We start from the raw sequence: 126,566 nt of genomic DNA on the forward strand, positions 1-126,566 counted from the left end.
AAATTAGCATTGATCGGTGTCAAAAACAATGGAAAGATTTCTTTAAAAGAGAGGGGTTGGCAGCATTTCCTACTACAGAGCATCCTCTTCTCCAGGTATCTCTTCTATCTCTGTATCTCTTTGACATAGAAAGTTTTGTCTCCAGACCTCTCTTACTTCAACTGGAGCTGTGAATTGTCCAGCACTTTACTCCATGAAAGTTTCCTTCTAAGTACTTGGGTGTCTTTCATACAGAAAGCAAATGTTTGCCCCAACCTTACTTCCTTCCCTGTTGTGGTGGGATTTCTGCTAGACTTGTCCTAGTTAGGTGGAATTTTGGGAAGAACAAGAACTGACTAGTACCCATTACGTATTTTGCATGTTCCTTGTATGATGGCCTGCCAGTTGTTTTTTTCAAAGAACAGACTTATTTGGCAATACAGGTGAAAAGTGGTAGAAGCAGTGTCAAATTTCATTTAACAAAAAACACAAGTAGAAAAGGGCTAGAAGATTGTTTGGTTTCTTCAAAGTAGAAGAAAGGCTCTTCACTTCCCTTGCCAAGTCTTGGGGTGGAGGTATTGGAGGGCTGAGACAACAGCAGCATTGTTTGGTGGAGTCCCTGGAGGGAAGGGACAATTAGCTTTACGCCAAATTTGGAGGATGTCAGGAGCACTGTGAGGTGGGGGAGGAAAGAGGAATGAGAAAGCAGCTTCATTTCAAAGAGCCTGATTTGCATCCAGTCTACTTTCTTCTGCATCAACAGGAGCACTCATGCAGGAGAGCGCAGGTGACAGGACTGCCGGCGCTGAGAGGGCAGTACTCTCAGATCTCCAGTGCCGACCCACACGCTGCTCCCCACTGAACCCAATTTGTGGTGATGAATTCGTTTGTTGGGAGGATGTCAGCTCCTGTCTCAGGTCAGGCTATACATTGGCCATTTGTTAAAATTAATAATAATAATAATAAAACTATTTGTAATTCTTCCATGCTGCTCCTCACACTCGGTAGGAGCAACTACTGCAAAGTCATTACATTACTCTTTTTCAGATAGGTCTCTTACGCTGCTTCCAAAATGTCTGCAAAAAATATGACAACAATTAGATTACCAGTGTGCTGTGATCACTCCCATCTCATCTCTTGATACCTTCCTAGCAATCTTCATTCTTTACACTAGGATTGTAAACTCTTTCCTCAATATAATGTGTTTTTGTTTGTTTGTTTGTTTTTTCTGTATTTGCATGAACCCTTACATAAATAGTTGTGATATTTAGATGTCTGGGTGAAAGCAAGCAAGCAAGCAAAAAAAATTCAGCATGGTCTCACATAATCTAATACACCTATTCTCTGCCTGCTCCACTCACTCTTTAAGCTCTAGATCGCCTTGAGTAAACAAAAGTTGCAGAAGACTTGTGAGTCTGCAGTCCAGCTTTCATGAAAAGAGCCTGAAGGATGAATACGTGCAATAGGATGCAGGCTGGGTTGAAAATCTCTGCTGTTTTTTAACACTTTTTTGACCCTAGAGATAATGAAGGGATAAAGTCTTTATCTCCTCCTTTCCTTATTTTTGCTATTTTCGCCTTCATAATTACTGACTGATTAGTTAAATAAAGAAAAAAAAAAAAAAAGTCCTTTTTTCTTCAGACTTCCAGCTGTGTTGGCGTTATCTGTTATTTAGATGTTCCCAGGTCTGGTGTAGCACAATAGGATGGCTCTGCAGAGCTGTAGGAGACATGTCTCCCCTTATTAAGTTTCAGTTTATGGTTGAATGGCAGAGGAATTTATAAGCAGAGTTAGATATACAGACCTAGGAAGGGCTATAATGAAGGGTAGAAGTGTTCTGTATCGGTATCTATTAAGGAGTTACAAAAAATACTCCTTGTTGTGGTTGTTTTCCATTTAATTTCACTCTGAGGATTTCACTATTAGCTGTTAAGTGGAATACACAGCGGGTCCTCAAATGTGAGTATGTGAATCCCAGCATTTGTCGTCTATATTAAGAAAACTGCATGCTGAGGGAGACAGCTCTCTAGGCTGCCTTGACTCTTCCTCAGATTGGCAGCTATTTTTTTAGAAAGGCAATGGGAATTGAAGCTAACAAACTGAAAAAAAAAAAAAATCTTTTCTCTAAAGTCTTTCATTAATGGATGTTTTTATTCTTGTGCTGTAAAAATGGAACAGAGAGGGAATCAGATTCCCATGGGAGAGAGAAATTTTAATAGGCAGAATAGGTTCCCCAAATTCCATGCTCTACATTTAATATTGTCACTGATCCACTTAGTAATGGTGAACAATTTATTCTTTTATGTCTTAATTTCTTATCTCTAGGGTGAGGCTAATATTTTTGTAAGTACCAGAAGTAATGCACTGGAAGGATGCCGACTGACAAGTAGCACTGCTACATGGTGGAGCGAGCACAATTAGGAGAACACTGATCTTATCTGATTGTCATCTTACAGCAGTAATCAATAAATAAAAAAGAACTTCTGAAACCATCAAAAGATTATGCAGTCATTCAAGGACTCTTGAACTACTCTCATGAGGCACTTCAGATGAACATTTACTTAGGGTAGTGAATTTATTTACTTAAATTACTATTTCTATTATACTACACTAATCTACAACTTTTGAATTCTTTCCTGTTATAAATTTGACATTTTCATTCAAAACTGCTTATCTTTTCTCCCCCCCTTTCTTTTTTTTTGTTGATGTAGGATATATATGCCATGTAATTACACAGTGTTTACTCCTGTTCTCTTAAGATATCTTGTGTTTGATAAGTTTGTTTAGCACATTGTAAGTTTTACAGTCTTTTAAAATATGTACTGTAAAATACTTTGGGGGTTTTACCTCAAATCAGATTATATTCTGTCTTTATGATATCCCTATAGAGAACCCAAAGAGCTAGCATATGATGACTTAGTAAATCGGTGGTGTAGAAGTTATAACAAATTGTGTAAACGTATGTATGCACCTTTCTTTATCTAAAAGGTGATGAAAACTTGTGATGAAACAGCTTGTGATGAAGCAGCATCTTGTGCTTATTGTATTAGGCTAGATCTGCAATTCCCCTTGGCTTAAATCAAAACTGAATGTTTTCTTAAATGTAAAAATCTGCACATGAAGTGCACAGATGTTATCTTAGAGCAGCATTTTCAGCTGATGTCTTATTCATATTTATTGACATCTCCATGATCTTGATCTGTTCAGTTGTTTCAGCTTTACTAAAACCCTAAATAACCTGTAAAATTGTATAATCAAATTGAATTTGCTTAACTTTCTAAGGTTTTGCTTTATAAAAAAACAATAGTCTAATGAATAGTCCAGTAGGCTAAACATGAGGTGATTGATAGTCATTCACTTCCCAGCTCATCCATATAAGCATCAGTGACAACAAGAAAATGTTTTTTTTTTTCTTTATGTCGCACATACTTACATCTCCTGTCTGTAAAATTAGAAAAATAGTTTGTTTTCTTTCATGACTGCCATAAGGAATAAAATCCATTATTTAATGCAGAGGCATTAATTTAATCCGGAGGCATTCAGATAGTGTGATGAGGAAATATGGTTACATGTGTAGTGGCAAACTAAACAGTGCCAGAAAATGGGTCCGAACACAGGAATTTACTCCAACACTGAACCAATTAGCTCTTTCTCAGCAATTTTAGGGCACAGTTCAGGAGTTAGTGTATGGAGGGACCATCTTCAGTAGTGCCTTTGAAAGACAGCATTTAATAATACAGACCTGGCTACCCTAGGCCAATTGGCCAAGGCACAGAGGAAGGTTCTCATCCCTGAGAAGACAAGGAGCTTGTTAGTCCTGAGATATACAGTTTTCTCAGTGCCAATAGGACTTGCAAGATGAACGTGTTCCCTTGTGATACAATTAAATCTACATACTGCAGTATATGATATGTTACTGTTTTAAGTGAGCGGATTTGAGGAAGGGAAGAATTTCCACTTTTAAGACTTTTTTTTTTTTTTTTTTTTTTTGAAAGCTGTCTGCTCTGCAATGTGCAGAAAACAAAGGACTTTCCAATAATTTTACTTTTTTAATTGAAAGATGGAGAACAAGATAGCCATGCTGGTTGCCTCCACTCCCCAAAAACATGTCTGAGATTACTGTTTAAAACCATGGTCTGAATTCAGCAGACACTTGCTTATTTATTTGACCAGCTCTAATTTGCACAATGCACTTTAATTGCACTAACTCTGTATCATATTCCACTATTACAAATTCCACCCAGACAACATGGAGTTAGTTCTTAACTTAACTTAAGAACTGAAGTTCCTCTCACTTTTCTTAATTTTGAAACAGCCTTACCTGAGCACTGCTCTTGCAAACCGTCCCACCCAGATGGTCCCATGCAGCTGCATACAGCTCCAGCTAAGCTGCAGGTATCTGCTCCCAGTGAAGAGTCTTGGTCCTGTGTTAAAATTAATTTATACTAGTTATACGGCCTCTGATTATATTTATGTTTAGCTTCATTTTCTAGTTTGCAATTCACTCTTTGCTTATATATTACCCCTAGCACCAAAACTAGTTTGTAATTAAGCTTCCTTTAGAAAAAATGCTCCATTTCTGCATCAAGCCTCTTCTCTCCCAGCTGTGTGTTTATGCTTGTTTTTTGTTTCTGTGAAAGTGCCTGGAGACCTATGGAAGACAGGCACCATATGAGTTAAGTACTTGCATTATTATTTCATTATTATCAAGCTATTACCTTGTGCTGACAATTATATATTTCTGCTTTTGTAACATATATCCTTCTGCTGCCTGTCCTCTGCAGGACCCCTTTATTTACTATTTACTACTTGCTACACTCCATGTTTATTATAGAACAGCCTTGTTTCTACCACATTGCCTTGCTAGGTTTTTCCAACTTGCTACATCTTCTTCTTTCCCTCCATTTGTTAATGTCCTCCTTTCCTTTCTAGCTAATGTTAAATTAAACCATGGATCTTTTCAGAGTCAAACAAATATCTTTCAATGTCTTCTCTTTCATTTAGGATAACATTTAACTACTGTGAAACCTTGTACATGGCTTTCTTTATTTCATAGATCACAGAATTACAGAATCACCGAGGTGGGAAGGGACCTGTGGAGATGATCTTGTCCAACTCCTCTGTTCAAAACAAGGTCACTGAGAGCAGGGTGTCCAGATGAATTTTGATGGTCTCCAAGGATAGAGACTCCACAACCTCTCTGAGCAACCTGTTCCAGCCTTTGATCATCTTCAAGGTATGTTCAAATGGAATTTTCTGTATTTCATTTCATACCCATTGCCTCTTGTCCTTTCACTGGGCACCACTGAGAGGAGCTGGCCCTGTCTTCTCTACTTGATGAGATCCCCCTGAGCCTTCTTTCTCCAGGCTGAGCAGCCCCGGCTCTCTCAGCCTCTCCTCACATGGCAGATGCTCCAATCCCTTAATCATCTTTGTGGCACTTTGCTGGACTCAGTCCAGCACATCTCTCTTGTACTGGGAAGCCCAAAACAGGATGCAGTACTCCAGACTTCCCTCACCAGTACTAAGTGGAGGGAAAGGATCACCTCCCTTGACCTGCTAGCAATGCTCCTTGCATCCTGCTACCTGGGGTGCTGTTGGCTTTCTCTGCTGCAAGAGCCTGTTGCTGACTTATGTTTAAGCTGGTGTCCTCCAGGACTGCAGGTCCTTCTCTGCAAAGGTGCTTTCTAGGCAGCAAGCCCCCAGCACATGCTGACCCATTGCATTATTCCTCACCAGCTGTAGGACTTGGCACTTGTCTTAGTGGAACTTACAGGATCTGTCTCAGCCCATTTTCTGCCGGTCTTTTCTCTTAATAATTCTCCTTTCAAAAGTAAAACCAAATCGTTGATAAAATCCTACAGGCTCAAAGGAACTTAGTAGAGACCAGGAAGAAAAAATATTGGCATTGATTTAGGGGGGTTCCTAGAAGCAATGAGTGTTTAAAGAGAAGCTGGAAAAGGCAATTCCCTGGTTACTCCTATATACAGCACATTATGAAGCAGTGAAAGTCATCAAAATGTTTCTAAGCATAAGAAGGGCACTGCAAGCTGCTAAGCAACGTCAAATATTTGAAGTATGCACTTATACCAGGTGATTGTCACCCGGTAAAGGCATATGTTTGATGTCCTGTATATCTCTATAAGAAGTTGAGCAGCTCCAGCAGAGGGTCACTAAGATGATTAGAGGATTGCAGCACCTGTCATGCAGGAGAGGCTGAGCTAGTTGTTTAGCTTGGAGAAGGCACTTCTCATTGATATCCAGTGTCAGGACGTGAGGAAATGGCCTCACATTGCACCAGAGGAGGTTTAGACTGGATATCAAGAACTTCTTCATGCAAAAGGCATTGAAACAGGCTGCCCAGGGAGTTGGTGGAGTCACCACCCATGGAGGTTCTTAAGCAACACGTGGCTGTAGTGCTTAGGGACATGTTTTAGTGGTGGACTTGGTAGTGTTGATGTCCACAGCAACCTTTGATAGCTCTGTTCCCACCTTATGAATGCAGCTAAATCAGACATACCAAATGGGGGGGCTTCCCCCTCTTCCCACCCAAATCATTCTCATTCCCTTGCACAGTGAACCACAACCAGGGGACTTTCCTAGATGAAAAATCACCTGTATGTAAAAATCATCTAGCTGGAAAAAAAAAAAAAAAAAAAGTACTTCTGCCAAGTCCATTCCCTAGGACGATTTCCCCTGAGGGAAGGCACACATTTGTGCCAGAATCAGCTTTAGGCAGAATGCTTTTTTCCAGTGGTCCTTCCAGCTTGAAGAATGTCTCAAACTGTGACTTGAGCAACTGCTTGTCCTGATGAAAAGAGTTCAGACCTGGGAAAAGAACCACGACCTACCTCTGAGGGTAGTATCATGTCATCCAGGCAACATCCTCTTCCAAACTTTACTCTTATTTATGAAAATAAGAGAAACAAATCCTCCAAGCCAGGACCAAAAGATGGTGTCTTGCAAGAATCCAGCAACTTCCCATGTTCCAATACTGTAAACCTGTCTTTCAGAGGGCTGTCGATCTGTCGTCTTTCACTGATGTTACACTCGATTATGCAAAATCAAACGAAACCAAAACTACACCACCTTAAAGTGCTGTGTATAACAGCAAACATCTTTGTCTTTGTCCAAGAATTAGTAGTTCTACTCCTACTTGCATTGTATCTCTGCACTGTTTCAGGCTGTACTGAGTCCAGTTTTAAATCTCTCTTGTGAATGCTCCATCTCCTCACTTCTTTCTGGGCTCGTTTGTTTGCTTTTATGGGTTCTCCATATTTTCTCCTTTCTTTAAAAGAAAGAAAGTAAGCCTGATTTTTAATAATGATCACATTATCTCTTCTATAGAAACTATAATGCATGTATAATTAACAATGGAAGCAAAAGGTTGAGCAAACCAAAGGTCATGGTAATTGAGGCAGATTCCATGAGGCAGCACTGGTATGTTATTGTTCCCCAGCGCAGAAATCTAGGTTTAAAGGAAGATAATGCAAGAATAATGCATGAAACTGGGACACAGGAAATGATCGTTCTTCTGTTAATATTGGGTCACCTGCAACTATTTCTTTAATTAGGGTCACAAATGGGCACCGATAAATAACATGAAAATGACATATGAGTCGAGCCATGAATGTTTTTTACCAAAATAATTCACAGACAATTAGAGTCTTCCACACTTATTTATTGGGTGGTATTTTCCAGCATGAATAATCAATCCTACAAGGATGGAAAAGTCTCCTCTCCTCCAATTTGTATCACTACCATTTTCATCTCTTGATAATAAAAGAGGAATTGGAGACTCAGGTCTATATGTTTTGATAAATTAAAATAGAGCTAGGATTAGGAGGGGATACTTTATCACATGAAAACTGAAGCATGGCACTTGAAGAAACACATAGAGGAGCAGGTTTCAGCTCCTTAGATGAATGATGTATCGCTGAAGTACAAAAACTGCTTGGGGAAAGGACTGGGCTTAAAGCTAGAAGTTGCACACTTGGCTACTTAAACATGCATCAGTCTCTATAAATTGCGGTATTGGGGGTCCACAATAATTGATTTGATACTTCCATTGCCTGCAGTGGAGTTTTTCTAGCAATGGATTTAGCTTTGCACTTCAGTAGCCTACATTATTAAGCCTAATAAATTAAGAGTACCTGTCACGTGGTGCCACTGCTCTGTCTCTGAGAGAGAAAACGCCAGACTCTTGGACATTTTTTAACATGTTCACAGTTCATCACCCAGCCTTCCAGCTGCTGACTGCCAGCCCTGTGTCCCTTCTTTCCCCATTTCCACCTGGCTCTGGCGAGGAGTCTTCTCTTCAGCACTTTCATCAACTCACGCTACTCGGTCCTTCAGTGCTTGTCAGATTTTTGATGCTCCAATTTCCCTGCCCTCCTTTTCATCAGCAGTGTTTCCTCCCTGATTGCACAGAGAACCTTTGCCTCCATCACTATTCTGTGGCTAACTGATTTGTTTGCTTTATTTGGAGACTCGGCCGTGCCTTTGTTATTTATACTCCAGGATCTGCTGGAAAAAGTCCCGAGATCTTCCTGTTCCCGCAGCAAGCTGATCCTCTGCTTCCTAGCTCAGCTTTGGACAAGGAGAACATCTTTGTCTCTTTTCGCTCCATGGTTTTTTTCTCTGGCTGTTATCTGTCAACTTTCTTGCATACCTAAAAGATTAAACAAGTAGGATTTGCTAAAATATCCATACTGTGCTTCCTTCCCCACGCACATTGTTATTTAGACTCTGCCTAGTTATTTTCAGTTTAGCTCTGACAGCAAGCACACTGGGACTTAGACTACACCGACTTTTGAAGAAAGACAGAAAAAAAAAATCAAAATGTATTTAATCACTGTGCTTCTATCTTCTCCTTTTTTTTTTTTCTAATTAAAAGGGTATGGGAAATGTGAAGGAAGACTCCTGCATGAAAGCATTCTACTTTTTAATCAGTTTAGATTTCAAACAGTTCACCTTTTAGCAGCATGATGCACTTCTGCAATTAATTTGTGAGTAAATTCTGATTGATTCTCACTGAAGTGGCAGACATAACACAAGAGTGAAACACTCTCATTGTTGAGACAATATTTTTGAGCACTCTAAGCCCTGCTTATCAATTAAGGTTTCACTCTTAAAATTCATGATTAACAATAAAAGTGACACTGACAATGAGCGCTTGGAAATTACTGGTCTAGTTGTGTGTTATCCTAGTCCAGTGGAGTTGCACTCCTTCTCAATCTTGTTAATTTCTCTACCTGTTTGTTTCAGTATTCACTAGAAGAGAGCAATGCTGACCCGAATGACTGTAATTAGCTCTTGTGACTGGAATAAAGGTAGAGGAAAAAAAAAAAAAAACAAAGTAAATGTAGAAACCAACTGTGGCTTACCACCCACAGAATCATGAAGCCGGTACTTTCACACTCTACGCCCCCAACTCCAAGCAATCATTTCCTTTCTCCACCACTGTATACTTTGAAAAATGTTCTGTAATTTTTTCTTACCAGCTAACAATTCAATTTTTTGAGCCTGCGGTTCCCCAAGGAAAGTAGTTCAAACTCCTTAAATCAAGCTGCTGTAAGGATCCAGACAGTTTGAGCTGATGAAAACTGCATACAATGTAATGCAATAAAACTCACAGACCAGTCCTGGTCATAACAAAATAAAATTAATTCCTAACACTGAGCTAACATTTTCTTAGGACTGTTATTCTTAAAGGCTATACATATTGATTTTAAAAGCATTAAAATGTTAATGTTTTGCCAAGTATATATCGGTGAATTCCTAAAAACAGTATTTAAATGTGACTGTGGCCCTTTTAAAATAATTGTTTAAGTCTGAAAATCCTAGGCACCAACTCAGCTTTCCCGTAAATCCCTCATCCTACACCAGGAGGGGCTCTTTGCTATTGCTCTTGCTTTTAATGAGCTTGCTTTTTAATGAAAAGCTGAATACTGATCCTCCTGATCAACCCATCATCAGTTGATGCCTTGGCAAGTTTCTGACATCCCCAACTCAGTTGCTGCACCAACTTCCATAATGAGCATAACCTCAGCTTCCATTCCAATTAGCAGAGCTGAGCCAGAGGGCCAGGAAAAGAAATGATCACTCATTGAAAGAAGGCAAAATTGCTACTGGTTTGGAATTAAATGCAGTCTTGTAAGGGTAGTAAATATTAGAGGCTTAGAAAAAGGTCTGAAGTCAACCGTTGAGACTTGGCAGAGTGCTCTTAGTGTGCCAGTAATAAAGGTTTGACTGAAATGCAATTGACTTGGCTGCAACTAAGTAAATGTACAAAAAGGCATTTGTGATAAAATGTATTTCTCTGATTACCATATTGAATGCTCATGGGCTTAGATATCTCCCTAGATTTGGGAACTGAATGTTCGTGGGGATCTTGTATTAAAATTTAAAGCTTCATAAAATGCTGCTTGATTTTCACAAAGCCACAAAATAAAGCAGAACAGTGTATTTTGGCACAGCTTTTCTAAACTAATAAAAACAAAACAAAACAAAACAACAACAACAAGAACACTTTCTTTAGCCCCACTGGCAAAAGCAAATAAAACAAGAGGAAGACAGAAGAAAAATAGGAAATTTTCTGTTACTAACATTTTCATTGGGTCATTAAAAAATTAGAAGAATCCCAAAGGGCAAAGAAGGAGACTAATGGCTAAAAGGAGAAAAAAGAGAGTTCTGTAACTGCATATAGTCATTGCTAGCCATGACACACAGCCCAGTTTGGACCTTCAGTGAGGCCTGAGCAAGTTCTGGGGGAAGAAAAAAGGGAACAGAAAACAAGACCCTCATTGGAGTCCTTCTATAGCATATTTTATATCAGTTTTGCAGTAAAAATGCAGGGAACACTTAACTATAGTAATTTGCCTTTGTTTGAGCTTTACATTACACTTGATGTGTTTATAAAAAAATCAGTGAAAATGGGGTTATATGGAGGATATGGTAACCATGATTTCTCACCAAGCTTGAGACCTTTAGGGTGAATACCTGCTAAATGCCTTTCCAAGCTGAGGGAGCAACCCTGTAAGTTTGTGCTGGTGGGATGTGAAGCCACAAGAAAAGGTCCACACAAGCCCATGGGATGAGGACTGAGGTCAAATGCGTCACCAACCAGGCTCCAGAGCAGCAGGGCCAGGCAATGTTCCTTGTTCTGGTGTTCCTGCTGTGAACAAAGGCTGCAGCCTCCACTTAAAAACAGCTCCTGGAGCAGCAGGCCCTCACTGGGGTTTCTCCTGGCTTGCTCTTTCAAGGTTACCAGCAACACTATTGCTAAGGTGGCCCTAACCTGGGCAGCCAAACCCCTGGGAGGGGATGCTCCCAGGACCCTCCCAGGACACCAGACATGTACTGGTTCCAGTCAAGTTTTTTCCACGTTTCTGTCCTGCCTCTGTTTACTGCTGCTCCTTAATTAATCTATTTCACTACATTTTTCAGTTCCCATTTTCCAGACAAGCACCTAAACCTTCTTTTCTTTCTCCACTGTGTTCCCAGCCCCTTTTTCTCTTCCTTCTCTCAGCATATCCCAATCTCCCACAAACTTCCCATGCTTCCCTCGTGGTTTTGCAGTCAGTCTCACCCACACACACTCCCCCTGTCCCTGCCCTTACAACCTAGCAGAGGAGATGCTGCTGCTTCCCACAGATGCTGGTAACATCTCTTCCAGCCAACAATAACCCAGTCTTCTGTAACTCATACTTCGCATATTGTAGATTACACAATGCTAGCAAATAAACATGCTAATACGAGGTGAAATGCTCTTGGCCAGTAAGTCTCCAATCTCTAGACTTGGCTTTTTACCTCTTGTGCTATCCCGATCTCAGGAGACCCCTTCTCTTTATATATTTTTTCCTCATCCTGGCCTGGCATTTGTCTTTTTTTCCGTTTGACTCAGATAGCTTCATGCTTCCAGGATGCTAGCAGTAAGGGTCACTAAAAGGACAAAGCAAAGAGATCCCTGTTTTCAGTTCCAGCACAAGAACCTATTCAGGAGAAGTATCAGCTAAAAGCATCCATGGAAAGCTTTTTCTGAGATCCTGTAGACCTGGCTATGGTGCAAGGAAGGGGGAGCATGAGAACTGTACCCATTCACTTCAAAAGACCATTGAGTGTTGAAAGTGACGTGGGTATTCTGAGTCACAGCCAGATCTCTGCAGATTGTAGCTGTTCAGAAAGCCTCTCCGCATGTGCAAACTGCAGTTAGGCAAAGGGCTGCAGCTCAGCCAGATCTGGACAGAGCACCCACACAAACAACAGAAGGCATTTTCCTGCCTTAACACCCTTAGGGGTGGGACCACTAGATTGTTTTGAAGAAAATAACATCTCAGCATGGACAAAAAAAAAAAATTTAAATCTTCCTCCTGCAAATTACTAGGAAAAATGTAAACAGCCTGCAACAGAAGGCATGGAAAAAAATCATACCGAAGAGCTAGCTTGTCGAAGATGTAAGTAACTGGAAAACTGCCATACAATGGGAAAATTTTAGGCAATTTTAGTAATGGCTGACAAAAACACACCCATCTATAAGAAATAACAGTTCATAAAAATATTGTAGATAAAACTATAGGCAGTCTCCAGAAGTGCCTACTCAGACCCCGATTAAGCTGGCATAAAGCACGACTAACGAAGGGGCTGGCAGCTTAGAGATGATACTGTCAGGAAAGAAAATATGGTTTGAGCAAAATATGGTTTGAGCAAAAGACTCTGCAGGATAACATGAGTGCATGCGCTCTGCTCTGGGAGGCAACGGGAATGGAACAGGAGCAGCACTCCACAGTCTACAAGCACTGGCTTTGGACCAGTCTCCAGAAACCCAGGAAGGTCCCAAAAAAAACATTACCTGGAACCTTGGAAATTTCCTCCCCACGATCAGCATCTCAGTTCCTCCTTTTCTAATGTTCAGTGGGAGGCACTGTTAAAAAATAGAAAATAGCACCATTTACTCAACGTTTTTTTGTTTGTTTGTTTGTTTGTTTGTTTTTTCCCTAAAGTGGGCTTTAGTAATCCTCACTAGAAAAACATATATATATTTAATGATTTTATGACACATTTTCATGTATTATTCCAGTGAATATTTTTGATAGCAGCACAGCACAAATAGGCTAAATATTTTGTTTTGCTTTGAGTGGGATATATAGCATGAAAATTAGAAGTGCTTTTTCAAGCATTTTTGTTTTGCAAAGTATCTTCAGTGCTTTTTCACCAGTGGTGGCGGGTCATTAACAGATCACCTTAAGAAAAGATCTCGTACTTCATGAAAATGCATAGATCTGTGTAATCTGCATCAGAAGAAACAGTTTTTCCACCAAGTTCTCAGGGGAAACCCAATGAACAAGCACAATGACTAAAAGCTGAGAAATGGAACGTGGCATAAAAGCATGTGTTTGTGCAGTCCTTCAAGCTATTTGCAGTTCAGTTATTTATTGAAAGAGTTCAATTCTGTTTATTTTTCATACATAATTTGTTTTATACAAGCTTGCTATAAAAGCAGACTATGCCATACAACGAGGGCACAAAAGCAAGGCAGGCAGGTAGGTTTCTTTAACCGAGAAAATGGAAAAGAAAAAAAAAAGATGAAACACCAGGCAAGAACTTTTCCTCATCTATTGGAGATACAGGGAAAAAATGAGAAATTAAGTTGTGACTGCGGTGGTTTCTTTGTTTGGTTGGTTTTGCTTTGTTTGTTTTGTTGTTGTTTTGGTTTGGTTGGTTGGTTGGTTTTCCAGAAGAGATCACACATCTTCAACCTATTGGCAAACTGTGTCTGGATCTGTGTCAGGGTGATATAGCTATGCATTAAGCTAGATTTCTTTATTTATTTTTACACATACACACACCTACCCATACAGAGAGCGCACAGTGCATTTTAGGTAGCGTAGCCAAGCACTAGGAGCACCAGCAAAACATGGCTACTGAAATTTCACCTGGGAGACACGCACAGAGCAGTTTCCTAGACCTACACCTCAATAAACCTAAGCGGAGCTGTGCTCCCCAGCCTCCCCTTGAGGCGTCTCCTCCTCTGGAGACACCCAAACCCCACCTGGACGCCCTCCTGCGTGGCCAGCCCCAGCCGCCCGGATGCCAGCACCCCTCAGGCACCCCCCGACCCCAAGCACCGAGGGGCCGGGCTCAGCCCCTCAGCCCCCACCGGGAGGGCCCTGCCCGGCCCGGCCCCGCCCCGCCCCGCCCCGCCCGCGGGCTCCCGCTGCCCTCGAGCGCCCCCGCGCGCAGCCGCCGGGCGCCCGTGAGGGCGGCGGGCGGGCGGGCAGGTGCGCGGCGGCGGCTGCGGCGTGAGGCAGCGCTGGGGCCGCGGCTGCCCGACGCCCCTCCCGGCCGGCTGGCTGGCTCGCTGCGGCTGGCTCCTTCTCCTCCATCCTCCTCCTCCTCCTCCTTCTCCTCCTCCTCCTCCTCGTCCTCCCCCAGCGGCTCGGGAAGGCGCCCGTCGGTGGGTGCCCTCCCCCGGCCCCTCCGCCCGCCGCCCCGCCGAGCCCGGCCACCACCATGGCGCGCGGGAGGTAAGCGAGACACCCCCCCCCCCCCCCCCAGCCTTCCTCATCCTCCTCCTCCTCAGCGCCCCGGCACCTGCCGGGCTGGGCTCGGGCTCGGCCCGGCGGGACGCTGCGGCAGCCCGACGCCAGGGGGCGGCCCGCCGCTGACACGGGATGGCGGGGGCCGCCCCGGGGAACCGGGAGAAGAGAGGGGGGGGACAGACACACACACACACACGGGTGTGAAGCGTGGGGGCCGCCGGGCGGCGCCTTCAGCCCTCGGGGGGCAGCGGGGAGGGGAGGGGCGGAGGTGGAGGGTGAGGGTGAGGAGGGGAGGGGGGGGGGGCAGCGGTAACCGGCGGCGGGGCCGCGGGGCCGGGGCGGGGCCGTGCGCGGGGTTTAAACGCGAGCGGGGCCGCCATTTTGAATGGCTGGCTCCCTGCCGCTCCGCCACCGGCACCGGCACCGAGGGGCGGCCGGGGAGGGAGAGCGGGGCCGCGGGGGGCCGGGCCGGGCTCGGGGGGAGCGGGGCCGGTAACGGGATCCGCCGGTGCCGAGCGGGAGGTGGGGACGGCAGCGCAGGGGGGGACGCGTGGTGCTGAGGGGGAGAGCGCCCCGGCAGCGCCGGCCCTGCCCCGTGGCCGCCGGCACCGCGGGAGCCGGGCGGAGCCGCCCCCGGGCTGCGGGCGTGGGCGAGGCCGGCGGCTGCCTCCTCCTGCTGCTGCTGCTGGTGCCGGGGAAGCACAATGGTGTTTTCGCCTGCTGCTTGCCTAACGGGGTCTGGCCGCGCTTCCGTGGCGAGCACCGGCGGCCCCGGTGAGATGCAGCGAGCGGGGTGTAGGGGTAAGGCACGCAGCGAGTGGCAGCGGCGGTAGGTGACCTGAAGGGAGGGTTACCTGCAGGGTTAGCTCCGGAGCAGCGCATGGAGGTGAGCGGAGGTGAGCTGCCCGAGCTGCTGCGGGGTGAGGTGTGGCCGTCCCCGGAACAGATCTGACAGCTCCAGGTTCATTTCAAATCTCTCTCTGTCTTAACACTGGGGAATTATCCACTCTGAGCTGATAAACGTATTACCTAAAGAGATTTGATTCGTTTGCTTGTTTTTCTCTTCCCGGTTGTTAATTTGCTCGCACCTGCTAATAGGCTGTGTGGCATTCTCCCAGTGGTGGGGAAAGAAGACACAGTGATACTCTACCAATTCGGCTAAAGATTTTACAATTTTCCCTTATGTAAACATCCCGCTTTTCTTTTTAAATAGGCCATACGCAGGGTTGATTTTTTCCCCACCTCGCAGACTGTTTTGGAATTTCACATCTTGCTTGCAAGCGCTGTTAATAGTTACAGGTATAGAGAAACACCCTGTCACAAGCAAGGCATCAGTTATTAATAAAACAATTACACTTAAATTTGGTTGTAATTAATTTAAATATCTGGATGCAATATTGCATTAAAGAGCAGTAGTGCTTATTAGATTGATACCTGCCGGCATTGCTTTACAAAACTACAACAGTGATTTATGTTTTAAAACATACAAAAAAACATGGGAAGGAAACTCGAGGGGGGACAATGCTGTCAGGCTTGTTTGGAGAACAGCTGATAAGAGGCAACTAAGCCACAGTTCTTTAAGGAATTGCACTGTTTTTTCCCCTCGGTATAGAGTAGTAAGAATCAATACTGAATTAAATTATTACCTTAATTATTAATACACCGGGAAGCCAAGTTTCCTTTGCTGTAGTGAAACAAACCCTGGTAGGCAGCGGCAGAAGTAGTGACCAGGGCTGCTGTTACCCTGTGCAGTAGGAACAGGAGGGGTAAAAATTGTGCCTGTGTTGCTGTGCTGGAAACAAACGGCTGCCTTTTGTGTTGGAAACTCCTTCCGTGAAAGGCACGTGCCTTCAGTTTCAGCAGCGCCTCATTTTTTTAATTTTGACGTGGGAATGCATTACCCGGTGTGCGTCAGCGTTTCAGAAGAGGAAGAGCGCTAAACGCACGAAGGAGAAAAGACCCAGAGCGGTTCCCTCCTAGGCCTGAGCGGCTGCTGCCTGTAGCACCGCCAGGCTGCAGCGCTCAGCCTCGGGCTGCCACAGCGCCGAGGAGCGGCAGGACCCGTGCTCCCCCCCCCCCGCCTGCAGACCCCTCCCGGGGGGAGGCTGCACCCAGCGGGCCCGGGGGGGCTGCACCCAGCGGCCGGCCCCGTGCCCGCCCCGTCGGGCTGGGCTGGGCTGGGCTGGGCTCGGCCGGCGGCTGTCGCTGGCCGCAGTGCTGAACGGCGCCGTGCCGCCGGGGGCTGGGCTCGGCTCGGCTTTGCCCGGCTCGACTCGGCTCGCAGGGGCTGGAAGCCGTGCGCCGCTTTGAGCCGCCGGCTGGGCTCGTGGAGAGGCGCCGGGAAAGGGAACAGGAGAGCAGCGGGTGATCGGCGAGCAGCGGGTAACCGCCGGGACAGCGGTGCGAGAGAACACAGGCAGCCTTAGCAGCGATGCGAGCACAGATGCAGGCTTTCTTTCTCGGAAAAGAGGCGTTGCGTTTCGCAAGGCGTGCAATCTGGAGTCATTTTATTTTCCCGAATTCGCTGTAAGGTGCCTCGGCATCTCCGCTCCACGAAAAAAAAAAAATATATATATATATAATAATAAGGTTGGTTTGTTTTTTCCACCGCACAGACAAGTGTTCATTTGCTGTCATTGCACGCTGCGTGTAATGCGGTTGCATAATAAAAACCGAATGCACCCCCCGGTTTGGCGTGTAGACGTCAGAAAAAAGAAAAACAACCCGAGATGTTTCGTACGTGAGGATACAAAATTTAAAAACGCGTGGACTTTTTAACATGCTGCTTCTAAAAATAGAATGAATTGATATCCAGGGTCTTCAAATTAAAGGTCAAAGGTGACAAACCGGGACAAAGGTCACGCAGCTCATTTTCAAGCAATCAGTTTCTAGTTTTTTCACGGTTGAACAAAAGCTTAATTATACAGAAAAGCAAGGACTGTAATATTTAACTAGTCGGTTTTAACAGAGAAATAGAGGTAGTTTTACACAATTCCTTCCTTTCTCGAATGTGGCTTAAGCCTGAATATGTGCCACTGTTACTGACAGATGCAGGTTTGTCTAAATTTAAATATTTACATCTATTTCTTAATCTAACATTTAATAATCTACTGTCTGTATTTAGTGAGAAGAAAAGAGTAACCATTCTGTGTGTTTTCAGTGATCTTAGCAAAGGAGGTATATTCGAGGGATAGATACTATAATTTCAATGAAGTTAAGTTGCAGGTATTTGCATTTTGGCATTGCTGTGCATACCTATTGTTCACAGCAAAGCACTTCTCTTCCCAAAAATCCAGCTTTGAGTCTGCAGCATTCTCCATGTCAGTGTCCAGTAATTGCACAGACTGTTCACTTAACTAGTATGTACATATGTGATTATTGTTTCATTATAAGCAGTGTTGTATTTTTTCGCTACTTAAGATTTGGGATTGTTAACTATTTGAAGGCGTTATTTCGGTATTTCCACTAATAGTATCACATATACCTTAAACCCAGTCTCCCTAATATTCTAAGCGTATTTAATAAATATTGTGTAGGTAACATTTGATACATACTTGCACCAGGTGCAATATTGCAACACCTGTGATAATGTCCACAAATTATACTGTTAAAATTTGTATCCTCTCTGGTATTTTTGTGTTGCATAGTAAGTTTTTACTTTTCTTTCAGATACTATCTCTTGCACAAGTTCACTGATGCATGCACTAATTTTTAAAGATTTTAAACTTTGATTTTAGAGATCATGACTTTTTAGTTATATATCACTGATATTCCTGTGTTCTTTTTTCTAATTTGAATTAATAAACTATCTACACTAAAATGTATAAAAAATGACCATTGCATTACTTTATTTGCTTGGTTGTTTTAAACAGTGACTTATAAGGTTTGATATATAGGACTACTCTAAGCTCCAGTTAAAATTAGAAAAATACCGTATACCCTGCACAATCCATGATTAATCCAAAAATTAATGTTGGTGTTTCAAATATAGACACCAATCTATTGTTTCACTTGTATATCCTTTGGTTTGATCATTTTATTATTTGTTAAGTGTCAATATTAATATTAGCTCATTATGAAAAAAATATGCCAAAAGAATCCATATGTAAATCTATTGACATTCTCAAATAATAACTAAGTGATCAAAAATAAAATTCTATGTTTTGTAGGTTAATGGCATGTAAAAATAAAACAAAGATTATGTGCAAGGGAAAGGATACGTCAAAGATTAAGGGGAAATTCCATGAAAACAAATACTTGGTAAATGTAAAAAATCTCTGAGAGGAGACCATACTAAAGTTATTATAAAAACAAATAAAAGCCTGTAGAATATTTTTTCAAATAAAACTTGTTGTAGTGTAATCACTTTCGATGGGATGATAAACTCTTAGTTGCCAAGTGTATTTTTATAACCTAAACAAAAGTTGTAAATTATACATTTTTTTTATAGAACACCTTTAATCCTGGTTAAATAAAGGTTTTGCATTGAGAAAAAGCACATAGAATTCTGGATAAAAAATGTGATATTTCTACACTGAATATGAGCAATACACATTCAATATGGTGTAACTAGGAACAATGGGAAAGGTTTTTCCTTTAACTAAAAAAATAAAAATTTAATTCATCTTGTTACCATAGTGGGTGTACACGTCTTTCTTTATTTGGCCATTAAAGTATATATCTGCAGGGCTTATATAGTATTGTTTTGTTTGCAAACAGATTTTATTACTTATTTATAAACTTAGAAATTATGTTGTTTTTCACATGCATAAATAACTACAAAATAAGTTAATGATCAAACTATGAAAAATATATTGGTCTATCTATGACTTATAACTTGTGGCATCCAAAGGATTTTTCCATAACAAGTAATTGATTTAAATATTAAAAAAAAAAAAAAAAAAAACACTCTGAAAACAAAATAATAAAATCAGAAGGTAGTTTCTCATAATTTCATTTGCTTAGGAACATACAGAACACATGGTAAATCAATTAGAGACAATTTCAAAATACCCACAGTAACTGTAAATAGGGAACAAAATACTGCAAATACAAACAAAGCAGGAAAAAGAGGTGTTAATTCTTTTAAATAGTCATGCTTTTTTTTTTTTTTTAAGTCATCTTTGACTCTTACAAAACATTGGTTTAAAGTTACTTATTCCACTTTTTAAAAAATCATTCAGTTGCTTAACCTACATACATCTAAATGCAGAGTGTATTAAATTAGATTATACTAAGTCAAATATGCTTAAGATGAGAACCATGTATCTAATTTCAATTCTGAAGTCAAAATAATCTTGTTCACCGTGTTGCTTTAATATGGTATTAAAGTTTTAATCTAAATGAATCCTAAATATTTTTAATGCCAAAATACTGCCCATATATAACAATAGTATTATGTTTTAAAGAAAAACTTTGATCCTATTTATATAGTTGGCAGGGTTTCACTGGCTTTGAATCGGATACAGTGTGATTTATTGTTCCTTTTGTATTGGTCAAAAGAATCAGATTCATAACAGTGCTGGCAGCACATTTTACCTTTCTCTGTTCCTGTCCCCACTGTAGTCAAATGACAATCTTACAGGCAGCTAAAAGTTGCATAACTGTATGTTTCATCTTAAAAAGTGTGTGCTGCCTTTTTTAAAAACTAGGCTATGCTTAGCCTCTTCTTATATCTGGGTAAAGCATACCTCAGCTATTACCAAGTGATTTTATTTACTTCAAACCATATTTACCACTTCAGAGCAGTTACAGAACAGGGTCCAGTTAGAACAGAAAGACCAGATTTTCATTTGCTATTGTTTAATGCATTTTCTTGAATCAGCACTTTTGAAATGTTTCAGCATTGATGCTTGAAATTCTCACATGCACTTGCTTTTATATTCACTTGTTAATACTGTAATGGACAAAGAAGTGTGGAAGAAAACAAATTTTGACTAGACTAAATGAAATTGTGAGTGTTTTTTTTTTTTTCTTTCTGTGATTATGTAAGGATACTGATGCACAAGTGTCCAACTTCAGAACCTTTTTTCATTCTATTCTAATTATTTTACTTAATGAAACAAAAATAGGAGAGTTAAAACTATGAAAACATCTCAGGTGCAAATCCATTATTTAGAACTGTACATTAAAAAAAAAAAAACGCACATGTAAATATTCTTAAAACAAGTTTAAAAGTTAAATGAAGTTTGAAGTTTTTTGTCTGTTTGTTTTTGACTGTTTCAAAAGATAGACAACAAAGTTTATTAATTATAAAATGTTAATAGAATATAAAAATATAAAGATTATTTTATGCTCTTTCTATGCTAGGGTTCTATATTAAAAGGTTTTCAATTTTTGATATATTTTCCAGCATTCATCATTTTAAGTCTTCACTACTGATGAATTCTACTAAGGAGCTGCCTTACCATTGGCATGTTTCCCCCTGTTCCTTTCCGCTTTATAATGTTGTTGCAACATGAAGCACTGATGTTCTTTTTTTCTCAAATTCTGCACTGTGACAGTTCTTAGAGTATCCATTCTTAAAAAAAATACTGGTGGCTTTACTCCATGGAAGAAATTAGTCTCCCAGCTACCACTGCCTGCAGAAGAAGCAGGTTTAACATCTGAAAAATTATTTTGACTTACTTTTTGAGAAAATCGTGTCACTTATTTAAATGTGAATAAGTGTTTGTTTTACTTTCATCCAAGCAATTATGTTTCTAAATCTTTTAGGTAGCAAGCTTGCTTAATCTAGTAAGTTTACGATCTGAAAATCAAAACACTGCTTATCGATTTTTTAAAGCAAAATAGGTATAAACTTACTATTATTTTCCAGTGACCAATAAGATGTTGTCAAAAACTTCTTATTGTCAAAAACGATGTAAGTTGTTAGATAAGTAAGTCGAATTGTACAATGTGCTAACTGTAATGTGGTGGAGGTGCACTACTGTTTTTGTCTGTCAGTTTGTCTTTAACTCCTTTCATTGTGTTTCCTATCCTGCAATAATTCCATATGGTGTTCAGCTGCATTATTTGTTGTGCCTGTTGTCACAGAATCCTTCTGCACACTGTGAATGCAGTTTGGATTGCTTTCAAAGTTACCTTTTCTCTAAAAATGTCTTGCTGTCCAGTACATAATTCCTAAATAGTTGTTTGTTATTTGCAGTTGTAAAGTTAATGTAAATGCCAAGATAGTTTCGGAACTAACATACCAAAATACTTTTTTCCATTTTGTGTAGTACAGGGAGGCATAGGAGAGTTGACCATCAGTCGTTTCATAATCCAAACTTGCTTCCATTTATGTGTGACAGACTTCTTATGACTTTCAGTAGGAAAGTACTGAAAATAAAATACATGCCAATCAGTTTCCCATTTAAACTATCTGGTTCCAACATGAGTTCAGGCTTTTCTATGCTAACATCCCTTGTGGCAAGTTTTGTGTGTCGTATTGGGAAGCAAGTTATTACAACTACTTTATAGTAGTTGTAATTTGTAATGTACATGTAATATGTACATGTAACATGTACATAATGTAATGTAAATTGTAATGTACATTAAAAAATGCCCCCTTCTACTTAATAATAATAATAATAATAAAGAATTACACCCCCTTCTACTCACATGTTTATGAGTGTTTTCAAATATGCAATGCTTAACGTATATTTTGGAAGAGTGATACTGGAAACAAGAATAACTTATTTGTGCTGTTTTCTGCTACAGTTTTTAAGAACTGTGCTTTACCCCTCCGAGTCCCAACACTACTCCCCTAAATATTTATTTTTAATCCCTTCATAAACTGAAGCAGACTACATGTCAAAGCCAAGAACGGATCCTTTACTCTATGCTTGCATATTTCATTATGTTGCATAAATAATGCAAGTAAATCTGAAAGACACAAAAGCCACATAGCCACAGGTTGGCAGAACAAAGAAGCAGGCACAGAGATTGGGCTTCAGTGCTTGAAGGTGTAAAAGCAGGGTTAGGTTCAATACAAAGCAAAAGTCCACAAAATTCTTGTGGAAAACTTAGTTATTAGGGAAGAAGAGGAACAGAATTCACTTGCTACAGTTGTTGCACTGAAAGGAAAGATAGTGCCATCCCATTTTCCAACTTCTGGTGTTTGTAAAGGACTCAGGATAGCTGGCTGTAGGGGAAAAGGAAGTTAGAGAAACTTGATTCTCATTTGTCCTTACCATTCATCTTCAGGCTTTGCCAAGTCCTACTGGGATATCCTATTTTTTTAGGAAAAAGGAAAAAAAAAAAGGCAGAATAACAGTCGGGGCATGCTCTTAAAATGGGAAAAAGATAAATCTCAGATTTCTTAAAGAGATTCAGGCTTACATCAAACAGGAGGATAATGTGTGCTTTGGATGGGTTTTAGTTAAAGTGGATTAATCAAAAGGTAGCAGAGGTAGGGTGACGAGGACAGGCTTGTAGCAGGTGAGTTTGTGCATGCTCCTATCTATTCATCTTTCATTTATTAAACAAACTGGATAGCCGAAGTAACAAGCTGACTTCAAAAATAAGGTCTTTTCCTCCATGCTTCTTACCATCTGTGGCACTCGCTTTCTGCATGATATTTTTACAATTTGATATTTGTACATAATTAGACTGTTCTTAGCTAGAACAAAAGTACACTTTCCATGGAGCTTCAGCAAAGCCAAACATCTGTATTTTATGACTAATTGCTTTTGTTCTCCTGGAGACTTGGCGTGTAGCATTATCACAAATTATGCTCTGCGATTCTATAGCTGATGTAATTGAAAGCATTTTTGTATTGATACTCACAGATTCACAATGAGTTACAGTTTTGACCATGGAAGAATGCCAAAGAATAATTCTTACTACTTTTTAAATCATATACAGCGTATGACTGAGTGCTTAATTTGTACAATTTAAGCGTAGTAAAGACAAGAGTCGCTAGTTCTTAAGTTACCTATTGCGATTAAATATTGATAAAGGAAAAGAACACCTTCCAATATCCTGCAAATCTGTGTCTCTTCCCTCTGCTGTCATCAGCTGCAGAGCTTTTATAGTAGGACAATGCTTTTAAGGATGCTTTAAAAGAAGAGGGGGAGAGGGAGTCGGCTGGGTTTTATGCCATGTCTCGGTTATCTCTTTGTGGTTCTGATGAGCTAGGTAAGTCTGGCACAGTTAATAAGTTTACAGGTCACTTCACAGAGTCAATGCGCTGGCATTTTATGGCCTTTTAATGAGCCGTTAAACTGGAGCAGGGGTAATTAAATATGGTACTCGGGTACAGCGTACACAGCACTGACTCCGGCTCTCTGATTTTAGGTTCCTCGGCAGACGATGAGGTCATTCAGGAAGGTCTCCTCAGGCTCAGGTCAGTCTCTGCTACAGCTCCTTGCGCGGCTGACTTTGTGAAACCGAGGCACTGCAGCGCTGGCGCCCCGCTGCCTCACGGCGCGCCCCGCGCGATGCGTTTTCCTGGAAGGAAAAGCGAAAAATCAGTAATTTCCATTAATTTCCCCCACGGGCTCGGCAGCTCGGGCTGCACCCCGAGCGTCGTGCGGAACACACGAGCCCCGTGAGGGGTGCGCGGGCGGCGCCCCCCGCCCCGTACCTGCCCCGCGCCCTGACCGAGGGCTCACCGCGGCCCCGGCGCATGCGCGGGGCGGGGGCGCGGAGCTGCCCGCGGCGAGGCGCTGCGTCGCCCCGGGAGGCGGCGGGGCCGTGCCCCGCGGGGGCGGCTCGGGGCGGGCGCTTCGCCTCAGGCTACGCCGCGGCCGGTGGGCGGGCGCTGCCCAGGTGAGGGGCAGCAGCGGGAGGCGCCCCCCGGGGCTGCCCGCAGCCGCGCCGTCGGGCGGCCCGGCGGCTGAGGGGTGGCCGTGGGGCGGCTGTCCCGGCGGTGTGCTGGGGAGGCGCGGCTGCAGCCGCAGCTCCGCTTTGCAGTGTAAAGCTCGGCGCACGGACACGCGGGCGGGTGCCCGGGGGGTGCCCGGGGCTGGGGGAGGGATCCGGCTTGGGTTGTGTTGTGAGGGACGGAAGACGTCGGGCTCTGGGCTTTAAAAGCGCTGGGAGGGTGACGGATTGGAAAACCGGCACCGCTCGGTTACAGAGTTTGGAGTGAGCTCTTCCTGTGCGTTTGGAAGGACAATGATCCAGCCCCGTGCCATTGTCTTTACCGAATTAGCGTCCACTTAGCGAAACTTAAGAATAGAAATAGCTCTCGATAGGTGAACTATTACCATTCAGCCCGTTTTGGCTTGACCTGGCTTGTTCTGTAGGATTTTCCCCCTTTATCCTCTTGCTCCCCCCCAACCTACCACCCCGGAAAAATGTATGGCTGATTCTTAGTGATTGAATTTTGGGATTTTTGGTAAGATGTTTGTGCTCTTTGGTTTTCTTTATTTTTTTTTTTATTTTTTTTTCTTTCTCTCTCTCTCTCTCTTTTTTTTTTTTTTTTTTTTTTTTCGCGGAGAGTTCCCAGCTGGCAACAGCTCTCTACCTTCCACAAAACTTGAAAGGCTGATGTCCCTTGCAGGAAATGAATGAGTCGATAACATCTGACACCAGTGACCAGTCCAGTGACCCCAACCTTAATTCCACTAATACTGGAGGCCTGGAAATCTCAGTAAAGACCCTTCGTAAATCCCCCCCTCCATTTTACAAAATCTCCATTTATTTTACAGTGCGAGTACATGGCAACAAATATTTTTGCAATCAAATAATTTTGCGATCAGTTTTCTTAGTTTTTCATTTATTCATTGAAGAAAATATCGTGATAAATTTTAATTGAAATGAAACTTGGTAACAAAAGACTTTCTTTCTTTTAAATGTAATGAACTCAAACGGCTTGTTTGTGGCTGTTTAACTAAAATTGGAGCCTCCGAGGTGTTTTTCCACCAAAAGTTGGTGGAAGAAATCCGTCTGAAAACAACCTGAAGACTCTGAAAACGGGGTTGAGCAGGATGTGCTGCCTCTTTTTGAGGGGGTGCCGGCGAGGGCTCGCCCCGTGGCAGCGTGCCGTCCCGCACGCCCCCAGCAAGCGGTGGGCGCAGTTTTATCGCCAGGTAGCCTCGGTTTTGCGTTCACGGCTGGGGTTTCACGCGTGTTAGCGTCTCGTGCGTTTATTATCTATTAGAAATGGTCACGGCCGTAAGACCCGAGCCTATACAATTACTGCTGATTGAATATCGTAAAATAATCGCCGAGGCGAAGGGGGGGGAGGGAGGGAGGGAGGGAGGCTCCGTGCCCGGAGGAATGGTGTATTGCCGGGCGGGTCAGCATAGGAAGTCGACCTCCTCTGTTGAAATAACCCGTAGGAAATTTACGGTTGAGGACTGCAGAGGAATGCCAGGATTTAGCGCTGCTGCTCCCCTCGCCCGCCCGCTCCTGCGCCCACGCCGCTGCCCACCCGGGCGTGCCTTGCGCCCGGCGCTGCCGGCCGGGGACAAAGGGCGCAAACGGGACCCGGGGGAGCTGAGGAGGAGGATTTCGGGGGATCCGAGGAGGAGGATTTCGGGGGATCCCGGTGCCCTCCCCGGCCGCGCCGCCCCCCGAACACAGCAAGTGCGCTGCGGGTGGGTGGGGAGCGCAGGGGCGGCTCAGCCGCAGCGCCTCGCGGCTCCCTTCACACCTTGACGGCAGCGAGCGGAAAATAAAGCGGGGCGCGCTGAATTGGTGCTGGAGGTGGTTGGTGGTTTTTGTTTTCCACGCTCCCACAAGACGGCAGGGGCTGGCGGGCTGCGGGTGCCGCGGGGGCGCGCCCCGGGCAGCACCAGGCGGCCGCGCCGGGCTGGGCCCCCCCGCTGGTGGCCCGGCCCCGAGGCAGCACCGCCCGGGCAGCCCTGCGCGTCTTCTCTTTGTCTGCTGCCTCCGGCTTGCTTTTTTTTTTTTTTTTTTTTTTTTCCGCCTTCCTCCTCTCTAGCAAATCCTTTTCTCTGGTAGCGCCCCCTCCTTCCTCCTCCTCCTCCTCCTCCTCCTCCTCCTCCTCCTCCCCCTCTCCTCCGCGCTCCCGGGGAACAATCGCCGCCGCCTGAGGTTCGCCCCAGCCCTAGGCTCGAAGACCGGGGCTCTTATTTAGGAAGTCATTAATCACATCCCCTCCCCCGGAAAGAGATGGCGGAGAAACCTGTGAAGTGCAATTCCTCGCCCCGCTCCCCCTCCCCCCTCCCGAAATGTCCCGAAGCGCGCCCCTGGCCCGGGCCCGGGCCCGGCGGAGGTGATAGCGCGCACCCGCGGCGCGCTCCCGCCCGCACGGGTGGGCACGGCACGGCCGGGGCGCGGGCACGTGGGGGCGGCTCGTCCGCGCGCACCTGGCCCCGCGCGTGCCCGCGCGGCGGGGTCCCGCGGCCCTCGCTAGGGGGGTTGGGGGGCTGGGAGGGGGCGGTGGGGAGCGTGAAGAAGCGAGCGGGTAAAAAGGGAAAGGCAAAAAAAAAAAGGAAAAGGAAGAATAAAAAGGGGAAGGAAAAAAAAGGGGGAAAGGAAAAGAAAAAGGGAAAGGAAAAATAAAAAGGGAAAGGAAAAAAATGGGAAAGGAAAAATAAAAAGGGAAAGGAAAAATAAAAGAGGGGGGAAAGGAAGAGAAAGGGGAAAGAGAAAAAAATAAAAGGGAAAGAAAAAGAGGAAAGAAAAAAAAAAACACATAAAAAAGGGGAAAGAGGACAAAAAAAAAAAAGGAAAAAAAAAAAAGGGGGTAAGGGAAAAAAAAGGAAAGGAGGCGCTGGAAATTCGGCGTTCATTCATAAATTACCGCGGCGTGTCAGCCCGCTTGCAATGGCGATTGGCTGCGCCTGCCTCTCGCCAACCCCTCCAGGATCCGATGCGAAATTAGTAGCAAGAAAGCATGTAATTGACAAAGTCACGTGTGCGCAGGGGGCCAGAAACCGAGCGCGAGAGAAAGGGGAAAATCCAAAGAGGGAACGCACATTAGACCATGCGAGCGAAATTTGGGATCGTTCAAAATCAGGATGTTAGGTTAATGCAGAAGACCGCTTCGAGCCAAAGGGAAAGTTTTCATCTCACGAGTTTGGAGCAGAGGGCCCGTGGGGCAACATGGCCGAAGGTTAATTCTCTCTTTTTTTTTTTTTTTTTCTATTGTTTTACTCTGATTTTCGCTCGCTGCCTCGCTCGCTCTCCCCCCCTCTCCCTCCCTTCTCCCCCCTCCCCGGCTCCCCCCTCTCGCCGTTCCCCCCCCCCCTTTTTTTTTTTTTTTTTTTTTTTTTTAATCGGCCCGCGCAAGGGGGCTTGCTGCAAACCCATTGTTACGGCTCTCCAAAACTGTTCCGTACCGCCCACTCCGATTCAGGGCTGGAGAAGCTTTCAGGGGGCTATTGTTTGAATTGTTCCTGTTTGATTAAGCGCAGCCGCGGTGGTGGGATGAGAAAACGCTGGTACACCTGTCCCAACTTTAATCGAAAGTTTATTCCGAGGAGGGATGGATGCGCGTTGCAAAATAGTGGTTTCCGCGCGGCGTGTGCAATAAGCCAGTTGTGCAATCGCCCCAATTTGGCTTCTCCTCTCCCTTCCACCCCTCCTGAGCCGGCCTCCCCCCCTCGCCCCCCGCTCCTGCGCCCTGCAACGAGAGACTAATTTGGCTGCGAGTTGCTCTTGAGCTATGGGATCGGTCTTAAAGCAGCAATACTCAAGTAAAGTATCGCCTTCTGCGCTGTAATGTGGCTGAAAGATGGAGTTAAATGGAAAAATACACGTATGTAGCGAAACGTGGGCTGCTGCCCTGTGCAGGGCGAGAGGGAGAGCCTCCGCGCACGGGGTTTCCTCTCCGTAACCTCTGGTGATTTTATTATTATTATTTTAATTATTTTTAACGCGTTTTGGGGAGAAAGTTGTTTATTTTTGAATTTAGGAGAAAAAAAAAAAAAAAGCTCTTTTCGCAGTTTGTTTTTGATTGCGTTGTGTTCGCTTTTTTTTTTTTTTTCTTCTGTTTCCTCGGAAGTAACTCCTTTACACAGTGGCCAAAGGATGTTACCAGAATTTAACTCTGCTTTGCATCTTGTCCCCCCCTCTCTCTCTTTTCTCCCCCCCCCCCACCCCATCCCCCCCCGCCTTTCCCTCTTCCTCAGCAGGGGCGAGTAAAGGTGGAGAGGAGCCCGGGAAGTTGCCGGAGCAGGAAGAAGAGGAGGAATCCCAGGTTTTGCACGGAACCGGCCATTGCAAATGGTTCAATGTGAGAATGGGATTCGGGTTCATCTCCATGAGTAACCGAGAGGGAAGCCCCTTGGAGTCTCCAGTTGATGTCTTTGTACACCAAGTAAGACCCATTTTTGTCTTCCATCTCTGCCTGCTGCTTCTGGTTGAGCTCAGTGGGGCTCCGGTTTCACGTGGAGAGAAGTAACCTGTTTTTTCCTAGGCATTTAGGTACATCTGTAATTAAAAAGTCGCCTTAGGTAATTGTTTTGTTGGCAGCACACAATTGGAGTAAATAAGATCGTTAGATTGAGCACAGCCTCTGCGGCCGAAGATTTGTGCAAAAGGATGATGTTGTTTCCTCGTCTCTTACTCCTCAATTTAAAAAATTTCCTGTGTGTTTTATTTATTTTTAAATGCTACATTTTTCTTTTTAACCACGTTTATAATTTGTCACCCCACCGGTCGGGAGCAGATACGCTTTTCCTTGGAATCTGCTTGAAACTAAAGTCAGAAAGGGATAAATAAAGATCTTTTCCTTTAGGTAACGTTTGAATGCATTTTAAACACTTTTCTTGTAAACCTCGAATTGTTTTTTAAAAGCTCGTTTGAGATTAGTTAGTGCAATTGAGGCATAATTATAGTGTTATTTTGCAGTAATTCAGGCCTGAGAGTGTCCCTGTGGTGATAAACTGAAACACGCGTGTGGTTTGTTTGGTTGATTTTTAAATATTCCTGCCTAGAAAAAAAAAATGCAACGATTAAGGAGTCAGACCAAAAGCATGGTCTCTGTAGGGCTGTTGGAGAAGAAGCCCGTGGCCATTGTTTTTATTTTTAAGCATACCAGCATGAACTGTGTTGCTGTTGTGAATGTGGAAGCCTGTATCTGAATGCCTTCAGGTGAAGGAGTTTCAGATGCAGGCGGCTTGTAAAATCGTAAGCTGAAGGGAGCTTTTCCCAAGTTCTGCAGCGTGGTTTGTGGGGAAGGCGCGTGTGTAGACCTCCCCTGGTCCTTGTGTTAGTCTCCAGTTGCAACAGCGCTGTTTTGAATTTCACCGCTCTCCTCTGCGATCAGGGAACAGAGGAACAGCATCTGATAGGTGAAGAGACCATTTTGGGCTTGGCTAGGGCCATGTTAGGGAGGCAAAAAGGCATCTTAACTTTTTACGTAGTTGTCCATTTTCTATGACGTTTGCAACGCAGGAGGGAGGGTTGTTGCATGACTGCACAGGGAGCCCGTTTTTCTGTTCCATTTGGTGGCCTGGCTTCATTTTGTGCTAGCTTTCACCAGGTTTTTTCGAGCAATGTGCTTTTCATGAATTAATATAAAGGTGACTAAAACTTACAGCGCTTCTGTGGCGTGTGGTCTTGCTCCTTGTGGTGGTGGAATGGATTTCTGACCTCGGCGTGTTAAACATCCCCCATGCCTAAGGGCCTGGCCATCAGTATTTGCTGTTTGCATTTGGAATTACAGACAAAGTGTGGAATTAAGTAGTGAATTTATTGAATTCTTACGCTTCTTGCCTTATACTGGCATAGAGGTGCCACCCGCCTTTGCTACTACTTTTTTTTCCTTTACGAATTGAATTAAGTAAATACTTACTGAAATAGGATTGTTTGTCCTCCCGTTTCCCCTCACCGTCTTCCCCTCTTTGTACATTTTTAAGTCACGACATTGCTCTTTATAGTTCTGTAAATTTACTTTATGGTTTATTAAAAAAACAAAACAAAACTATTTTTTCATCTAATTTTACATTAATGCATGTTATTCTTGTTGCTTCTCAAATAATAGAGAACAAGCATTTAAAGTACAGCAGCGTTATTAATAAAAAGATACGTTTGGAAACAATGATATTAGAACTGTGGAAATAGAAAGGTGTTGAACTGCATGATGAGGTGATACATTTAAGTAATATTAGACAAGGTATGGGTGTACCTTGGTGGGCCACAATTGAAAGTAGTCATAGAAAAAAAATTTGGAAAGTCTGTGGTAAATCTGGATTTCTGCTGTGTTGTGCCCCCTCCGCTAAAGGATGGAACCTTCTACATGACGGGAATTTTAGAAGTGTTTGTTAACAATTCAGTAATCTGCAATTTGCCAGTATTTTTAGGTGTCTAAGATATGTCGTGGTGTAAAATGCACTGAAAACCAGCACGTTTTGTTGCACAGGAACTGTGCACCTCAGTCATTCTGAGTGTTTCTTAGAGCTATGTTTTACTGAGCGCATTGATTAATATCCCGTAATGGATTACTCCTAGAACAAAGCAAGTATGTTTCTTGCTTTCTTCTTCCTGATGAAACCTGCAATGTACATAAACTTCACGTTGACATTATCTTCTTTCCATCAGTCCAAAGCAGAATTTTTCTGTTTAAAGAAATGGAGAGAAGCAGCATATATTTTGGTTCAGAGTATGTTTTGGATAATTCATACTGGTATACAGAATGCTTTGTGTTAGCTGGCTACCTGACCGATGGTACCAGTAGCAGCCAGAGCATAAAAATGCCTTTAAATCAGTAATGATATTTAACAGTCGGCTCCTACAACGGAGTAGGCTGCTTGATTGGACCCTATTCTTATTAGTCTCATTTGTTTGAAAAATTTAGTCATGTGAAAGGTTCCTTTCAAGGCAAAGACATTAGTTTATTAATCTGTCGAAACAAAATATTGCTGTTTAAAGCTGCTTTGAAAAGAGTTCATCGTTTAAGTGTGCATGCTTTTCTGCGTGCGATCACCCATTCTGCAATGTTTGTAGCTACGAAAATCATTTTATGGAATCAGGCGGTCTAAGTAGAAGAAAGAAGCTTCCACCTTACTCGGTCCAAGTCTGGTAAAAGCTGGTTTGAACCTAGCGACAATATTTTTATTGCCTTATCTTACCTTTCCTTGGTGAGGTTATGCTCAGTTTATGAGATCTTGCTGTGAGCAAAAACATCTTGAATGTGGAGTCAAAATTCTTGTAATAGTTTAAGCTCATTATATCTAGTTTTTAAAGCTTGCAGTGAATGATTTTTCTTTCTTCCATCTTGGAGTTCCCCTTGGTTGTGTGCAGATTGTGGTCATATTTTTCTAAAGTCAGTGCTTCACTAATTAAACAATTATATTGATATCTATTTTTAGCAGACAATGCTTGTGTTTAAGCCCCCTCCTTCACTCAGTGAAAATTCTGTTCATGTAACAGCTGCAGTATTGAGTTTTTAACTCTCCCTTTTAAGTCCTTCCTACAGCACTAATCATTTTGATTGATCTACTCTGAACTACCTTTAGGTTGTTGTTACCCTTCTGGTAATGAGGTACCTAGAGTTACAAGCATCATTTCAGGCAGAAACATGTCAGTGATTACATATGTGCATCTGCTGTTTGTGTAACGTAAATAAGGTACACCCATACATTTACACTCCTGTCTTTTATTATTTTTTATTTGCTTTACTCTGATGGGTTGTGTCATTGCCATGTACTGGAGTCATTCAGTATCGTATAACAATTACAAGTTTTTGAGACAACCCATGGCAAATCCAGCAGCGTGCCTAGTCCAGTGTTTCTTCCACAAAAAAAAAAAAAAAAAAAAAAAAAAGAAGTAGCAATGTCAGTCCCTTGTAACTCTTAAATACAAGGACTGTGCACCTTACTTAATTTGGCTCAGTATTGTATTTTGGATTTTTAATAGGTTAGCATGGAATAGGTAATATAGATTAATTCTCTTTTATGATGTGAATGTTGCACATAGTTATGTGTAAACAGCTCTTGATTTTTTTCTTAAATCTAACAAGGGGTGAAACAGACTGGAGAGGTGAAGTGAGCAAAATTTCTTGTGATGCACATGGAAAAAAAAAGGTTTTCATTGCTAAGAACTAATAAGAGTTTGAGCTTTAATAAAATCAGGATGTTTGCCTTACTGCATGCTCAAAATTGTACACGCAACTTCTCTACGTTTTTTGAATGCTGGTGGTAAAGTGTAAATGCTCTGGATTCTTTCTTTTGCATATATTTTGCATGGATCATGTCAGAAACCTATACTTTTCTTTGTTAAGCATAAAGCACATACGTTAAAGGTGATACTGAAGGGAAGGGTACCGTGTAAATAGATGCGATTAAATACGTTTGTGAATTTCAAGGGTTATAATTTCATGTTCTGTGTTATATGTTTTTTCAGTGTGAGATGGGTTGATCAGATTAGAAGATGTTTGCTTGGACCTGACTGCAGTCCAAAATTCTTACCGCATTCAGGGATTGATCTAGGATTTCTGAACTGGGACCTTAAAACGTGATCCTTCTTTGGGATGCTCTTTTATGAGATGGGGAGAGGAAGGAAGGGAGGAGCAGCGTGCAGGAGTTGGTGTATTTTGTTTTCTCATTAAAACGAACATGGCTGGTTTGAAATTTCTCACTTTCATCTGAACTTTTACTGTTGCTGCAAGTTACTGTTGTTGCAAGATCTGATAACAATAGAAGAGAGCCTTTTCTTTTTGCTTCTTCTTGCAGTGAGTCTTTCCTGCACTGTTCTGAACTGCACTTTAGTTTGTATATTGTAAATTTTGCTCTTACAGGTACTTGCAGCAATAACATAGAACAAAAGAGAGAGGGAAAATTACTGAGACTGTTGGGGTATGATTATAAGCACAAGAATAAAGGGAAAATTAGACTCCTGAAAAGTCTTTTTTTTTCTTTTTTTTCGTTTTAATTTGGCCAAACATCCTTTTTGATGATGAATCAGGTGCCTAGTCTTTTAGATCCTAATGTTGTAGCTATACTACTTTTTCTAGGATAAGGTTGAGCATGGCATAACACATCGAATGCTGTTTCTAATGCTGTGACGTGATTCTGTGCTTTCACAAGGATGAATTCATTCATTCAGCACATCTTTTCCATTTTTGCATTGCTATGGTAGAAGCCTGTAAAAGCTACTTAGTTGTTCAGGAGAACTGGAAGTTCTGGGTGAGCAAGTGAGATCAATATTGCTTTGCTCTTTGTTGTTAAATGGCACATACCAATGCCTGTTTGAAGTACACAAGCCTCCATGCAGCGTGTGTTGTTCCAAACTTGCCTCCCTTGACTTCTGCTGGGGACCAGGCAAACCCAGTCCTAATCAAAACAAAAGTGGCTATCAGGATTTAGACAGGGAAGCTGAGGAAGGAAGTGAATGTGGAATAACCGTGTCTGCAGTGAGCATGTATATAAGAGATCTGGCAGAGATCACACCTGTGCTGAAGACGTGGGTGTTGAAGTGCTCGGCAGCCCCACCGCACATAGTCTATGGTGCTGGAGGTCGGGGACAGGCTTTGGCACTCAGCAGCTGTGTTGAGGCATACAGAGAAAGCTGATGTTAAATTATGGGGACTGTGGATTTGTGGTGTACTGCAGAACAGCCTTGTTTGGGATTTTAAAAATTTATTTTAACTACTAAGTAGTCTAAGCCCTACATTTCAAGTCCTACCTGTGGACGCATAGACAGATGGCAAAATGCTTCGCTAAGAGTTTGAATATTTAAGACAGTTGACTGAAGAAACTTCTGGTATCTAAGTTATGGAATTGCCATCTGTGAAAATGCCTTCCAGATTTCATCTATTTACATCTAAAACCAACATTACAGTGCATTTTTATCTGTAGATATATGTAGTATTTAAGTGAGAAGTCCCATTAAAGCTAAATGGTATTGATCGGATTTTGCTGAACAAGTTTAAATGTTTACCAGCAAAAATCACGAATGCTCTAATGACAGAAGCCTGCAATGGGACTATTTTGTTTTAAGGGAGGTCTCCTTCTTTGACAGAGCAAACCCTTCCAGACCATGCTGTCCTTTTCTCCAAGACTGAGGAAGTTGTGCACGGGGGTTGGGATACTGGAAGGAAGAGGATATTTTGTCTGGGGCACAAACAGAAGATACCAAAGCAGATATACGAACCTAAGCTAAAAGGAAATGAATTGTCAAATTGGGAAAAATGTTATCATTGCTTGTCCTGGTTTGCAGCTAGATTATTAGGGTTGTAAGTACATCTAAGCCCGTTCTGAATTTTGTTTCAGATGCTGTACAAATATGCTCTCATCTAAATACTGTTTGATCTGTTAGCCTTATGTAACCCATTTCAGTAAAGGCCTGTTGTTTTTTCCCTACTGATGCCAGTAGAAGCAAGATCAGGCCTGTGAAGTTTCATGGAAGTATATAAAAGAGAATTTAAAGGTTTAATTTAAGATCTTAGAAACCATTTATGGTGTTTCTTAAATGAACTCAAATAAGGATATACAGTCTTTCATTCATTTATGTCTTTCATTCCCTGTACGTAAGGGTGTTTTTTCCTTTCTTTAAATCAGCTGAAAGTTATCACTGTGGATACAAAGTTTTTATGACGGATAATTAGCTCTTGTTAAGGGATGGTTGGCCCCCTGGACTAGAAGCTTTTGCTTCCTGGTTATCCTTGGTAAAAGCAGTGAATCCTTAAATTGCTTTTACATTAGCAGAGTATCAGTCATCACCTCTGTGTGGGGGCTGGGAAGTGCTTCTGCTTGCGCATATTTAGTTGGAGTAATTGGTGTCCAGAGTTTTTCTCAGGTTATGCTGGCTGGTCCTGACTTAAAACGAGGGTTAACTCCTTGGGAAGTGGCTAGAGTGAATTCCAGATCCCCACCCCAGCGATGGCTCAGCTGCTTGCAGAGCAGCTGTGGAAACTGCTGCAAGTTTTACAGTCTGCTGTATTAAGGAAAACTGGCACTGATTTTGATTTCTCTTAACATGCAAAGCTGTAATGTGCAGCAGGTCAGCAGCTGCTTTGCAGGCAGCTGAGTTGTCTTTGCAGTAGCAGTGTGGTGAACAGGTGGAGGTTGAACCTCCTACAGCCACCCTTCGTAGTGGGGGTCCTGCAGCCACGGTTTTACATTTGGCAGCAGTGCCGCTGCTTAAATAAGCTTCAAGAGCTTTTATAGCACTCTCGCTGTTGGACTAGCATAAGTGTTTGTGAAGCTGCGCGGTGAACCCAGTTGGGGAAATTTTGTTTTTCCACATCTGAGTTCCATCAGTTGTCCCATCTGAGAAACCACACGGTCCCCACAAGTAAATGTGGGCAGTGCTGGCACTGCAGAAGGGTGGCCAGGATGCAGTCATGCAGCTGTGAGGCTAAGGTGAAGATATAGGAGGAAAGAGAGTTTGAAGCTACCATGGTAGAAACGTGAATGAAACAGATGTAGTGACAGTGCAAGTCTTACTGACTTTCAAGAAAAGGGACACTTGGGTAATGGAAGGAGTGCAAGCTTCTGAGCTCGCCTTGCAAGCGGAATATTTCAGGAATCGTTTTTGAGCCATACTTCAGCTCTTTTTTTTTTCTTCTTACTGTTTACAATCAAGCTATGGCTTTGAAATGTATTTAATTGTGGTTTTAAACAGCATTATAAAACAAAGTGGGGATTCTTCAAATTATGCCAAAAAATATGTGTTTCTTCTGAAGAACAAAAATTAGAATATAGGGCACGTAAATAGAAATCTGGGTGTATCTTTTTAGCAGATAAGTAAGAGCTGTAGTGAAATCAGTTATGAATTCATTGATACTCTGAAAGGATTAGTGTCCTAATTATCCCATGTGTATAACTTTGAAAATTAACTTTATCAATACTTTGAAAAGTTAATTCTCTGAGAGTATGTAGTATATCCTTGCTCTATTATCAATTTGGTATTCAAAAAAATCAGTTTTTTTTTTATTCCAGAAGTCTAATCTAGTGCTAGAATTACATTTTGGGAAGAAGGGAGGGAGGTGGGAGAAGGATTTTTGAAAGGTTTGTTTTGGTTTTGTTAGCATCGTAGGCTAGTATTTATCAGATACAACTGTATTTGAGTGCATGTGTAATCAATTTTTGGAGTGTATGAATTTGTCTACAAAATCTGAGTGATGTTCCATGGCTACTACAGAATTTATGATGCTGTATTAAGAAACACTAATGTTGTTATAATTACACTCGTAAGTGTGTACTTCTCATGAATATAGCCAACTAGTGGCTTTCCTACCAGACAAAGATAATCTGTTCTCGGAGAGAGGTCTCATCTAGTTACTCATAGTAATTTACAGGTATGCAGTGTTGAGGATTTTTTTTTTTGTTGTAGATTGCTTTTATTTTAGTGCCTCATGAGGCTACTTTTAATATTTGTTTTATAACTTTCTTTGTTTATGGTTCTATAAACTCATGTACCAAAATAATCCTTGGGCTGAAGCTCAGGGTAAAAAGGATAGTCCTTGTGTTCTTTAAGTAGACTAGAATAAGGAACTTAGTTGTTTGCAAAATGCAGGTGTCTTCAAAATATCTTAGTAGTGTGTCTGTGCTATAATTATTAAAAACGTTTCATTTCATTTTACAACTGCATTTTTCAAGCTAGTAATCGAAGTCTTGTTTGGTTTTATGAGCTATTAGTAATAATACAATTGTGGTGGAAATACAGGGTTTTTAAAAGCCTCTGCTGACCATGTGTGGTGATTTCTGAATATTCTTAAACTTGTTATTTTGGAAGTGTAAGAAATAGGTACATTTTAAAATCTAGAATGCATCTAAAAGACCCAACCTGGCTTCTTTAGACTTCGGACACTCCACTAACTACTTCCAGTATTTGAGGGATATTGCTACTTTGCATGGATTAACTACCTGATTTAAGACAGACAGATTGCACATTTTGAGAATTAGCCATTTGCTGACGGTGAAGTTGGGTTAAGATCAAAGAATTATTACCAAACCGCTTGCTGTCGCCTCTCCCAGATATTTAATATTATAGTCAGGTGAATGGAAATTCAATAATGATTTCAACAGTAGACAAAAACTCATTCTTAATGTAATCAAGCCAGTACATCCCTTGTTCTCTCATGGGTACTACCATGCTGATGGGCCAAATTCTACTCAGTCTTCTCATGTGAAGTGGTCCCACTGACCTGTGAAATTCATTCAATAAACAGGACAACATAGAGTGGATTTAAGCCTGTTACATGGATATTGTTACGGGAAGTATTTCATTTACGCTCTTTCTTTTTTTCTCTTTATTTTTTTGTGGGTTTGTTGTATATTTAAGTGCACTAAACTTGCTTTCATGCTTCAAAACTTGAGGGCCATCCTTGTATAGCGCCTAAAATGTACAATAAACTAGGGCTTGGTTCAGTTCTGCTTAATTAAATTATACAACTTAATGTGATGTGTATGCATGAACTTGAAAGTTTTGTAATTTTTATATAATTTTCACGATATGCTGCTCTTTGGTACTGTGAATGTATAGTATTTAATGTCTTACATAGCTAAATTGACTTGACCAGTGGTCTGCAAAGCTTCTTCAATGCAAAGCTCTTGGACTGATAATACTTTTTTAAATCTTCCTGTTGAAAAGTTGCTCAGTCCCACGTCATTCCATCAGAGGAGGAAAGGGTGGTAGCAGAAATATGTGAAATGCTCCCAGTGTGAAAAAAGAGCCCTTGCCATGTGTGCACGCCTTCTGTTGAAGGGGAATGAAGTTCACTCTTGCATGGAAAGCATCTTGTGATCTTGAACAACTATTCAGGAAAACAGAGAAATTTGAGGCCAACCAAAAATCAGAGGCCCAGGACCTCTGATTAGTTGCAGGGGCTGATAGAATGCAGTAGTAGGTATGGGAAAAACTACGATACCTGTGTTCACAAGGAGAAGGATGGGCACTCTTGGTGCAGACTCCTTCACAATCTTCTTCTGTCCCAGGCCCCCTGTCAAACACGCAGACCTCCTGCTGAGGTGTGAGGCTGAGTCCCCTGTTGAAAAAGGAGGGAACGAACTGAACTGTTTACAAATTTAGGGGGATAATATGGTCCTCAAATATTTGTAAATGAATTTAGCCAAAAAGTTTCCATTTCACAAGCATGCTTAATAGTTCTCCACTGCAGCAATTAAATTCTCATTTGGCTGTGCCAAGTGTGTTTTGTTTGTCTGTTTCATTGTTTTTTGTGTTAATTAATGAAAGTGTGTAATTTTAATAAATGTTTTATATGCATCAAAATCACGTTTGTTTAATGATTTCATATTGGAAGTTTTGTTACAAAACTACTTAATGGATAGGGAATATAGGGTAGAAGTTAACCCTAAAAGGTGAGGACTACGAATGCAATATGTACAGTGTTCCTTGTACAGAGGTCTGTGCCTGTAGCATGCACGTTAATTTTAACTAATAGGACATTCAGCATCACATCCTGTTCATTGTGTGTGGTTCTGGTTTTGAAGCTAATGTAACATAGAAACAGAAAAATAAAAAGAAAATTTTTAAAAGTGTTTTTAACTGACTTGAGGAATTACTGATAATGATTAAAGATAGACGTTAATTGTAAGGTGATTGATCTGGGTTAAAGGCAGATGCATGAACGAACAATATCAGAAATCAAGAGTTTCTTTATATAGATCCTTTATATAGATCCAGTGTCTCAATTGACTTTACCAGAACTATGCATGAAGAAAGAATTGTGGGGGATTGCACTGTAGCTGGTAAGAGAGTAACAGATTTCAAAAGGTCTGCTCAAGATGAAACTCGTATTCAAGACTTTCAGACAGAAATATAGTACATTTGAAGATAAAATCTTTGGACTAATTTGAAGAGGTTTTTGTTTGTGTTAACTCATGCTTCTGCTAACACTTAATGCAGCAGTAAATATTACATCTTCCCTCATATATGCATGAGTGCTTAGTTCTCCTGGACTATACATGATAATCTGCACCAAGAAAGTAGACTATCAGATGATTCTCTCAGCAGCGGTGCTGCCTTTTCCTTAAGAATTAAAAAGACTACTAAAGAATCTAAAATGTGTTCTACCAGATTTGAAAATGTTTAAAATTATTTAAATTCAAAACACTCCGGTTGAGAAGGTTCCTTAAATTTGATCTGTTGTCTTCAGTAGAGGTTTTATACAAAGCTGTTTGCTAACAAAAAATGCATTTTATTTTCTATTTAATATGATGTCTTACATTTAATGACTGTGTAACTTTTTTGGAAGACGGCAAATGTTTCTAAAAATCAATCTGATGTATACTTTGAGCAGTAAAATCTCATTATTTTTAATAATGCAATCGGTATATTGTTTTTCCCAAAGAATCTTCACATTCTTCATCAATTTATTTATATTATTTATATATAATTATTCATTAGTTTATTTATATTTAGCAATTATGTGGAGTTTTTTAATGGCAGATCATTTTACTTTTGTAATAGTAGTTTCTTTTTAGCTGAAAACTATCAAAGACTTGCTGGAAAGTGATAGTCCATCCATGTTTTTTGTGGTTTTATTGCTAAACTTTGCACAGATAAATGGTCATCTGAGGAAGAATTAATCTTTACATAAGAACAACTGTAGATGAACCAAGATTAGACTGATAAAATAGCTACAGTTGAAGCACTGTCCTTTTGCAAAGACTAATTGTTCTAGTGTTTGTTGTTGGATAGTATACTCAATGTTTAAAATATTCTAAGATCTACATATTAATAGCTTTTTCGTACATGGATCAGAAATCGTTTATATAGAAAACAATATGTTGTTTTTACAGTTACAAGTAGATTTTATGTAATTTAATACTGATTATTTATTAATAGTACGTACCTTGATTAGAAAACAAGGGAGTTAAAACAGATTTGACCACAGTAGGTGCCGTGAAATGTGCTTATACTATATTGCATTCTCTTGAGGAGCATTGAGGTAATTGGCATAAAATAATTGCTTTTGTTTTTAGGATATTTGTTTTTAGGCTGATGAATATAATCTACATAATAAATTGTTAAGAACTGGTAAGCCTTAGTTCAGTTTCTGCTTTCTTCTCCTTCTATTTGAATTGCATTTTAAAATTAATGGTATGTTTTAACTATACTTAATCTCTTTATTTCAGTAACATTTGAATCTTTAAGTGTTAAGCCTGGTGAAATCGGTGGCAAAATGGTCAAGAAAGTTCAATAAGAACATTTTTTGTCAACGATTTTTTATGATGTTTTCATTTGAGAGCTTAGATACTTAGAATAGAAAAGATTGATCAAATAAATACAAATTTTTGTGTGTGTGTGTATATCAACTATCATTGAGTATATTTGCTTTTACTATGTTTGTTAGTGCTTCAGAATCTTTAAAATGCCTCCAAAGCTAATATGAGTTTATATCATACTGTATATTTGTATTAAAATATACTGTTATTAAAAATATACTGTATTAAATATGAACTTACATGAATGCTCATCTAAATTTCATGTAGCACATTCAGCTGTACATGTACATTTAGAGAAATGTGGCTACTCTTTATTTACATCTTACATGGCAGAAAATACTCCAGTGGCTTCCTTTGTTCACTTTCACCAGGGTCTCGATTAGCTTAAGTGGAGCTTTGCCGTTTTGTGGACAAGTTTGAAATTCCTGGCATTTCAGGTCTAAAAGAGGAGTAACTTGAAGATAATTATTTACTGACAATATGTAAGAGAATAAAAATGTATGCAGGTGTCTGGGTTTTTCCACATTAGTGTTAGCAAGTAGAAAGTTTAGTATGTCTTTTTTTTTTTTTCCTTTCTTCTTTTTCCTGTTTTTTTTTTTTTTTTGGGGGGGGTTGAGGGTGTAGAGAGGTAGGGTAGGGGTTAATTGTTAAACAGTTGGTTTTTAATTTGGAATTAAACTGATTTATTTGAAATTATATGCCTTGCCAGCACATTGTTCTTCTGGGCATACTTGCCCATCATTGCTACATAGTGTAAGATGTGGTACAGAAAATGCAAATTATTTCCTTTCATTTAATCTGTATGGATTAAATGTTAAACGTATGTTTTCAAACAAGGATGCATGCTAAATGCATATGAAATATAATAATCCTTGCTCCTTTAAAAAATCATTTGTTGATAAATACTCTTTACATTATTATAAAATTTTGGCATTTATTATATTTTGACAATATTGTCAAAATTTGCTGGTCAGATCTAGAAATGTTCAACTTCCATCATCTGAACAATTTTATAAAGAGATTTCTGGTAATAATGTTGCTATTAAAACATCACTGTTCTGAAGGTACATTCAAGCTTTAAGAAATTAGCTAAATGAGTTTGGATACTATGCAAAAAACAATAAAAATATTCATTGTGAATTAATACAAAATCTCTTTTAAACGAGGCTTGTATGCAAGCATATATCTTTTACAGTGTTTGTGCCTGTTACAAGAAATATTTTTAACAGTGTAGGTCAGTTTGGGTTGTGCTGCATAAAGGAATGGCAGAAACCAATGCTTATTGTCACAGTGGTCTTTAGAGTTGTCAGCTCTCTTCTCAATCCGTGCATTCCAAATCCACACAATGAGAATCTAGAAGGGGCCAAAAATTGTGGGCCTCAGTTTTTCTGCTGATGAGGTTTGCCAGTCAGCTATTGACTTCTCTGCTGTGCTGCCAGTGGTGTGGATGGAGGAAGAAATCCTTTCGTCTTGCAAAGAGTCATCTGTGGCTTTTCATACTATGGATGTTTTATTGGTAATATTCAGGTAGTGCAGGTTGCTTCTGACAGCGTAGAAGTTGTTTGTCTCTGCTGCTTTGGTAATGAAGGGGCTGCAGGTTAAATGAATGGAGACACTGCAAAAGTGAGGGTTTTTTGTTGTTCTTACTCCTGTTTTTATCGGAGATCATCGCTGTGACCTGTAAATAACATCAGACCATTACCAGGTACAGTGTCTAAAACCCTGTCTAAAACCCAAGATGTGAAGGAACAGGCCAGTTGCTGCACAGCTGGGGATGAGCCCCCCACTTCTGCTCCTTTTGGTGCCAATGGCGAAGCAGACCCCAAGGCCGGGGGGAGGGGTGGCGTGTTTGCTTTCACCGACACAACGCGACCCTACAGCCGGTTTTAACGTTTAGCCCACGGAATCCGGCCAGATTAACGTAGCTAGGCCAAGCAGGGCCGTGCGTGGCCCTTTTGTTGCCCGTTTTTCACGTTTTTAGCAGGTCCCGCGGCCCAGCTCCCGGCCAGGCCTCCTCCGGCGGCAGCTCCCCGGGGGCCGGGCGGGCGGCGCGGAGGCGCCTCGGTACCGGCCCCCCACCCCGGTACCGGCTCACCCCCGGTCCCGGAGGCGGATCGGGGAGGAATTGCTCCCCCATGGCTCGGGTTTTGCGGCCCTCCCGAGCAAACCGGGGCAGGCAGGGCCGGGCCGGTGCCTGGCGCTTCCTTGGCTGGTAGTTAACAGCCTAGCGACTGGCGTGAAGGAGTCCAGGATTTTATTTTTTTTTTATAGTCTCTCAACGCGGTTTCAGTGCCTTTTTTAAAAAAGAAGCTGATTTAGCACGTGAGGCAGAGCTGGAAGCGGTATTTATTGTGTTTGAGGCTGTGCTCGGTGATGGGTGCCGCTGTCTGGCAGCCGGGCCGGGCCGAGGGGCAGCGCCTTCCCTCAGCAGACGGACCCCGGCTCCCCGCCCGCTGCCCTCGCCTTCTGAAGACCAATTTACGGCCGGCCTCGGCGCAAATCAACCCGCGAACGCGAATTAAAGAATTGACGATCAAACACTGCGTTCTTGAGCATTTCTTTCTTTTCCCCGAAGGCTTGCCACTCCTCCCGCCGGCGCCTAGCACCATGGCACCACACGTGTTGAGAGGCCACCGGGGAAGGAGCTAGGCTGGCTCCGGGACCGGGACCGGGACCGGCACTGGAGCCGGGCCCCAGCCCCAGCCCAGCCGCCCCGCTGCCGCCCCGTCCCCCCGCCCGGTGTGCCCATGGCGGCGGCGGGGCTGCCCACCAAGATGGCGGCGCCGGGCCGGGCCCCGTGATGGCGACCCCGGGCCCTGCAGGGCGCTGTGCGGCCCGTGCCCAGCTTTGTTCCGCCGGCAGCCGGGGGTCCCCTGCCCCCTTCCTGCGGCAGAAAGGGAAGAAAACGCCGCTTTTTCTTCTCCTCACGTGATTTCCCCTTCGCCACTCACGGGGGCGAAGGTGAAGGGGACCGGGGGCGGCCTGCCGGTAACGCGGGGAGCGGCCCCGGCTCGCCGCTCGCCTCCCTTCCTCCCCCGGCCTCTTCAGGAGCCAGAGGAGGGTGGTGGCCCTCGGTGGCTGGGAGTGGAAGGGAGGGGTACTTAGTAAAGGGGGCATGGTAAAGGTTACAAACGCGGCCATTTCCTCACGCCACACAGGTAGAGATTCCCTCTCAACGACCATGCGAAATAAAGTACTAAACAGCTCCTCGCGTTGAAGCGGTTGCGTTTACAGAAACACACGAAATTTTAAAATGTGCGTTTTTACCGAGATCCATCATTTTTAAGGAACTTTCCGTTTGTTTCACCTCGCGGCTTAAAATTTCCCTTTAATTTAGCTCCAGAATGTTGTAACATGACAGCACAAAGGCAGGCTTTGCAAAATACCCAGCAGAACTATCTGCTTTTGTTTGCTCTGAAGGAGAACACAGTCCCCCGTGCTAAAAAGTCATTCAAAAAGATTAATGATGGCAGGATTCCGATCTCGCAAACACTTGTTCTTTAAAGTAAGAACTACTCCTGTAAATAAAGGTTTCGAGATTAGGACCTTAAATGAGCAACTTTTATAACTTCACCCCTTAAAAATGGTCTTCTGCTTTAGTCTGGCCTTGGGCAACGTTTCACATGGACTCAATGTGGTGTTTCTTTTTCACTGTGCAACAACTATAATTTCACTTTTTTCTTTTTTAAATTGAGGGATTGTTAGTCTAATAGTTTTTTACTTTTAAAAATAAGAGCATGCGTATATGTATCTGTACTTCACATACAATGTATATCTAATGTATGTATTTTACATCAATAGTTTTGCTGGAAATGAAATACAATAAAGCAATCTTTACTAGTATGGGTCTCTGTGTTGGGTTTTCTATCCACGCCCAGGAGTTGTATCAAACTGTTCTGCAAGTTATCTGACTGTAGTTCATGATACATTAATAGAAAAATAGATTTTATTTTATATTTGAAAATCTAAAATGTGCTTTTAGACTTTGAGTGGTGTGTGGTTCGCTGCTCTGGGACAGTCTCCCATGTTTAGTGTAACTCCATTGCTCGCAATAAAATTGTGTCAGTTGCTGCTTCCTCCCCCATCAGCAGAGTACCCAGCTCTCTGTAATCTCATCTTTTCCTTCTGATAATGTTTTTTGCTTGCAAATGATTTCTTTAGATGCATATGCTATCAAGGGAGTTTTTACTGACAGATCCCTAAGGTCATTTTGGTTGTTTCAAAATAAAGTAGTTCAGGGATTAAAGTCTACTTTACTTGTTTTGTTAGATCCAAATAGGTGAAACATGCTGTTTGAAAGTGTTTGTCAAGCAGAAGTATTTCACATTTCAAATACAGATAACTGCCTTTTTTTTTTTTTTTTTTGTAGTTTTGATTAACTTACCTGTGCTGTGGATTTTCAGTTAAACATAGGGTTGTTTTACAAAATGCTCATTTTTTACTGCACGTGTTGGATAACTGCAATATTTAGATAACACTTCCTTTGGGGTTGGCAACTTATTTTAACCTTCCCGTGTAAAACTTTTCCTCTATTTTTTTTTTTAATACTAATGTTAAATGTTGGTTTTACAATCCCCAAGCAGTAGAAAAGCTTTTCAAAAATCGCAAGCTAGTCTCTGAAAGCATGTTAATCATCACTATACTCACCAGTGCTTTGATAACATTTGTAAATTAACTAAGCATCTTCATTAATTTTGAAGAAAAAAAAAATAAATACTTGCCAAGGATGTAATACCATTCTAGGGTTTTGTTCTGTTTTTCTGGGCAAAATCTTTGAGTGTTTTAACCCTGCAGTTTCTTTATTGCCTTAAGCCACCTATCTGTGGCCTTGCACCAGAAGAGGCGATCCCACCCCTTCCTCCACCCTGGCCACACGTGCCCAGCTCCTGCGTCAGCTCCAGCGCCCTGTGCAGCTGCAGGAGGAATTGCAATCCATTGCCGTTTGAGCTGAAAACTAGTCATGCATTTGGCATGTTTAAATTTCGTTTGTATCAGCAAGCTCATAGGACTTTCCTCTTACTACACAAAGATTAGAGCTAACTTGGGGAAAGTGGTGGAAGCTGCAGCTTAAGCAAATGTTAAAATGCTCCATTTGGATTTAGGACAGCATCAGGGTGTGGTTTTCAAGTGATCAAGCCAATATGTGGGAGGTCTTGGAAAAAATTGAAGTTTTTCTGGGTACCTTTCTGGACAAATGAGTTCTCCTCATTCTTTTCTGGAAGAATCTGAGGAATGAAAGTCCTGGGTGAAGGCCAGCAGCAGGGACCAAGCGAGACTGTGGGTGTCAGACAGTGTTGTGCAGCCTGCGCTGATCCGACCATGATGCTGCACTTCGTGTCAATGCTGTGCATTCGCTTCCTCAGAAAGAGCTGTTAATAGGCCAGTCCTGCAAATAGCAGGTGTGTCTGTTTATATAATTTAAATTATTGTTGTTTTTAAATAGAAATATTTGGGACTGACTTTCCCTTTGCTATTGGCAGCTTTCAATTTGTGGGTGCCCTGCTGGTGTGTAACTAGCAGGGATAACCAAGCAGTCTTGTTTGCCCAGCACGCCATTTGCTTAATATTAGAGAAGAATCAAGTTGTTAAGTTCCCTTGAAGAATATACATGATTTAAACTTTTCTTTTAAATGACCAGTACCATATCAAATAAGCCATAAACAGCTTCTCTCCTGGTGCCCAAGCTCCACTTCTCAGTGCCGTAGCAGAACTCACAGCATGTACAATAACTCCTTTAGCATTGCTTACCACTTCTGGAGCCAAGTGCACCTTGGAGCTGTGTAGCTGGGCGGTGTAAATGCACTTAGGAGAGAAACTTTTGTTTCTGTTTTAAGAACACTTGAAAAATATTTTCACAGGAATATACCACTGAAGTGTTATGTATGTTTTTTTAAGATCTGTTTATCTATTGTGTTATAGCTGTGAAGTGGTACGTATGGTCACTGAAGTGACCTGTATGAACTGAGGAGTGTTTTCAAAGAAATATTCTTACATGTGTGTTTTTGTCTGCAGTGGTATTTGTTCAGTGCTGCAGAGCACTGATTGTCCGTGCTGTAAGTGCAAAGTTAAGTTGCTTTGACTTTGTTGGACCTGGCTGCTGCTGATGAAGGTGCTGTACTGAGCTCCGTGCAGGAGTCCCTTGTGCAGCAAGGACTCCTAAATTGTCTGAGGGTTATGTAGGGCTGGCTTCTATGTTGCAATGACGTTTTGATGGGTGCTGCATGTGAATAACATGGTCAGATGCAGTGGGTGTACTGAAAACTGTAAGATCCTGTTGCTGCTAACGTAACATGAAGTCAGCAGGATACTGTAGTTAAGAAAAAGCAAGAGCAGTGATCTTCAAATCGTTTATTGACTGACCCAAGTTGCACAATTTTGGCTAAGGTGCAGCAGATGCAGATGGTGTTTTGCTGTAGTGTAGGTTAGATTCCACTCCCCCCTCCCAGGGGATCCTTGGTGAGGAGGTAATCCAAATGTATGTGCATTAAAGGAGTTTTAATTTCTAAATTTCAACTGTGCCACCCAGGCAGCAGAGGGGTAGCCTCTGCCCTTCAGGTAGCAAACCAAACCACCTCCAGAGCCTGGTGGGGTGTGCAGAATCGGGGCATAGGAGCTCTGCAGGAGGCACCGCTGTGTGTGGCTGTTCTTAACTGAAGAAAAAACATCCTGAAATTCTGGGGATTGCTTCTCTTCTCTGCATGGATTGCTGCTGCTGAGTGGAGCCTATCCTGTGTGTAGCAAAGCTTTGTCTTTGATGGCATTTGGTTAGGATCCTCCTAATAAAATGGTCTTTTGTATATAAAATTGTATGTGGCTTGAGTGTGTGATTGCTTTTCTTGTAGGAGCGTCTAAGTATTTATTTTAAAACGAAAAATTGCTATATGCTACTAAAAAAGTTCCATCCAACTGCAACATATAAGTGTAAGGAAACAGTTAAACTTTTCAGTAACCCTTTTTATTGCATAGGCTATTGGTTGATTAAAGTAATTGGGAACTTTTCTCTTGCAAACTGTATTTGTGTGCCTTGTGCACTGATGTTAAGCACCTGCTCTAAGTGGATCACAACTGTAAAGAGCTGCCTTAATATAACACTGACCAAATAGGTATGGCATTTCTGGCAGACAGGTAAGAATGAGGAGGATGCCAGTGTTGGTTATTGTTATAACAAATTGAATTATTTGGCACATTATTCTAGCAAAGGCTGAGTTAAGTGAGCAAAATGCCATTTATCTTTATTTGTAGGCTGTTCTTCAGATCATTATTGATTTCCAAATTTCAAGTTGTTATAATATGTAATCACAGTGACATTAGCAGTGAATGATTTATCCTGGTTTTGTTGGCTGGAGGAAGATGCAATGCAAACAAATTGAAAAATCTAATGTAAGGTGGAACAAGCCACTTACAAGGAAATATTTTTTAAAGGAAGTATTAGCTGTGAAAGTAATGTTTGAAAAATCTATGTAAAATGTACATTTAATTACCATTTAAAAGGTATCTGTGTGGCATGGAGTTTTTCTTATTTTATCAAATGATACAAATTCTACCTTTTCTCAGTAAAAATATATAAATCTCTAATTTCACAAAGAAGAAACTTTATATATTTTCTCTCTATCAGCATTTGTGGGTCAGCATTTCACCACAAGTTCTTGATTTCTTCACAAACAGCATATAATCTGTAGTAAATAAAATATTTTAGAAGTGCCCCTGGAAACCTTGGGAGTGGACCAAGGAAGACTTTTTTTTCCTTAACACCTTTTTTTTTTTTTTTTTTTTTTTTAAAAAAAATCTCCACTAGTGATAAGGAAACCCTGCCTCAGTCAAAGCTGAACAAAATGCATGGTATGCAGTAGGCATTTCTGCTGCCTTTCTTTCATCTTCTGGGGGTGCCCCTCCTCCATTTTGTTTTTGTTTTCCACAAGTTTTCTGGTTTTGCTCTCTCCTGACCCCGTGGTGTGAGCTTGTAGCCACACAGGACACTGGTAAGATCAGAGAATGCCACTGTTGCATTAAAGTGTGGTGCAGAAGTCAGGAAAAAGACTGTGAAGTTAGCAGGGTCCATTGTTTTATCTTTAAAATAATACAGTGGTCTTAAGCTAGGGCTTGAGGTTTTGTGCCGATCGTTCACCTTTTAATTTTGAAAGATAGCAGGGCTGTTTGTAAAAGATCCCACAACAGTTTTTTTATTATTATTTTTTATTTTTTAAGATCTATATATCTATTCTGGTTTATTATTACAATTCGGAAAAAAATAAGAATAGGTAAAAGCACTCTGAAAAGGTCAGCGGGCTCTAAATAGAATGATTATTTCAAATTTTCTGAGTGTCAAACAAGTTTCACTAAGATGAACCCTTGAAATGCCTGACACAAATATCAGTATTAATTGGTGCTTTCAAACAATTGTAGAATAATAAATTTCAAATAAATCCCTTTTATTTGTGCCTAAGAACAAACATCTTTTATTTATTCCTTTCTGATCTGTGCACAAACTTGCTTTTTTCATCCAGAAGTTGAACTTAACTTAGTCTTCTGTAATAATGACATTTAAAAACTTTATACAAACATACTTAACCTGTTTCTTGGTATTAGTAATTTGGGCTCATTATTCTGTAGAGCAGTACATTCACTTACAGAATGTAAGTAAAGGATAGTTTATCATGCAAAGTATAATTATACCTGGGCATCTGAGTAGATGGGCAAGGTATTATTTCAAGGTGTTTTAGAGAGAGCTTCAGACAAACAGGAGAAATGTATGTTCCTGTTGTCATTGTGTCGTATTCATCTTTCATTTGGCTTTCATCTTTCCTTTGATAAGATTTCAGCACTACCATTTGTTAACCATGTGGTATACCTGAATGCCAGAGGGTGTTTCTGCACTTCGCATTGAATTTCCATCCTTATCAGTCATGAGTCTCCCTGTACGATGAGAGGAGGCATTTGCAGGTTTTGTAAAGCAGGCACAGTATCTGTGCCTAGAATCTCCTGAAGACTGAACTGAGTGACTTAAAATAGTCTGTGAAGAGGAAATGAACGTGTTGCATTAGTTTGCTATTTTCTGTACCTATGGATCTGCTTTTTTTTACGTGGCTGACCGCAAATTCAGTTTCTCGGTAACTGCTTGCTGATTACATTTAAAAGTTGTGCAGAGTTCTGATCCAGGGGCCGGGCAGGATCATTGCTGAGCTGTGCTCCCAGCACCAGGGCACAGGTTCTTGCTTAAACGAAGTCATTGAGCAGGCTGAACATACTTGCTGCAAACACGCGCATGGTCAGTACCAGAACGTCTCCCTTATTTCCTGAACCAGTAGGTTCTGCAGGCTTTAAGACCATACCTAGCAATAGATAAGCCACGGCCAGGAGCAGGCTGATGTAGTGGTGTCATCCCTTGTGCTGTATGAGTGGAAGCACGGCGGTGGTCTCTGTCACTTTACTTTCCCCCAGCCACCGCCACTGCACCTGGTTTTGTTGTGGTGGGCATCTGAGCACTGCTGCTCTGCTCTGGTGTGGTGTGAGCCATGGTGGGAGGATGGCCACAGACAGAATTTCACCCAGTGGGGGCTGCATGGAGCTGTGCCACTTCACTTTGCAGTCAGGAGTCCGCAAATTGCGGTGTTGTGTTTTTACTATCATTATTTTTCATTTTCTCCTCACCTTTCTGTTTAATAATAAAAGATTGCAAAGATAGCCCTTGGGTATTTTTGTTTCTTCTTCCAAAAGAGTTAGTAAATAGTCGATTTTAAGACATGAGGCCCTACAGTGGATATGTAAACCCATGCAGGGTTAGTTTGTATCTGTCTGTCAGTTCTGCAGTAGATCTACCCCATGCAAATGGGACAGAGGCATATGGGGAGGCAGTCACGACTTTGGCGGCTGTGTGGTTTCATGTTGGCTTGAACCACAGGTGAAAGTGTCCTGAGTTGCAAACTGCTTAATATGATTGAGTGAAGTACTTGTGCAACGTGGGAGGTAACAGCAGTTCCCTAAGTACACGTGCAAACGCCATGTGTGGATGCACTGACTCATGTTAATGTAATTACCTCATTGTAATTGAGTTAAGTACAATTGATTTAACAGTAGTGAAGATGAGCCCACAGTTGCAGCCTAAATATGTGAGCTCTTATTTGATATCAAGGTTACTGGTTCTTGCAGGAGGCTGGAAATTTTCTTTATAAGCTGGTGGATGAAAAACACGCTTAACTTCAGCCACATCCACAGGCCAAGTGGAACTTACCCAGGATGGTGATTTTTCACTTCCTCACGTACGTTTTCCAAATCCTGTGTGAGCTATAGATAATAGGCGTTTTGCAGAGTGGGAGGAAGCAGCACGCTGCATATAGCACCGCTGTGTTTGGTTAGCTGCTCTGGAGGCTGAGTCCCGATACCGATGGAGAAATTAGCTGTTCTTGTCACTTAATTGCTGGGGGGGACGCATCTTGATGCAGTAGTTTTTAAAGACCTGCGCTTCACTGCTCAGTAATCTTGATCTTTTCCTCAGAAATCCTTTTCATTCCTACTTTATATTCATTCCCAGCTCCGAGGAGTCTCAGTTCTTTACCCAGACTTACCTCAGTGGTAGTTAGCATCTCTAATTAGGCGTGTTAGCATTTACAATACCATGATTTTAAGGCACTGGATATATCAACTGCAGTGTGGAGGTAATAAGAGAAAGGGATTTAAAAGAATGAGCATCTTGATTGGCTCATCTGCTAATGAGTAAAGAAATTAGGACAGTTGATCAGATGTGAATTGTACAGATTTGGAATGCTAATACAAACAGATTTACTTTCCAGTGAAGTGTGTTTTTCACTTCAAAAAACTCTTACTTGTTTGTACTAGGCTCTGTAGTTATTGATAGAAAGGTTTTGTCACAAATCCCAGATTTTCCATGAACTGTTCCTTTCTGTCCCTTTGAGTTCTGAACATAGTTTATGGCAATTTCAGTGAAACATCCCACAAATAAAAATGTTTTTAAACAATTGCTAAACGTCATTAGTCCTTTAAAGGTTTAGATGACTGGTACTCTGAGGGTAAGATTTGACATTACAGTTCAGCCCATTTAGATTAACTGCATCGTAGGAGCAGTCACATGTGCTTTGCTCTTTTTGCACTGACCCAGGTTCTGTCATGAGTCAGTTAGGCAAGCTAAGCCTAGTTAAAAAAGTTATTCATAGAATTAATTTTGAGCTGGGGTAGCTATCTAAGCTAGTAACGGCTCAGATAAATGCCAGAGCACGTACATGGGATGGAGGAAGGAATCTGCATCTGGAGCTGGGAAAAGCAAAATGGGGCTGCTGCTTTTTCCTGAAAACATCATTGTTTAAATTAAAAATGACACTAATGAGATATATGAGTAATTCTAATATTCTGTCTTTATTGTCAGTGTAGAAGTACTCTGTTTCTGAAATTAGAGCACCCTGTATATATCTGCATAGAGATATCTACATCCCTGTCTTTGTCCACATGGAGTCCTAGGAGTTTAGTAAGATCTTGTAGATTCGAACCACTGTATGAAAAGCCAGGGATTTTTGTTTAACAAACATTTTTTTGTTGTTGTTTATTTGTTTGTTGTTGTTTTTTTTTTAAGAATTTAAATGTCATACTTAACAAAAAAATTTGCCTGGATACCTTCTCATAATATTAAGTGAAATGGAGCAAAAAACAATAGCAATAAAATCAAAATATTACAAGCAAGTAGATGTTATAGCACAGAAGATAAACCAGTATATGCTATAAATCTCAGCACGCTATTGAGCATGTTGCCATCAGAAATTCCAGTCGAGCCCTGAAGTTGAAGCATGTTAAGGAAGCTAAAAATAACCCCAATAATTAGATATGATATGATTGAGTCAATAGGTTTTTAAGATTTGGAAGCAGGCTGTGTCAAAAACTATGCAGTGTTACTATTTGAGGTAGAAAAAAAAAAAGTACATGAAACAGATGTAACATGTTTATATATGTCACAGATTTTTAATAATGTATTGTGGTAGGTGAGACTTTTTCAGATTTTGGAAGAACATCATTTGATGGCCGTCCATCTAGCAGTAACTGTTTGAACTCTGAGACTTGGTGAGTGAAACTCCTGTCAGCTGGGCAGTGTGTTAGAGAGCACTTTGTTGGGAGAGCTGCCTGACAGCTTTCTTGCTCTGCCCTGGACGTATGCTTACTTACTGATCACACATAGCTGCTGCCATGCCCTTTCCACCAGGCACCAAATGATTTTATTACTGGTTTTGACGTTTTATGTGATAGACCTTCATTCTGTGTGGTGTCAGAAAAGGAGCAGTGGTAGGACCCTGAAGATGGGGTAAGTGAGAGGGAGTTGTGACTTAGGTGTCTGAGCACAGTCACAGTACACGTTTTCTTTGATGGCAAAACCAAGAAACATTTTCCACCTGCACCCTCTCAGAAATGGTGCAAGGGGATTATTAGTTTTTAAAGGCTGCATCTAAGGGACAGCAGCAAACCACAAACATAAATCAGCATAAATACGTGGAAGAGGAAGGCAGCAACAAATAGCAGGGAAGCTGTGAACTTTGTAAAGTAGTTTGCTAGCACAGACAGCATTCATGGAACCACATCTTTTGATTCAGGTAAAATAAAATATCTTGAGATTTTTGACTAAGGACTGACCTGGACAAGTGTCCTTGCCAACCTAAGTGTTTCTTCTGTGATTTTATGATTCTAAATACTGCAGTACAACGATAATGACACAAATCTGTCCCCATTTTTACTCTCTAAGAAAGCTTTTCAGTCAGTTTAGGTTATGTCAATTAAGGCTGAGAAAAACACCATGTAGGCTGTGCAGGAGTATCCATTTGGTAGTTTATACCTGTTTAACTCTCTTCTAAATCTGCAGTTGAACTGAAAACACAAATATTTTACTGATACAAGGCTGATTCTTGCATATGCAGCTGTTGCTAGTTTCAGTCACTTGCAGAGGAGGGAAGCATGAGGTCTTGAGTAGGATCGTGCATCCTGCAGCTCCAAAGCTGCTGTCACGGTGTCTCTTTTCTGCACATTCACACGTCCTATCTTTCTGCCAGGAGCTGTCTCCTGCCTCTCCTATAAGTTTCTCATCCTTATTGCTAGCCTTGGGGGCTTAATTCTTTGGAAAACATCAGGGTGATTAATCAAGCTGATCTGTGTTCTCTTTAAAATAAATAAATAGCAGCTTGCTTCAACTTTGTGTAGTCCTGACATGCTATTTTCTTGTTAAACTTTTTAAAATTTCTTACCTCAAAAGTATGTTGCCTGTCTACATAACAGACATTTACGCACCTGGTTAATCTGAAGTTACTTCTGGGATGGCATGTTCCTGTGTCCACAGAACAAAGCTGGCCCACGAGAAATCCCACGTGGAACATGAACTGCAGAAACTTCACGGGTGACTAACTGTGAACGCGATCCTGTGCTCTCCTTGCATTCTTAACGTATCTATTCACATGGCTCAGTGGTCGTGTCTAAGTGGTCTGGGAGGTGCAGAAGTTCTACATAGCTATAAAGAAAAAAGCTGTTTCGTTAATTTGTTCTTGAGATCCAGTGAATTGAAGAAGGTATGTGTTTAAGAAAGTGAGATTGATTATATAGGATTGGTCTCAAAACAATTCACATCTGTTCACCTGACCAGATGTTTGTAAATTTCATGAGTCTTTTTTCCACTACATCACTGCTCTGGTCATGAGCAGAGCAGTCACAGAGCCCGGGTGATGCCCCAGAGCACGTTACATGTCTTTTCCCTACTGCACGAGACAGCGATCAGCTTCAGGGATGAGGGTGCTTCTTCATGGATACTTCCATTAGCAGTGTGCCTTTCGAGCCTTCAGAACACCAAATACATTTACCAGGTTAAATTTGTCTGCAGAGTGAACAGACAGCAGTGTTCTGTGTTTTGTGGAGATGGTTTTTGACTGAGCGAACAAAATCTCACTCAGTTTTAAAAGTGAGAGTGAAAATAAAGCTTGGTATCCACGCTGTTTTCTCACCACCGGTACTTCTATCTGCTCTACTTCTGTGTTACAGTGCTTTTAGGGGTCTAGCTGGGGTGGAGCAGCAACGGCTGTGCAGGTGGGATTGCTGCTTGTGTTGAGAGCAGTCTGCTTCCTACTACTTGCTGCTGTTAAAAATAATTTTGGGAAGTGTTATGGTGTTTTTGGGTGCGCATATCACAGAGGTAACAAACCTCCTTTTGTGTTGCTCCTGAGGATTTACCATGTTCCTACTCAAGGTCTTCGGGTTATTTCAGTTAACAATTCCATCTGCCATCTTCCAAACCCCACTTAGCAAAAGCTGAGTCATTCCTCTGCATAGCTTTTTATCTGTTTTCCCTGGTAAGTTTACTACACTGCATCTCCACAGCAATTTGTTGCTAGAATTGCAAGTTGAAGACTGCACAAATGGATGCTGACCCCTGCTCAGAGGAGAGTTGTTAGAGTTCATTTAACCACAGCTTGAGTAATCACCGAGTGGCCTTCCTTCTTCTCTGCCTCTTCTGGTTCTTGTAGCTTCCTCTTTTTTTTTTTATCAAGCTGCCTTTTTGTGGGCTGAGAGCTACTCTAAGACTCTGCATGGTGGAGCAGGCAAGTGCTCAGAGCTGTGTCAGGGCCTACAGGCCCGTGGGCGCGTGTCTGTGACCACGTATCTGTGCTTCGCCGTTCTTCCCCGGTCCCTAGAGATGCCTCACGTCTGTCCTGAAACGTCCGTGTACAGGGGAGGCCCCTTGAGTGTGTGTAGGGTCTGGGCACACTCATCCAGGCGTAGGCAGTGCCTGGATGAAGGAGCCTTGTGGTTACACGCGGCAGCGTACCTGTGCCCCCGCAGCGTCATGGGTGCGAGAGGTACTCGCAGAACTCAAGTTACCGACAAGTAATTTTTTTCTGTCAGCAACAGCTTTATAGCTAACCTTTTATTATACTTTCTAATGTGCACCTTGTGTGGCCTCGTGTTTAGCTTGGCCTCTGTTTGATTAATCTATTTGATCAAGGCAGGTTATGGAGCTGGCTTTAAATTACACGCATTTGCGTGTGCACACACGTGCGCACAGGCATGTGTATAAACTGTGATAAGGGAAAGCTGAGGTGGTACCATCAAGGGGAAAAGGCTCAGAGACCCCTGAAACTGAAGTTGCACTTAGAGCTGCAACCCCAACCCCTTTTTATTTATCTCACTTTATATAATAATAATATGATCACCCCCCCACATTGCACATCATGCTTTCAACCACAAATGCTTGCGTCTTACCTAGCAGTCAGTAAATAAATGTTGGTGTGCATGTGATTGTAGGATATGTCACTGAAGATAGTGCAAACAATGAAATAATATGCAGAATTTGTTGTTTTTCACAACTAACTCAGTTGTGCTTCTTGCATCGTAGTTACTATGTGATGCACCTCTGGTTTTAGCCTTTGGAGCTTTCTCTTTCAAACAGTCCAATAAAAAAAGGAGCCTGGAATTTGTTTACTTCCAGTATTAAAAGCAAACAGTTTAGGGAGCAGGCAACTTTTATTGGGCCCATAAAGGATAAAGGCATAATATAGATGGTAGAGATTTCAGACTGGTTTTGTTTCTTTGTTTTCTTACTACGGGTTACAGTTTTTTTGGGGTACTGAGCTGTTGTGGGGGGATTGGCAGCGCTCACTGATGCTAAGCAGTCTGTGAGAGCAGACTGCACTAATGCAGTGAGTGGAAAAGACTACTGAAAAAAAACTTCAATATTTATGCAGGTTTTTTTTTTTTTTTTTTTTTTTCCCTCATATACAATGTATTACTTCTAGAAGGAAGAATCTCCAGCCAGAACTGAGAAGAATAGTATCCTTAAATAAAGAACTGTTTAATGTTATTATGGATGGATGCAATAGAAATAAACTTAGAAGTTAGGAAAATGTAACTACTGCAAAACCAGTATTCCTGGTCTTTGTGATACATTGGCCTGAAAAGAGTCTTTAGAAGAGAAGATGCTTGGACATTGTTCTCCCTCTGTTCACAAACAAGAATTTTGTTATTGGAGCAGAATCTGCACTTCTGGTGGTGGAGACCCGCGTGTGCTGCACGTGGAGCCAGTACCCACAAAACAACAGGCTTTTAATATTAGGAAGAATGGGGGAGCGAGCATCTGCAGCTCAAATCATGACATTGAAAGGGTATTACTAGATGATGCAGTTAAACCATTATTTTCCATTTGGAAGGACCTCTGTTTTGTAATATTTGCTTTATAATCACAGCAGAACTATGTCTGCATTTCATAGTGTGATGCATCCGTTACGTTTGATGTGTAACAAACTTAGAAAAGCAAACAAATTCAGAGTTAAAAGGCTGATACTTCTGGGTCTCCTCTTCCCCTGTCAGTGTTGATGGGAGCTGTGTTAGCAGATTATGAGAGTTGTCCTTAAGGAATCCCTTTGTGTTTTTGTACTGCCACTGGTCTGACCTTCCTTCAGGAGACCATAGGAAACATTTATGTTCTGTGGATTAGCTTAGTAAAATTGAATCTGTCAATTTTACACCCCAGTATTGGAGTCTTAAATAATATCTAAGTAGTCTTGTGTTGCATAATTTGAGCAGAAGCCAACCTTACAGTTATTTTGTTAATGTAGTCTGAGTGTGATATTCCAGTTTCACAATTCCTTCTTCACAAAATATAATTATATAGTGATACTACTTTAAAAGGAAATTTTTAAAGCATTTCTGAGTACCTCCGCCGTACGTATGCTAATAAATTTAAACAGTTTATCTTTGATAGTTAAAAAAACTTTTGTCCTCTTCAATAAAGAACACTTCAATCTATCTTTCATTGGCCTTAAATGCTGTTTTCTCATTTATATTATAGTAAATTCAGAGGTGCTTTGTTGAATCCTGAGATGTGTCCACTAAAAGAAAATAGCTTCTGCATTGGTAACAAAAATATCTGTGTACCAACAACTTCTATCAGCTTTTAAAATGCAACTGTTTAGAGAATTATTTCATAGTAGAGTTACAAAATAAATAGTCTTCAAACTATTAATTTAAAGTCATTGCTAAGTTCAAGTAAATTTTCCAGTCATCCACACTATCTCCTTCCACTACTATGTGTTTCTAAAATTAATATGGTTTGAAGTTGTCCACTCAGTTTCTGTTAGGTCCAGACAGTTAGATGTTTATTCCTAGCTTCACTGTTTCCTAGTACCTTACCTGTGATGTATTTAGATGATCTACCATTCTTTCCTACAAAAGTTATAAAGGTTGGAAGTGTAAAATAAATTTGTGCTCGTACTTCCTCCAAGACAACTGTTCTTGTATTCAAACATCTATCTGAAGGACCCAATCAACATTTGTGTGTCTGATAAAACTGTATCTAGTTAAAAAATACTTGACTAGATCTGTAAGTTGCTAAAACTGATCGAATACTACAGGAAGTACTTGATTTAAAACACGAAAGGTTAGTAAATGTATGATTTGCTTTACAAGAATAGCTGAGGAGGATTAACCATAACAAAAAAAAAAAAAAAAGATATACTAGAAAACTTGAATCCAACATCAGGAATTGTTAATACAGTATAAGTGCTGCTGCTTAAGTTTGCTTTTATAACAAATGAAAAAGTACTTTATTTTACAGTATAGGTAATTTGTGAAAGTAACTTCCAAAAACAAAAAACAACCCAACTAAAAAATTCAGCCTATTTATCATCTCCCGGCTTTATGAGCACTTACATTCCAGCCCCACCAGTTTTGTCAGATACTTCTATTACTTTTGTATGTATAAAGTCTTGTTGGTGACTTAGATTTTTAGTAAATAAACATTCTAAACAGTATTTTATTTTTGTTTCATTTGTATATTGGCGTTTTAATTTAATTGAATTAAAAATAAATAGTAAATGTACATTCTGACCTCCAAATATTTTAGCAACATCTTTGTATTGCCCATTGATAAGCCATGCCTGTATAATTTGTGCAGGACCTTGCATGGTGCAGGGTGAGTCCTCGGTGGGTGCCAAGGACATCTGCACTATAAAAGTAAGAACAATGTTTGCCCAAATGCTTGAGAATAGTTTGAGAGAGGTTCCTGTTTACAGGACAATGGATTTTTATCTTTGAATTGCTCAGGGCATAGTTACTCGCAGTTGGCTAAACTGTAATCAGTGTTCACTTACTCCCTGGGTCCCCTACTCACAGTAGCTTTCAAAAGTGGCTTTTTTCTTTCATTTTTTTTTTCCACAGTGGCTTTTCACTTTTCACAGTGCCTTTTTTTCTCTCTGAAGTTAGAAGAGGTGATGGGAGGAAGCATGGAGGGGCTTTACGCTAGTGTAGCTGATGGTGGCTTTAAGAAAGCATCCTCCTTGGCAGGGATGTCGGGTTTCTGAGGCGAAGACCACAAGGTTGGCACCACAGCACCATGTGAGGATTGCACGCTCCATTGCTCAGCACAGGACCCAGGAGCGGTGAGGATGTTTCTGTGATTCTCTGGGCTCCAGCCCAGGGGTAGCTGGGGCTGACTGGAGGAGAAGGCGGTGAAGGAGGAAGTAGCAGGGATGGACTGCTTGCACAGTCCACATCGGGACTGGGCTGTAAACCATCCTCCTGCTTCCAGGACTTGAGCTACTCCTATGTTTTCACAGCCTGGGAAGAGAGGGCAGTTTGCTCTTCAGCGGCTTTGACACCCTGTAGCCTCTGTAATAGTCAGCCACTTCTTTTTTGAGCTTGAACCTTCAGCCAGGCTGATGCCACAGCTCACTCCTTGTGGGCCATCATCTCTCATCGGGGCCTTGGCCTTCCACCACCCTGTGCCCCTGCCTCTTGACCATATCAATTTGTTGATATGGTCAGCAGTGTAACAGGAACGTGCCAGCACAGTCCAGCCATGTTCTTCTCACTTAGCTCCATCCTTTCCCACTCCCTCCGGCCCACCCCAGCTCGCCATTCAGTGGTAAGACCCTTTCTGCCCAGGGTATGTATTAGCTGGTACCCACCACCGTGACCCAGCCTCTCCTCACAGCCTGATGTCCCTCGGTTCTTGGAAGCTGCCCGTTAGACCATGCTTCTGGAAGAAGGAGACAAATCAGTATAACCAGGGTATGCTTTGCCAAGAGAACAGGGTGAGCTGAACTGGCGTATCCAGGTTCAGGACTCCCTCTGTGCTAACGTGCCGAATCATTTGTCCGAAATGCCTTTTTGCATATGTCATCCCGTGGCTGCTGTACCTGCCAGCATGCTTCTGTTTGCACCGAGAAGTGAACCACTCAACGTTCTTACGTAATGGTAAGACGCAAAAAGGTGGATTTGTGTTTTCCTGGTATTACTTTTCAATACTGCTACGCCTTTTAAAGGTTAAGGACGGCTTCCCAGAGATCGATGTTAGGGGTTTGCAGTAGGAAAACATGGCTCTTTTCCAGGCCACTTCTGTGCAGGAAAAGGGGACGGTGCTTGTGCGGAGAGATATCCTGCTACACCTGAATTAGCAGAGAACAGTCTGGGCCTAATTTTTTTTTAATTATATGTAGTCTCTTGGGATGATCAGAGGTGGTAAGGGAGGTGGATAGGAAAGCTTTATATAGCTAAAACATTTCCTGATGCAGGGATTGTCGTTCCTGTGCATGGGGGGGGGTTGGGTGTAGAGAAGCAGAGGTACGAAGGCTGCAGCCATAGTAGAGCAGGCATGGAAAATTGAGGCGCTGCAGTTGCTTCTGAAAACATGGTTAACGACACCAGAAAGGTGTAGTAAATCTGGAGGAAACTGTGGTTTGGTTTTAAGTGAAATAACTCTACCATTGACTGTGCTTTCTACCAGAGTAAATTCTCAGTACGTGGAAAACGCAGCAAATTATGTGGGCTGTAGATTGTACCTTCCCATGCTCTTGTTGTTCCATCTCTGTTTATGGGACTCTACATTGAAATCGGCTGATTTTTAGATCTGTTAGGAGACACTGCACTACGTGCAGTGTGTTTTTATAAGTGAGTAGTAGCTGTGTTGTGTGCTATCCCTCACCATTAAACTCACGCGACAGATGCCAAGAGGGAGAAGGCTCAGTTGCCATGCAGGTTTTGGTGCATTTATATCCCTTGTGGAAGAAATGAGAGAACCAAGCTTGGTGTGACACTTCCTTTCTTCTGATAATAGAAATAAAGCTGCAAGAACTGCCTGTCTTGACCTCTCTCTGGAAGGCTTGGGTTTTTAGCAGGAAGAAGGGTTGAAAAATACTCTGCCCCGGTGGTCACTAAAAAAGTATGCAGGTCACCATTGCCATGAGTTTTTTAGATTTTAGGTACAGTGTGCCCACAGACTGGCCATGCTGGCTTTCTCTTAAGTCTGCACTTGACACTTCTCTAAAATTAATTGCGTATCAGGGTGTCTTGGAGAGTTTGCTAATATGGACCTCAGGCCCTTGTTTCATGTGAGAAGTAAAAATCAAAAGACACAAAACCAAACAAAACCTACAAAATCAGAACCTCCTTCTAATGAAAATAAAAAGAGGATGATCTGCCTGGATGGTCATGTTGACTTGCTCCTGATTTTTGTGGAAAGATCCTTTGGGTTTCAGCAGAGCTGCCCTGCAGCAGACAGGGGTGTCAGAAACAAAAAAAATGGGGCAACTCATGTCAGCGAGGAGCAGCTCAGCGGCAAGTCAGTGAAGGGAGCACCAACGGGGCTGGGGGTCTTGTGAGGGTCCCAAAGGTGGCACAGCCAGGCAGCAGTGAGGGCACTGGGATGTGTTCAGCCACTGGGAAAGAGGCAAGAAAAGAGGCTCTTCTCACTGTCCCGGCTTCTAGGATTCATGGCATGGTTTCAGGGTATATCATGGAGGCAACGTAAGGGACAAGGCGGCAACATAAGTGACAAGATGCCACCGAAAGTCTGCTATGTGGGGCAGTCCCTCCTTACCTGCCGTGGCTGCACACTCACGCAGTTTCTTTTGAAGTGTCCTGGTGGCTTTCTGACTCTGCAGAGGTCTGATTCACATGAAACGCAGCAGAAAGCCTTACGCTACCAAGAACAGGTAAACGGTTTTCTTCCCGGGTCAGTGGGCGACTGAGGGTGGGGAGGAGGAGCCGCCCCTTTGAACCGGCTGAACTGCGTCCTAAAACTGTATCTTGTGCCTAGTGTGACTGGTGAGGATATACATACACCAAGAAATGGGAGAGGAGGCTGGCTCAGTTGTCATGCCTGGTGTTAGAGCACAGGGGAAGGAATATGGGGTTAAAGAGAACTGCACACATCCTAGCACAAATGTTCTGAGCAGAGGAAAGGCAAAAACTAGTAGAAAACTAGTTGTGTGGGTGCTATGCTGTACCAGAAAATTATACTTATTATAGCTAGAGAGCTGGGTGAGGTCAGGGAGAAGCAAATGAGATGTTTATTATCCAGATTCTTTTCATTAGTATACAAAACTAGAACAGCTGGTGCTGAATGTGTAACCAGATATAGAGGCAGCGGAAACACGGTCAAATAGCATTCATGGCCTGAACACAAATACTGAAAATTACGCAGAAAATTAGCAAATTGTCATGAATGAAGTGGCACTGTGGAAAGAAATAAACAATCGTGGATACAATAGAATATGTTTGGTGCAAATCACTTTGGGAAGTAATTATAGCAGACCTGTAGTAGACTTCTGGGTTAGGATTTATATACAGATAGTATAGTAATACTACTATGAGATAGAAATACTAATTGGAATAGTAACATTATAGTTAGGCTGTGTATTAGGCTAGATTAATATTGAAGCACAAGTGGTATTAGAATTATGTTCTGTTTCTGGACATGATAGGCAATGCTTTTCTTCTCCAAACAGTAATTCAGAATAGGAGGCATGTCATTTTGGACTTGCAAAGAATTGATGAAATTATAGTATAACTGATTTAAAAAAAAAAAAAAATCAAGATAAAACATAGACTGGGTTAATTTGATTTAAAACTGAAGATAAAAAGTCAACAGCTTAATATTTTAAGGTCTAATTTTTGTTAAACTAGTAGAGCTGGCAAGTGAGCTTAGGTGAGCTGAAGTACTGGAGGCTTAAATGGAGAAAAGATTTAACTTGAATCTCAAGTGAAGAAAAAGGTGGAGAGTTGTGGGAAATCACATAGCTCTTTCTATGTGAAAAGGTACTGTGAAAGGAAGGAAGAATACATAATCAAAAAACACTCACTTCTCAGAGGTCATAGAGGAACAAGAACTGAATGTGTTAAGTGATTTAGAATTTATAAAGTTGTTAAGTTAAAGCTGTTAGTAAAGGTTTATTTAGTAAAGTGTAAGAAAAGGGAGGAAGTAGTTCATCTCTTGTACAGGGAGGGTGGTTTTGAGTTAGAGAGCCTTTTGTTCCAAAGCTAAATAAATACCTTTGCATACTTCACAGTAAGAAGAGTAACAGTACGGGCACAGTGACAGGATGATGAATGGGCATGAGGTTATGAAAATGACTGCAGTTGAGGTGGAAATTCAAGACAGAAACAAATTCCAAGTAAATAGGGATGTGAAATTGCAGTGTACCAGCTGCACTGCAGTACCTGCCTAAGTATCAGTTCTTTCCATACTGTAAAGTTGCTTGAATTAGGTTACCCATCTAGTAAATGTTGTATGCATGTAGTATATGTGGCTTTTCAGTGACTAACACCTGGAAGGCAAATCTTTGAGAAATGCAAGGACTTCTTCATAGCTCTATTTTTAGAGTAAGCTTTGAAGTATTCTTTGTAATCAAACTATGAATTACTGTAACTAGTACCACTTTTTTTTTTCTTTTTTTTTTTTTTTCTTTCACAAAATACTAAGAAGCACATTCTAATCTCAATAGCTGCAGTTTCCACTATGTGTGCCCTGGAGCTCATTGAACCATTCTGTGAACAGATTTAGCTCACTGGAAAAACAGAAATCTATCCCCATTTCCTCTTCCTCTTACCCTCCCCCTCCCCTCTTTTTTTTTTTTTTTTAAACTGAGTTTGTTTCCTGTCAGATTAGTGGGTTAAATTGGCTTATGGGGAGGACTGAGAAGTGCCAGATTTGGTGTAAGATAAGCCTCTAGGAGCAGGAAAAAGCCTTTGAGGTCAGCAGGAGCAAGGGATGGGAGGGAGCAGTGGCGAGAGGTTAGGTTGTCGCATGGGTGCGTGGCCTTTGGTTTCTGTGTAAATGCAGAGCTACACGTTGCTCTTCGAGAGGCTGTCGTTCTGTGTAATGGACTTCTTGTTTGTTTTAGCATGCCCTCTGCAAAAATTTATTAACTTCACAAACCTCCTAAAGTGAACTTTTCGGTGTACTCTTGGCAGCAGCCCTTGTATCACGCAGTTTACGTTGTTTCACAGCACTTCCCCTAAGATTTACGTTGTACAGCAATTCTGTTCTTGAGCGAGTGTGGGTGAGAGCACTGGTGTAGGTCCCATGTAAAATGTTTCACCTCTGTCTCGTCTTACTCTGTGCGATAGAAGATTCAGAAGCACTCCAGAGGTTGATGACACTGGGCAAGGATGTTTTGGAGAGAATTTCTTAAAGTCTTTAGCCTGGCGGGGCTTCAGGATATGCTTTTCTTCATGTCTGGATTTAATTGTAGATAATTTTGGAGGGAAAGCCGTTTTCTTACTTTGTGAAACCCAGCGTACTGGTGGCATCTGGTCATTGTACCGAGCAATCAATCAATCACTAGATAAAAAGGGGCAGAAATGAGAGATAGAGAAAATAAATGATCTAAGCTGAAATGCCACTGAATAACACCACCGCTGCCACCCCCCCCAAGAATTTCATGCCTACAACAGCAGTTCTTTGCAACCCCAGATCGAACTGACAAAGAAGCACAGAGGAGGTGCTTACTGGGAACCTGTTCTCCCATCCCTCCAGACAGGTTAATAAAAGTAATGCACATGTATCAGAGGAGATCAGACCCCTGTAATGAGCCTTAATTCCAAACTTCCTTTCTTTTGTAGAGCCGGGTGAGTGTTTCAAGCACTCCCTGACACTACTGAGGAAATGGTATTTTTCTTTGGGATGGTCTTGATAATACAGTTCATAATATTTTGGGGTTTGCTTCATACTAAGAAATGCTTTTCAAGAACTTGTCATCATGGGTTTTTCATTCTTATTTTTTTGTTGTTAATACTCTTAAGAAATTGCCAGCTTTCTGGGCCAAGCTGTTGCTTGTGACAATGATGTGTGAGACTTCACATTACAGGCTAAAACATCAAGAAATAATTGGATGGCTTTAAAAAATACAGAGAACTGGCACTGTTATTTTTTATTTTTTTTTTTTTTTTAAGAAAAAAAAAAGCTCCTGTCTGAAACCACTGTATTGACTTCTGGTAAAAATAACAGCAAAGTCTGTGACAGTTGAAAGAGAGAAAGGGGGAAAAGCATGGTGCTTTTAAGTTTTTCCCTTTGTTCATTGGCAGTGTGCCCAAACACCCCATTCAGGGCTCTAGAAATGGTTCACTGACTTGAAACTCTGGCTGTTTTTAATTGTGTGTGTTTTATTTGTTTAAATAATGTGAGGAAAATACCGAGTTAGGTCTCCCAACATTAAATTATCAACTTTACAGACATTTTTTTGTCCAACTCTTCAGAAAAGTTGAAAAGAGCTCTTAACTTAAGGGGTCTAGATTTTTTTTTCTTCTGGTTTTCAAACAGCATTTTTTTCATGATGATTTTGAATTGTTATTGCACCCAGAGTATCTCCCCATGAGCAGACTGACAACATAGTATGTGTTTACACAATAAGTCAAAGAACACCAAATCCATCTATTAGCATTGATAAGCTGTTGAGGTGTATTAAAGGAGGGTACTGTGCAAGTCATTTGGACTGTTTTTTTTAACCTTTTCTGTTGAAAAAAGTGCTTGAAAAAACAAATATTCAAAAAAAAATATACACTTGCATAATGCATAACTTATGAAAGCACGATGATTGTTCCATAATTTTGGCTTTTAAACATACTTTCCATAAAACCCTCTTGAAAGTATAGTGCTTTGTTTGGAAATGAAAGTTTCGTTGCTAAAAGTGAAATGTGAAAAAAAATAAAAACATTTAAGAAGACTAACACACCTTGTTTTAGTATGAGTTTGGATAAGTTCTTTCTTTTGAAGTAAAATAGAAGACGTAATGTGCATATCAGATGTCAACCTCTTGGTGTTTGTTTTGTAAACTATGAGATTTGGAAAGGAAAAAGCCTTACTGTAGACTTAACTATGTCTTCGTTAAGTTGTAATTAAAGAAAAAGACAGAAATATCTATGCCGTATTCTGTATTAGTGAAAAATACAGGATTGTGTTTATCTGCTTGAAATAACTGGGTAAGGAAAAAATAGCCTTGCTCTAACCCGTTGAGCTGTGTTGTTGCTTACATTTGACTGCTGGAAAAATTATAAGCAACTGTGTCCCTCTGTCAAGCGAACCTTCTTAATTTCATATTACAAACAGTTGCTGCTGGGTAGACTGTGAGCTGGTCTGGTACATGGGTTTTTTGAAGTGAAGATGTGTGTGTGCTTTGACGTGGTTTCATTAAAATAAATATTCCCAATTATTTTGTAATATTTAATTAGAAATATTTAATTTAGTCTACTAGTGCTGTGGGAAAGGGACTTTGTAGAGATGTCCCAAGAGGGAAATCTCTTGGGATGGAGAGAAGTTGACACAAGTTCCCCAAGGTAACTGCTGGAGGACGAGGAAGAGAAATCCTGTTTTCCAGCCTTACTGGGTGTAATTCAGCTGCAGGTTAAGACTTCTGAATCACAGAAGAGTCTAGGTTGGAAGGGACCTTTTGAGATAGCCTGTGTAACTTCTGTTCTCAGCCCCTTTTGTCTCTGAGAGACTGCCATGCAGACATCAGGGGCAATGGCCCTGAACATCTGGAAAGAGATTTGTAAGGCAGCTTGAGCTCAAACTGCCTCAGAAACCGTGTCATGGTGCTGCAGACCTCCCGTGCCCATAACATGGATACAGGGTGTCCATGTCAGGGATTGCAGCCTGACTTCAAGACATTCCCTAGTTGGACTTGGGGGGAGTAGATGTGACTTACACAGTTTAGTGTCACTTGGCTTGTTTTGACGTGTAATTGAATGGGACAGTACCTGCAGTGAAGGCTCCCTCCTTTTCTCCACGATTCAGACGTATGAGTGCTGGAAAGCTGAGTAAGAATCAATCCAGATAAATTTTCTTGCTATTATGAGTTCAAGAGCAAAAGAAGATGACGTGTTTCATAATTCTTGTGCCAAAAAAAAAAAAAAAAAAAAAAAAAAAGAAGAAAGTATTTGGAAATGAACAGGGATTTGGCAATATTCTCTGTAAATCCAGTTGATCTCACTCATGTAATGTGTAACTTCTGAACTCACTCATGTAATGTGCAAATTCTGATCTTACTCACGTAATGTGTAACTTCTAAAATAAATGTGTAGTGCATCTAGTGTCTACTGTTCTATCTTTTTTCCCATAAAATAAATTGTCTAACTTAACTTGATGATCATTTTATTTAATTCATCACATGGGTCCTGGGATATAGACTTACTACTATATGTAATTTATAGGAACTGAGGGGAAATTTTTCTTTACATTAAAATCCGTGGTGAGCTCCTGTTGATTACAGCTCGTCCAAGATTTTGCTGCTACAGTATAGTTTCAGAAGATGTATTAGTATTTAATTCACTTGTTCTGGTGACGATGATTTCCTTTTCTATGAATGAAAATACAAATCTATACCTGTATCGTGATAACTAGGTAAAATTTTTGGGTAGTGAACAGAAATTTAGCAGCTCACTAGGGATATTTGAATTGCCCTTTTCAGTTGGCCAATTTGTTGCCCAGAGTGCCTTTCTCCTGTCTTTGGTGTTCATTGTATATTTGATTTGTTTTCAGATGGGCAGAGCTGTATCACAGATATAAAGAATACGAATGATGATAATTTTTATCATAAAATGAATTATCTCTGAAGTGAACAGTTGCTCCCTTTCCGTTTCATTAAAAGAGCCTATTCACTTACAGCTGCCTTAGGATTTTAAGGATGCAGCATTTTCTCTGCCTTCTTAGCTCAACAGCATTCAACACAGAAAAGGAAAATACTATTTCAGTTTTGTTTGTACTGAAAAAAGATTCTTGTTACTTGTTTAGCGCTGAATAGTGTTTTCAGTGTATCTGGGACTATAATTTGCAGTATCATCCACTAGCTCACGTAGAGGAAACTGTTGTTCAACCTGTATGTATTCCAGGATAGTAGGCAGGAGAAAATTTGTCCTGTTGATTATGAATGTAAATATTGTTTTGAAGGCAATGGTAACCAAGAGTATTTTTCCTATTTACAGAGCAAGCTTTACATGGAAGGATTTAGAAGCCTAAAAGAAGGAGAACCAGTGGAATTTACTTTTAAGAAATCTTCCAAAGGCCTTGAATCAATACGGGTAACAGGCCCTGGTGGGAGCCCCTGTTTAGGAAGTGAAAGACGACCCAAAGGGAAGACAGTACAAAAAAGAAAACCAAAGGGAGATAGGTAATTACCTTACTTTGCCTTTTTCTTTTTTCTTTTTTTTTTTATTTGCAAGTTTTTCTTGAAGTTATGTTTTCAGCATTTATTCATTTGTGAAAGGAAGCCCTTCTATGTAAATTTGGCTTTTACATTCAGCCTAGTGATTTGATTAAGGTTATTAAGCTGTACCTATACAGCTACATAAATCACCCACTTGATTGGTTTTCCTTGAGAAGGTTTCATTGAATTAGAGGGAGTCTGCAAAGGAATGTAATGCTGTTTTGAAAACACTGCTATTAGACTGAGAAGACAGGTCAGTCTGAATACAGATGAAGTAATGTCATGTTTAGTTGAGAATTGTGCATGCTAAGGAGACTATTGTGTGTGGTGGGGTTTTAAATTGTGCATCGGTAGTTCTGTAGAGAAAAAAGCATAGGTACTGCAGTTAAGGTTGAAAGTAGTAGTTATGAGGTGTGTGTGTGTTATTTGATGAATTGTTTTTACTCAAAAAAAAAAAGGATATCAAGAGTTTCTGAAAGTCGTAATGGCTGGTAGTCTGAACAAGCGTTGTAATAAAGTTTTACCAGTTACAGTTTAATGACCAGAGATGCACTTATTTACACAAGTGCATCAATCTGACTTTCTGCCCCTGATGGCTTGAAGAAGTTCCATATTAATTTTCACTGTGAAGTTACCTACTCCTGGTTGCCCAAGGACAGCCTTCCTGCCCCAAAACTCTTGTGTTTCAGTGTATCTCATCTTTACCTGAATCTCTTTTCCTCACAGCATTTCTCAGCCCAATAGCTGTCATGACTGATATCAGGGGGAATACATAGCCTGTGAATATATAGCCCATGCAGAAGATCCCAACAGCTGAGTTTCCCCTGCAGTGTTGGATTTACAGCATGACTTAGAGGTGGCTCTCTTCCATTACACATTCAGAAACAAATAATAGCTTGGGAAGGAGAGGGTCACCTGAATTGGAAGCCCAGCCCAATCTCTAGAAACAGGATCAGAAGCCTTTGCTTGATGCAGGTGAACTCCACTTGTACCCACATCTATTAAAAAGCCTGTTTCTCTTTCCCCCATTTTTCTCTTTCCCCCTGATTTATTTATTTATTTATTTTTAATTAAGAGCTGGAAACAACATGATAGTTGTCCTTCTTTCACCTTCTTTGTAAAAGCTAAATACCATGAATAAAATTTATTGCTGTGTAACAGATCAGAGTCCATAACCATAACAAGGGGAGACTTTGTAAGCAGGACAAAGCTTTCTATTTAGTTGGTCACCATATCTGACCTCTCAGCATTGTGTTGCATGCAGTGGCTGTGAAACCTTTTTCTTCTTCTTCTTCCTTTTTTTTTGGTTGTTGTTTTTGAAGATAGGCTTCCAATATTCATAGCATTATCATTATTGATGTTTTGTACCATGGCAGTAAATAAAAGTAGCAGTCATGCAGTCATGATACTGTTGTTCTATTTGTTGCACATGTATATGTGAAGGAAGACAATCCCTACTTCAAAAACTGCAAATTTTCAATAGGTTGTAAATAGACCAGGAAAAATAATATGTACGAGATATTATTAAGGAGAATATATTAAGGAGAGAGGGATTTGAACAAACTGCAGAGGAAGCAATACTTTCAGAATGTAACTCATCCAAGGTAAGCATCTAAAATATATGGGATGAGTCTTGCCTTGTGGTTGTTTCTCTTCATGGATTACAAAAGGATCCTAGCTCCAATGCTGTAGATACTTCCTTTACAAGTCTCTAATGTTAGGGGAGATGAATTCTGCTTTTGGTGACATCTTGGTGACATCTTTGGTGACATCTTTTCATAGCTAAAGCATAGACAAAATTGAGCAGATTTTCACCAGAAAACAGCGTAGAGGGGTAATCCATGAGACAATGTACCCTTTCATGTTCATCTGCCCTTAAAGAAGGAAAAAAATAAAAATTACACTGAATGAATTTGAATATGAAAAGAAGGGGAAAAACTCACTTCTGCCTTAAAAGTTTTTATGCTTAAGTTGGTAAGACACCAAAGAAGCCTGAAATTCGAACTCCCTGAGGTAGCGCTGATGTTATCAGCTGATGAGGAGCAGTGTCTTTGCATCAAGGAAAATAATTTTAATTGAATGCCTAGCCAATAACAAAGTGCATCTCCAACGTGTGTAGTGGAAAATTTCTTTAAGATTTCTATTCTGCTATGAAAACCACCTCCGTTTATAAAAAGTTAATTCCGTGTTCTGGTGTTTCTCTCTTTTCCACGTGATCAGTGTAACAACGTGCAGGCCCAGACTGGCTGCATGGTTTGAAGTGGCTCCTATTAAATGGCTCCCATGGTTGTTAATGGTGTGGGCAGGATTTAGGGTAGAAGGCAAGAACAGCAGAAGTGGTTAGAGAAATCAAAGGAGGGAAAAAGAAAGGGAAAAGCAGCAGTGTGTGAAGGGAGGGAATATAAAGCCATGACACTGAGGTTACCAAATACTGCTGGTTGGTAGATTTTGTGGTATTTCCCCAATAGACTCGGTCTCTCTGTAATTTACAGCACGTTGTTGCTGTGGGGACCTAGCTATGTTAATAGTTCCCCCTCAACATTGCTGTTGGCCACATGAAGTTTATAACAAGGCAGGGGAAAGGTCTGTAACTGCTGACAGCTATACAGGCCACTGAGGCACATTTCTCAGCCTGCACGTTGACACGTACCGGGATGGAGAAGGGAAATTCTCTGCGGCCTGCATGAAATGAAACTGTGGCCATAAGCAGCCTGCTGGCCTCAGGTTCCCAGACCTTACTGTAAGCTTTTGTAATATCCATGTGTCTTCCGTATTGTCTTTTCACGATACCAAGAGTAATCTGGGCTGGAGGGGAAGCACCTGAACAAAACCCAGTTGGGGTTCAAGTCTGGCAAGTGCCAGGTTCAGAGCTCACGGATTGCAGTGTAAATGCAAAGTGGCAGCTCTTGGGGCTTGTCTACCTAAGGCAGCCAGGGGTTGGATGTGCAGCAGTGTGTTAGGACAGGCTGCAGCTCCCTCCCTTCCTAGGAACCCTTAACACATGCTGAACACAGTGCATTTTGCTCGGCTTTGACAGTGAGCTCACTCAAAAGTATTTTGTGCTGCTCTCCAAGAATGAGCACCAGGAGCTGATGTGAAAAAGATAAAGCACTCTGAATTCACGCCTTAATCAGCTGCTCCGTAACTCATAGACAAGTCCATGAAATCTTGATTTAGAGTAGAATAAATGAAATCAGAACCTAGCCAGCCATCTCACAATAAGGTTTGGAAGAGGGGCAAGTATGGTTTTCTTTTATTATTTTTTTTTTCAAACACTTCAATGTTTGTATGTGACATAAAACAAAGATTTTTTTACAAATAGCTGGGAAAATATTCCTTACCGTGGTCTGTTTTAAGTAATTTTTATCTGCAGATCTTTGGAACCACATTAAAAGATGAGTGATGTTCACAGGACTAGAAGCTAGGGTTATCTTTGGAACCTGGAGATATTACTGAGTATCTGGAAATATTTCTCATGGAAACTCAGATCTGGATACTTCTTCAGCAGAGTGCCTGTAATGTTGTATCTACTTGGATTGGTACTTAGTTCAAGTGGAACATTTTGGAGAGGGAGGAGGATGACAAACTTTTTTCTTGTTTGAATTATTAACAACAAAATGGAAACAAGAAAATCAAGCAAGAAAGGACAAGAAAGCAATAATTAAGGGTGTAGCTCTATCTCCCAGTTTCAGTTATTGAAGTTTCAGTCCTATGCTACTCTCTACTAACATCACACTTGTGGCAGGGATGCTTTCTGGCACGGGTGAACTGTACCAGCAAGTGGTTTGAACATAAACTTGCAGTAAGTTGTATGTTGTGAGATTTTGTTTTTGATGTGAGATATTTCACTGACTTGTTTTACAGCATGGCCCTGCAAGTAAAGTGTGAGGAAGGGAGTTGAGAGCTGTTGGAAATGAGGGAGCTTACTGAAACATTTCCCCTGAAAAGACTGTAATGCTGAATTTTGTTCTAGGAATATGGCTAGTGAGGTAGCCACATATTCTAGCTCTGTTGGCTATACAGTAACGAGCACTGCAGCACAGATGCAATGCTTCAAAAACTTTTTCCAATGTAGACGTCTACTAGACAGAGGCAACAAGAAAATAAGTGGTTTTGTGTTAAGATGTAATAAGTGGTATTTGCCAGTAACTTTTAGACATGACAGAAAGCATATTTTCAAACAGAGAAAAACATACTTCTAAACCTCCAGCTGAAACACAGCCACTTGAGGCAGGGGGCTATAGTCAAATAATAAAATGCTTCCCTGATGAACTGTCACTTAAAATTAGCTTGTGTCTGAGTCAGAAAATGGATTTAATATCTGAAGACATTCTGCAGATGATCTGAAGTTAGATTATAAAAAGATCATAAGTCTTTCGTGCATACCACGACATCTTTAAAAGTTTATGGTCTGCACCGACAGCTGTTAGGGTCCAAGGCGATGTGGTGTGCTGTTGGGAGCATTTAGACTGAAGTTAGCAGGACTAGCAGAGCTAGTGGAAGAACAAAAGTTACATGATACAACGTCACTTCAAACTCCAGATTATATCAAATTCCATCCCCGCTGGATAAATCGTACTCGAGTGTATAATTTAATTTTTGTAGAAAATCCTTTGATGGCTTGAGCTGAGCAGATTTTTGTGATGGATACTTGAATAATCAGGGTGATACAGGCTGTGAAGGAGAGCCCCAACCTGGTAGGAAACTAGAGAAGCTCATAAAACCTGCACTTAGAAGACAGTGGGGCAAAGGAGGATGGGGAGAGCCCTTCAGAAAGGGGCACTTCCACTCCTGCTCTTGTCTGTGCCCCTCTGTGAGCCCCAGCAGACATCTGTCCCACGGGGACCCGCTTCAGACCCTGCTGTAGCATCGAGGGGCACTCGTATGAAACGGGGCAAAGGAAGTGAGAGAGAGAGCAGCTGTGCGGAGAGGGGGTGAAAAGCTCGGAGAGCTGTTCCCTCCGACAAAATGGTGTCAGCACCCAACTGTCACAGGGCTGAACTTTCCTGCTTCTCTCCTAGGTAGACGGTGTTTACAGTTCTGCCCTTTTCTAAAGAGCAAACTGGCAGGGAAGTCATGCAGAAGTAGCATTGCTTTCATGCACGTTTCTTTAAAATGCAGCCTTGCAAAAGGATCTTACATGAGTGTGGCATTTTGGAGTTTAAATGTGAGCATCTCCTCCTCCCTGTCTTTCACCTAATTTTAGATCATAAGAATTTCTTTCCAGTATATATTATTCCTTCTGCCATTTTTCAAGTGTAGGGTATTTTCTTGGCTGTTTGCTTTTTCCCAGCTTCCCAGAGATTCTGTTGCATGTTTAGTTTCTCTTTCCAGTGCTGTCCGAAACACCTCTTAACTTCAGGGGACTGCAAAGACCACCATGGTTTTTGTTCCCGTATATAAAAACTGTCATGTGAAATGAGGTCCCTGTGACCTAGTATGTTTTTTCCAACAGGAGCAAGTACTTAAGGAGAGACTGCAAGAAATAGGGGAGCCTGGCATTCCATCCCTGGCATTTAGTGTGTTAGGCATTTCTTCACTATCGACAATCTGCAAGAGATGATTAGATGGTACTTTAAGTACCTGAGGAGAGCTGGACACAGCTTCCTCTTAGAGTTTTATACAGTTAAAAATTCACACATTGTCAGACAATGAAGGGGAATAAAGACCAGTCAGAGATGTGCTTTCTAAAATGACCCTCTTTTTCATACTTGCTAACTTTGCTATAACAAACCACCAAACTAATATGAACTGCTCATAACAGGAGCAGCAAGATACTGCTAGATTTTAATAATAATAATAAAGCCTGAGAGTTTTGCACTATTGGTATTTTTATACAGTTTTATGACTTTATTGGACTATAATTATTAGGGACAAAGTTTTCCATATTTGCTCCTTTATTCAGGCTGGACACTCTTTTGGAAGGTTTAGCAGCAGTCCAGGTTTTCACAGGACTGGGGTAAAACCAGAGGGCTTCATTAATGGAGTTAAAAAATAGGAAACTTTCTCAAATAGCTGCCAGTTGGTGTTCTGGAGCAGAGGCTTGAAAGCTGGCATGGAAATGGATCTCTAGGGCAGGGGGATAATCTTTCCTCGTCTTTGTGCAGAGCCATCCAAGTCTAAGTTACAAGCCTCTGAGAAGTGTTACTGAATATATTCATTAGAAAGCCCTCGTTAAAATCTCTAAAGCATCCATCTGTGTTTAAGTGAGCTCAGCAGCCGCAGACTTGCAGCATACCAAATACACAGGAATGCCTCCAGGACTCAGTGTGTCCAACACGATGAGAACAGAATCAGATCTCCAAAACTGGGTATTTTCTTCATCAAAAGACAGGTGGTAGCTTAAGGGAGGAAAGACAAAATAACTGCCACTGACCAGTGCATATAGCACACAGCACCTCTGGACCATACGTTGTAGGGCATGATTTCATCTCCAGCCAAGGGTGCTAGGGTATGCATAAATGTCAGTCTTCTGGAAATGCCAGATGTAGGAGCTGTGGTAGAATAAGTACCCCAGAGCAAGAGAACAAGCCGGAAACCCTCAACTCTCAGAAGCAAGAAAGCCTTCGCTTGCCTCGTTTCTACCCCCAGATCTATCACACAGCATCAGGAGTTGCTTCCTCAAAAGATGATGGCTTTCTCTTCCTGCCTATTTCCGTAGCTCAAGCTGTTGCAAGCCAGGATGTTGAGCCAAAAGATCAATATTCAAATGTTGGGCTAGGTGTAGAAAGGATTACAGTTGTACATGATTATATATGCATTATAACAATAAACCGTGTTGTTTTTCAGAAGACACTTAGGAAATAACATTCCAAATTTCAGATTTAGAGAACCTTATCTAATTTGCAAAGCCCAGTGCTCACAGTTAGATAGAGGCTACAAAAATTGGTTTGGTCCTTTATCAGCTACAATGCCTCTTAAACAAAGGTGAGCTAGAGTTATTTTGGGGTACCCAGGCACACTGCTGCAGTGTGCTGGTTGGCAATACAGGCATTTCCTTATTCGTTCAAAGGGCTGTTTTCTTGTGTTACAGCTTTTTAACTACCAAATTCACTACAAGGCAACTCGAAAGCAAAGGCTGTTTCAGATCCTGGGCTGCTCTTGAACTTCCATGAGGGCTTCAGCCTGATCTCTCAGGTGAAGGCAGGAACTGGTCTTTGCAGGTAGACACAGAAATCAACAAAACACACTAAAATACACGCTTCCTTTCCATCCTATGTGCCTTCTGATAAGGCTATTCATGTGCTTCAGGCAAATGCAAATGTCTATGCTGAAGCAAGAGCTGGCAACCTGGTGGTAGGTTTGATCAATTTTCACCAAGTGATATCTAAACCTAATTTTCTTCATTAGAAGCTTGCAGTAAGAACAGAATAGAGTCTGGATAAAGTTGTCTGTGGTATCTGTTTGTATGAGTGTACAGTTAGGAAGAAATAGGCCCCAAATTTTCCATAGTGTTTGTAATAAGAAATCCAAATTTGATGCTAAAGTAAGTAGATACAATTCCAAAAATGTACAAGGAACAGATGCAGTGAGTAGGATGGTGTCATTTTTACACAGCCTCACGTAGAGTAAGCTGTCCCTGCACAGCAGATGGGTTTCTTAAGTACATACACTGTTTTCAGAATGCAGAATATTTTCTGTAATTGGATGTCTTCTCAGGCCTTGTGTTTTTGTGAGGATTTTACCCACTTCCATCAAGGGATGAGCTGTCTCTCATTTACAGTAAAATACCAGCATATATCCAGGCGTTTGCTGTGGTGTACAGGTACACCTGATGATCACACTGGAGTCTTAACTTCAGGTCTGGGCAAGCAAATCACCACAAAGAGTATTATGGACAGTTAAACTGTTTTAATGTGCCAAGGTGCAAACTACGGTAGGCCTGAGCCTGCCTCATGAATGATGAAGTTGCAACATGTAGGAGAACAAAGGGGGTAACCTTTTTGCCCATCCCAGTTTATTTTTTTCTGTTGGTATGGTCAGCTGCTAAGATCCTATTGCAATTGAAGGATTACGATGATATTTCATACCCTGCTCACCTTTTTGGAGCGTAGCACATGCTTGTTCTAATGTTAGTGGGACAAATACATGCATTACTGGTGATGGGTTTCTTTGTTTTGAGGGAATTTTGAGGCAGAGGGGAGAAGCTAACTCACATAACTAATGGGTTGGACACCTTATGCAAGCAGAAGATTTAAAAATGTTTTGGTTTTAGATTTTGTATGTGTTTCAAACAACTTCATAAAAAAATCATCAAAGAACTCATGTTTCTTTCAATAAGAAGACACTTAAGATCTCTCTACTGGAAAACATACTCTTACATACTTCCCTGTCATCTCATGAGAGCTCATCTTGCACGGAGTATAGGGCATAATACTGTTAATTCAAGAAGAAAGGAATGAAGATTTTACAAAACAGATAACAACTGCTTTTCTAGTCCTGTAGTAGTGATTCTCCATATCTCAAGGAATTTGGAAGCAAGAAAGAATTGGAAGAGTTTGGGAATTTTGCTTAACTTAACAGAGATCAGGCATAACTTCCTTAATTCAAATTTCTCCATTTGGTTTCTTACTACTATAGTAACATAAAACTTTAAAGCAGAACAGAACAAAGAAAAAAAGTGTATGCATTTTCAGGGGCCAGTTCAGTAAATACTTGAGCCTGTGCTTTGAAAGGAGTGGGGAAGAGGGTATTATTTGAAAAGATTTTCCTAGTTGTGGAAATTTCTCTTTAAGTTGATGCTGACCCTGACTGTACTGATTTTTGCTCATGTGATCCTCTATAGCTATCAATGAGCTGAGAACAGAACTGCTTGCAGCAGGACAAACTGTCTTCTAAAAGATTCATACAATCTGCTATATTTCACTAGAAAAAAAAAATGTTCAGTGTAAATACTGCAGTCCCAAATTCCTTTTATTTTAGGAAAACGGTTGCATTTCCGTGCTGTTCTGGATGGGTTGCACTGCAGCATCACCTGGTAAACATACTCAAAGCACACAGTTAGTATATAACAAAAGGAAGATTATAATGGTGGTTCCAGATGATGGGGAAAAAAAAAACATGTATCTTGGCTTGTTTAGTCAGGAACTTAAAAGTTGGAAAAAACTGAATTATAGCCTACCTGCTAAATGAGGTATTCCCAAAATGTTGTCTTTGGTTTACCTCTGTTGATGAATCTGAAGCTCTTCAGAAGGAATAAAAGTTCTGGAGCCCTTTAATTTCAAATTAATAAAGTCTGTGCAGTAATATAATTCAAAATTGCTGCAGCTGTTTCTTTTATTAGCTGTGGCTTCATGTTTCTGTCCTTGACACTTAAAAATCAAACCTACTTAAATATGAATCATGTAAAAATGTGCATTTACTTCAGTATCTTATTTTGTCAAGAAGCTCAGCAGCTCATTATGTAAGATGAATGTGTCACAGAGGTAGTCATCTCGGTAGTGGTGGTGCAGTCACATTGCTGTTATTCCCTCTGTGCCCCCCACCTTTATGAGTGTGCCTACAGTGTGCTGGAGTGCTTCTCAAACAGGTAATAAGGCACATGTCATGAAAAATGAGCAAAACACATGGTTTTCAGGGCATATTTACACCAGGAAAGTTAAGCTTATTTTGGCCAAATAAAAGTACCAGGTTAAACAACCCCTGCACAAGTTATGTGGCATTATCCATCCAGAAGTAGCAGGAGTAAATGGGAACTTGCACTTGTATCTTCTGGTTATGGGAAGTTCTTCAGAGAAGAAAGTGGAACTGAAAAAGGGACTCTCCTGTGATGTCTGATCCTTCAAACTGGGTGACTGAGACAAGATGCTGTTGCAAGGACAATGAATAGTGAGGAGATTAGGAAGGAACAGGGACATGAAATCAAAGTTAGACTTGGGGGAGGTCAGTAACGAGAGGAAAAAGAAGAGCTCAAGGAAGAAAGGACAATCTGGGATCCTTGGGTAAGAGGCCAGACCACTGAAAATATTGTCAATATGAGAAATACGGGTTTTCTGAATTTCCAAATTGTCATCTAAAAGATGATAGGGAAATAATCAGGGAGTGCAAACAGGTCTGATTTGAATCAAAGTTTCCTCCCTTTTTGAAAGATTGCTGTAAGTCAATTGCTGTAAGCTCATATGTAAGGAGCTGAAGCTGAGGTGGGAACTGAGCACCTGTTTTGTAGCTATGTGACAGCTGAGGAGGTTTCAGCATATCTGTGAGTGTTGATCTTAAATGGGACTTCTTGCAGTAGTCTGCTTATTGTGTGTTCCTCATTTACCTGGTAACAAACGTGACGCATCTGGATTTTATTTTGCAGCACCATCAAATACTCCCAGCTGTAAAAGTTGCTTGATTTCAGCTTTGCCCTGTATATAGTGGGTGCTATAAAATAGTGTTCTACAGGCTCTGTAGAACATTATTTTCTGTTTCAATTTGGGCACCTAGAATAAGGCTACACTGGAAAATGGTTTGGGTTTTTTTTCTTGTGCTCCAGAATCCTGTGCATCTCTTTGAGACCAATTAACCCACACAATTTCATAGATGCATTGCAAAATGATTAATATTTGCAATACATGAAAATAGAATCATCTAGGTTGGAAAAGACATTCAGAATCATAAAGCCCAACCATCAACCTGACCTTCGGAGTCACATCACTAAACCATGTCCCTTCATGCCATGTCTACACAGCTTTGAAATCCCTGGAGGGATGGGGACTCCACTGCTTCCCTGGGCAGCCGCTTCCAATGCCTGACCACCCTCTTCATGAGGAAATTCAGCCTAATATCCAGTCCAAACCCTGCTTGTCACAACTTGAGACAGTTTCCTCATACCTCATAATTTGTCATCTGAGGAAAGAGACCTCTTTGCTGCAACCTCCTTTCAGGTAGTTGTAGAGAGCAATGAGGTCTCCCCTCAGCCTCCTCTTCTCCAGACTAAACAGCCCCAATTTCTTCAGTCGCTGCTCATGACTCTTGTTCTCTATTCCCTTCACAGGCTTTTTTGCTCTTCTCTGCAGATGCTCAAGTGACTCAATATCCTTCTTGTAGTGAGGGGCCCAAAACTGAACACAATATTCAATGTGCAGTCTCACCAGTATCATATACAAGGGACTGATCACTTGCCTAGCCCTGCTGGCCACACCATTTCTGACACAGCCAGGATGCTGTTGGCCTTCTTGGCCAGCAGGGCAGACAGCTGGCTCATGTTCATCTGACTGCCGACCAGCACCCCCAGGTCCCTTTCTGCCAGGCAGATTTTCAGCAGAATTTCCTCTCTTCCCCAAGCCTATATTGATTCACGGGGTTATGACCCAAGTACAGGACCCAGCGCTTAGCCTTGTTGAATGTCATGCAGTTGGACTGAATAAAGTCAATACTTCTGTATTGTGTTATTTAGGTGGATATAGGTATGAGTCCAGGCATTGAATTAAGTAGGCTAAAGACGAAGTAGTCAATGACCATCTTCCATTTCATGCAGTAAATGAGAAGAGACCATGTAGGAGACCTAGTACATCATCATATAGTTCACAGTTACTACAATATAAATTATTTCTTGCTCTTTCAATGCTGAATTTGTACATAACAGGTAGAAGTTAGCATGAATGCCGTTCTGTCTAGCAGCTAGGTTTGGGGATTTGGGCTGGCTTTTCTTTGAAACCATACTGTGGCACTATAGGAGAAGGATGAAGGGACTGGTTTCACTGAAGAAATTGCACATATGCACGAAAGAACAAAGGTGTCTGTGGAAGAGCTGGAGAAAGAGCCAGCCGAGGCTGGCAGTATTGATGAAGTAGATGGAGCTGGGTTTGCTCAGTAACAGACCCGTGGAATGGTTAAGGAGGAAAGAGTTGTGAAGGGTCACTGTGAAATATGGGAGTGAGCTAAACAATTTCTCTTCTTTGATCTCCATTCATTTATAATCTTACTGGTATTGAGTCTCCTGGCACTATATCTTTTACAATGAATAGTTGAAAGTAAAAAAATTGATTTAAATTGCAGTGGTCTTGTGCTGAATGGCTTTCTTTAGCCCAGAAGTTACTTGGAGTTTTACTCTTTTAGCCGTTGGACAGCTTAAATGCTAAGCATTTAATTTACTTCAGGCAGCTCTGAAAACAATAGCAAACCACAGACTGCTCTTATTTCATTGTCTGCAATTAATGTTGCAACAGCCTTTGCATCAAAGTTTAACCAGAACGCTTTGATTTCCTCAATGATAAATGGATATCTTCTGACCAATATAGAGTTGAAATATTTCAAGTTTCAAATTCAACTTCAGATTTTTTGATGTTGAAAATTAGTGCCTCTGCCTTTTTGTTGTGCTAAACTAATAACACAAAACAAAGAGAATAGTGTGTGTGTCAGTGTGTCTGCATAATGAGATTAATTGTTCTCTAAAATTAGGCAGTTTTGTTTCTTCCCTCAATGGGAGGGAATCATCAGTGGTTGTCAAAAGGATTAGAAATTGTACATAGTTCAGATGTAGAGAAAAATCCTATTTATTTACCTTTTGAAAGGGTTAATTTTATTTACATTATTGTTCCTTAGTTGTCCCAAATCACCTCTCTCTAGGAGTATATGAAAAATCTTTAATTTCTTGTTGATCAGGTTCATTTTTCCAAGTTTTTGTATTATGATGTATTTTGGGGGGAATCATGGTTAGCTGCTTGCATAGTCAGTGCTAGGAATGTGTACCTACATCTTCTATTAAAATATGCTAAGTACTTTAGTTTTTCTAAGTCAAAAAAAAAAAATCCACAGAATTTTAATTTGCTTTTTATTAAGGATTTCAGTGGGATTTAATTTTATTAAATGTGCAAGTATGATTAATCACTTCAGTTTTAGAATTTTTGTCCTCATGTACATTGTGTAACTTACAAATTTAACTTGGAGCTCGGAAATATTTTTATCAAACGGATCGTTCTTGCTACCCTTGTGTTTCTAACTCACTGGAGCCTCCTGAAGTTATTGTTTTTCCCTTACAATCTACACATTTCATTTACACATAGAAAAGAAACGTCTGGCATGTTGGTTTTTTTCCTTTTTTTTTTTTTTTTTTTTTTCTAATGAGAGCTCTATGCTCATTGTCCAAACAAGCAGCAAAGAATCTGTTGTATGGCAAGAAAATGAGGGAGTAGTCTCTCTAATAATCAGTACATTCATATAAACTGGTGCTATTTAATTTTCTCAGTTAGCTATGCTATACTTTCACCCTTACAAGAACACAAATTGTGTTTAAAAATGCCTGCTGTGGAAAAATGTTACTTCAGAATGTTGATTACAACCACTTAAAACATATATCCATGGTTAAAGATGCTGACTCTCAGTTCTCTCCTGTCTAGAGCTTTCCTTTTTTATCTTTGAAGTTAAAATCATTATTCTGTGTTGGTGCCATTGGTTCTGCTTATTTTTTGTATCTCTCAGAAATGAAAGATCCAGTCTTTTTTGGAATAGCTATGAGTGTAACATATCAACAAGTTTATATTTTATACGGCTTGTGGAGCTGGATTTTGGAATTTGCTTTTTTAGTGGTTCTTTTGTGGAAGAGAAATCTTTCAGGCATGAATTGATAGTCCAGATCTTTTGAGGTCTGTCTGTGCTAACCTATGACCTCTGTTCTTACGAGGTCAACATCTGAGGGCAGGAGATTAAGGCAGTTAAAAGATTGGAATGGGAACTGGAATGGAAAAATTAGCCAGCACATTTTGGGTGGAAAACATCAAAGTCATCAAACAATTTGCTTATTTTAAACTCAGTTTAAGGGTAACAAGCTAATTGTACTGTGTTTGTTGATGCAAGCAATTTATATTATTTGAGGAGATTAACACAAGAATTTTTTTTTATCAGAGAAACATAATGTATGCTCAGTGTAAACGTGCTATGTATTTTGTATTGTAAATGCTTTTGTCCGACATTTTTAGCATAATAATTCAAGATCTGATCCTACAGTCAGTGCACTTAATTAGCTCTATTTCTTATAAGCAGCAACAGTAAGTGTTGCAAAATCTGAATCTTGCTTGTGATCTGCTGAAGACCCCTCACATTCATTACAGAATACAGGTGCTCTCCGTATATGAGAAAGAGTTATTCCCATTTATATATTTCTTGACTCTGATGCTTAAAAAACATTTGCAAGCATCTCTTTTTGTTCTAGCTTTTCAAATGTGAATTCCTTTTCAATGCAAACTTGTCACCGAGGAATGTTCTTTCATAGATTATAAATGGATTTAAAAGAAAATGGTCTGTTTGTTCTTGTCTGTCATAGTTGAAAATTCATTAGTTTGTTTTAAAAGAATGAGGACTTAATCTTTCATTTGTACAATTGCTTTCAAAGATGATATTATCTAGAGAAAGACAACTTTCCACATCTGAAAATTAAGCGAGTTCAAGGATATGTGTAAGCAATCATATTTTTTGTCTTGCTTGTTTGAAGTGCAAATAAAAGTGGTTTCAGTGTCACATGCAAAAAGAAAGACGAGTGGTTCGGTGTGCGGTCCTACCTTGCAGGGGAAAAAAAAAGTCATGGATGTTACAGCTCCAGCTTTGACTAACAGTATGGATTCTCGTATTTCTCTAGTAGTTATGTTATAAGTAAATCAAAGTACTTTAAAATACAGCTAGACTCAAGCCTCAGTCTGTAAGTCTCAGTCTCTCATCTTCACACATTATTATTGTTCTTTTGATAGTAAATAATATGACATACGAGATTTGGGTTTCCATTCTCAAGCTATTAACTTCCTAAATTGTTCCTCTAAAGGCTTAAACCTTCCTTTTGCATTTTTTGCCTCTGACTTGCACCTGAGGGAAATTGAGAAAAAATGCTTGCCATCATCTCTCCCTCCTTGGCGGAAGGAAAAGAAAGGAAGGCAGGAGGAGCTGTTGTGGGCTGCAGCAGCCCTGGGACTGTTCCCACGGACGCAGCCACCCTTTGGTTTCCTTCCTGCCATTTCACTGGGGTGGCTGGAGAAGCTGTGCCAGCTGCAAGAGCTGCCACATCCCTGGGGCATGGGGGAAACAGGGAGTGTTCGAACGGGCAGGACCAATCCCAAAGGCTGCTATATCCCAAGGATCAATTCCCTGGTTCAGTTCTTACGGTAAAATGAGGTAGTTGCTGATCAGCCATTTTGTGACTCTGGTTTGCCAGCCCTCGCTGTGGCTAAATAAATAGGCATGATGGATGGATGCGGAGCTAATTCTGTCTTACAGAATGACTTTGCTTACCTGCTTGTGAGAATGTGTAATGAGAAACACCAGGAGTCATTGTGAAGGAAAGAGTTGTTAATGAATAAAGGAGAAAAGTTAAGCAACTATGAAGATAATGTGCGCGACATGACTTAAGATAGCCTTCTTGTTTGCCCAGGCCATTTCTGTACCTTCCTTCTGTTCTGTCTGTTTAGATAGTAAATTCTTCAGCATAGAATTGGTTTCCTTCTTAGTCCATAAAATCACTTAAAATCACTGCTGCTTTTAATTGCAATAATAATTGTCATTTGTGGTCATTTGAATTATTAGAGAGCAGCAAAATATACATTTTTTTTGAATCTGGAAGACTTGCTTTCCCAGGAGTTTTGTTGAAAGTGTGTATCCTCTTGTAGCAATTCAAACATCCTGTCCATGATCCTGCTTTTCTTAGTTATCTTTTTGACACCGTTTAGAAGTAGTTTATAGATAACTAAGGTCTCCGTAATGAAGAGTGGGGTGCAGGAGGTTTTGCGTCCCTTAATTGTTGTTGCATTAGTTCTAAACATACTAAGAGCAGTCTCCAAGCTTGGTATGCAGTAGCTTGCTGGGCAGAGTAGACTGCTAAGTTTGAGGGAAGGGGAATTCAAAACTTAAAGAAATTATAGTACAATTTTTGAATGACTTAGAGATTGTTCCATGTGAGAAATAGGTAGAGAATATATCCTCAATTCCCTTGCATGTCCTTTCCACAATAAAAATTTGCTGCTTAGCCAGACAAAACTCATCAGAATTACTGCAAATAATATTTTCAGGCTTACGTGCTTGTGAAGGTTGAAATTTCTGCCAGTGCAGCTGCTCCAATAGATTTCTGTCTGCAGTCCCACCGTGCTCTTGGAATCAGTGTTTCCAAATGGACTGTCTAATTTGCCTCAGATGATTCACTTCCTTGCCACGAACTGCCATAAAGAGATAATTTCTTCTGCTTTGCTTTCTGGGATTTAGACTCTACTGCCCCCCTTCTTTTCAAAATAAGAACTCATCAGAAAATGCCTTTTGTAGTAATGCAGTCATGTTCAGAGGGATTCAGAAATCTGGATTATTGGTGATCTTTTAGTTTAGTTTAGGCTATTGTTTTTTTGTGTTTCTTCTCTGTTTCTAGTTGCTAATTTGAATGAAAAGCCAGCAGAGAATCATGTTGCTTTTCTTTGTAATTGGTGGTTGTAATTATTCCTCAACTGGCAAGTGAATTTGAATGTCTGTGAGATGCTTTAGGTCATGGCTGCCCTTAAAATCTTTAGAAGTACATGTTAATATATATATAAAAGCTGTTATATCTCTTTTCTTAGTGACCCAAATTTCTTGCTTAATTCTTGCATAAAATATGATGTAATCACATTTGAAAGCTTTTGAATTTGGTAGAATAATAATAGTCTTTATTGTTAAGATGTATTTTATAGAAGGTTGACTTTACTTTTGGAAAAGAAAAATCTATTAACATTTATATCTATTATATTTATCCTATATATACATATATTGTATGCTTTCTCGTACTGTATACACATTTATGCACACACAATAGATTCATGAAAGATTGCCTCAGCTGCATTAAAGGAAGTGGGTATGAAAAGGAAGATGACTCGATCAGTTCAGTTAGAATGAGATAAACACATTGATGACCTCATAATTAAAACAACAACAACAAAAACACAAAAACACTAGTCTTAATAGCTGTGAGGAAAAGCTGACAGGAACTGACTGATGCTTCTTTCTTATGCTGGCAGTCATATTCCATTTCTATACCAAATTTTACTAGGTAAACTCGGTACATGTAGTCATGTGATAAAGTGATTCTGTGTAATGTGTTGAATCCTGATTTTGTAACCAGGTTTAGTTTATTGCAGTTGGTGATAGCTAAGATCATGCCTGACTGGCAGCTTCTAAAAGGTGCAGCATGTGCCTCATTAGTAGGACATCTAAACAGCCAACAGTCTCTGATTTGTGCCTGTATAATCAGTGTGGCCATAGTGTGTGCTCCATTCTCCAGTTCTCTCTGCTGTTGTAACCTAGAGTGCATTATTGTACGTTAACCCTGTGTTGCAGTATGTGGTTTTAGGCAAAACGAAGCAATACCAATATATCTGCATTAGCTTACTCTGTTAGGCCAGGTAACACCGTTGTAATGACACGGACTTTTTCCTTCTTGCCTGTGCAAGGTCAGCTGAGAGTTTTCACAAACCTGCAAAAAACTACTTGAACGATTATGGTTTAGACTGTAAGTGAAAAAGTATATGAAATATAAGGTGGTGTTAGTACTGGAAATTACTCACGACACTGTATACACACTAATCACTGTAGTGGAAACATCCAGCTGCTATAATGAGATGCTGTGTTGGGAACAGGATACCACCATGTTCCCTTTCTGTGGTAGCAGGTGGTAAATTTGCTTAAGCTTGCATATTTTGTTACACTGTAGAGGACTACAGTTTGTGTGTGGCATATAAATCCATTTTCCAACTTGGAATTGTTTTTTTTTCTGGTGTTTTGTTTTGTTTTTTAAAGGCACATTCTCATTTAGTTAAGAAAAAACTTCCCCAGGGACTGGTTTATATGTAAAGACTTAAATCTGTTACAAAAACAACAAAAAAAGGCACTAAAGGATAGTTCAAGTTTGTCTGTTTAAAAATGCTTATTTCCTTGAAGTATCCAGCTGTGACCTCTGCAATGGGTCATGCATATCAGTCTGTAAAAACTAAATGTGATGATTAGGAGCAGAATCTGGATGGAAGTGACGGGGGGGTGGTACTAGGGATGAGGAGGAAATGTGGTAAATGGGATCACTGGATATGAATCAAGTTGCTTGTGCAGTTAGAGCTGACTGGATTACAGAATAGCAGAGGCAATGCTCACCTCTTCATGGCAGGCAATGGAGGCAGGACTGTTTCTGACCTGATGCTTTCATGAACTGATGACTTCAGTGTCTTCCCAGAATCAGGAATGCTGTAGTTCTCACTTCCCTATTGTCTTTTTTCCCCTGAGAAGGTTAAGAATAGTTTGAGAGACTGGTTTAACTTATGTATTTTCTATGATTCAGAAGAAGTAAAACTCCAAATATGGGTTAGCTGTGAGCTGACCAAGAGACAAAGGGTAACCAACCACGGGTTGTCACTGTGTGCTTTGCACTCGTGGTCCTGGGTGCACAACGGGCCAAGGCTCTCCCCAGATGGGACACAGCTCTCTGCCAGGGCAGCCTGGCTTGCCCCGATGCCCCAAGCTTGGTGTTTACTTGGTTATATCTGCCCAGGAACCACAAGCATGCTGCACACGTCTGTAGGATGCACAGCATCTGTGAAAGCCAGTGCAAACGAGTGTGTGTCTGAGAGGGGAATGGCTTTGAGCCCCTGGAGGGGAGCAAGGCCTTCCCGGCTGTGTGCTGACTGCTCAAGGAAGGGGGCCACATGGTGTGGGTTCTGCTGCTGTGGTGTGGGCTGGGATGGGCAAGCCCAGGGGTCCTAGGAGGGCTCTCTGAAGAGAGAGCATTTCTCTCCTGGCATTTCAGACAGCGGTTGTGCTGCTGATTGCTGCCACACACATATGAGGGCTGGGACTGCCAGCATGGTTGGCCAAGGGGCTCTCCTGAGGACGCTGTAATAGATACAGCCCTGGAGACCTGTTTGGCAGAGTCTGCCAATAACTTAATTCTGTCTGTACTGCAGGCTCTCTCTGCAGAGGAAAAGAGCCCCAGTGGAAGAGAGATGCAGGGCTGCAGCCTGGCCAAGTCAGCATTTGCCTACCAAGTGCAATTAGCTTGCTGTGTACCCCTCAGCAGATGGGGAAGCTGCAGAGATGGCCCTGGCCCTGACCCCAGGCTGTGCCTCTCCTGTCTCAGGGGGAATTCGAGGCAGATTCCTTCAGATTTGGGGGTTAACTTAAAAATTTCCTGTGTCTCTGGGGACACAGAGCTAGTCTTAAAACAACGTCTAATCCAGGCTTGCCACAGCTATCCTGGTGATTTTTCTCAAAACTCTTCAGCCAGAGACTCAACTGCACTTCACAATCCAATTTTTTTTGATTGAAATGATGCCTTTTACTCTAAATTTCAGAAATAGTTTTTGATATAAAGCATACCGTGTATGTTTGTTTGTCTCCACTGTGCTGAATATGCTGAATCATAGAATCATTTAGGTTGGAAAAGACCTCTATGATCACCAAGTCCAGCTGTTAACCTAGCACTGCCAACTGTCACTAAGCCATGTCTCTAAGCACTTCATCTAGTGATCTTCCAAGTACTGGACAGCATTAACAGATTTAATTGCCTTTCATTATTTTTTTCCAGCAAGGGAACTGTGTCTTTAAAAGAAACGGATGCTACCTCTAATTCGGTAGCATACTCCCCACACGGGTACAGTTTCACATGACAGAGAACAGTCCCCTGCAGCCCTAAGTGCAGTGATCTTCTCCCTGCAGGGTGGCTGGTGCTGACCGAATCCTACAGAGAGCCAACCCCTGGAGCATAACATAAGGAGAAACTAATCCTGTCACAAAAGCATTGAGAAGCACTGAAAACAGGGGATGCCTCGCAATAGCAGTGTGGCACTTGGTTGGTTTATCTGCAGTGGGGAGACCCTGTGAGTATCAAGGCATGAGGCACGTTGTGCTCCCTGGTCGAGATCTCCCCCACAGCGTGGTGGGGGCTCTGCGGCCCCGTGCTGGCAGTGATACGTATCCTGCCATTGCTGGAGGCAGGGGGTTGGTGAAGGAAAGCAACAGGAGCACAAAACACAACAGAGAGCTGGTTTGGGCCTCCAAAAGGCCGGAGGTGCAAACAAGCACTGGCAACACCTCATGGAGGGCGTGGGGACTGTTCCAGACAAGGCCTGTGCTATTCGAGCTGTCCGTGTCAGACCACCGGCAAACCTGTATAAAAGATCCCATTGCACATGGTTCCCTGCACGAACGATGTGCTGTGTTGTTAGCAGGGCTGCAGCTTGTGGTTTTCCTGATCAGGGAAAGAAAACAGGGTGGGAATCGCAAATCTACCCATTTTAGATGCTTTGGTGCCACCAGACCATTAACTCATCTATTAAACTGCAGCATGAGGTGGGGAGGTGAGGAGAACTGAGGCTCTCAGAAACAGATTGCTTATTTAAGATTAACCAGGAAGTCTGTGCCTGGCTGGGAATGCGAGCAGCATTCCTCAGCCCCGCTTCGGACATCCCTGTCCGTCCAAAGGGGAGCCTTCCAACACTGCAGTGATCAGGTTTAATTCACTGCCAACTTGTAGTTGGAGGTTTAGTATGAATGAGCAGTGCATGTGTAATGGTTATTTCTCAGTTCTTTTCCTTCCTTTCAGCAGCTGCTCCTCAAAACTTGCAAAATCTGAGTGGCAGGCTTTGAGGAGTACTGCATATCCTGTTATCACAGCTCTTCCTTTCCTACCAGCTTCCTCTAAGCAATCTGTGTTTTGTTTTGTTTTTTTCTGCCTCTGTTGCATTAGTTTGGAGTGCTGTGAATGATGTGAAGACAATTGGAGATAGGTATTAGAAGTAGCATTTCCTGTTGTAATGGTCTGGTGTTTCATATCAATCAGAATATTGTAAGCATGGTACAGTTTCAGCATTCTGTTTTGGAACTTAAATGTACTAAAATCATAACCAGCCTTTGTGACAAGGATAGAGCTGATAAAAAATAAATAAATTTCACATGCTGTAACAGAAATCATACTATTTTCCACTAATTTTTCTATATACATCAATTTCTTTGTACTGTAGAGAGAAGCTCATGGTTCAGGTTTCTTAATGACAGCTCTTCAAAGGTTCTTTTTTTCACTGAGTGAAACAGAAGGATTGTATAAAATCGGGACTTAAAGCTAGTAGTACTGTAATGCTGAAAGGTACACTTAAGTATCAGTAATATATAACTTTTGAAACTCAGTGTGTAATCCATTAAATGCCGTGTTTTCTAGGCTTCCAGGAAAAGGAAGTGATTATTCCCTGATATTTCCAGACATGCACATTTTCTTAGTTTTTACGATGAATCAGTGAATTTTCAAAAAATACTGATAATAACTATGAAAGCATATTAGGAAATACTAATTTGTTAAGTTGAAATATCAAACAACTTTTACTACAAATCTTTCAATTACTCCAGTTACTAGAAAAACAAAATGAGTATTGACAGCTCAAGTCTTGAAGTTTGGATGACCCCCCTTCTTTAAGACACCTTAAGGTTTTCTTGTTGTCATCCTTATCAGAGGAGAGTCACCAGCTGGACTAATTCATGCTGCAAGGCTTCATAGGAAAATAGCTTTGCAGCTATTTTTGTGATACACATGTGATACTAACTCTGTGGGCAAGAGGCAGGACAAGGTACAGAAATGCGAACTGCTGCCTCTGAAAGAAACAAAGCGTTAAGGAAGCTTAACATGCTGAAATCAAGGGGAGTTTATCATCTTCATCCTATAGTATTGAAGTGACAAACAGCACGGGGTTCACAGCAGCTGTTGCACACGGATGTTATCTTATGGCTAAAGAGAGCTTGTAAAAGAAGGGCATAAAAACTGCGGGCAGCAGCCATCTAGCCAGCCAGATCTCAGAATACGTATTCCAGCCTTGCATCCTACTAATAGAATGGACCTGGAAAAATTGGGAAAAGTGGGTAAAGTGCAGTGGTACCAGTTACAACTTATGCCTTCCCTTCATTATTGTAGCTTACCTAATACTCGTATTTGTCAACTAGTTGGTTTTCTTTTTCCTAGACAACGGAAATGTGCTAATGGTAATTTGTTTAGTCTTCAAAAAGGATCTGTTGTAGTGCATAAGGGATAATTACCAAGTAAAACAAGGTTTAACACATGAATTCTGAAATGGGCAAAATTAGTTTGCTGAGCCCAAGAGCTTTACTTCTCCTTGAACCTCTTCTGCTCCCCTATGAGTTACGATTTGGAATTAGAAATGTTTTTAACAAGATAGTAATTATAAAACTGCTGCACCTTGTGCAGTATATCCCCCTGAGCCACTTGGTAGCATCTCAGCAAAATGTTGTGGCCTTTAAGAACAATCTTACTAAAGAAATGCTCAAGTTAAAAATAATTTGAGTAGGTTGCATCCTGCTATTTATGTAACAGATAAAGGGGGTGAGGGACAGGATTGATGTAAATTGGCCTTCCTGTGGGGAGAAAGGAGAGGTTGCTATGTTCTGCTTTTCCTGCTGATGTATCTTTCCTCAAGTTCCCCGATTCCTCATTATTCCCCATCAGCAGGTAACCTTGATCATCCCAAAACTTCCATGTCAGATTATAGGAACCCCAGGAAGAAGTTTGGCTGGCATTTCTTCTGCTTTTGGGGAGCATGTAGGAAAGGAGAAGCTGCTCCTTCTGATAATATCTGGGTCAGCCTGGGGAAAGAAAAAAAGAGAAGTGATCAAGTTAAAGATTGCCTACCCCAGTCCATGCTACAGCAGGCTGAGTTTGCACTGCTAAGCTTTGGGTGCCTCCTGGCTGCTATTGCCAAAGGCACATAGACCAGCTGGGAACAGCAGGAACATAATAGATTTCCTTTGGTTGTGTGCCTCCTACAACAGATGAGGCACTGACCTGAGGATCTGGGGGCGGGGAGGGGTGTCCTTCCTTACACTGCCTAGTGCAAAAGCAAGTAACTTCAAACACATTAGGGAATTTGCTCCGAAGTATTGACCATGGCTGCTCAATCTTTTTAATCATCTAATCAGCCCTGATGTTGCAAAAGCCTCTGTGCAGTTTGCAGCATCCTTCTAAAATCATTCGCAAGTTACGCTGTGTTGTCTTCATGAGCTACTCTGTCAAAGTCCTCTCCCAAAGAGGCAAGCAAGTTACCTGGTACTCGGTGGTACAATTCAGACATTTCTGGCTGCAGTCTCCTCTTTGCGTGGTGCAGCTCGCTTTTCTGATGGCTGGCCCACTGGAGAGGAAAGGCTTTGTACTTTTCTCACCATGCTCATAGCAGTGTGCACCACATCTGGAGTAAACATGGAGAAAGTTCCTTCCTTCTCCCCACCACTGACCATGTTCCTTCAGTGCTGCTGGAACCTGTTAGAAGGCCAGGTGTAGTCTTGTGGGTTTCTTCACTACCCGCACTGCTGTTTTTCATCAGCAATTGTCTTTATGTTGCTGAATCATTGCTCAAGCAGTGTAAAATGTTAACTTTTACATCACACTGTACAGATAGGTCTTTGCAGGTAACAATTTGCAAGTTTTCCCCTTATTTCTCAGACTGATGAGTTTCTTGTGAGCTGTCGTTACTCAAAACTCTTCCTATTTCCATTCTTGTCGTAGAGATCCAGTCGGTGAAATTTGACTGAATCTTCAGAAAGCGATGACAAGTAATAAAAATTGTGCAGGCACAGCTTGTCTAGGTTGGGTGGGACAGAAACTGTGGCCTGACTGTTGCTGAAGTCAGTGATGATTGTTGGTGTGATTCAGATCTGCTGTGGCAGGGTCTGAGGCTGCAAGGAAGGAAGAATCTGAGAATTTTCAAGGAGCGTACAGGGAAACGAACCTGAGGTAAGATATGATGTGCTTCGTAGGATATGGGGCTTGGTTTCACTCAAGGACTGATAGATCAGGATTTTAAGACAGGCAGGGGGAGAATGGGGTAATAGAATGGACCTGCTGCTGCTGCTAACAACCATTAAAAAATACAAAGCCAGCTGCTCTCGGAGCAGGGCTTGATCCTTTCAGTGCCTTTAACAGCACAGTATATATTCAGAGGAGGGGAATTCATGAGGCCCTATGGACCTACACCATGGCATTACACAAAAATGCAAACCCGAACAATGGGTGGCCTCAGAGGTTCCATCTGGCTCACCATTAACAAGGTTGAAGTAAAGTGGGCTGCCGTGGCTGTGCCACACACAATTTACACTTCAGATGCTTTAACTTTGGACAGGAGGGAGCGCAGTTCTGAGCGCACATGGCAAGGGCCTCGTCACATGTGGCAAAAGTATTTAGCACTGATGCTCTTTGAAAGATACAGGAGTATTATTTAGGTGATTTTAAAGTACTACGTACAAAGTGCGGCTCTTTTGAGTAAGTCATTAAATATATAAATATGTATATCCTGTCAACAGATTGGAATTACAGTTGAATCTTGTTTGCCCAGGATATTTTAAGGACATAATATTATTAGTGGCTGGATTCAGCCAGCAGCATAGGTTATTAGAGGAAATGCTGCAACCAGCATTTCTGGTATGATAACCTGAAAACTACAAGCCACTTCTAGGCTAAAAGAGATACTGGCACACAGACACGTATTCTGTTGTAAAGCATTGAGTTTTCAGAGCTACCAAAATACTCAGCTGATAGCATAATTAACCATGGCAAATAATGACCTTTTAAAAATGTTAGATAAAATACATTTTCACACTTGAGTAGGTTTTAATAATGCTGATCGTAACTGCAAGCATTAATAATCGTAATTCTATAGGCTGTCCCATTCTTGAATAAAAATTTGCTTAATCTCAGTGAATGAATATTGAAGTTTATAATTCAATTATGAAGCTGCTTTATGATCTGTAAGACAGGCATTGAGCAGTTATCTCTGTGGTAAAGATCTAGTGTAATTTCCAGAGGGAATACATCTCATGTCGCTACAGAGGTGCTCAAGGCAAACCACAGAGCAATGTGTGTTTTGCACTGAATGACAAGTATTGCAAGAAACCTTGCTGTCTTGATTGTCTTTGACCCCAAACGATGAGTTTAACAATTGAGCAGAACTTCGTACCCTTCCTCAAGTTAAGCAATTAAAATTGCATACAGTGAAACCAGCAGAAGTTAACTACCAGTTACCCTTGCGATGTCCGTAGCCTCACCCAGGAAGGCCTGGAGCAAGCAGCCCAGCATGGTGAGCTTCCTTCATGGCCTGTGCAGTGTCACCGTGATGGGGCACCCTTCCTCTCGAGAGCACTGCCAAGAGGCTGGGCTTCAGGATGCACCAGTGGTACAGCACTTGTACGTGTGTAGGCTGGGAGATGCCCAAGCTATACTAGACGTGGGCAGTGGGAGGGCTCACGAAAAGAAGAGTTAGTGTTAACCTCAAATAGGTTTGGTTAATTTTATGGGGAATGCATAAAAGAATTGTGGAAGTTCGTATTTACTTAGCGTAGGGTAAATGAGCATCTCTGCACGCTGTATTTAGTTTGTGCTTAACTCAGAGCATGCTTTGCAGTCAGCTCAGCTACTTTTTTGTCAGTTAAGTTCTTTTACATCTCACTATCTCTAATTGAAAGGGAGTTCTGCCACAGCCATCCTGTTTACAAAACCAACTTCAGCATCTGTATCTTGTGTCTGAGCTTCTAATGTGTGATTCTTTCATCCGTCCTTCACATAGCAGATTAGATAAATGAAATATTTTGATTGGCGTATTCACAAACACAGGTAAAAATTTGATGTGAATTTGTGTAAAGACAGATTTCTATAAATAACGTGCACAGTGCCAAGTTTTTAGTGTCTACTCCCCTCTGATTTGACAGTGGAGAAGACTGTGCTTCCTCTAACCTGTCTTTGTGGTTTTGGAAAGCTGTGACCATGGGCATGGCTAGGAGAATACGACTGTAGCTGATTTTGAGGCTGATTTCTGCTGAACATGTTTTGTGACCACTAGGAAGTCCCAGGTGGAGGATGCGGTTTCACACTGCAGTTTCTCTGGCAGCAGTGCTTGAGGATGACGGGAATCTCACTGCTTGGTCTACTCCCTCCCACCTCCTGCCAGCATTTATCACACCCGTGGTTATGCCAATGCAGTGGCTTTGTGCCTCAAAACTGGAGGTGTGATGTGAACCAAGCTAAACAAATACTAGAAACTGGAAAAAAATGAAAGAAAAGATGAATTGTCTGAAAACCTTTGCTGTGGAGAATTGGATGGCAGTTTTAGTTATCAAAGTGGATTCTTCCTAGGAAGTTTTGAAAGCAAATTGTATGTCTTTGGAGGTATTCTTGAAAAGAGGGATATTTTCTCTGTGCTTATCTTTCATTTATTTTCATATTACCAAACCCAAAAACAAACAAACAAACAAAAACCATGAATGAAATGCAAAATAGTTGAGCTGGAGTCCTGGAAACTGCTTACGGTGCTAGGTGGCTTGTGCAGTACTCAGCCAGGATCCCTGGCAGCTCCCTGCACCCTGCCTGGCGTGGCCTGCTGTTGCTGGCTTGTTTCACAGTACGGAGCATGAAAGCAGAAGGGCCCCCCAGGAGCTACCACTGATGCTGCTGAGACAGCAGTGGTGGTACTCTTGCTGTGTGGGAAGCTGGGATGAAAGCTATGCAAAGTAGTTTGTTGAAGTTGTTCTGATTCAGGCTTCTACATTGTGAAGGAAGCGTATACTTTCCTCCACTGATTCCTGGTTTTGTGTTTCCTGTCAACACAGATTGAAAAAGACATGTGAAGGGTTTTTCTGCATTTGTGCAAAGTGCAGGTTAGGTCTTGGTAGCCCTCCTTTTCCATTTAACATTTGGGTTGCAGGCGTAAGTGAACTGACTTTTTACAACTTGCTCATAACTTTTCATCCCGGTAGTTGGGCAGCAGTGAAGGTGCCACAATAAAGACAATAAATTCAAAGTCGGGTATTTTCTACATTGTCCAGAATGTGCCTGGTTCCTGCTCTAGTTCACTGAATTCTGATCAATTTGTGGCCTGGTCCACCATAAGATTGGACAATGTTGTACCACAAATATTTTTTTATTCACCAGATATAATCCAGAGCAGTACAAACCAGTATCCTCAAAGCTACGTGGAGCCTGATTACTTGTGAAGTCGGTGTCATTTAGGCATTTAAATATCTGTAAACATCTGATGGTACATGACAGGGTCACATAGGCCACCTTAACAGAGAAAGAAGCCGCTAGCACGTTCCCAAGTCTGGGACAGGTACCTTAGCCATTGGGCCATTTCTGCTCTTTGGGTGACACTAGGAAGGGGACAGATCCATCTTCTTAGTATTCTGCAAACTGCACCAGTAGTTCAAGAAAAACTCCTACTCAGATTTCCAGCCACTTCAAAAAACCATAAACTTAGTCCTTTGGAAGTCCGTTATGTTTTTCAGGTTTAGTTCCCCAAAGGTTCTTTCTGTATTTTTTCTCTCTGACTTCCATTACTACATTCTTGGTCACCAGTTTCTAAGCTTGGGAACGATTTAAAAAAACAGATTGTTCCTGGAAGTATCCAGGAATACTGTGGGAAGTGTCAGACTTGTAAAGGTCTTCTAAGGCCAAAGCTGTGTAGGTTTTGCAATTCTCAACGACACAGGAGGCGTTTGGTACCCAGATGAAACATTTGGGTGCTGTCAAGCCCTCAAAAAACTAATTTATGTGCTGCCTATACATCGTTTTTTATCAGCAGGGGTTTCTCCAGGACAGCCAGTCAGTGCTCTAGCTTGCACTGGAGCTCCACAGAATTACCAAGGTGGCTCCCGAGCCCCTTGACTTGTGTGGCCCAAACTAGCGAGCACACTTTAACCTACACAAAAGGCACCCGAGGGGTCACCACATAGCTAGAAGTGCTTACGCTGTGTGTGTCTGAATGCAGGGCTTCCTCTGTCAGGAGTCTGCTGTGTTCTCCAGATGGTGGCTGTTGAGCCTTTTGAAGAAGGATTAACAGATCCTTCATGTGAGATAAGAGACAGGGGTTCCTCTTCTCCGCTGTCTCGGGGGAGCAGGGATGGTTGAGGAGTTCCAGGAGGACTGCACCACGTGGTGGGAGCAGGGACATGAGGTGTGGGGAGACTGGGACTGAGGAGGAGCGGGCAGGGCTGCAGGGTCTGGGCAGTGCAGCGTGACAAGTTCAGCTACAAAGCATACAGCAGCTCGTAAGGCTGGTGTCGGGGTTTTTACAGCACTACAATACTACAGATACCTAATGTTGGCACCTGATGTGATTTGTTGTTGCACAGGTGTGGGTTGTGGTATCCATATGCCACCACTCAGGAGTAACTGAGGAAGGCTCATGCCAGCTGGGGACACAGCCCGGTGCTGGGAGCGTGTCGCTCATCTCCCTCCTCCCTCTAGCTAGTGATGGATGTTCATCCAGGGTGGCAGAAAGATAGATCTAGTTCTCTGTCTACAACTTAAATCCACTGCTCCAGCAGGTTCAGCTGCAGTATGTTAGGGTCTTGTGGGAGGGTACTGGCAATTTTTCCTCTGGAAGATCTATCACTGCAATAATTAACTGTACACTGAATAATAGTAAGAGTTGACTACGTAACCTCACAGCAGTATGGCCAATAATCAGTAAAACGTGAAGAAACTGGATTTCAGTCAGCATTTCCAATAAGGGCTAATGAAATCCCATGGATTCGAGCGGATTTGATGTTACATGTTCCATTTGTAACCACTGCACTATGTCCCTGTCACCTTTCCATGTCTTCTGGCCTGCTCCCAGAGCCTGGGAGTGAAGGAGAGCACACAAGCTGCCAGCATAACTGAGTAATCCTCTATTTTGCTAGAAGTCAGGATTTGCGCTCCAAAATGGAAGAACTCTTTAACTATCCCCCCTTCAGAAATGTGGTATCTTGCTGGCCTGTGCACACATTGCATAAGCAGCTGTAGAAACATAAATATACGTCGTCTTATATCCCCAGCCAGAAGTCATATTCATCACCAGCAACTTCACGGCTTGTATTCAAATTGTGATACTCTTTCTGCCTCGGTGTGCTTTCAGTCTTAATGTATGGTTTTCCTGCCTTGCACAATGAATGCTGCTGGATAACTGGAAGGTTGTTTGTTTTAGAGTGTAGATGAAATGTTAAGGCACAGACGCAATGCTGGCATTAATCGCTGTTCTGCTTTGTGACAGCTTTCAAAATTGTAAATTCGGGGCTTCCATAATGGAAGTTGCAGCTCAGGTATGAATTGCTGATCAGAACTACAGAGAGCTGGTTATGCTGTGCTCAGCAAGCATATCCATTGCATCTTCCTGTTTTTCTAAGTCTAGGCTTCTTATTTTATCTAAATCTTCTGATGCAGAGTTCTTTGGTCATGGTAGGAAAACAGATGCTTTGCCTGTAAATGTCCTTTCTTTTGAAATCATTTAGTCATTTTTTCTTGAAAAAATGACTAAACCTGAACCTTGGCCATAGTTCTTTGGCTTTTATAAAAAATAAACAAACCAAAACCTTTGTGCTAAATTATGCTTTCAAGGGGTTATATTAACCAGCAAATGCAGATTTAAAGGTGGAACTGGGAGGCTTCCTCATGAGACACACAGAGGGAGAGTTACCAATTTTTTCTGGATTTATACCTGTGTGATTGAGAGCAGAATTAAGACCATTAATATGATTTGTTTCGGGATGATACAATCTTTTCTAAAAAAAACTTTGTTTACCTCATTGTTTGCATTTTACTGTAGTAATATCACTTAACGTACCTAATCATGATGAAGAGGGATAAAGCGATATAATTTACTAGGTATTGTAAAATGCTTTCAGTTATGGTTGATTATTTGTAACCCTCCACAGAACTAACAGATTTCAGAGAAAGAAGTGTTAAACTCAAGCCCATGCATAAGATTTACCATCCTGAGGCTAAGCTAAGAAAATTGAAGCACCATATTTTGAATTAATAATGTTGTTTTTTAAATTTATGTGCACAAATGTGTGTTGTTTTTGTTGGCCTTTTTTTGTTTTGTTTTTGTTTTTATGCACATAACTGTATAGCAAATCAACAACCACGATGGTAGTAGAATAGGTGGTAGAATAGTAAAAAAAAAATGAATTGTTTTGCTTTTAATTCTCAGGCATCAGGCAGACCAGCAGAAATACCTGCCTCAGGTGGGAATTAAAAGCTTTAACATTTGAGGCTTAATCCTGTTGCTGCTGAAATCCTCTTTTCACACTTTAATTTTGCTTCTGCATTTTGATGTGAAAAGCTTCAAAATTAACATTTTTCTCTAAGATGTTGAAAGCCTTTAAAAATGTTATAGAAAATAATGACTGCAACCACTCTGTAGTAATGTCAGTGTATGGCACTCATCCGTTTTAAGCGTCTTAAGATGCAGGTTTGGAAAAGTGGATTAGGAACTGACTGCTTTCTTCCTCAGTCAGTAGGGCAGCGTGATACAGATTTCCCTTACAAAAATGTGACTTTGGAGCATCTGAGTGACCTTATTCCTGCTGCAGGTGTTGGACACGTGAACTGACAGGCCCAATGTCAAGGAAAACCAGCCACTACGTTTGTTGGCCTTTTGTTACAGAGCTGGAGAAAGAAGCTCTGCCCGTATTTCAGGTGGCATGAGTTGTTCTATCTGTTCCATGAGCTATGGAAGGAACGCCCACAGAGATAACTGACTTGGCCTCTAACAGTGAATGTGACAGGAACAGTCCCTTTATTTCTGAAGAGTGAAATGAAGATGTGAGGTGCTGGTCACACCCTGCAGTCTTTAACACTTGAGAAGACTATACTCATGCATGTCATCTAATTCACTGAATGAATAGAAATTTTTGAGAATCCACGTCAAGGCTGGTGTTTAAGCCAGTCCATACTCCTGTTGTCAGGTATATCTGAAACTGTGTGTGTGATACTGATTTGTAAGGGATACTTGAAATTATATGACCCTAAAACTGGTATTTAGGGAAGGAGAATGGGTTATGAAATTCACCAGGAGTTGGAAGACTTGTGATTCAGTTGGCGTTATTTACATTTGTTGTTAATGTTAGTGACAAAGTAAGGAAAAAAGCGGAAATGGCAAGTTTATCAATCAGTTACAGTTACCGCCCTTTTTCCTGAAGCCTGGAGTAGCTGACTTGTGGATGTGGAAGCACTGGAAATGGCTCTGTGGAAGGCAGCTGAGGTCAGGCATGCTTCTTAGCTCAGGACCAGCACCTCACTGACCCAGAAAGAGCTGAGCTAGCTTTTCACAGCGCACATCCCTACCCACACAGCCACCTCTGAGAAGAGTTTTGGTGTTTCTGAACCATGCTTGTGACAGGGGCACCAAGGAGTGGGCTCAAACACAGCCAGCCAGGGTCTGCCCAGCTCAGCACCCCACTTGCGAAAGGCTTCCCAAATGCGGGTGCACACTGCAAGGATAGCCACAGTAAATCTTTATGGCAGCCTTTCTCCCAGCATGGACTATGGAAAACATTTATTGTTTTAAAAATTGCTGCATATAGAGCTGCTGCCATTTAAAATCTTTGTATCTTTTTTTAAATTCCCACAAAAATTAAGGCTTACAAATATTCAGAATATTTGTGTGTGTGGTTTCATGATGCAAAAAGATTAACAGCAGTATTGTATTTGAAATCACAGTATAGCATTTCATGTTTGAAATGTGTGATATACGACTGTTTAAACCATAACTTAAACCGTCACTGATCTTGTATCTGCTATATCTGAATGGGTTGGAGCCATTAAAATATACTCATTCTTTCCACACCATATTGATACTATTGGAGCAAACCCATCTTTTGTGTTATTTAGGAAAAAAGACCTTGTTTTGTAAATTGTTATTTCAGGAGTTTCTAACTCTCACTATAAAGAAAACCCTTTTGTTTTAAAAAATGAATAGTATATCCAAAGCATTCCTCCTTGAGGATGCATTTCATACGTTTTTTTTTTATGTGATGTGAAAATTTATGTAATTTTCCTTCATGCCTCTGAAGAGGGACGAGTGGATAGCACAGATAAGGTTTCATGGAAAGGAAGAAAGAATGGAAATGATATAGTGGAGGTTATTTTTCAGAGCTGATGTCTGCATCGTCCCTTTCATTTTTGTGGAGAAAAAAGACTGCGTTTGGTGTATTTTGAGCCACCTTCCCATTTCATTGTTGGCCTCGGTTCTCAAGAAGGAAAAAAAATAAAAAACACCAAGAAAGCCATCTTCCAGTAAAATCGTATTAGCAGATTTTAAACAAATTTATTTCCTCGTGCACTTCAGCTAAATAGTATCCCGAAAGGCCTGATTTATCGGACAAATGCCCCACGTTGTTTGTCAGCGTCTTTGTTGGGGGGTGAGGGGGAGGGGAAGCCCACGCAACAAAAGACCATAACCTATTGATATTACTTCTGGATGCACGGGGGAAAATAGATTGATTTAGAGCTAACCACAGAAAACTATTCGATCTGATGAGTTTACGATTAAGCATTTTTATTTATTTATTTGTAATGAGAGTAAACATCATCAATATTCTGCCCTGTGTTATTGGAAGCCTTGCAGAAAGTGGCTTTGTGTCAGCGTGCTGGGGCTAGCTGCAAGATGAAAGAAGGCAACCTTAAAAAAATCATGGAGGGACTGTTTTTTTTTTTTTTTCATGAAATTGAATGTGTTCAATCTGATACATTATCACAGGTTGTAGGATTTGGCAGAGAAATAGACAAACATTTTTACTTTATTTCATCTTTATTCTTTTAGAAGATTACCTTGGTTTTAGAAGGTGATTTTTTTAATCTCAAAAGCCAGTAAGGCACAGTAAATTTTCAAACCAAATTTTACTGAAGAACAGCAGCCTGCAATTAACTTTCCCAGCATGTCGCCTCTGCACAGCGTTTTGCTTGAGTGAGGGACTCAGGGTAGCACGTAGTCACAGGATCAGGGCAAATCTAAATTCGGTGCCGATGTACCAAATTCTCAATTGATAACACACCATTTTTAAGTGTAGTTGACAGAAAACAATTACAGTTTTATTTTTTTCTTCTCATGGATTAAAAAAAAAAATCAATTGTTGGAAGTTTTCTGCATTTTGCTGGGCACATCATAAACACTCTGACGAAGAAGCTTGATGCTCAGTTCTCTAGTTTGTTTAACAAGATAATTTCACATGACCTTGAGTGATTTAAAATACAGTCTTTTGAATGCTAATATTTTGTTAGACCATTTTCAGAGTTATCTGTATCCCCACTGCATTCAAAAGCAGCTTAAGAATTACAAGTTAACATACAAAATGGCATAAAAACTAAAATGAATGTGGATGTGAGGAGGAGCGCTCCAGAAATTACCCCTTGGCCTTTGCGGACACCATGCATATGCCCAGGGCATCTTGTGCCCCTGCAGCCATTCCCTCCTTCAGAAAGCAAGAAGCCAGGCTGCCTTAATGCACGCCTGGTGTGGGGGTACACACACAAGGCTCCCTCCTGCTCTGTGCTGCTTTAAAAAATGCCAGCCAGTGTTATTTCCCCTGGGATTTAATGCTGCTCGATGGGGGGGAACAACCTTCTCCCAAAACAATGGCTGCAAGGGAATCCCCTCAAAATGCAGCTGAGGAAGGAGGGAAATGCCTGAGGAGTGCTGGCCACTGCATGGGGTGCCTGGGGTCCCCAACAGCCCCACTGCAACACGCTGCTGCTGCTGCACATATGATCAGTCCTTTTATAACGCAGTAAGGTATGAGAGGTGCCCTGTCAGCTGCAGCCACTGGTGATGCTGTCAGCCTTGGGAGAGATGATGTGAGAGATTTGCTATCCAGGATTTACTTGGTCCCTGGAATATTCCATTAATCTATTAAAATATATTTGCGCTTCTCTTGAGGAAAATTTCAGTCAGAAACCTCTGCCAGCCCCTCCGGGGTGTTTCTAACCCTGCGTGGCCAGGCACAGGCCGAGCATGCACCTGCCTGAGCTTCCCTGCACCCGCAGCCTGCCTTTCACGGCTGAAGCATCTGAGGCCCTTGAAGAGTAAAACATCCTCGTTTTGTCTAAAACCTCTTAGATTGGGCGTAGCTGAAGCTGCCTTCACGGCAGAAGGGGGTAGATCAAGCAGTCCGCTGCGTGTGCTGTTTGCAAGAACCAGCCTCCCTTTGCGTTGTGGTGAAAGCAGTGACTAAAAGAGACAGCATATTTAGGTACAACTTGAGACATTTCCTTGTAATTATTCTCTGCTTTAGTTGCTGCGTTGGCATTCAGCATGTTGTAAAAACATCACGCTTGCACATGCTGTTAGCAAACCAGGCCATTTTTCAAAGCATTTAAACTGCTGGATGAAGCATTGTTCACCAAGATGTGGGGTTTTGTTCTCCGATAGCATTCAGAAAGGAAAAACAAAAAGGGAGCTGGTGCAGGGCCTATCTTGGTGAATTATTTCTCTGACTACATCCCTTTGCTATCCCTGTCAGATGTTAAAACCACCACCCCCAAGAAAAAGTCAGTCATTAGAGCAATTCTAAAGCTTTTTCTCCCAACGGATAATAGCGTGGAGCCATACAAATGATTCTCTCCTTGTCATATATATTGGATTATCATCCAAATCATATTATGAAGCAGCATGAAGAAGCAAGCAGTTGTCCTTACCCTCCTTACTGCTTAGTTCAGCTGAGCTGTTGTGGGGAATGTGTTTGCGAGACAGTTGTGTCGTCATTTTAAGAGTGCTGGGGCTAGGGAATGCTTCCTAACTATGAAACGAGGCGACTGCTGGGACAATAAAAAACAGCTGAAGACTAGAGGGTATTTTATTTTGTGTTTGCATTTGGTTGGGAATTTGAGTACTTGTAATGAATTTCAGCCATCAGCTTATTGTAATTACTGCAGCATGGTTTGTGTTGGAATCTGTACGCTTCTTGCTTGTTCATCTATTTCCACTAATACGTCTAGTTCTGTGTAATCATGAATCCATAGTAAAGGAGGATATAGAAGTATTTTTAACCTTGCAGTATACTCTTTCTTTGTTAGTAGGTATTAATGCTACTGTTTTCTGGAGTATACTGAAATACAATATTAGGTAAATTGCTCAAGGTATTCCTTCATTTGCATGCTCATCATTTTTATACCAAAAAACAGTCCTGATCCACCTTCCCACCAGTGCCCTAACAAAGAAAGGATTCCCCTTCAGGGTAATTGCCATCTCTTCATTTATTTTGTTGCATTATTTTTTGAGCCTGAAGCTACCCAGTAAATAATGAGAGCCTTCTGTGAGAAGATATTCCTTTTTTAGTAAACCTTTCTTGCTGTTTTGTTTCTCTAAGGGTTACTTATACTATCACTGAACTTTTAAGGGCTTTTTATGTTTTACCCATCTCATGATGTAAATTATCTATGAAGCTTTATGTTGTAAGTGTTTATGTTGCAAACACTTGTACTTAGTATAGTTGTACTCACCTAGAGTTTCTGAAAACGTTATTAAATGAGAATTTGCTAATTTTCTTAGCAGGAGCCAATTTGTGTAGAGTTCTTCATATTAATGTGTATATAGATGTAGCTATATAAACCTGTGTGTGCATATCATGCGTTATCAATTTTCATTATGTTGTAATGTAGGTTTATAGAGCAGAGGCAAGCAAAGAGCTGAAGCCTTTTGGACAAAAGGGTTTAACACCATACCTTAATGTGCGTGGATGCTGCCATGTGGTGTCATTTGTGAGCTCCTGAGGTGGCTGACCATTTCCATTTTGGTGTAAATCCCTTGAGAGGGAAGGCATTTCAGAGCGGGGTGTGATCTCTTCTCCTGGTAAGAGTGATTGACAAGGAGTGAATAAATAGTTAAAAGAAGCGAGTGAATACCACCCTCCTGTTTAAGTCCAGGCACACCCAGGCTGGCACATATATATTCTAATGAGATACTATAGCCAGATGCTTGGGTTGGTTAGTCACAAGAAACATTCCTGAAAAGCCAAATCATAGTTTAATTACAACTGCTCCTGGTAGAATTTTATTTTTACAGTGACATTTTACAAGTGATTTGAATAAATGCAGGGAATTACAATATTTTGCAAGTAGGATGTATTGATGAATATATATGCAAAAGGTGACGGAGGCCTCTTGAGTGGAAGCAGGGGCTCTGACAGCAGGTTCTTGGTCAATTGGTGAGGTGAAATGGTTCACTGAATTGGATAACACAGTGCATACCATAGTGACTGATTAAATTGATTTGTCCATGGCTACCGCCTCCTCTCCTACTGAAGCCCTTTAACCTATTTTCAAACTTTTTTTTTTTTTTTTTTTTTTAAACGATTCTAAGTAAATGTGTTGTTAGGGAAGGGAGCCAACACAAATGCGTTCACAGCTATAAAATTCTATATTCTGGTTCTGGATTAAGTTAAAATGCACGATTCCCAAAATGTCTGTTCACTCCCATGTGATACTATATTACACCATCTTAGATAAAAAGCCTAGGAATGAGTACACTGCTAGAAACAGATGTGGAAGATACTAATAAACACCATTCTTTAATATAACCTGCATTATAATGAATACCACATTTGTGAAGTCCTAGGTGTATTTCTTGGAGGCAGAGAAAGTAAAATACTTCAGGGTTTTTGTTGCTGCTGTTCTTTTTGTTTGTTTGTTTTTCTTTTTTTTTCTTCTTTTTTTCTCCAATAGCAAGTTTTACTTTCTTATTATTTTATCCAAAAGATGTTTAGTAAACTTGTCAGGGAGACATAGCTGAATGCTGCTGTTAAACGGGAGGTCACTAATTTGAAAACACCTGTAATGATATGGAAAAAAAAGTAATCAGATTGACAGCGTTCATTAACTGGAAATTTATCAAGCTTTTTTTTTCCCTAAAATATAATGTTTTGGTCTTAAATCAGGATGTTCATATTTTACAACATACTTAGTATTGCCTTGCTAGGGAGATCATTCTAAAGACAATGGGGCTTGTACGTATTTTCTTTTTCATTCAAGCGGAGCTTTATCTCTTCATGGGTTATTTCATGCTATATGCAGGCAGACTAGTATAGGCATAGTCTTCAAATTCCACTGAAAATCAAATAAAAATTATGTGCACTGATGACATAAAAATGGAACCAGTTCACCTAAAATATATTATTGCAGTTGTCATAAAAAGTGCAGAGTTCAGTGTAATGGCTTTGGTTTCTTGTTTGTTATTAATTTTTAGGGAAGATATGACAATTTAATTATAATGTTTTCTGAAGGGATAATGAAGTTCTGTGTATCATTTAGCTTCTTTAAATTATAAATCAGTCTTGGGGAATATGACAGCATGCCATGGGCAACTTATGCTTTCTTTTTTTTTCATTCGTCTATTAAAAGAAAGATACGGTTAGTATCTTGCTAATGGAGAAAAAGAAATATTGAGAGGGCGTTTCTCAGGGATTTTTTCTTGGATGGAATTTGCAAATGTTCACAGCCATTTTGTAACCTTTCTATAAACTACACAGGTTTTATCAAGAACATTTTTGTGTAGACAATGTATATTCTGTAATTGAGACTACAGCTATACATATGGCTTTGCATAGGCTAAACATCTGTGTTGTGTGTAGACTAACAGCAATCACATTGTGGTTTAACTCGGCAGGCAGCTAAGCACCACAAGCCAGGAGGGGACAGAGCCAGGACAGATCACTAACTGCTAGCTCAAAACAGGGCTTTGTTGCTTTCCAGGAGCCTGAAAATTTTGATGGGGGCTTGAGCCAAAGCACATTGCATTGTTTTATACATACAGTTGCTTGCACATGTAGTTGTTTTGAGTCCTTCAATCCACTCTACTAGGCATGGTTGTTTGCAACTGTTTTTTTTAATTAGTTCATATAATTAAGGGGAAGCAAAAACAAATTGTCATTATGGGGTTAGTTCTCTTCAGTAGAATGCTAGATTATAATAGATTTAATCCATACACATTTGGTGCAAATATTTGTAATACAGAGAAACAGAAACCGTAGAAAAATAGCCAAAATAAAAAGTGATGGATATGATCAGCATAGGATCATCAGGTAATTATTGTTCTGTATCAAGTGTTAGACTGATGTAAGTCAATGATTTAAGTTCCTGGTGTGTGTGTTACAAAGTAAAAGTATTCAGTAAAGAATTGTTGGATTTCTCCATGATTCCCCTTGATAATAAGATTAACACAGGAGTGTTTACATTTTGGCCATTTTAAAGACTTGGCGAAAAGGTCTTGCCTGTGGCGCTTGGAAGAGGTGCTCTGCCGTTTGTCTGCTTCTGGGCAGCCCTGCTTTTGAAGATGACACCCAGGGTCACCACCACTTGCATGTGGTTTGAGAATTTCAAGAGAAAACAAACAAACCCTGTTTTATGACTCTTGCTAGGGCTTTACTCATTTTGTTTTGAATTGAAACCATAAAAGCCATTCCTGACCCTCTGAAACATAAGCATTGTAAAAGCTCAGCCCCCACCCTTCCCTTGGCGTGCCTTAACTGAGCCAGAAGAGGCAAAGTTTCTGGGCGAGATCTTTTACGTGCCCAAAGAGCTTTTTGGAGCACTTGAAGACATGGTAAAGTCCGAGGCAACTTCCTTAGGGAAAGCCAAATCTCTTCTCCCTATGCGTTTCTTTATGGCCTCAACCCAGCGACTCACAGGGTGAAGCCCACCCCTGGGTGAAGAGGTCGGCCCTGGCGGCTGCCTCCTCCCCACCCGGCTTTGAAATGTTAGTCCTGCCAGGCATTTGAAATACTAGCGCCCACGGGGGTTTAATGCTATAAATACTTGAGCAAGAAGCGATGCTTGCCAGGGCAGCGGCGTCGGGATCTGTGAATATTTGGTGCCCTCTAGCGGGGCCGAGGCTGGCTGAACCCCAGCATCATCCCTCCTTTGGGGAGAGCCAGCAGGGTAGGGGTGGTTGGGGGTTTTCTGTCTGTCTGAGAGGTTTTATATTGAAAATTTTAGCCTCCTGGCGTTGTGGAATTCGTGGAAATCCCAGTGCAGCGGGGTTTTCTGATGTAGTTGTACGGTGCTGGTGACTGGCGGCTCTTTCAGCGGCGGGACCCTCGCAGCATTGTCCCAATGCTGCACAGGCTCGTCTTACTGCTGAGGGCAGTGAGGCATCCCAAGGCTGTCACGAAAGCGTGGTTAGGCACCTGCCTACATCTGCAAATGCTTCCGATTTAGCTCTTGGCAGTCAGTAGAAAGGTCCCACTGAAAACAAGTGAGGATCTGTTTTAGAGTGGTCTTTACTTTCAAGCAGTACCAAGGGTATCAGTATAGCAAGATACTGATAAGGATGATAGTAACAGAATCTATTCCTAAGTAAGAGGTATTTTTTGGCACCGGTGTGACATAGGGGCACATTCCAAGTGCATTGCTTAAAAAGCAAAACTCAGATATATATTTGTCTGTGGCAATGGGATATTGTCGCAGAAGCTCCTGCTGTCTCACCAACAGACCAAGTGCACAGTCAGCTTCTGACACACAGAAAATCTTACAGTCTGATGCTACATTTTATAACCAGCTGTCTCTTTTCATTTTTAGATGCTACAACTGTGGTGGCCTTGATCACCACGCTAAAGAATGCAGCCTACCTCCACAGCCAAAGAAGTGCCATTACTGTCAGAGCATCATGCACATGGTGGCTAACTGCCCCCATAAAACTGTTTCGCAACAGCCCACTAGTTCTCAGGGAAGACATGAAGCTGAACCACAGCCTTCCACTTCTGCTTTCCTGAGAGAAGGGGGAGGAACATACGGCTATTCGTCTCCATCATATTCTCAGGAGGGAAGGTCAGAGATCTCAGAGCGTTCAGGCAGGTCACCACAAGAAGCTTCTTCAAGTAAGTTATCTGCATCACCTGAAGAACCAAGCAGAAAGGGGCCTTCTGTTCAGAAAAGGAAAAAAACTTAAAGCATTTTTCATAACTTTCCATTTCTTTATCCTCTCGGGATGTCTACCTCATGCAAGTACAGGGGAAATAATTTCATTATCAGTAGCTGACCTGGAATTTTAACTACTGTTGAGGAACTGTGAATTTTTTTTTCTTTAATAGACAAATCACTCCAAGCAAAATACATTTGAGCAGGGTGCGTTACGTTTTACCTTCTGTATATGTGTGTATGAGTGTGCACGCGCGCGTGTGTCTGCATATCTATGAATATATATTTTTTCCATCAGAACACTCTCCAGATCCCACAATACATTACTGTGAAGCAATAGACACAGTACCCGTAAATGTTGCTGAACTCATTCCTAGAATCGTTTTTCAAACATGTTCAAAAAAAAACAAAAACAAACAAGAAAACCCAAGAAATCTCACCAAACAGAAACAAAAACACCTGAAAAACCACACACAGAACTGAGATCAAGACTGTTACTTCTCTTGTGAACCAAAGGATACGTTCATATTTTAAAGCTGCCATATGGTACTAAAGATACTAAGACATCCCCCACACCATCAATTTGAGTTATTTTCTTTCCCTCTCTACAAAGCATCACTTCCCCACTTCCCACCCCTCCACCCCCCATGCCTGTGAAGGGCAGTGTCACGACTAAGCATGGCTCTCATCACCACCATCCTTTGTTGGTAAGGAGTTAATAGCTCCAGAAAAGACAATGAATGTGTAGTTTCTGTGCTGGTTTCTCAAAATGTTTTGTTAAATTAATATGGGTGTAACTGTAATTTAGATGACCGTATTGTAGGGGAGACTGTGTAAGTTGTTAAAGAGCAAACAAACCCTTTTGAGTGGTATCAGGATATCATCCTGCTTCACCCTTTGTATTCTGTGAACATTTAGGGGACCTTGGTGGCAGTAGTAGCAGCAGCAGCAGCAGCAACTTCTCTTGGTCCCGAGTAGTGCCCCTGAATTTGAAGGGGCTTCCCCCTCGTTTACTGTTGAAATGACGTGGAGAGAATTCCTTAGGGATTTTTTTTGTTGTTGTTGTGGTTGTCTGTTTTGTTTTTAAAGAAAACAAAATGCAAAGCTATTAAGATCCTGGGATAAAAAGTTTCTTGAGAATAAAGGTAGATGGGTACTCGTGGTTGCTCAGCCAGCCTCTCACCCTGATGATACTGCACATGTTCATTAAAGGACAGGTGCCTGCTGCAGATGAGCCTTAGTGAAGGCACCTGCAAGCCTGCCCTGGGCATCATCAGCTTCTTGTGAACGGGAGACTGCTGCTGACCAGCCATGGTCTGGTGTGTGCTGGGACCACACACTTGTGCATTAACGAGAAAGATTGGTGGCCTCAGAGTGAGACTCCCTGGGCAGCCTTTGCTTGGGGTTAATAGAGTTGGAGCCTAGCAAAACTTCAAGTCGCTTTCCATTTGAAACGTCTACATTACCAAGTCATACGTACAATAACATACTTTGACAAATCCCATTGCAGATGTAAGTTAATTAGAGAAACTTGTATAATCCTTAGCATTGGCAATAAACACAGGCTGTTAAAGCTTGAAGGAGTCAGGTAGGTTTAAGCTCAGATAATCAAACTGGAGAACCAAGCCTGCATGAAAGGCTACGGTGAGCCCAAGCCCTGTCTGCGGTAACTCTCACAGCCGACAGTCACAACAGGTAGGCAGCTGGCTCGTTGCGTGGCCCTCCCCTCCCACTCGTCCTCCCGGTTGAGACTTTTACTGTTGCTGCTGCTGCTGCTTCAGTAAACAGGTTATAATCAAAAGCCTCAGCGAAGGGCACAATTTTCCAGAGCATTATTTTGTGTGAATTCCTTGCCAGTGTTTGCGAGAATCTCGATGGTTTATACTGAAGTTCTCAGTATGCTAATGCAAAGCTTACCTTTGACGATATTGAATGTGATATATCTATAGAGAAGAACTTCCTTGCCTTACGTAAGGATAGTAAACTTATTTAAATTATGTAGACAAATCAAAGTGGCATTGCTTAACCTTCTAGCCGGTGTAAAAACCAGGTTAAACAGCAAAGATGCAAAACTTAGGTCACTTTGAAAAATTTAAACCAAAGTTCCTTATAGAAATAGGCAATTGCGGATTTGAAAACTGGTCATTCCCTGTTTATATGTAAGAAGTTCAGAGCTGAGATGAGAAAATATTTTCAACGTGCAGATTTTTATTGGTGCTGTTTGAAATCAGTGTGCACCAAAGTCAGACTGAACTGCAAAGAGCACATACCAAACCCTATCTTATTGTTGAAAGCTTAAGGTTTTATTTTTATATATTAGAATGTTATCACTATTACATAACATACTCAGGACAAAGAACTTTGCTCAGGGAATATACCATGTGATGTTGTTTTTACTTTACAGAATAGTCTACCGACCTGCTTACTCAGAACAAACCAAATAGACTTAGCCCTTTTTATCTCTATATAAGTATTATGTACTGATATTAGTAACTACCTCTGAGTTGACATAGACCTACATTTGTGATAATCAGATTTCAGCGTTTTGTATTATAAGTTCCTGTGAAATGAAAAAGTGGTATTCTGTACTGGTTGCTTATGTGAGCATACGTGTCTTTACATTCACAGGGTCTGAGTTTTCAGAGATGCTGGGCAACCGCAGCTCCCATTGACTTCCAGTTGGAGTTACTGGTGCTTAGCTTTTCTAGAAGGGGAGGGATGGGGGGTGGAGGGGAAAGAGAAAAAAAAAAAAAAAAAAACACAAAAAAAACACAAAAGCATCAAGCCCACTTTGTTTACATAGGTGACAATAAAATTATTATTCTGTTTACAGCAAAAGGCTACCTCATATTTACTGCATAAACACACCTTTGTGCTGCTCTGGCCTTAAAGGTGGCTGTTGATCTATGGTACATGCTATTTATCTGTACTGAATATGTAACTGATAATTCACCACTGCATAGGTTATGGCAAATACTTGTTTAAGATGAAGCATCCATCTGAAATTATGAGAAGTTTCCAAACATTTCTTTAGAAGTTTTTTATGTTTCTGTCTAAAGGATTATGGGCACTGTTCACAAAAATAAGTACATCTCCGAAACAGACAAAAAATATACATGCCTAAGTTAAACACAGCAGCGCAAGCTGTGGCAGGTAACTACTTAGCACTGAGCTGCAGTAGAAAAAAAAATAAAAAAATCTAATGATACTCCTTCAATAGGCTGCTCCAAATAAGCAAAGAACACTTTAAAGGAGGAGATGCAGACTTGAGTTCGGGATTCTTCCTTCTTATGCTACAGCATTGGCTCAGCCTTGATTTCCCTTATTCACCAGCCTGTCCTTGCCAGAATGCCTCCCAATACAACTCGCTTGAGCAGAGGTAATTCAAGTATCGGCTCAGAGGGATGTGTTTTTCTCCAAGCAGTACTGGAGATAGGCTTAAACCTGTAACAAGAGAGCTCTCCCTCCCAACTCCTCACTCCAAAAAACTCAATTTGATTTAATCATAAGGGACATTGTGAGATATTTATATTCTCCCCCAAGGAGAGTTAATGGTATTTATTTCCACACTACAAAAAGTGAGCCATGGGGAAGATTGATATTTGGAAGAAGAGCCAAATAACTTTTTTTGCTGTAGCTAATTGTAAGTCTGGCATTATAATACCATCTGCAGTATTTTGCTTTTAGCTAGCTTTCAGGGAGTGCCAAACAACATACTTGACTCCTACCTTTTCCCTTTGTAGGCCACCTTTTCCAGCCCAGTTTTATTCTGCGCCAGTGTTATCCTGAAGTTCCTGCTTAGTCATACATAGTTTTGTGAATAGAGCCCCATAAAAAGTGTTTATAGATCTTGTAACATTCTTTGTAAGAAGAATTATAAAAGAACATGGGAAATCTCATTGAGTCTTAAATTTAATTTAATTAATTTATCTGTAAGAAATGTTTATCATAAAAAAAATATATATGTATTCCCCTGTGCTAGATATAAAAGTAATTGGGAAGATGTGTACATGTGCAGATGCACTGATTTTAATTTTCTAGAAGTCTTAATGAGATTTGAGTATTGTTTTAGAAACAAGCAGAGCCTTGTTAAATGCATCAATCTAATTTTGCTGAGTATATCAACAGCCTCTTCTTTAAGATACGTTGGTTGTGTGTTACCCCTGTTACAACCCTTGAGTAATAACAAGAGGTTGATCTATGAACACACACGTCTTTTTTATGCTAAAACAGAGCTGTAAATTAGCAGCTTTGGTAGTGTTTTTATAAGAATGTTGAAAAGTACCAAGGTATTTGCTACCATTGTCGTTGAACCAAATGTAAGAGCAACCAGCTTTACAAAGGATAATGGTTTTGACTACCTCTTGGATTACTAAGTTAAGCAACAACTGGCTGACAAACATCACCAGACTGGCTTAAACTAGTATGTGTTGCTTGTGGTAATAATAACAATAACCATACTAGAGACCAAAGTGAACACTGATTTCTATATGTCTTTAATACTGTGTCTTATCTAGTGTTTTTAAATTATCTTCTGTAGTATAGATTACCTCATTGTCCATTTTGACTTGTATGTTGTTTACAAGGTGAAATTAAAGAAAAATCACTTGAATTTTATGTTTTAAAAAAAGACAGTGAGTTGAAGTTTTGAAGGTCATTTCACCTGTTTACTGTCTTGAGGGACTAAAGCACTGATTGCCTTTCTACATATCATGTATTTTATATTCTCATTTCATGCCTAATGTCTTTTTTTTTCCTGTCAGTCATGGATATTGTGAGGTTTAAAAGAATTACTTGATTAAAAATAAAACATAACATTGGCATTTACAACAGGCCTCTGAGAGTTTCTTTATTTGCATGATTAAAAAAAAAAGCACTGTGCAGTCAATGTTCACTTAGTTTTAAGACATTATCTTCAGGAAAGATAAATTGTTATATAAATTGTTGTTGGATGGAGGGGAAAATAAAAGGTTAGTGCATACCTGGATTGTACTAGCAATGCTGCAGAAATTGCACCCCAAACCACATTCAGCTATTGAAATTAAACTGCAAGATTACAGCTTTTGGTACTTAATCTCTGTGAGAATACACTAGTCATTAAAGTTATCAGGCATTTGGGCTAGTCTCTGGGATGGAAAGCATCCAATATTTAAGTTTCATTCTATCTTTATTTATTCTTCCATAATCTGTAAGCTTGCATATATATATTGCATGCTAATTTGAAATGATTTGCAGAGTTGTTTCATTTTTTAGAAAGGAAAGTGCTGTTGTCTACCATTAACTGGAAACTCCATCTCAAAATTACATAAAGTGTATTAGTGGATTCAATAGCATTAGCTCATCAATCTCTATTAAAAGACTTGGAGGCTTGAATATGCTACCTACATGGCCATTGTGTTTCAATACAAGTCTCTCTATACAGGTGATTAATAGCAAAATTGATCAATCTCTGCTAAATACAATGCATTTTTTTTTCTATTTGTATAAACATCTGTGTGAAGGGTTACCATCTCATTCTAGCATTCTCTACTCTTCCAGTTGCATAAAACCTCATTTGCATTTTCTTTTTCTCTCTAATGTGTGGCCTCAGTAAGAATGAGTTATGAACTTGTTCCTCCTCATCCACCTCAACTTGTAGCCTGTTATTCACATTACTTTTTCTGGAAAGGGCAAGATGCGACTCTGAAGCTACAATCTGCTGCCACGATGCTGCTGACCTCCAGGACACCAGCAGGTTGCTCTGCACTTGTTTCTGCAAACGCTGCCAATTGCATGACTGCAGAATGGCTGCCACTGAGCCTGCACACAGCTGCTGATGCTCTGTTAATATGCAGCTGGTCAATTTTTGCTTTCTGGCTGTACAATATTTAGCCCCAGGTATTATTTGTGCTGTACAGCTCTTAGCCTAGATATTTGGGGCTGGAGCAGCCAAAAGGTTCATAAACCAGATGAACTGGTGTCGTTACTGCCATTGTACCAACCAAAAAAAGGTGGACAAGGTGAAAACAGTAACAAGGACTGAGCTTAGATATCCAGCTTTAGGCGCTTACAACCCCTTTTATTTTTTCAACTAAGTAATCAAAAATTCAAGGCCAGGAAGTATCAGTAGTCTGTGCAGTTTGACCTGCTGCATGTCAGACATTAAGTTCAGGGCAGTTACTGTTGTATTGAATTTTAGCACTCAGCTTCAACTGCTGCCTTGCTTGCTTGGCGGTTTTAAGCATATTTACCGGTTGGGCTTCAGATCAGGCCTGAACACTCTTGAGAAAAAAGAAATGCTCTGCTCTGACAGCCTGTTTTAATCACCTCACTGTTAGCAAGTAGTGTCTAATTTCCATTTCCTCTGGCTTCAGCTTCCAGCTAGCTGTCTTTTCCCACCAGGGTAGAAAGCCTGCACTACTAAGAAAATGCAAATACTGTTTTATATTTTTTTTTTATTTTTTTTTTTATAGAGGACAAAAAAGACCCAATATCTTATATATATATTAAAAAAAAAAAAAAAAAAAAAAAGTGGTGTTGCCTCACCCTTATCATCATTTTCAGAAGCTTTCTACTCTCCTCCTCAGCCCTGGCTTTAAAAACAACCAAAATATGGTTAAAATGCTGGGTTACCCAAAGCAGTACCTGGCCAAACTGAATACAGTCCTACTAGCCATGGAGGACAAAAGCAAAGAGCCTGGTCCATAAACCTGGACATTTTTAGTAGTGAAGCTATGAACCAACAGAACAATCCCCACCAAGGCACAGGGCTGATCAACATGGACTGCAATTTCTTTCCTTTGACTTCTTCAAGACCATCTAAAGGTGGCTGGTTGCTGGAAAAGAATTGATGGACTCATCTTGGTCACTACAAAGTATATCTGTACTGGCAGTATTATGCTGAATTCACATTTTTCAGTCATTCCAGACTTACTACACAAATTTACATGGTGGGTGATTGCACTGACACACTACCAGTCTTCGATATTCTAGAAAATTAGTTCATTTCTTTTTCAGAAATGTGCTAGATTGTCATGTCCTAGGTTGTCTAGTTTAAGGAGCAGAATAAAAGAAACCTTAGTTGGAGCATCCAGAATACTTGAGGCAATTAAACTAACTGGACACTGAGAAATACTGCCCAACAGTTACCAGGGTAGGAAAATAAGTTGAATTTGGGAGTAGTTTTGGAAACTGCCCGTGAAACAAAGCAGAAATGCTTTTTCTTCCCCAAGGTAGCACAGCAAGGGCAGAGGCTTCAAACACAGCAAGTTCCCTTCAGTCCAGCCCACATTTTTGTGTCTCCTTGACCTATGCTGACAGCCGTGACAAAAAGTCACAGTCAAGCCTGCTGAACCAAAACTTCTGGGGAGTTTCAAGCCTGATTGATAGTTTCCAAAAATGTAGTTGCCTCACAAAATGCTGTGCGGAGAGGAGCGGAGGCTCCTGCTACAGAGATCCTCTGTCAGTAAGTAGAGCCACCCCAGCAGTTCCCAAGCCCTAGGATCTGTTTCTGTGTTACAGCAGAGAAAAATTAAAGCAGAAGAACTACAGGAACAAGTGTCTAGTTCCATTCTCTCCCCCACATGCAATTTCCTTCTCCACTTCCCTGTACCACTTCCAACCACTTCCTTGGGTGCTTGAAAGCTTTTTGTGTCACACCTACCTTCAAGCACACACTGCAGCTGTTCCCCAGGACACTGTGTGGCTGGGTGTTACTTTGCACCTCTGATGTATGTTTAAAGGTGGATGTATGCAGATAAAGGTGGGCACCCAGGCAGCTGGTAAGCTTCAGGGGCTGGGAAGGGCAGCAGTCTGACCTCTCTCTGATGCTTAAACAGACATTTTTTTTCCTACAGGCACCAAAAATTCCTCAAATCAGAGGTACTGAGGGTGCTTCCCAAGGAGCAGGCATCAGGACTGATTTCCAGCTGTCTCCAGAACCAGGATTTCAGAAGCTGCACCCACTCTTGATGCTAGCAGTTCAATAATGCCAGCTAACCTGCCATCTTATCCCTCTTTGCTGTGTTCTTGAGATACCCTAGAAAACAAAATATTGGAGTTTGGATACTGTGAGCCTTACAGTTAGTCAGTATAGGTGTGTTTAAAGAGAGTGGCTTGCTGCACTTCATTTAAATCCTAAATCTAATGCACAGAAAAAAGCCTACCTGCCTCTTTTTACACGGGGAACAGGTGAGCAGGTAGATGGGGGGCACAACAGCTACAGTGAAGGGAACGGATGGAAATACACTGCTCAGCACAGACCCTGAGCCCCTGCATAACCTGAGGTACATTTTATTCAGCTAACAGCCACAAGTGGTTACCAGAAGCAACCCTGTGAGTCACACGAGGGCACACTGGGCTGGTTCAAAACAAAAACAAAATCACCCATTTTCTGGCACACCACCACCACCACGAAGAGCCAGCTAGAAAAGTGAAGTGATGGGATATGAGAAGGCCCGGTGGGAGGACAGAGAAGGCTGGGAGCCTCCTCCAGCTGGTTTTCTCTGCCCGCAGAGAGGTGCCAGCAGGACATGAGTCCTGCCATCAGCACCCTCCTCATCCAGCACCTCCAAAGCCTGCACCCAAGCTGCTCTATACAGGTTGGGCATGCTCTGTTGCCCTAAGCTTGGTTTTGCCCCCATTGAGTCAATGTGGGAAGGATTTGGATCACCGTGAGTTTTTGTCGGAAGGGTTCCCTAAATTAGCTCCTCTGCTTGAGATGAAAGGAAGAAAGAGGTCTGTCTTTGTTCTCCCACCGTAACAACCCTGTCCCACCCCTGTCTCCATTCACCAGCTCGCAGCAAGGCCCTGGCAGCTGGGTCACAGGTCAGCGTGGATGGCAAGCCTCCCTCCGTGTCCCTAAAAGGGCTGGAAAGCTCTTCATTGCAACTTCAGCAGCCTCCACAAAGCACCCAGCCTTTCCAAAAAAAAAATAATCAGGCTCACAGAGTTGTGCTGCCAGGAGCCCAGAGGCCCCGAGATGTTCTCCTACATTTCATCCTCAGGACACCGCCTGCATTGTCTAGGGTCCCTGGAGGACATCTAATGTACCCCTGAATTACTGTGCATTGCCTCATTCCTCCAGATTGCGTAGCAAGGCCTCTGCCACGTGAATTTTCAGATCCACTCATCTGCCTCCTCTATATCTTCAATTGTTTTTAATTTAAAGCATAATTAACACCAACGTTCCAGCTGCTTGTTGCCATTTCCAGGCAATGCTCACCCCTGCCCCTCCACCTGCACAGCCTCCAAGCATCAGCTCTAGCAGCTGCCGATGCCCTTCTGGAGACCTAGGATGCCACACAGTCCAACCCCTGGCACGCACATACCTCAGCCAGCATTTTCTGACACTCTGCTGAATTTATTTTACATGATGTTTATCTCCCTGTGCGGGGATGCTCATTTTGGAGGTGTGCCGCCCAACAGCAGGATCCCCTGAGCAAAGAATGCCCACGTGCATCAGGCAGCCCATTCAGAAGCTACCTGAAGACACAACACCACAGGGTCACTGCTACAAGCATCATGTAGTGCAGGAGAACAGCCTGAAGGGGCACGTGTTGCTTACACAAGGAATGCTCCCTAAAAAGAAGCAAAACTATGAAAAATGTGAAAATCTCATGATTTTTAGCTCAAGTAGAAGCAGGATCATAGGGGTTATATATAGGTAGGCTGTTGTTTTGCAATTATTTTTAACCACCCCTCCCCAGCCTGTGAGCTGGTCTTATGATTCCCAGGGGCCAAAGTCAGTTTTTGTCTGACGGATAACTTGCCAGTGCCCATCTCCTTAATACACTTGGCTCTCCTCTTGCCAGACAGAAGGAGCTGGCGCCTGATGCACCAAGATCTCTGCTGCTGTTCTTGTTGACAGCTGAAACAAGAAAAGCCCAGATTCCCCAAGGGAGAGATCTGCAAGGAGGAGAAGGGTTTGAGGAGCTTTTCCAGCTACCCTGATGACACAGCATCACTGTGCCAGAAGGGCACAACCACTGTTTTCGGACCCACAGTCCCTGGGGCACAGCAGACCCATGGCTCATGTCCCTGCAGAGTGAGCCTTTGGCTTTCACTTCCACAGTTTACCTGTATGCCAACACAACCAGCTTTCTCTCTGAGGGAAATGCAAAAATTGCAGGTGGCATGAAGCTAAAAGGGATGACTGCAGGGTTGGGAGAGAGCACACGGTTTGTGGGGTGGATTTCAGCAGTGCCAAGCAGAGCACAGTGTATTTACAGAGGCCACAGTGCACCTAAAGATCACTTGGCAGCACTGGAAGAAAAATATAAAAACTGTGCTGGAGCAGCTGCTGAATATGTATCGACAACAGGCAACTGTTGCTGAAAGAAGTTTGTTTGAGAGTGTATGCCCCGAAACGTCGTATAAGCAAACATTTGAGGGAATTTGCTATTCTGGCATCGCTGCCAAGGAGCCAGCTGGAGTAGCTTTCTAGCTGAAGGTATTACACCAGAAGGTGACAGCTTCTGGTGCGAGTAATAAATGCAAGAAGGATGCCAGCTATAAGGATGGGCTAAAAGAAGCAAATGTGTTTGCCTCTCTTTCAGCAGCCTCCTATTACAAAGAAGGCTGACTCAAAGGGACTAGCGAACAGTCCAAAGACTAGCACCAAATCCAAAGCCAAAGAAAAAAGGGGCCACTAGAAGCTGCTTCTTTCTGCAGCAGTTTTGCACAGGTTAGCTGCATGCAAGCCCAGGACTCCCACCCATCAGTCCTCATATGAACAGGGCATTCCCCAAAAGCTATGCTGCAGATACCGAAGTGCCTTTAGTAACAGCTCAGCTGATGTCATCTTTTTCTCTCCACAGCACAACCCAGAGCTGGGCTTGAATATCAGTGTGTTAACGTACACAATATTTGGTCTACAGAGCTGGTAAAGAAAACAGAGTGTAAGAAAGCAGGTAGAGGGCTTGATTTTCAAAACTGACATTTAGCTTAGAGCTGGAGAGTGCCAAATGACAGTGGAAATTCTCCAGAAACATTTCCCTCTCTGGAAAATCTCTGGAAAAGAGAAATCACTTCTCCCCACACTTCACAAGCTGTTAAAATATTTCCTGTACTGTTTACATGCATCATCTTCTTTTTCAGCTCGGCTCTGCTGGGGATTTCCATTACTTTCAGCAGTCAGCACTTTTCACTGCTTCTAAATGCACCATGCACTGTGGTGGATGCGATGTTGGATGAGAGCAGTGCTCAGACCAACTGCTCCATGACACAAATAGCTCAGTGATCATTCCCTCCAGGACGTGATTAAGTTGCTGACTGCACAATTGATTTTCCTGTGTCTTTCTTCCGTGCACTGTATTGCATTTAACTCAGAGATGGAGAAGGCATCTCTAAGAGGAAGACAGGAATCAGGAAGAGAGATGTGAGATGTAAGCAGTGTTGTCACCCATGGTACACTTGTAGCTTTGTCCATCTTTGATGGGAACAGCCATGTGGTGAAGTTATCACTGGGATAGCTACAGATCTACCAACATCAGTGTAATTCTGCTTGTTTTTGTAGTTCCTCCTCTTCCCACAAAAGTCCGTGGTCGTAACTACACTTGATACTTACCCAAACCTGAATAAATGATCCCTCCATCACTTCCTTTGGGCTCTGTGAGGCACACTCTGAGTTCATCTAGCTCATCACCAAGCCTGAAGGCTGCATGCGCTTCCACAGCTTTCCCCAAATCAATGTCTTTCTAATTAGCTGGTGTTTGTGGTGTCCCCAGTCATACTGACAGCATCTGCAAAAAGCACGCAAGTTTCATCCCCAGCAGAGGCTGCTGTTTATCTGCATTTCCATCTTTTGACGTGAGAAGTTTTTAGATTCCTCCTCTGCTGAGCAAAGCAGCACAGATTTCAGGGAGCCTGCATACACAGCTAGTTTCTGTCAAATAGAGCTCAGCCTTAGTTGTGCCATCAGACTGCACTGGAAGAAATGCATTTGTGCTGGATGAGTGTAGTCTGGAAGCAGTTTAGGGACAGACTTGAACACAATCCCTAACATGAGATGCTGCCTCCAGCTCCACCTTCCTGAGACTGACAAGGTACATGTGGCAGAGTTACTAATTCAGTCCTCTCACTGCTTCCATCTTCAAGGTAACATTTGCAAAGTAGTACATCTTTAGAGATGTTTATGATGAGTGGAGATAAAAACTAAAATCTAGTAGTGTCCACACATTAAGATAGTCAATGCAAAAAAATAAACTGATCTGAAATTTATATATCGTTAGCAATTTACAGACAAACTGTAATTAGCTCAGAGTGACCTATTTAGATGGACAGAAATACAGATAGAAAAAATACAACCAAAACACCAACCACATATCCATAGATCCTCTAGGAAATTAACTAAGTATGTCTGTTCTGTGAGGAAAAAATGTGAAAAACAAGATGGCAAAACAGGGTTCTCATCCTGCTAAGACAAAAGCAAAATTAAAGCCAAGCAAACCTTATTATAACAAGGTTTGCTTACATACTATGATGCTCTAAGAAGTTTCTTAGGGCTCTTTGTCTGTTTGCTTCTCACCCACAAAGACTCAGACCTCCTATTTCTAGAAGGCAGCTGAAGTAGCAGATATTGGCTACGGAGTCTTGAGAAAGTCCTAATTGCACCATGAAACACACATTAAAAATATCTTTTCTTGGTCTTTTACTTCCCCTGCCCTCCTCAAAAAGAGCTCATAGTACCAGATTTATTGTAATTGAAGGATACTGAAGGCAAACAATAGGGGAATAACTCCTTAAAAAACTTTTTTTTTTTCTCCAATTGAGTGACATGATTTTTCCCTTTGACATTTAGGCAATTATATGTATTTCTTCCACATTCTGTAGGGCATTTTACAACACACCCTCTGCATGAAAAGAAAAAGGTTTTATGTTCAACACACTCTAAGTCATCAGAAGCAGTAATTTATTAGATGGATGGCTTTCAAATATATTGCTAGCTGATGTCCACGTGAGTTTTTCCAGGGACTCTGATCAGAGTTGCTGTTGCTAATTATATAGGCTACAAATGAATATATCAAAATCCACAAATAAGCATAAAGTTTCCTTCGATAACTCTCCCTACTGCCAGATTTTGCTGAAAGAAGGAGGAAGGGAAGGGAGCAGGAAAGAGACAGCGAGCCAGGCACCCCAAAAACATATGTATGAGCTTCAGAGGGTTTCCAGAAGAGGAATTCAATTTTACAGTCCTCATAACAGAGCTTTTCATTACAGACAAAACTGAATCATTGCAATTCATCCTCACACTTGCAAAAATGAAACACCAGCTAGCACATAGGAGTAATTCTGGCCTTACAGAATCACTGAATCATTAAGGCTAGAAAGACCTCCAAGATCATTTGATACAACTATCTCCCCACCACCAATGTTACTCACTAAACCACACCCCTAAGCACCAGGTCCAAACTTTCCTTGAACACCCCCAGGGACAGCGACTCCACCACCTCCCTGAGCAACCCGTCCCAGTGCCTGACTGCTCTTTCTGAGAAATGTCTCCTCATTTCCAACCTGAAAATTTCCAGCCTTATTTCTAAGGACAGGACTACATGAATATATAAACCTCAAGGAGATACACAGACCCTTTATGCTGCACTTGGGCTCACCTGCATTTCCACAACCTGCAGATAAGAGCACACAGACAGGCATCACAGCAGTAGCCACGGTTTAAGTACACGCACACACAACTTCAGAGGGTTTCCCCAAGCATACAGGGAAGCCACAGGAGATGACCCAACTTAACTCTGAGAAGACACACCCACACATTGACCTGCTTTTGCTGTCTCCATTCACTCTTCTCACACCCAGCCAAATGAGTGACCCATCTCCACCTGGGCTTGCCTGTTGCTGCTGGTACTAGTGCAGTCCCTGTGCTGAAGGGAAAAAAAAAAAAAAGAACAAAAACCTGTTTTCCCCACCTAACTCTCGGCTTGCTCCCAGCTGTGCTTTGGCACAGGCCAATGGTTGTGTGCTCCAGGAAAGGGAAACGGTGGTGGAGGTGTGATGGGAAAATATGAACAGAGTGATAATGCTGTGTTTTTAAGACATTTCACTAATGCCTAACAAGAGCTCTTCAGAGCCCTGCCTCTGAGCAGAAGGAAGGAGCAAGTTTCCACCTCACTCCCTTGGAAGTGACTGCATGCATTATGCCCCCACGCTCATCGCAAAGCCTTTAGATATCAGGACAATGCCACAGTTGTGTCCCACTTAGTGAGGAACAGGTGTGATACATGTCCTTTCTAGGTCCAAACCAGCAGCCTAGATGAAGAGCAGCATCACCTGCAGCTTTCCTGAATACCCCAGTGTGGAATAACTGGAGGTCATCCTTTTTTTTTTTTTTTTTTAAAAAAAAAAAGGTTTAGTTTGTGTTTAGCAACACATATTATAACTGTTTCTCAGCCTTTTCCCATTTACCTGGGCTCCTGTAGTTTATGAACCTTCCCAGTCTGGACAAATGCAATCAGATAGCTGCCTGGGTTTTATTTTATTTCTATCTAGACACATCTGTCACCATAAGTCACCTCCACATGAATGGAATAAGAACAGAAATGTATTTTCATTCTGTTAGAGCATTTAACATACTATCATTTTTGCTTCTTCCCTTCATCGTAAATCATTTTGCCTTCTGCTTGTGAGTTTCACCTCATATGGAGGGAAGTCCACGTATGCTGAACAATAAGAAAAAGCACAAATTGCAGAGGGTGGTGTCATTAGGAAAATTATTTCTAAGAAACTGAAGGAGAGCATGCTTTCTTCCGCATTTAGGAGTGTAAAAGATTCATAACACTTCACAGCATTTTTGGCAGGCCATGTCTATACCATTATTAAACTCCTCAGTTTTCTGGAACAGAATAAAACACTGAGTACCAGTGAACAAAACAGTATTGATGCAATAGCATACAAGTGGATGCATTTCGAGAGGCATTGCTTTTGATCTGCTTTTGCTACAAAGGATGATGGGGAATTGTTATCCCAAAAGCACTTTGCACAGGAAACCAGGATGTGGCCATAACAGATATTAATCCCCAAGGAGAAAGTTAAGGAGGAACGCGAGTACGGTAAATTGCAAGGGCTGAGCAGTGTTCATTTGCGGCATCTGATAGCTGAAGTAGGTGGCTGGAGACTGCAGCCCAGCTTACGTCCATCCCTGTGCAAAGCCCTAATTTTTACTCAGGTTATGGCTTGTGGGCCTGAAAGAGGTTTCTGAAAAGAAAACAGGTGTTCTCAGGCTTCCAGAGTTATTTAGCAAACACATACCCATGCCACGGCTGTGACTTAGATTTGTAACACACATATTTTATATTCATTAAGTGCTAAATAAGTGTTCTTGTGAACTTAAAATTCAGCTAACTCTTCAGCTTGCTGAAAATGCTTTATTCTAAATGACTTTATCAGCTGAAGTAATCTGTTCTGTTAAACAAGAGCCCATCAGCTTTTGCCACCTTGTTGAGGCAGTCAGTCTGCAGTGCTATCCTCTTTAGAAGTGTACAGATAGGTTTCCAGTCAATACTGAACAATCCTGCAACTTTTGCTTTGGTATTGCCTCTCTGTAATCTCTAATGACCCTCTTATTATCATCATCATGCTCTCAGGAAGCTTAAATGTCAGGACTAATTAATTAAGATGGTTTGTCTTCTTTTATTAATCCCATAAGTACTGAGAACCCATTCCCCTTTAATCAGAAGCAGCTGTGACCAGCATTGCACAAGAGACAGAAAAACATTTTATTCAGAGGTACTTCCTATGACCACATTTCTGAAACAATAATTAAAGTAACTGTTGCTGTTATTCCAGTAACAACATTAAAACGTGTCACGATGATTTCACTTCCCAAAACTCCATCAAAATGATTCACCAATCTATCTGTACCAAGCCCAATCTAATCTACATCAAGCCCAATGCTGCTTATGAAATTGCTGCCTTCCACATATGAAGATATGAGACTTTACCTTTGCAATAGGCTCTACCTAGGTGCTAGAAATTTACTGAAGAGCTGAGCCCTTGCCAATGCGTCAGCATTCCCACTCTTCAATGTATTTACTGAAGTGCCTATTTTGTAATATTTTTGCTTTATAATGCATCTATCAAATGAACTAGCCCATTTTCCACAAGGAGAATATAACTGATTTGTGCTTATTTCTTAAATGGAAATACTATAGGAAAGAAAATAAGGTATTTAGTACTTGCATACCAGTTCATCACTTGATTTTTAAAGATTAAATATATTTATAAATAAATAAATATATATATATATAAACTCTACCATAAAACAAACGAAGAACAGGGTTATCTGAACTACTTAGATATTGTTGAAACACTTTTGATCACTAATCATTTTGATCAGTTATAAGCGTACTATTTCCTGCAAGCACCAGCCATGGACTAGACCCTGGGGGCTGTTTCCCAAGCTGCAGCAATGCAATGTGGGCAGCACGTAGCACCCTTCATTACTGCTCACCAGGCACTTTGGGGTCTCCAGCTGGAGCACGCTTCCACCTGCCCGTCTACTTTCTGAATCCGCCCTAAAATGCCCAAGGTATCTTTTCCAATCTTTAGAGAACTCCTTCAATGCAGATGTATTTGCTGGGGTAGGAGTATGCATGCTCTTACGTGTAGGAGTCACAGCTGAGGAGCTGCTGAGTTAACTCCTCATGAAGTTCATGCCACACAATTTCAGCACAAGACACACAGCACTTGACTGGTGAGAGCAGGATGGGCTCTGAAATGGTTCCTTAAGATGGCTATTGATACAGCTGATGAACACTTCTTGCCCCTGAGGAACACCACGTTTAATGTACGTTTTACTACAAGCACCAAAATCCAAGAATTCTCAAAAAAATATAAAAATACATTGTGATGAAGTACTTTACTTTTTTTTTTTTTTTTTTTTTTTTTTTTTTTTTTTTTTTTCTCCTTTCTTTCCCCACAGGCATTCTGGTTAGTAAAATGAACTATTCGCCCATATAATTCACATCTGCTGCACAGTGAAAGTTCTGACCAACCCGACATGATGTTATGATTTAAAAGTACATGTTGTTTTATGTTTGATTTACCAGCCACACCTCGGAATGAGCCTGCAATGGGTTTACAGCCTGTCCTCTGCCCATGCACACAAACACACCTTTAAATCTGAATTATTACAGGATGCATTTACTTACCTTCTGCAGCAGCAATGGAAAGGGGTGCCTCATTAAATACAGAAAAGCAGGCTATAGCCTACTTTAACCTCTCTGTTGCCTCGGAAACATCTCCATTTGAAACAACAGGAAGAAAGGTAAATAGACTTCGCAAGTTGTGTACATCAAGCAAGCATTTGCTATTCATTTTACCCCTTCACCGGGAATTTTAAAATATCCAGCCATATATTTTTACGTATAAAATGTACTGCTTCCTGTAGTCTAACACCGCTATTTGCCATTATTTGCAGCGTTATTGCTGTAGTGTCACTAGCATGTGTGATGCTTTGTAGGCACAGAGATGGCCTGGTTCCTACCCCCAGCTCCTGGCGCTGAGGCTGGGACACGCAGCCTGTGTGCAGAGCCCTGCTCCTGCAGAGCCTCTCTGATCCTTAAAACAAATTCTGCTCTGGAGATGCAATCTCTCCTGGCATTGAATTTGTAACAATACATAAGAAATGAGTGTGCTGCAGAGGGAAGAAGAGGAAAAGAAGTGATTATTTTTTATATCAGCCAGTCTGGGTTTCCTGCTTACTCGCTTATTAAGCTATATGAGGTCTATTCCAGTAGCTTAATTTCCTCCTTAAAGGAGTTTGAAAACTGGCAGAATTTAGAGAGAATTATACCGGGACAAGGACACGGTTCCGTGCATCTTCTCCCTAGTAAGTAAAATAGTTCCTGTTTTCTCTCTTGCCCTCCCTGTAGCTAAGAGGCAACCTCTTTCTGAGCCACGCTCTTTCTGACCTTCAACTGATGCTGCACTTGCTTCTTGTGTGTGTAGATCTACTGGTTTTAATCCAGAAAGATGGGAATTGGTTTTTGCTTGTTTGTTCTTTTCATATTTTTACCACGGTCAAATGACCTTGTTATGTGATTTTATTTACGTATTTATGTATTTATTTTTTATTATTCCTAATCATTAAAAATCACGCAGCAACTTCTTCCAACTGGTGTGTGCTATTCATTTGGATTATTTTATCTGGAATGGGAGTAAAACATCCCTTCTTATGCAGAGCTTGAAGCTGGTGCATGGAGCAAAGAAGCATGCCCCTAACCAAGCCATGAATCTCACACCATTTTGTTACTGACACAGCTTTTTAATTGACTACTTGCAATTAAAACCTGAAAATATATGCAGAATTGTTTTATTTACGAAGTCTGTCTGTGTTGTAATCCAAAGGAACGTAAGTGTTTTAGGCATGCGATACTCACAAGCAGTCAGGTTCCTGTAACAGCACCTGTTGATGGTTTTATCTCCCTCATTCCACCATTTCCACCCACGTTGAATTTGATCCTGCTTCGGGCAGGAGGCTGGATCAGATGATGTGCAGGGGTCCCAGCCTAACTAACCCGCTCACTCCATTATTCATCCCACAGACTTGTTTTATAATTGCTATTGTTTATATTAAAAGAAATGGGATATCACAAAACTCAAAACAGACCTCCAGCATCTGCTGGAGTTATGAGGACAAGTATTTCTCCTTTACTATGCACTTTATTGTATAGAGAATACTTCATATTTCTTTCTGCTGTATTCAGTTTTCTTGTCTATTGTATGTTTGGTCATGGTATAATTTGTTTCACTGCTAGTATTTAACAGTTAGCCACTAAAAACATGGTACACTTGACTTACTATACTATAAAGATATTTTACATCTATTTACACAAAGTAGTAACCATGTCTCGCCTCAGTGGGTCATTTTTAGTAATGTAGAACTGAGCAAGCGACAATACACATTGATGTAATGTTGAACACCGGATTTAAACTCACAGAAACAAGAACA

The 126,566-nt window shown here is 41.3% G+C and overlaps 1 protein-coding gene across 3 annotated transcripts; it reads left to right on the top strand.

The window, feature by feature from the left end:
- Positions 1-23,813: 23,813 nt before the first annotated feature.
- On the top strand, positions 23,814-107,657 carry LIN28B (lin-28 homolog B; the record flags this gene model as incomplete). Of its 3 annotated transcripts, none has more annotated exons than XM_084284767.1 (4): positions 23,814-23,847; positions 28,550-28,737; positions 67,784-67,968; positions 107,288-107,657. In XM_084284767.1, the coding sequence occupies 4 exons, from the start codon at positions 23,814-23,816 to the stop codon at positions 107,655-107,657; spliced, it is 777 nt and encodes a 258-aa protein (XP_084140893.1). The 3 variants fall into 3 exon arrangements, with proteins under 3 accessions (XP_084140893.1, XP_084140895.1, XP_084140894.1); XM_084284769.1 differs by having other exon boundaries at positions 28,553-28,737; XM_084284768.1 differs by lacking the exon at positions 23,814-23,847 and adding an exon at positions 28,084-28,114.
- Between the last annotated feature and the right edge of the window lie 18,909 nt (positions 107,658-126,566).

The sequence above is a fragment of the Netta rufina genome, assembly GCF_964035555.1.
Source record: "Netta rufina genome assembly, chromosome: 3".
NCBI lineage: Eukaryota > Metazoa > Chordata > Aves > Anseriformes > Anatidae > Netta > Netta rufina.